Below are 144,179 nucleotides of genomic sequence, written 5' to 3' on the forward strand. Positions count from 1 at the left end.
GTGTTGCCGGCACTGGGGAGCTACAGTTCATTGAGGGAACCATGAATGCCAACATGTACTGTGACATACTGAAGCAGAGCATGATCCCCTCCCTTCGGAGACTAGGCCGCAGGGCAGTATTCCAGCATGATAACGACCCCAAACACACCTCCAAGACGACCACTGCCTTGCTAAAGAAGCTGAGGGTGAAGGTGATTGACTGGCCAAGCATGTCTCCAGACCTAAACCCTATTGAGCATCTGTGGGGCATCCTCAAACGGAAGGTGGAGAAGCACAAGTTCTCTAACATCCACCAGCTCCGTGATATCATCATGGAGGAGTGGAAGAGGACTCCAGTAGCAACCTGTGAAGCTCTTGTGAACTCAATGCCCAAGAGAGTTAAAGCAGTGCTGGAAAATAATGGTGGCCACACAAAATATTGACACTTTGGGCCCAATCTGGACATTTTCACTTAGGGGTGTACTCACTTTTGTTGCCAGCGGTTTAGACATTAATGGCGAAATTTTGTACTGTTTTACAAGCTGTACACTCACTACTTTACATTGTAGCAAAGTGTCATTTCTTCAGCGTTGTCACATGAAAAGGTATAATCAAATATTTACAAAAATGTGAGGGGTGTACTCACTTTTGTGAGATACTGTATATATTTTATGGAGTTTGTTACACGGCTTGTTTCACTTTTCCATAAATGCTCTAATATATATATATACAGCACTGTGCAAAAGTAAGGCACATAAGATAAGAAAGCATTTGTCTTAAGATGGTTATTTATTTCTTCAGCTTTAGTGTGTAAATAGGAAATATATATATATATATATATATATAGATTAAAAATACACATTTGGACACTTCCTGTCATTCCAATTGAATGGGGATCCATTCTGAAATTCAGGTTTACTTAACACATATGCACAGTATGCAAATATCTATGCATAGATTTCAAGTCAAGTCAAGTGGTTTTTATTGTCGTTTCAACCATATACAGTTAGTACAGTACACAGCAAAACGAGACAACGTTCCTCCAGGACCATGGTGCTACATAAAAACAACAAAGGACCAACATAGGACCACATGAGACTACACAACGAAATAAAATACCTATATAAAATACCTATATATACCTATATAAAGTGCACGTGCAAACATGTGCAAAAAGTACAGGACAGTACAACAAATTACTGACAATGAACAGGACAATAGACAGTGCAGCGCCGACCAGTACACAGTAGTGCAAAAAGATGACAGTTTCTAAAAATGTAAACATAACATACTATGAGATAATGTTCTATGCACATAGCAGTTATTGAGGTAGCAGACAGTTATAAAGTGACAGTAATTAAAGTGCAACTCAGGACACGTGTGTGTCAAACCAGTCTCTGAGTATTGAGGAGTCTGATGGCTTGGGGGAAGAAGCTGTTACACAGTCTGGCCGTGAGGGCCCGAATGCTTCGGTACCTCTTGTCAGACGGGAGGAGGGTAAAGAGTTTGTGTGAGGGGTGTGTGGGGTCGTCCACAATGCTGGTTGCTTTGCGGATGCAGTGTTTTTTGTAAATGTCTTTGATGGAGGGAAGAGAGACCCCAATGATCTTCTCAGCTGTCCTCACTATCCTCTGCAGGGCTTTGCGGTCCGAAACGGTGCAAGTCCCAAACCAGGCAGTGATGCAGCTGCTCAGGATGCTCTCAATAGTCCCTCTATAGAATGTAGTGAGGATGGGGGGGTGGGAGATGTGCTTTCCTCAGCCTTCGAAGAAAGTAGAGACGCTGCTGGGCTTTCTTGGTGATAGAGCTGGTGTTGAGGGACCAGGTGAGGTTCTCCGCCAAGTGAACACCAAGGAATGATGTTCCTGGATGATCTCCTACATTTGCCAATATGAGCAGTGTAAAACAGAGTTTATGCATGGAATTCTGTATCCCACAATACAATGTATTCACTTGAGATTTAATTTCCTGTGTGATTAATTAACTAAATAAACATCTCTTTCTTGTGGAGGTGAGTGTGAGTGTATGTTTGTCTATGTGTGGCCCTGCGATGGACTGGCGACCTGTCCAGGGTGTCCCCCGCCTTTCGCCCAGTGTTAGCTGGGATAGGCTCCAGCCCCCCCGCGACCCTGTACACAGGATAAGCGGTTGACGATGGATGGATGGATGGATGGAACATCTCTTTCTTGATTCATTATTTAAACAGACTGCCAAATAGTAAGACAATTTTACACAAATTTGGAATAACAATGCAAAACAGCTGTTTTTATTTCCAAGATAATACCTGTGGACACCACTTGCCACCATTCGCAATCTGGAACGTGCGAGGTGATGAGGTTATGGTACAAACATAGTAAGGGGATGTGACAACAATGTTTTATACTACTGTTTGAAATGTTTATCGTGAAATACTGCTTCCTACGGTTTCATTATTATTCTTTTTTAAATAGTATGTAGAATACAGTGTATACTGTGCAGCATACATTTAGTAGTAAGCTAGTATACTAAACACAGCCCTTGACTCCACTGGTGGTAAAGCAGAGGAAGTCAGAGCTTCGCCCCTGCTGGCAGCCTCCCGTTGTCTTTCACATGCTCCCTCTATTAAGTAAGTGATAAAACATTCTGACATCTGATGCAAATTATACTTTAGTGATTGTAATTATGGGTCTAGTTGTAAATGAAGATGGGAATCTAACTGTAAAACCTTGCCTCTGGTGCCCTACCCCTAAAAACCTAGGAGTTTTTAAAGAGTTTTTCCTCCTAAGATGCAATGTATCTATGTTAATTACTTGAGAAGATGGCAGGCGGAAACTTGTACACACACTTGAACAACTGATTATCGATCTGAAATCAAAAGGAAGAAATAATTTATATTCTGCTTAAAGAAAATGAAAAAGACCATACAAAAAAAGACCAAAATTTTTTTTTTTTTTAAATAATGAATTATTTTAATTGTAAAGTATTTCAAGTATTAAATTGTAAAGTATACATCATGGTAGTACTTGTTATACTGTTATATTTTTTTACAGTATTTTTTACAGTAATACAATAAAAATATACAGTAATATATGAGAATTACAAATTACAATTGAGAATAAAGAGCTGTACTAATTAAAAAAAAAAAAAAAAAAAAATCAATTATGTAATATGATACTTTATGTAACATATGATTTTGAGAGACTGACCCAGTCAGGAGATTGTTTTTCATCCAAACATCTGTTCAATGGATCTGTATATAAATGAAGATTCAAGTTCTGTGTAACACAGCTCTTCCTCTATATACATTTCAAACGTGATTCCTCAACTTAACACAACATTATGGGGGTATTAAATCTTGTGCCTGTAAACATCTCTCATATGTTGCTGTGCTTTTTATGCTCTCGTTGCCCTAAGAGACATCAGGCCAGACTGACGGGACTCATGATGGTTGGACTTTCCATTGATTAATGAATAAAATCACATCTGTTATGAATGGCCTTGTGGAATTTCTTCCAAACACACTTTACTGACATTTGCATTGGAGATGCACAATCCTTTTTGTGTCCTTTTATGAGACAAAATGGATCCCCTTTGATCCCTGATTGCTTCCATGTGTAGTCTAAGACTAAAAAAACTACTATCTTCTGTCTGCCAAGATTATGTTGGCCATTTTACCTCTTCATCTCTTCCAAGCTGGAGCAAAAGGGAGTTTGAGTACACACAAAACCATCTCACACTGGTTCAATTTGTCTACCCCTAAATCCCCTGTGCTTACATTGGAAAATACATCAGCCAGTTCCCTAACAACAGCTCAGATCTACACTGTACCACAACATTCAGCACACCTTACTGATATTTCTCATCACATCAACAAACCACAGTAGCCTTGACTGACAGTATTTCACTTCAGATGTAAAAAGCTCTGGCTCTGGGCACTTTAACGACCCGGTGTACAGGTCATGTTTACTTCTACAACTTTTCCAAGACAAATCGTTTTGCATTCGCAAACAATGTTTGGTCTGTCATTTGTGGTTTTGCATGTTCATGCGTAGCTAAACTTGCACGCACAGCTTTACATGCTTGTTTTAACGCGTGCCTTTTCATTTAAATGTGTAAAATGCTTATTTGTTAGTGTTACTCTGAATTGTTTGTCCAAGTTTCGGTTGAAATTATTATTTTCTTTTAGTAGTCATATGAATATTCTGGAATCTGTGCAAAATTACAATTGTTTTGTTTTCATCTGCACGGACGCTTCTTTGGAGGGTGGGATGGATTTTTCAACAGCTGTTTGGCGGCACCCAGTGGTTAAACAGCGAAACAACAGAACAGACTTTCAACCGCGTCCATGACCTGACGTTCCTCATCTGTGTTTCAAGAGCACACATGTGTAGAGGTCTAAAGGATATTTCTCATTGTAATACTCTAGTGATAACATGGTTGGGTTGTTAACAACTTTATAGGAATTTTTCACCCATAAATGAAAATTCTCTCATCACTCAGCCTAACACCAAACCAGTATGAATTTATTTCTTCTGTTGAACAAATATTTTTTGAAAAATATCTCAGTTCTGTAGGTCCATGCAATGCTAGTATATGGTGGCCAGAACTTTGAAGGTCAAAAACATATAAGGCAGCGTAAAAGTAATAGAAATAACTCCAGTTGTTTAATCCATACCTTCTTAAGCAATAGGTGTGGGTGAGAAACAGATCAATATTTGTTCTTTTTGTACTATTAATCTTTACTTTCACTTTCACACTCTTCTTTTGTAATCGCCATTCAGCATTCTTCGTGCATGACGCCACCTACTGGGCAGGGAGGAGAATTTACACTGGTGGCCAACATTTTTGAATAATGTACAGATTTTGCTGTTTTGGAAGGAAATTGGTACTTTAATTCCCCAAAGTGGCATTCAAATGAACACAAAGTATAGTCAGGACATTACTGATGTTAAAAACAGCACAATCACTATTTGAAAAAAGTAATTTTTGATCATATCTAGGCCCCATTTCCAGCAGACATCACTCCAACACCTTATCCTTGAGTAATCATAATACATTTCTAATTTGGTGCTAGAAAATCACTTGCCATTATATCAAACACAGTTGAAAACAATTTGATTCATTAAATGAATCTTAACATTGATTTTGTGTTTGTTTCTGAGTTGCTACATTATGCAATAGACTGGCATGTCTTAAGGTCATTATTAGGTCAAAAATGGCAAAATAACTTATTTGTTTTGAGGAATGAAGGCTATACAAGATTTAAATCAAAGCTGAACACTACAGTCTTCAAAGACAAAGGACAACTGGCTCTTACAAGGACAGAAAGAGATGTGGAAGACCAGATGTACAACTAAACAAGAGGATAAATAAGTACATCAGAGTCTCTAGTTTGAGAAATAGACACCTCACATGTCCTCCGCTGACAGCTTCATTGAATTCTACCCGCTCAACACCAGTTTCACGTTCAACAGTAAAGAGAAGACTCAGGAGGCCTTATGGGAAGAATTGCAAAGAAAAAGACACTTTTGAAACAGAAAAACAAAAAGAAAAGGTTAGAGTGGGCAAAGAAACACAGACATTGGACAACAGATAATTGGAAAAGAGTGTTCTGGATCTTAACCCCTTTGAGCTTTTGAGGTATCAGCTAGACTGTGAGGTGTGTGAGAAGTGCCCGACAAGACAGACACATCTATGGGAAGTGCTACAGGAAGTGTGGGGTGAAATGTCACCTGAGTATCTGGACAAACTGACAGCTAGAATACCAAGGATCTGCAAAGCTGTCATTGCAGCACACAGAGGATTGTTGGATTAGAACTCTTTGATTTATTTTTCAATTGTAATAGTAATTTTTCACATTATTCATGTCCTGAATACATTGTGATCAGTCGAATGCCACTTTGGTGAATTAAAGTACCAATTTCTTTATATAAGAGAAAAATCTGTACATTATTCCAACCTTTTGGGCACCAGTGTATAGTAAAAAGGACTTAAATGTTTATCTGTTTCTCACCCACATTATACTTCTTTCAGCATTTTTATTTGTTTCGATCTAACTTGCCTTTATATAACTATTTGAATACGATACCTTTTTTCGGAAAAATTAATTTGTTCTCTCATTTATGAATACTGTGGGGTCAACAAATAACAATACAGATTCTGATATTGCTGCCTTTCTAGTACGAAATAACATGGACAATACTGACACCGTGTGGTCATTCAGTGTACTGCGTGGATGGACTAAAATACATAATGAAAAAAGTTTTACTCTTCTAATGAAAATGAGCTAGTATTTACCTTATAAACGTTTTCTCTTTTCCTCTTGCCCTTATTTGGCCAATTAAAGATGCACTTCCTCCACAAATACCATTAAAATATATCCCCCACATATTTATTATTCTAAAACACGTGATAAAAACACAATTGAAACACAATAATTTATACTGTAGTAAAAAGCACTTCAGAGTTCTTTTCACAGCCATTATTAGTGTACAAGCCCATATGAAAATTGCATAGAAAGTGTGCATACAGTTGTTTAATAAGCCTTTGTCATACTTTATATCTACATAAGAATTTCCCTTGGCTGAATGAAAGACAGAAACAGGAGTTGCACCCTCATAACATACCCTATTCATTATAATTTTTTCATATCTGAAAAACAACAACAATAAAAGGTTTGGCTAAATTATTTCGGCAAATGCCCATGTCTTCATTTTAGAGCAAATCAGTCTTTTCACATATAAAATGTGTGTATGTATATATATATATGTGTATATATATATATATATATATATATATATATATATATATATATATATATATATATATATATATATATATATATCAAACAAAAAGACATTAAATAGTCCAGGAAGCTTCTTTTTCTCACTTGGCTTTGAGTTTGAAACCGTTTTGAATATTGGTGCATCACCTACACACAACCACGCATGCACACCCATGCAAATAAACAAACAAACACACATTCATACACACACTGCATAGAAGACTTGACTGTGATTAGCAAAAATTGGAGTTGTTACTGTTGCCTGTGAACTCCCCTGTGTCTCCATCCTTTAAAGAAGACTCTTTGTTGCCATGGAGACAAAGCCAAGTGCTTAAGTGTTTGGCTGGCAGAGACAGAAATACGAGCTGCTCGCAACTGCCCTTAAACTCACAAGCCAACAGATCCCACTTCCACTCAACAGATAAGGAAACATTTGTTCTTACACCAAAATATAAGATGATTAACTTATAATACCTTTGTTCAAAGATGCCAAGAATCAAATAAAACCATTTTAAGCAGAACTTTGTTCAAAGATGCCAAGAATCAAATAAAACCATTTTAAGCACAACTCAAAAGACCCACTATTGCTATTGCACTTAAAATGTCTTTTTTTATAATCATGCCCTCAACAAACATATGCAATTCTCACTTAAACACAGGTAGCAAATGTCTAAAACTAAAAGTCAGATGAGAAAAAGAAATCCACCCCCTTCAAAAATTATGATAAAATAGTACAAATTCAATAGTAAAACAACAACAATAATAATAATAATAATAATAATAATAATAATAATGAACGACAAAAAATGATTATATTAAGGACAACCATTATAATCTGTGGAGTATAAAAAAAGGGACCTTTGTAAAAGTGATTGTCGTAACGATAGAAAGTGTCAAAAATATCAAAAGGCATCAGCGAGATACTCCAGACACAAAGCCTAAATATTACAGCACTGGAGATTCAAAAGACCAGTCGTACAAGCACAGCTGTGCAAGCATTTTGGCAGACACATGGAAGAGAAATGGTCATTTTCATTTAGAAACAGGTACTAAACTTGCCCCAAAAGTAAAAGTCCACACACACACTGTTGTTTTGTGTCATTGAATCCATAATGGTAGGTTTTAAAGTAGAACAATAAGTGAGTTCTGTGCTCAGACGCTGAATAGATGTGCTGTGGCCAGATCAGTGTGTTGGATGATTCTGAAAAGTGAATTTTATAGACACACACGGAGATGGCATGGCTTACAGTCCCGATAGCCCTATATCTGAACGTTAAGCCCCTGAATGCTTCTACAGCATCTACTCACTTTATCTCTCTCTCTCACACACTCACATACATACACTCACTCACTCACTCACTCACTCACTCACTCACTCACTCACTCACTCACTCTCTCTCTCTCTCTCTCTCTCTCTCTCTCTCTCTCTCTGAGTGCCAGTCCCTGAAGCTGTTCTTTTGGGATGCGTCTTGTTGGCTTGTAAATTAAAAATAAATACAATATTTTTTTTTTTCTCAGTCATATGAGGGAGAGTTTTAGCTAGCGCCAGTCTTCATCATCTGCATCCTCCTCTTCCTCTGAGGAGTCATCACTGCTAGCTCTCCGTGTTCCAGCCCCCATCGCTCCATTCTGCTGGGCGGCTAACATTGCTGCTGCTGCGGCTGCCGCCACGCGCTGCTCTTCCTCTCTCTGTCTGAGTGCTGCCGCTTTCTTCTCCGCCTCAGCGTGACTTTTCATGTGGGCACTGCGACTTTTTACCTTAAAGAAGATCCTGAAGAGAACACAGTGTTCCAGTCAGCACAAAACATATGAGAAGCACTGATTCATGTGAGGGAATGAACACTGTTAAACACTGTTTTCACCCATTTATTCTGAACATGTGTAGCGTAAACGTTTGAAATTTTGCTTTAGACATCATTGAGGTATTAACCATGCCAATAGAATTTATAACTTAAAGGGATAGTTCACCCAAAAATGGAAATTCTCTCATCATTTACTCACCCTCGTGCCCTCCCAGATGTGTATGACTTTCTTTCTTCTATAGAACACAAACGAAGATTTTAGAATAATATTGCAGATCTGTAGGTCCATACAATGCAATTGAATGGTGATCAGAAATTTGAAGCTCCAAAAAGCATATAAAGGTAGCATAAAAGTAATCCATATGACTTCAGTGGTTACATCTGTGATATGATTGGTATGGGGGAGAAACAGATAAATATTTAAAGTCCTTTTTTTTTTTTTTTTACTATAAATCACCAGTTTTACCTTCACTTTCATCTTCTTTTGCTTTTGGTGATTTGTATTCATTGTGCATAATCGCCATCTACTGGGATATGCAGGGAGGGGAATTTATAGTAAAAAAGGACTTTATTATTGGAGCCACTGGAGTTTTATGGATTACGTTCATGATGCCTTGATGTGCATTGCATTGTATGGACCTACAGAGCTGAAATATTCTTCTGAAAATCTTCTTCTCCGTTTTCTGACCTTCGTTCATTTTTGGGGATCAAAACTGACCCTGAATTGGCATTTTTCTTATTGGACAGGTAAGCTTACATTACTGCAAAGCATGTGAATATAGTACCATAAGGATTGATCTGTGTCATTTTAGCTAACTTGATCTTGCCTGCTAACACAGACAAAGCTACCATATATCTTAACATCTTAAGAAAGAAAGACTCATCTGGGATGGCATGAAAGTAAATGAGAGAATTTTCATTTTTGGGTGAACTATCCCTTTAATCTGTTTAGATAAAATTAAACAAAATACATGAGGGTTGCTTTGTAACTGTAATGGTGATATAAGAAACATTTTATAGTAAATTAAAAAGTATCTATAATTTGAATATTTATATTGAAACAAACGCAGATGCGTGCATTTGGCCAACGCATTGCCAAAGCACCGTCTGGTTGAACATAGTTAAAGCTGAAGTGTGTAAAATGTTTGGTATTTATATGCTCTCCAAACCCATGTTAATATACAGAGACAACTATAAGTAAACCATTTGTTTGTTTTGAGCCACACAACAACACTGGCCCAACCAAAGGCATGAGTCTGAGGCGGGACCATCTGTTTGTTCGATTAACAGCAGATTGGGGGAGAATATTCGAAAAGCTGTTTAAAAACTGTGTGTATGTTTGCAGTTCCGTTGAAGTCGCTAGTGGTGCATAAATTACACTTCAGCTTTAATGTGCATTCTTGCATTGTAATTATTTATTTTTTATTAAAACTGTTGCTCCACCATGACATTAGTTGACTTTAAAGAGAAAAGTCTTAGTTGAAGCACACAGTTCTCACTAATGTCGGCTATAGCGCCTCTTGTGGCAGTGTTTAGAATAGAAACGCATACATGCGTTGAGTTATAAATTGCAGTCTGACACATTTTGGAACACAAAGACGCATGAAATCAGGCTTGCATAGCTAAATATATCTGCGGTTACATACTTGTGTATGATATGTTATGGTCCATAGTCGATACACATTGCTTATATTACCGATGTTACATTTATTAAACATTACAATTATCACTGAACTCCTCAACGTGAATGCTTGGCCAATTTATTGTGGCTTATAACTTGCTATAAACATGTCAGCTTTTTAACTTTCACTTACTCAGCAAAACTCTCTTCAAACTGTTGCTCTTTCATGAAATGAAAGAAAATAAACTGTTGATACAGAGAGTTCACGCTGTTCAGTTTAGCACCTCTTGTGGCCATGCTGAGAATGCAATCTGAGCTAGAATTGCGATTGTACTGTCACACTTTGGAATGCAACAATGTGTGAAATCAAGCTTGCGAAACTAGAAGCATCTGCAATAATGTACTCGCATAGTATAAGTATGTTCCAGGCCTTGATTAACCCGGAAAGCATAAAAAGAAACTAACTATTTTGTATAGTGTCAGAGAAACTGCATGAAGACTGAAGATTTCTTGATCTTCAGTCGATGATTTTTTTTTCCCGACAAGTACCATGTTAATATGATTCATTTGAAGAACATTGGATTACCATGTGAATACTATAGTCTATAAATATGGTGATTTTTCCATACCATGGTATATTTTTTAAAGTACCAATATATTATTATACAAACATTGCACCGCCACAGTACTTTTCAGTCAGGGATGGAAGAGATCCCACGTGTGTGTATTCAAATATATATGTACAGAACAGGAAACGTGGCATTCAACATCTCTGTGGACTTTTCGTTGCTAAGATACTCTTGATTTTAACAAGCAGGCCGTTGCCATGGATAAAATCTCCTATCGAAATCAAATGTTGCCTTTTTACTGCTTACTATTAGAATGAGCTCTGACACATAAGAGCCATCAAGCTTTATTGATTCCCCTTTAAGACCCCAGAGCTTTTTATGAGCAGTTTTATATCCGCTACATGAAACAACCAAACTGCTGCCAACACATGCAATCTACAGGTGATGTAAACGGTAATTATACAAAAGCTTTCAATGAACTGAATAAACTAAAGGATACCACCTATTGCACTGCAAAATTAGTTTCTCTCAATTTTCTATTTATAGGTATGTGTTTGAGTAACATGAACATTTTAGTTTTATTCTATTCTACTGACAACATTTCTCCCAAATTCCAAATAAAAATATTTTTTATTTGCAGAAAATGACAACTGGTCAAAGTAACAAAAAGATGCACTGTTTTCAGACCTCTAATAATTCACAGGGTTCCTACAGCTTAAAGGTATATGTAACCATTTTAATGTAATATTCACCTTTTTTTTTTTGCCAATGTGTGAACGGCTCGTAAAGCAACTTAAAAAATGAGCCCTTCCTGGACTTCCTAGGTTGCCTATTAAAGCCTTCATGCGAAGGGAGCGGGTCGCTTTTGCCGGGAAAATCCAAAGGATGTGGTGTTTATGCGCGCTCCCGAGAGCCTTGCCTCAGTGCTTCCGCTATTCGACAGCGACAACAAACTGCAACACTAGATAACGTTATCTTAGAGATGGAATCCAGCAAATGTCCGGCTCCCAGCACAACACCGACTCCTACACAAACTCTTGAGTAAGCCAAAAAAAAAAAAAACGAAATGTGATCGTGGTCGAGCAAAAACTAGTGAACATCGGCAGGGCATTTGATTACTGGAGGGACCATCGTTCATTTTTGGGGATCAAAACCGACCTTGAATTGCCAATTTTCTTATTGGATAGGTAAGCTTACATTACTGCAAAGCATGTGAAATATAGTACCATAAGGATTGATCTGTGTCATTTTAGCTAACTTGATCTTTCCTGCTTACGCTGATGAATTGCAAGCTACCTTGCATCGTTACTTTCAAATAATTTCAATGATCATCTCTTTATACAAAACGTCAGGTATACAGGATAAATTTAAGCTAATACGCTGGTTTCTTGATCGTAGTACAACATATGACATACAAAACATACAATAGTGCAACATAACAGTGCAACAGTAAACTGTCTGGTATATTTTGGTAGTATGTAGCTGGATGTGTGTATCAGTATGCTATGTTAGCTGATAAGTAGTTTTAGTTTAGTCTCAAAGTTTGTAGTAAAACAATCAAAACTGTGTAATTTTAATTACGCTACCTCATCTGTCAGCATGATGCCGGTGAATCACGGTCAGTCTCTTTGTACATTACATCATTGTTTTGGTCGATGCTTGCTCGCTCACATCCCTATGGAGTGTGTGCACAAGCACGAGCAACAGGTAGATGGCTGCAGTTCAATTAACGGCCACAAGTGTCATTAATAACAAGGGTTTCTGAATCTTACAAACTGCACCTTTAAGGCAAGTTAGATGTAAGACATTAAGACATTTTTAATGCCACTTGGAATGAAATTTAAGACCAACATTACGATAACCAAAACCGAAGAAAAAAAATAGCATCAAATACTTATGGTACACTTTTGACCAAATGTTTATTGTAACATAAAATATTAGTGAAAAAGTTAGATGACTTCAAATGTTTAAAAAAAAAAAAAAAACTAGAGTGGAACACATGGAAAACAATAACAAAACAACATAATCATGAATCATCAGTAAAAAGCCACAGTTGGCTGAGAACTATGATTCCCATATTAGTTATGTGCTTTCATAGCGGTGTGTAAGCCAATAATAATGTGTCATTAAATAGGAACTGGGAACTACATGGCATCTGTTGGCTGGTTGACTAAGAAGTTTTGTGTTTCTCACTCTGCATGTGGGATTCCACTGCCTTGATTCCCATTGTGCCGAGTTTGAAACATTTCCTGCACAAAATACACCGTGCCTCATATATATTGCCTGGTACCGATTTCAGCCATGCCACAAAATCTTGGTTGAATGGCCAATTTTCATTGAATTTGCACTTCCCCATGTCATCGCTAGCTAGCAGACAGTGCATCTGCTCGGAGCATCCTGACCGCAAACCAAATATAAGTGTTGTTGGTTCCACTATCCTGATCGGTGTGACGTTAATGCGAAAGTCATTCGGTAAATTATTTTAAAAAAATAGATGTTACCAATTATTTTGAGATTTTAAATTGCAATGTCAGAAAAAACTATTCAAAAATCCTACTTCCCATGTCTTAGCATTTTTAAGACTTCTGAAAAATGTATTTAAGTCATTTTAAACCCAATTAAGGCCTTGTTTTTAGATTTAGGAAGTCAATGTCTTTTAAGACTTTTTAAGGATCTGCAGGAACCCTGACCTTTATTTGAGGTCTGAAAACACATATTTGTTATTTTGACCAGATGTCATTTTTTGCAAATAAAATATTTTGATATAGTCAATTAAAAGAGAAAAAATCTGTCTGTAAAAGTTTTTGGGAAAAATGACTCATGTAATGCACAAAGTGGATGTCCTAAACGACTTGCCAAAACTATAGTTTGCTAATATGAAATCTGTGGAGTGGTTAAAAAATTTGTTTTAATTACTTTAACACAAGTGTATGTAAACGTCGGACTTAAATAGATAAAAGGGACAAGCCCCAAGCTATATGTCCTGCCCCAGCATCCAGTTTTAATAGAAAATGTGTCACTAAAGAATGAAAATTGCAATCGTCAAAGTGATTTTCAAGTTGCACCAACACCATGTAGTGTTGAAATGTGTTACTGACCTGCCACACTTCTTGCAGGGGAATTCACCCTCCTGGTTAGTCTGTCCCTTTCCCGTACTGCCAGCCCCACTCTTTCGGCCTGTGGTGTCAGAGCGAGGTTTAGATGGTGGTGTCGGCACATGACTGACTGCCAACATTGACGGAACTCTCGCGCTGTCCTCCTGACTTCTTAAAACCAGAACGGCAGCAGCCTAAAAGGAAAAAGATGATTAGTAAAAGCAAGGACGAATACAGATAGTAGTTATATGTCTCGGCTGGTTATTTAAAGGATGTTGGTTAAAATCCAAACCCAAAAGGGTGACGATTGTTCCCAAAGTACTTAATTCCAGGTTGTTCCACTCAGACTGGATAAAGGCATCTGCTAAATGACTTGACATTCTGCACTAAACAGCTGAACATTCATTCTATATCAAAAATGACTACATTTACTCTTCTATTGACTGATACCACTAGATGGCACTAAAAACAACCTAAAGCAGTAAACTAGCTATGATTATCATCTTAGAAGTCCCAGGCCTATCACTTTGTTATTGTAATTTCAAATGCGCAACAAATGGGGATGAACTCTGGATTACTGAAAGATATTTTTCAATAGTTACTATGTATTTCTGTTAGCTCAATATAACTTAAAAAAATGTTCATCCAAATATATAAAAATTGACATTATTTAAATATATTCCAGTTCTTTTCCTGTGGAACACAAAAATATATTTTTTTATTTTTTCAAACTCCCAGCTATCCATACAATGGTAGTACATAATCACCAGTCTGTCAGCTACAAAAAGCATTGTAAAAGTAGTCCATATGACTTGCACACATACTGTATGTGATGAACAAACCAAAGTTATTATTCACTCTCAAATCTAATCACTTATGCAACACAGTATGCAGCTCTCAAATACAATATTTCCTTATAGCCACATTATTTAAAATGTCTCCTTTTGTATTGCACTGACAAAATAACTGCATATGGGTTTACATCTTTATGGGGGAAGAGTAAATGATGACAGAATTTTCATTTTGGGGTGAACTATCCCTTTATCATTTAGCAAAAATGTTGCCAACTCACATGTTCAGTGGACTGTAGAGATTGTGTCACCCTGCCTGGGCTGTTTTCTTGCTTTCTGTCACATGACCCTTCCCACTTCCTGCTTTCCTCCTCTTCTTTCCGTGATTCAAATTTCTGTGAACTCTGTCAACAGAGGAAAAAATATGACCGTGCTGCACTGCTCTATATGGAATCAAACCAAACAGGTATACAATGTATACAAAAAGCCACAGGAACCTACTTTATTGTCCACTTCCTCCTCTGTTGTGGGTTTTGTATCTAGCGGTTCTGCTTCTCCATATGTGAGCGTTCCGTTCCTGCCGATCTTCACTTGCTTCTTATACGTGTAGTAAAACTCCACACACTGAGCCACTGTTTTGGAGCTCACCTTTATGATAAACACAAATGCACTTCAGCACTTCCACAATTCACTATTAAACTAGACATTTACATGTTCTAAATAAAATACAAGAGGTTCTTGCTCATGCAAAACTTGGAAATATGATGCCAAGTTGTTTTGAGTGGTTGCCAGTTTGGGCCTGTATGGTTGCTAAGGTGTTCGGAGTTGTTTTTAGGGCATTGCTGTGTCTAGGGTGGTTTCTGGTTGATTTAATGCACAATATGAGGGATCGATTACTCTTGTAGCACAAATCCAAATCGTAATACTTAGGGTCAGGCATAAGTTCAAAGAGAACTGTGACTCAGCAAATATCACTTTTTAAATGGAAAGTCCTACCAGTTTCTGCACCATGAAGAAATCCTTCTTGTAGGCAGCAATGCCTTTATTGAAGCAACGCCTTTCATCTGCCGTCCAGCTGTCAGAGCCTGTATGAGATTTAAAAACCATCAGAATTTTTTTTTTTATTGTCCTTATAGACAACCCCCCATCCTCAACAGAAAAACAAAGAACAGAAAAAGGGCAGACAGCCCACACACCCTCACACATGTACAGACAAACAATGATGCCCCTGTTTTCACCCAGGAATTAACAACATGCCACAGACACACTCCCCCTCCCTACCCTCACCCACTCAAGTACTCTACCCAGCAACCCACCCGGTCACCCAGTAATCTCCTTACTACATGCCTCCATTCGGCATACTCCACTCCTCAGCTGCTTTTGTTTATAACAGAGTGATAGAGACAGTGTACTTTGGAATGCTAGCGTAACGAGTGCCATGGTACCACGTATACACATTCCATTAGGATTAAAGACAAAAGTCACTTATATATGAAAATTCTGTATGTCCACAGCAATATGACTATCACCATGAAAAGTGTCATAAAAGTGATTTCAAATGACTCATGCACTATATTCCAAGTCTTATGAAGTAATTCAAAAGCTTTAGATGAGAAACAACCCAAATTTAGACTTTGTTATTCACTGACAATCTTAAAGGTATAGTTCACCCAAAAATGAAAGTTCTCACATCTTTGAAGCTCCAAAGAGTACATAAAGGAAACAAAAGTAATCCATAAGACTCCAGTGGTGAAATCTATATCTTTAGAAGTGATATGACAGGTGTGGGTGAGAAACAGATTTTTTTTAACTCCATTTACATCTGAAAGTCTTTAGGTTCTCTTTCACATCTGAAAGTGAAAGTGGAGATTTATAGTTCAAAAAAGGCTCAAATATTGAGGTTCACCCACACCTATCATATCACTTCTGAAGATATGGATTAAACCACTTTTATGTTTCTTTTATGTAAATCTCAGAGCTACAAAGTTCTGGCTGCCATTCACTTGTATTGTATGAACCTACAGAGTTGAAATATTCTTCTAAAAATCTTTGTTTGTGTTCTGCAGAAAAAGGTCAAACACATCTGGGATGGCATGAATTTCAATTTTTGGGTGAACTATCCCTTCAACATCTTGACATTAATTCATAAATCTGATACCACTACTTCTCTCTCATGAAAACAACAACGAGAACTTGGGGAGATGTCAAGATGTTTAGAAAATAGCGACTTAATCTTACGTTTTTGTCTTACCCAAAGCTTAAACTTCAGATGACTTGGAGTATCACACATCCAGGTCTTAGGGACTACTTTTATGATACATTTATAGTGCTTTTGTGTCCTTTTGATGCTTAAAAGCCTCAGTCACCATTCACTACAACTGCATGGAAAAAAGTGACCAGCACATTCTTCAAAGTCTCTCCTTTTGTGTTCCACAGAAGAAAGCAAGTCATATGGGTTTGGAAAGACATGAGGGTGAGAAAAATAATGTCAGACATTTAATTTCATGGTGAACTATCCCTTTAACTCATCACCTCATTAACAAGAGTGAAAGAAACAAAGCATGCTTGACGGTAGCAGGGACTTACCCGAGTAGTGGTAGTTGGACAGGGGGTGCGTTTTGGGAAAGATGGTTTTTTTTGACAACAGACAGCTGAGGGCACCCTAGGAAAGAGAAAATGAAAGTGAATTCAGATTGGTTTTAAAGCAAGAGGAAATATAACTAGACGTGGTGTGTCTGTGTCTTTTGGCGGGAAGGCGAGCGAGGCAATCACATGGGTGAGAGACATGGGTCAGGACATGTTATGGCCCCAGAGTTGATATGAAGAGATTAATGAGAGAAAATTGATAGAGAGAAAAAGAGTGCAGTATCACACTGTGAAACTGAAGAAGGGATGGAAAGAGATGAGTGAGAAATAAAAATGAAGGGAGGAGAGATACAATTCTCATCTCCTTGACAACATTTGTAAAAGCCTTTTGCTGAAGGCGTTTAAATCAGCTGTGTAAGTCACTAGATAATCCCTCTCCTTCTCCATGCATCTATATCTCCCCTTGTCTCTCTCTCTTTCTATTGCACAGTTTCTCAGTATAATGTAAATTGAGGACATCTATTTCTGGGTCAGTGAACATTTTTTTTTTTTTTTTTAAAGTGGGCAGAAACCTATACTTCCTTTACTACATGGTAGAGTACATGGTATACTTTTTGTAAGGCTGGCTATACTGTAGTGCTGGGTATTGATACAGATTTCCAGATTCAATTCAATTTCGATTAATATTGGTATATTTCAGTTAAAGGTCCATTTTTTCATGAAACTGCATAAACATACTATATATATTCTAGGGATGTCATAATATATCGACATATAGATCAGCACGTTTTTATTGACATTAAAATTAGCTGACATTTAAATTAGAAGCCTAATTTGCATGCTTTCGAATTCAGTCTGGTGTAATAGCGTTGAAAGACCACAAGAGGGTGATATAATATTTACTGAAACCGGTAGATGGTAGTAAAAAAGCAAGGTATCACACACACAGGACGAGCTGATGCAGCTCAGCAAATGGCAGTTCAAAGTTACGAAGGTTTAAAAAAAAAAATGATGTTGACGAGTTTGCAGGTTAGCGTATGAAACTGGTGTAACCGCACAAACTGTACAATTCAAATTTGTAACATTTATTATGCAATTTCTCTGTGTGTAGCCCTGAATAGGTCTTTCATTCAAGCTGTCGAACCACAAAACAACATACTTTTAGCTGAAATTAGCATGGCTATATGTGAAGGCTATATGAAAGATAAATATACACAATATACATCCAGTGTTGGCTAGAGTAAATAATCTTTGTCCATCGATAATGATTTGGGTCAAATTTTATGGAAAACTATGCGCGTTGCACTCCGTGGCACTGCCAAATTTTGATGCTGTGCGTTGATGTGTGTACGTACATTTGTTTAAAAATAATTGTTACGAATTTTAGAACGTGTCCAGTGTGTGACCCCCCTTTAATTTACCCTTAAGTTTCTGATTTGTATGAACCATAAAGCAACAAACAAAAAAGGGCTTGCAACTTGTCATTATGAAACCCCAGATGCGACAAGATAAATGACTATTTTGAGCAATGGAATCAAAACCACGTTCACCTATAATTTACACTTAATCAAGAGCACCAAAAACCTCAGAGACTTCTCAGGCAGCAGAGCTGACTTTCACGAACAGCAGAAGCTGTGTTGTGAAACATCAAAATCGAATTAATTTACAATGCAAAATAAAACGTTATGCAGTGTAATGCATGCATGTTTGAGAGTTCAGAAACACAAAGCAAACGATTCAGTCATCTTGTGTGTCATTCTGGACATGAGCCTGTAACTGACAGTTGGTTGTCTTGGCAACGGTGTGACAGCTCAGCAGTAAGCGGCTGGCTGTTGTGCTGTTGCAGCTGCAGGCTTAGCAGAGAGAGAACACTGAAAAGACTATCTTTCTACACACACACAAACACACACACCATTTGTGTCTTCATAAATGATGCATGTTTGCATGCAAGTGGCCTCAGGTACTGAAACACTGTTGAAGGAAACAACGCAGACCATGTGATTTAAACATTCATTTTTCTGATATTACATAAGCGCATTTGCATGCGTCACTCACATGCTTTGTCTTCTCAGAGTAATTCTCCACAGTTAGAGATCATTTCATAGCAAGCCAGTCAAATACAGGAATGCACTGCCTTTTAACATTTTATTTGACTTTTTTGCCTCTATACTGGTTAGCAGGGATGTGCAAAGCTACATATTTAAAAAAATAAAAAATAAATGTGTCTGTGTTTTGCCTGATGACTAGTCGACTAATTGGTTTGAAGGGATGCTCAAAAAACCTTGCAATGGCCAAAAATGCCATGAATTTAAAAGATGCAACTTTTCCGAAAGTGTTTTTCCATGCAAAACAACTAAAGCACAGCACACTCTCAGCACACTCTCAGCACATGAATTAAAGTACCACCACTAAAAATATCTAACTAAATAACTCTATCAACCTCACTAATCAACTAGTAAATCAGGACCCATCCTAATTGGAATTACGAATTAGACACACAGTAGAGAGCCTTGAAAATGTGCAGGTTGGATACAAACTCCCATTACCCACATGAGCACAAAGGCTCAACATGTTATAAAACATATGCTAACCAGACCACATCTCTGACAGGAACACACACCCTGGCTGATATTTCCCCACAATCAACTTTTAAAACAATATCTGCTATCATTTAAATATTTTCCAATCATCTGACCTATCCATCCTCTAAAGAGTGAGCTCAGTTTAAGGTGTGGAACAGCCAGGTGTAAGGTTCACAATGCTGCAGCAAATACTTCCAGCTAGGCAACATTTGCAACTCACCATGATGTCACCCTTGCATTCATACAGACAGTGCATGGCCAGCTCCTGATTGGTCCCTCCTCCGCTCAATGCACTAGAGCAAGCCAGGTGCATGAGGTAATCCACTGCAGAGAGAGAGCCAAGGATTCTTAAAAGAAACACTAATGAATTCTAAAATTAAAATACATTTTCCTGCAAGTTTTATTCATTCAGTTCAATAGCAGAGAAGTTAATGTAGGATTGAGTAAGTTTGTAAACCTCTCTGAAGTAGTTCAGGATTGGCCTCCAGGTCACGCAGTGGCGCCCACACCAGTTCAGCCTTGTGTAGGTCGTGCTGAGCAATCGAACGCTCTCTGAGCTCTGGAACCTCCGCCTGGTACCGCAATCCAATGTTTATCCGACTGAAAGAGAGGGAGAACAAAAAAGGCTGCTGTAGTGATCCAAACAAAACTTTTGTGAATTTCTGTAATATACATTTGAAGTCATAAGTTTACATACACCTTAGCCAAATACATTTAAACTCAGTTGTTCACAATTTCTGACATTTAATCATAGAAAACATTCCCTGTCTTAGGTCAGTTTGGATCACTAGTTTATTTTAAGAATGTGAAATGTCAGAATAATAGTAGAGAGAATGATTTATTTCAGCTTTTATTTCTTTCATCACATTCCCAGTGGCTATGTCAGTAGTTTGTAGTGTTTGTAGGCCTCCTGGCTCACACACGCTTTTTCAGTTCTGCCCACAAATGTTGGATTCGGATTGAGGTTAGGGCTTTGTGATGGCCACTCCAATACCTTGACTTTGTTGACCTTAAGCCATTTTGCCACAACTTTCATTTCAACTTTCAATGGTCATTGTCCATTTGGAAGACACATTTGTGACCGAGTTTTAACTTTCTGGCTGATGTCTTGAGATGTTGCTTCAATATATCCACATAATCTTCCTTCCTCATGATGTCATCTATTTTGTGAAGTGCACCAGTCCCTCCTGCAGCAAAGCACCCCCACATCATGATGCTGCCACCCCCATGCTTCACAGTTGGGATGGTGTTCTTCGGCTTACAATCCTCACCCTTTTTCCTCCAAACATAACAATGGTCATTATGGCCAAACAGTTAAATTTTTGTTTCATCAGACAAGAGGACAAAGATCTTGGTCCCCATGTGCACTTGCAAACTATAGTCTGTCTTTTTATGGCCGTTTTGGAGCAGTGGCTTCTTCCTTGCTGAGCAGCCTTTCAGGTTATGTCGATATAGGGCTCATTTTACTGTGGATATAGATACTTGTCTACCTGCATCCTCCAACATCTTCACAAGGTCCTTTGCTGTTGTTCTGGGATTGATTTGCACTTTTCACACCAATGCGTCTCCTTCCTGAGCGGTATGATGGCTGTGTGGTCCCATGGTGTTTATTCTTGCATACTATTGTTTGTACAGATGAACGTGGCTCCTTCAGGCATTTGGAAATTGCTCCCAAGGATGAACCAGACTTGTGGAGGTCCACAATTTTTTTCTGAGGTCTTGGATGATTTCTTTTGATTTACCCATGATGTCAAGCAAAGAGGCACTGATTTTGCCTTATAATACATCCACAGATTCACCTCCAATTAGCCTATCATAAGCTAATTGGCTAATTGCCCAAAGGCTTGACATCATTTTCTGGAATTTTCCAAGCTGATTAAAGGCACACTTAAATTTCTGACCCACTGGAATTGTGATATAATCAATTAAAAGTGAAACAATCTATAAAACATTGTTGGAAAAATAACTCAAAATGATGTGTCATGCACAAAGTAAATGTCCTAAACGACTTGCCAAAACAATAGTTTGCTAATATGAAATCTGTGGAGTGGTTAAAAAATGTGTTTTAATGACTTAAACCCAAGTGTATGTAAACTTCTGACTTCAACTGTATAAATTCACATTTGATTTTATGGTATTCTTCTTTATAGTAATGTCAAAATGAAGTAGGACAAGAAGCCCAACAACAAATTTTAAGCCATGTCCACACTAATCCATTTTCATTTGAAAACTCTGATTTCAGTTTCCTAACATCATCGTTTTCCAAAGTGTGTGATAATAGGGAGCGATTTCAAAACGCTTTGCTTTTGGGTGGAGGAAAAAACTGTTCTAGTGTGGATGAGAGGCATAAACGTAGCTACATTTATGTTTTAGACAAAAATGTATTAAATGTGAAGCCTAAAAAAACTATGTGAATGAAGAGTGGACTGCAGTTGGACAGAAAGAGATCAAAGTTCATTTTCAAGGCCAGGGACAGTGGGAATGCCAACTTTTGCCATTTTTTTGTGCAATTATAGACTATAATTATAGACTTTTTATAGAAAATCATAGACCATCATAAACTTATAAGAGCCAATTACAATCACTTAAACTCATTTGCAATAAAAAGGAACAGGAACACCACTCTATTACAATGTAATACTGGAATCTCATTGCAGAAGTGTTTTCACATGTGCCTGAAACCAAACTACGTACAAAGATACTAAGTAATGCATATGCAAAATCCTTTGTGGACAAATACAAAATTGAAGATTTGTGTTTGGTGAAAGGACTGTCAGCTTAAGGGGAATATTTGAGAGTCAGAGTGTATTGGTGCAGACTATGTGGCAGGATTTAGTGCTGCCACTAAAACATGTCCGTGCCATGGGAAATTCCTGGAAACAGATACATTACACATTAGTTCACTACAAAGCTAGTTTGTGCTGTTTTGAAATATGTCAATCATGCCAGCTGGAATAAGCACTAAAAAAATGACAAATCTAAGCTGCGCCAGACTACAATTTAAATGCATTTGTCGCATATCGTAATTTCTTTTTTAGAGAACTGAAGAAATCATATTCATAAGTGAAGACTTTAACCACGAGTTCTTTGCATAAAATTAACACCCCGTGTTTTTCAAAGTTAAATGTTCCAGTGTCTGACTGCCAAGGTCTGTGGAGAACACGAGACAGATTTTGTTTTATCATTTTGTTCCAGGATACTTTACCAGGATTGGCCAAATCCAAAATGAAGGAATCTGCAGCTATACACAAAGAGCGAAAGAGAGAGAGAGAGAGAGAGAGAGAGAGTGCATGAGTGTGTGTGTAAGAGAGCAAGAGTTCTGTCCATTAGATAAACCAGCTGGTACCAGTCCGAGATTTAAATCCAACCCATCCCCCCAACTTTTTTGTCCTTAAAAAGACAGCTTTGAAATATCCCATGTGTAAACCAAGAAGCCCATTCAGATATTGTTACCCTTTAATACACTAACAGTGCATGACACACCAGCTCGCCAACAAGCACCACTGTTAACATACATAAACACAATGAACTAGGACCATGAATTTTGCATTTGCAGAGGGCAGATTACAATTTGCCACTTACAATAAATGAATATCACTAACAGCACAGCAAGGCATAACGGTGTATGCACAAACAGTATAATAAACCAGGGTTTCTCTGGGTTCACTGGGTCGTGACCCAAAAGTGTGTCACGGATCATTGTCAACTGGGTCACGATCTTTTCTGTCATGAGTACAAATTACCAATTAGAAGGATAGAACTGTACATTTGCAATGTTTGGGGCAACAGTGACCTCTATTGTGGAAAAATATTGTGGAAAGCTAATATCTCCAGGTTTGCGTAAACGTCCGTAAGTCAGAGGCTGCATTTCTCTGATGTTAATTAGTAGCTGTCCACTCACAATAATCAAAAAATGGTGAGAATAATTATTTTTGGACAAGGTCTCTTTACGTAGCGTTGCATGCACTAGCAGCGCGACTCAACATGCGGCATCTAGTCAACTTTTTGCAGCACGCATTATAATTTCATCATAAAGATTATATTTAGCAATAGTCTATCAAATGAACAAATTCAATTGAGGTGTTCCTTTATCAGAGGACTTACGGTAGCTCTTTGAATGACTAAAGCACAGCATAGTTAAAGAAGGAAATAAACTGCAAAAGGATGTATCGAATGAAATAAACAACAAAGAATATCTGAGCGCAGTTGATGATTAATGAGAGCGGCGGTCCGTCTGCGGACGTGTTCATTGAAACAGTATGTGCGCATACCCGAGGACTGTCAATCAAGAATGCATGCTCTCAATCTCACGTGTGAGTCACTCAGCGCTAATCTGTCAAACTCATTTGAATAGCTTTACAGAGATATTTGCATGTCATGAAAACAGTCATAACAGGAAAAATGTATAGTTTATCTTGCAATAACTGCGTTGAGACACCTTCACGAAAATGCTACTTAGTGATATGCATTACTTCACAAAACACTGAAGAGGGTGAACAAATCTTTGACTTCTCACTGGAGCAGTTTTGGAATTAATAGTGGATATATCTCTCCTGATTTGTACGTAGTATCTCAGGTGAGTGTGATGTTGAACACTCATGGAGTGTCTTTGACAGTGACAACAGAACTGATCATATCAGTTTTCTTTATTGCAATGAATGTGGGAGAAAGTGCCTCTTTGAAAAATTTAAACCAAACTATGAGAAAATGTAACTGTTATATCACTAATTTAGGCTTGTATGATATTATATTATAAAATTACAAATTCTTAATATAAAAATGTTCAACAGACTCTGTGTTTTGGGCGATGGGGCGGTCATCGATGCGGGGAATAAACACAAATAATTAGGTTCTGACCAGTGTAATGATCGCCAGGCAAATCATTTTAAGGGGATCGAGGTCGGCTGGGGTGCCCCCATTTCAGGAGTGGTGCACGGAGATGGGGAAGGTGGCGGCTTTTGAGGAAGTCATTTAGAAGACTGGGTAACTTAGATTTGTTTGTTGGGAAATGGGGCAACTATTTGGAGTTTTTGGAGGGCTCTCGGAAAGGGGCAGTGGAGAGAGTATAAATGTGTGTGATTATTATACACATATTTTTTTTGTTTGTTTGTTTATTTGCTTTGTGTGTGTATACGCGTGTTACCACTGGAATGTTTGTTGAGGGTCAAGGTGGGGTCAGGCATTGGGAGGGGAAATTGTGGTGTTTAAATGTTAAAATGACTCTGTGTATATATTTTTCTTTTCTTTATTTACTGTAAAATCAATAAACAATTTTTAAATTACAATATAAAAAATGAAATTTCTTGGGCTACAAATATTGGGCCGCTATATAACTATAGCTTACATAACTAGATTAATTAAGTAGCTATTAATTACAAGAGATTTTCCTTAAGAGTTGGACAGCATGCACAATGGCAAATATGGCATAAAACAAAATGTTTTCCTAAAATATATTTTTTCCTCTACAGTTTTCTCTGCAGACTCTAAAATGTAGTTTACAACTGTACATCACTGTACTTCAAACATGTTTCCAACACCAGAAATCATAAAATATTCAATTCAATCTTTTATGAGTCATAGTTTGCAGAGTTAAACTGCTTCCTTCTCTGTGAGAACTTAAAACAGAACCAACCAGTCAAGAACAACCAAATAAAAAGTCAAAAGTGTGCTAAATTGGCTAAAAGCCTTATCTAATTTATGAAACTTGTGAAGCGTGATGTGTATTTAATTTGTGTGTGTACTTACGGCTCAATGCTGACAGGTGTAGCCTCACTCATAGCAGAGAGCACTGGAGGTGTTATATCACTGCTGTCTGGACATAAACAAACAAAAAGGAACAATGTGAAAAGCCTTTCTTAATAAATGTCCTCCTATACAATATTTGCATTACAATTACATCTAATTATATCCTGTTTTTCTTATAGACATCTAAAATATGAATACAAAGTGTTTTTAGGGATGCACAGATATATAATTTTTGTCTAATATCAACAGTCAATAATTGTTTTTGTGTTATGGCCATTAACTGTAGCCATCAACTAAAATTCCAGAAAACTATTTTGAAATGTACAGTAACGATAACCATTTAGTATGAATGACAACTGGCTTGAAAATAAGCCCTGATATTATCTTCTACTATCAGCTTAATCAGACTGATACATACGATCAAAAATAAGACGCAAATATTGGCCGATCAATATCATCACCGATATATTGTGTATTCCTAGAAGTTTTTTAAGGTAGTTCATTTTGTCATTACGTAACCAATTCATTACGCTCTGAAAATGGAGTATGTGACCTCTATTTGAAGTAGTTTATTAGTGTTGCCACAATACTAATACAGAGTAGTGAAAGGAACTCACTGGAGCGCAGGAGGCTGCGGGTGGCTGACTTTGGCGTTGCAGGTGGGGGCAGCCCCTGATTATTTGCCGATGCGGCAGCAGCAGCCGAAAGGAAGGTGGAAAAGTAAAGACCTGAGCCCTCTCGAACAGGACTGAGGATGGGCGGGGGAGTGTAGGGTGGCATGTTGAGGGGGTTGTCGATCAAGCGGACAGGTGATCGTAGGTGGCTCTGGTACGGCGTGATGCTGGAGTACACTGGTGGGGCGATGAAAGTGCCAAGTTTAGGTGGAGGAATAAAGAGTGGTTCTGGACGAGGCCGTCGTTTGGCTTTGAATTTGCCATCTGCGTCACTTCCACTCTCTGTTCCACCATTCTGTGGAAAATAAGAGATTACAGGTTAACAAATTGGGCGGTGGGGATACCCCTCTAATCTAGGGATGTGCAAAACTAGATATAGCAGGTTTTTTCCTGCTTTGAACATTTTTCCGCAGAAATTGAAGGATGTTTATCTCATGTTTGACACTCTAAATATGCTTCTGATCTGAAACATTTCAAAGCCTGGTTTCATATAAATGTCGCATGAGCCATCGCAGAGACACTCCCGATACTGATCTTCTCTATCTTGTCTATGGAAACACAGGTGCATGCCCGTCAACCTTGCTTCTCCCGAAACACATGCTCCAGAGACAGGATAGCGCAGAGCACATCACTTGCTCTCGCCATTCAGGCTTCCCTCAATAATCACGGCACAGAGCACAAATATTATGAGCCCCATTTAAAATCTACTGCGAATGTTCTTCTTTATAGCACTATAGAGTTAGTCAAACACCTCAAAAGGCAAGACAGAAGGCTTTATTATTTTGCCATATCGCCTTGCTCTAAGTCCAAGACAACATAAACACCAAAATTACTGATTGCACTTTTAAATAAAGCCTTGTACAACAAGGGTGGTCTTGGGTTTATCCGACTGACGTGTTTGTTAGGCATTAAAATTAGATGCGCTCTTCGATCAAAAATATTTTGATGGAGCAAAATGCAGCAATGTTAGACTCAAGTCGAGCTTTTAAAAGCTGGACTTATGTCAAATTAGACGTCTTAAAAATGTGGCACTCATGGCGATGCACCAAGCAACTACCAGAGATTTGCCTGTCTCAAAGAGCCGTACACACGTTCGTCTTTCTGAAGGCTAGTGTATACTTAATCATCGAACTCTAAGACTCAAGTCTTTTGACCACAAGCTAAAACTGGCCCACGCAGACAGTCCGGCATACTGTGCTGATGACAAAATTTGCATCACATGCACGGTGTGGGAGATATTTAATGTGTATGGCTGTACTGATACATTTAAAGAGGAAGAATTCAAAGATTTTGCTGTGCAAAATGTCTAAGAGCTGAAATACAGCACCCTGTCAGCATGGTAAAGCAGTGCCACTAAAATATATTATATATATTTACAAGACAATAAATCTAGACAATTAGTCGACCTCACTAATCATCTAGTCGTTTGCGTTATGATTAGCTGCCAATTATGACCTATCCTAGTCTAAAAACACACCACATTTGCAATCTGGATGATCTTGGGTGAGTGACGGATTATATGAGTAATATATTTAATCCAGGATTTTTTACAGAGGGGGGTGGAGTAGATCCAGTGTTTTATTTGTGGCAGAAAAACGTTCTAATTGGATTTAGACTGCTGTTTTTCATTACGAAAATGCCATAGTTCTTTATATAGAAACCATAGTTACTAACTATGGTAGTGAGAAGCCATGCATGGTTTTACGTATGGTTACCATGAACTATTACAAATATCAATGTTAAAAATATGGATACTATGGAAAAACTATGGTGCATATCAGTTTTCTATCTGTGTACACTTGTAATGATATCTGATCTCTGTTTTGATTGCCTTCAGAAATTTCAAGACATAACTGTAGTTTAATTAGTGGGAGCCTGATGAAAATTAATATCAAATTAGGTGTTTATTTTTTCCACAGATTTGACTGTTTTTAGTATCATAATTTACATCTCCATCTCAACCTCAAAATCAATGCTGTATTGTCAAATGTCAGTGCACATAACATGTAATATTATTTGCACGGGTGCTACCAAAGCAGGTGCTTGTGCCACATTTTCAAGGGGCCCTTTGAGGGTACAAATAAACCCTGATGTGGCTCTGGCTGAAATGGAGTTTGACACCCATTTGAATCTATTCTTTGAACAACACGCGTTAAAACGGGTCTGGCGTTTTTCAGCACCGCTGTTGAAAAAAATCCTAGGAGAAACTCTGAGATCAGAAGGCAGAATCATTAGTAAAGAAAATGCAGATTATGATGGTTTTGATATCGGATCATTCAGTCTTGTACTCACCTGCCCTGAGCTCTCAGACAGAGAGTTCCGTAGAGAGCGCCGCCGGGTAACAATCACAGAGGTCTTGTACTCAGAGCAGCTCATGTCGTAAGACCACAAAGGCCGTGATGGCCAACTGGCTGAGAGAGAAGCCTGCTCGTGATCTGGGGATGAGGAATCAGTCTGCCTCACTGGTACAGAAACTGGGATGACCAGTGGCATGAGGCTCTCATCTTTGGCCGCTTGGCACTCACCAGATCCACCTCATCTGCCCCTCGACCTGGACCTGATGGGGCCACAGGCGGACTCCAGGGCCTGTGTGGCTCTTGCTGACAACACAAATAATTAACACAATGAAATTAATGGTTTATCAAAAAGCTTGAATCTTAGCAGTGAATCCTTCCTCCCTTCTGTAGTTACAAAGGAAAATGAGCAAGTGATTAAGAACTGTTATACCACGGGTCTGTTGAATGCTTGATTCAAGCGTTCCAAGGGGTGCAATTATTTTTCAAGGAAAAGCACGGCTATGACGTAGTTCCAGGTCTTGTCCTCATAACGGTTCCATATCACTTCACCAAATTATTTCAGTTATTTCAAAGAGTCCTACAAGCTACCACAACAAAATAACCAATTAAAGCAAAGTTGTTGGTTAAAGTAAATCGGATAAGATCGTCAAACAATGTCTAAAATATCCTATTTTTATTTCAATTTCGGTTAAAAAGAGCCCTCGCACTCCCTCGTCTCCCCTCACACGCACACATGCTCACACACACTGAGACTCGATTCGCGACCGACAAATTGAGCCACACCCCCGCAACTTGATCAATACAACAATTTCTAGTATCCGAAATAACATTTGTTTCAATATATTTTGCCCTAATCAGCCTCACATAGCTGTAGTGGAAAGCACAGTTATATGTGTAACAAACTAAAGACCCAAACATACTTGCGACAGAAAAACAGTGTCCTCATGTCCGCGCACTCCTGCATAATAGTGTGGATGAAAGAAATGATTAAGATTTAGAATCGGAATATGGTGACACACATCTTCTGACGATGCTACTTCTGACGAGAGCTGCAACAAAAAAGGTAATCCCAGAAGCGATCTCATTTTCTGAGTTGCTCTCTTTCATTCCCTCAAATACAAACTGACACACACACATGCACAACCTCATTACTCCAGTAAGTGCTCAAGTAAAGCAGCGCAATCCTCCATTGCTAGTTCTAACATGATGTTTTTGAATTAGCCAAGAAGGCTTGAGCTTTATTAAAGAAGTTGAATCTGTGGCGGAAGAAAGTAGTTCAACTCTCAAGAGCGTTTTAGGGATGAAAACCAGAAAATGTCTTGAGATAAAACCCTGAATGATGTTTTAAGGTGTGGTAACCATGGTATAAGCTAAATAATTGACTCTGGCATTTTTCATTAATTCAACGGTCTGTCGTCAATTATTCCTTGCATAAGATATATTAGCACAGGAATTGAAGTCGGCTCAAAATCTCTCTTTATTTTTTTTTAAACATAATGAATCAACTATGACCAAAGTCACAGTTCACTCAGAGTCCATCTTGGAAATGCTACTAGGCTTATGGAAAAAGCTAAATGAAAATGGTTTGTCAAGCTTACATTACAAAATGACATTTCACATGTGCAATGCATTTTCTGACAACTATGGTCTCACAAATGTTTTTCCTTTTACTAAAATCATGCAAAAAAAAAAAAAAAAAATTCAGTATGAAAAGCTAATATTAATAAGCAAACAAACAGATTTTACATCTATCAAAAAAGGCGATTGACTATAGCTACCATAGTGTATGTTATAATTTCTCCCATTCATTTATCCATCATAGTTCCATCTCCTCCACCTTATCCCATTTCTGCTAAGATGGTGAAATATCTGGCTCTACAGCCAGAAACCGACTGCATGAGTATTGATCTGTGCCACCAGTCAATAAAATAATGGCATGCCACAACAGGACATGGTCTTAGGCCAAATTAATCTCTCCTGTGGGTATGTAAATTATTAGAGAAAAGTTCCTTCTGTGGTAGGTTCACTGTACTGCATACAGAGTGCTCCATAAAACTGGAACTTAGAGACTTTGACAAAAAAGACATTTGTTGCAATTTCACAATGCCTGAAAATTTCAAAACGTCTTAAAAAAAAACTAAAAGATTTGAGTCAGAAAAGAAGCATTCTGGGAGGAGCACCAAACCCTTGTTTCTAATTCCTGTTTCACTTCATTACAAACTCAAAGAGGAGAAATTAGAGAAAAGAAAAGAAAAAATACTGAAACTTCATTGACACACTACAAAATAACTAAATATTAAAAACACATACTTGCAATATATGCACCACTACTACCATTTGTCTAGCTGGATGTTTATTGAAAATCTACAAACCTCCAAGTAGGTGGACTGTCTTATCTGAACTCTAGCCTTGCTGGCACCGCTGAGGCATTCAGTTTAGTACATGAAGCCCTCACTCACCCTTGAGCAAGAGCTGTGTTTTAGTGTGTGTTTGGAGTAAGGGAGGTTGAGGCATAAAACAACTCCCTTCAACACCAGAAGACCAAAAAAAAAAAAAAAACCTTACTGACTCATATCAAGCACTTTCAAATTAGCTGGAATCATTTGACCCAAGATTTGCTTTACCTATTCTGCTTTCTATGTTCTGTATGCTATCTGATCCATAGATCAACAGTTTATGTACTCACACACCCTTTCTTTGTAACCTTCATATAGATTTCTTAAGGGAAAGCTGTTGTCCTTTTCGAAGTAAGTTTACGTAACAATGAAATGCAGGCTGAACTAAGTAGCATGGACCAAAAACATTAAGGTCCTTTCCTTAAACTAATATTTTATTGCTAATTGGTAGTTAATCTTCCATATATATATATATAAATAAAGATTAACTATCAATTCTCATGGGATGAAATGTTTTTACAAGTTCCCATTCCAAAACAAGAACTAAACTTAACAACACAATAAAATAAACATAAGTGATGCACTAGGGCCAGAGGGCTGACGGCGGGGTGCTTTTGCTGGTTTTTGTAATGGGTGTCAGCCATAAGATAGTAATTATAGTTGTGTGGAAAAGTCTTTGTTTGGATCGACAGATCATGTAACCTAATGGTTACAGTCAGCACCTGTTCTTTACTAACTTTGCACTTCCCTTACAACTGAGAAACCTGCAGAAATTGAAAGCATTCAAAACAGGTACAGCATCCTCACTGTATCATGTTAAGCAGACATCAATGTCAACTTCACTTGAGAAAGGGAATTTCACAACAACATAAGAAAACTGCGTCTACATGAGATTTGAAATAATCAGATTATTCTCTGTGTTTGACCTCGAAACATAAACAGACATCCGCACAACCCTTGCACACATCGGATAAGCCAGTAATGATGTTACCTGCATTGCAAAATCAGGGCAAATATCTACCTGTGCCTTTTTTTATAAAAAACTTTTTATCCCCTTTTCTCCCCAATTTGGAATGCCCAATACCCACTACTTAGTAGGTCCTCTTGGTGGTGCGGTTACTCACCTCAATTTGGGTGGTGCAGGACAAGTCTCAGTTGCCTCCACTTCTGAGACAGTCAATCCGAACATCTTAACACATGGCTCGCTGTGCCTGACACAGTGGAGACTCCCAGCATGTGGAGGTTCATGCTACTCTCCGCAATCCATGCACAAATTACTACGCGGCCCATTGAGAGCAAGAACCACTAATCACGACCAAGAGGAGGTTACCCCATGTGACTCTACCCTCCCTAATAACGGGCCAATTTGGTCGCTTAGGAGACCTGGCTGGAGTCGCTCAGCATACCCTGGATTCAAACTCGTGATTCCAGGGGTGGTAGTCAGCTTCAATACTCGCTGAGCTACCCAGGCCCATGCCAGTCAGGTTTTTGAATAAACCACTTATGACCTTACCTAGATTAAGGATATTCATTGAAAGCTTGTACATGACTACACACGTTGTCTGCTTATTAAGCATAATCAGTGTAAGACAGAGATGTAACTCTGCTAATGATGTAGAAGACTTGCATGTAAACGCACTCACACCGATTAACTGTTAAGCATAAGCATTTACCAATAAATTGCCCAATATATAGATTAATAAATACTTTCTTGAAACATATTCTTTTTCACTTACATACTTGATTAAAAACAGCTAACTTACCTTAATACTATGTGAAGGAAGAGATTCCCTTTCCGAAGCCTTCTGAGCCAAGGTTTCCAGGTTGACCTCTTGCGATACCCTTCTCTTACGCCGCGTGCTCTGGATTACACCAGTTGGAGCGGCCCTGATGTCTTGCGCCATATTGGTATCAGAAGCCCCATTCTGAGAGCCTTGAGTATGATGATCAGTTGGCATGATAAACGGGTTATCAGAGGCAGGACCTCCACCCTCTTTAGAAAGCCGACGTGATCTCCTGGGCCCAGGTTGTTGAGTCCCAATGGATTGATGAGAAACCGTAGGGGAAACAGAATCCTGAGACAGTGTTGACGGAGGATCGGTTGTCTCCTGGCACTGTCCTTTTAACGGAGGATGATGCCGATCAAAAGAGGGTGCATGTGGCTTCTGACCATCAGGGTAATTGTCCACTACATGTTGGTTCTGATGAGGCTGTTCAAATTTTTGTTGCTGTTTCACAAAGTCCAGTTGAATTTGTTGCAAATGCTGTTGTTGTACTTGCTGTTGTGGAGGCTGTATTTTCTGTTGATGTGCTGGTTGTGATGGTGGTACTTGTCGTGACTGTTTTTGATGTTGAAGCTCCTGTTGCTGTATCTGGCGTTCTAGCTGTTCTTGCTGCTGCTGAAGCATTATCTGTCGCCGCATCTGCTGAATTTTTTGCTGTTGCTCCTGTTGCTGAAGTTGTTGAAGGTGATGTTGGGAATTCGTCTGTGTACTGTAATTTAAATTTGGCAAGGTCCGATTGCTCTGAACAACCTTATAGTAACCTGCTACCAAGTTCTGCTTTGGCTGTCCAAAGGCTAACTGAAAGGGTTGAAGCACAGAATTCCCAGTAGTAGACTGTCCTTGCTGCTGTGGATTCAACATACCAGGCTTTTGCGTCTGCTGAAAGTTTTGCTGCTGCTCCCACTCCATGCACTGGCTGGTTTTGGTGGCATCCTTGAAGCTGTCTTTGCTTATGTCAGCGCCTTGTTTTTCTGTTGCCCTAATGGTAGATGGCTCAGGTTGCTGCTGCTGCTGTTGTTGTATTGACATGCTCTCATGCATCTGCTTTGCAAAAACAGTCTGCGCCCCAAAGTAAGGGGTAAAGTTCTGGGGCCAAGCTGTCACACCTTGTGACCAATTGTTTGCTCTCTGTTGAGGCTGCAAAGATGGGTCTTGGTGTGCCCACTTCATGGGCATTGTCTGTTGGTAGTGCCCACGGCTTTGATCACCCTTCTCTGGGCTAAAAATGACAGAATTGAGGTACATATGTGGTGCTTCTGCATTAGAGCTTTCCAAAACCCCAGCGTCATTATGGCCTGGCCCCGAGGGAGTGACCCCAATGCCACAATATGCTGAGGACTCTGAATGCTGAGAGGCCTCTTTCATCGCCACACCTTGATCGTTAAAGAAAGTGATACGTTTTCCGGTCCTCTTTGCGTTCGGTTTCTGTTGAGGTTGCAAACTCATGATTTTCATGAACAAAGATAAATAAACAAGAGTTCAAACCCCTAAACCACACAAAGTTCCCTATGGTATAATGAAATGTATTGGAGTCTCACTCTGACCCTTGACAAGTTTTATGCAAGTTAATGGTCATCCAAATCTACTCAACGTGGTAGGAATACAGGTCAGCTTTAAAACACAAAACTGCACCATCTCTTGAGCAAAAATAACAGTTTCGCTACATTGTCTGTCAAACATGTTGATTTTCTTTTTTCTTCTCTGCTAATTCCACAGATCCTGGGATATCAAGTCGGGTTGAGCAGTCTTTTAGGTTTGCTTGTTGCTTATTCATCAGAGAACACCTGAGGAGAAAGTGGTCAAAAATTGTATTGTTAGCCTTCTGAGTCAGTACTTATGGCTTAGTAGGGGGTTCAACTGAAATGGCTGTTTCAGCATTTTCATGAATAGGGCCCTAGAGAAAGGATTTGAAAGGGAAAGGTGGATTGTTTAGGGTGGGAAGCTAAAAGTATGTTGAACCCATATTGTATACAGGGTAGTTTGTTCACTAGAAAGAAACTGACTAATCTTAGCAACCAACATGACACACATGTGAGAAAGTTAACTGTGAGTGGGGGGGGAGGGGTGCACAGTCACAAATCATTGTTTCTGGTTTGTGCAGAAAGAGAGAAAGAGTGAGAGTGTGTAAGAGGAAAAGCTGTCCAGTTGAGTGTGTAAATGTACTAACCCAGTTTCACAATGAGAGAGGAATTTTAAGGTGATTCCCCACATACGTTCACGTCAACATTAAAAAATGTACTTAAAAACTGATTAAAAAAAGGTGTACCATTAACTTTTCATTAATCATGGCGGATTAAGTGCTGTTGTGTGCATGTTTAGCAATCAAATCCCCATTTAAATAAATAATCCTTTGACTTGAGTCATATTTCAAAACAGTGAACTCAAGCATAAGTGTACATTTGTTAAATGAGTTATATCTCTGTATGAAAACAAAACTGTACCAATTGAGGCAATACACTATCTGATGACTTAAACATTACTAAGCACAACACTTTAACATGGTGACTAAGAGATATTCAACAAATAAATAGGCTAAATAACTATAACATCTGATTGCACAAAACTATCAAAAGTAAGATATACAAAAGGCTCCAATACAGAGTGGCACAAAACCCCTTATGTGCATTCTGAATGCAGAAGAGTGCCCCTGGCTGATAACATTGCAGGTACACATTTAGTTCAGGATATCAAGCAGTTTAAATAATTTTTACAGCAACTATTTATTTAAGCAGTGTAAGACCGAATCTGGAAAAGACTTTAATCGCTCCACAGCACCTAACAAATACAGGAATATTACTCGTCAAGCAAAGGATTTTACGTCTTGGAATGTATCGTTGATGCAGTACTTTGATGTAAAGACAAAACCTAAAGCATTAAACAGACAAAGCTTCTTGCAGAGGGTTTTACTTTGCTGACTGTTATTGGTGGAGACAACATTTCAAACCATAGAATTTGCTAATATTTTTATGTGAAACCTTGAATTAAAATACATTTTAACATTTTTTGTCAAAATGTAAATTAAAATAGATAAAGTCGAGAGTGAAAAAAATCCCCCAGACATAATGATAAGTATTTGGTAGAGTAAATGGTTATATACAATGCATTGGAAGAATACAAATGGATTTAGGTTGCATTAAATTATAAAGAATGTAAGTATAATCATAATAATTCACTGATACGCAAATCATAGCTAGTAATAAAAGTGACAATCATTCCCTGACACTTTAAGCAGGCAATACGAGCCAAGTAAACTGAAACTGGCCAGTAGATTGCTGTTCGCTGGATCCACACGAGAGCGACAGAGCAACTTAAAAGTAAAAGTGCTTCATGTGTGCAATAAGTAAATGTCATATTCATTGTGCACTGTATGTACAATTAGTTTGAGTCAGTCTTTTTATGAGAAAATGTGATTGATAATGTGCACATACCTGGATAGCCTGGATAAATAAAAAATAAAACATCTGTCGACCTATAAGTTAACACTGTGGAGTAGGGTCTCATAAAATATCATTGTTTCACATATCACGGTATTACACCATTTTTTATTTTTGGTTTAACAAAACACTTTATTATAACTGAAATTTGAAAAAAATAAAAATAATAATGAATGGATGTATGTGTAAAAACAAATCTCCCTTTTGAAAATAAATAAAATAAATAATAAATAGAAATGAAATAACTCAAATAAATAAGAAAGCTAACAGAATTATAATAATGAACCGAATTATAAACATGATAAAAAATAGCATGTGACTATAACACGTTACATAACTAAAGCATGTTAGTATAGCATGTTAGATTAACTATTAAATGAAAAATAACATCAGCTGTGTGAGCTTTTAAAGTAATGTCCTATGATTATTAATAATTAACATATACTGCCAGACTGCTGCTGTCTGTACCATTAACTCTGTGGTTCTCAACTGGTTTTGCTTCAGGACAGATTTGGCGACCCGCCACAGTAGAAATGTAACCTGTATTTAATGTATCCTAGGTCACATTTCCTTTTATGTTGCATAGTTTTGTTCATGGTTTTCAAGTAAAAGGACATGCATCGAGTGAATATTTTTGTTGTTGAGGTCAACAACACAAGCGACAGGAAGTTTTCTCTCCCCCCTTTTAAAAACTAAAGAGCATATTTACTTCCTAATTTCAAACTTAATTGAAAATGAACATAAATATTACACAGGAGGAAAGGCTCCTCATTACCAGTGTGCTAGTCTTAAATAATAGTAATAATAATAACAAATTATAGTATTTATGAAAAAATAAGTACTAGCTGAAACACATCTTGAAACTTGAACTACAACTGCCACTGTTGACATAAATAAGACCTAATAGATTCTTCCTTTAAATTATTTCATATGAACTATAACATTTTGTCTATTTAACAGTTACTTTTACTCATATAAAATCGTGAAACAATTTTGTAAAGATGATGTAAATGGTCTGCACTTATGTAGCGCTTTTTTTATTAACCTTAGAGGTTACCAAAGCGCTTTACACTGTGTCCCAATCACCCATCCACACTCACATTCACACACCAATGGCGACAGAGCTGCCATGCAAGGCGCTAGCCTGCCATTGGGAGAAACTCGGGGTTCAGTGTCTTGCCCAAGGACACTTCGGCATGTGGAGCTGTGTGGGCCAGGATTCGAACCACCAACCCTGCGATTGGTAGCCAATCCGCTCTACCATCTGAGCCACAGCCGCTCCTATGTGTAATTATTTTATTTTTTGTGCATAGCACAGAGTTGCTCTTTTCCTCAGTGCTGTTTGGCATGTCAGGGCTGCCTACTGATGGGTTCGATTTGACTTCCTCTGTAACGCTTTAAACTGGAAAAGTCTCACTAGTATTGAAATTGGTCACATCAGTTTTGAGGTCTGCGCTCCTCAATATCTAGGGAAGCCGGTTGTTGCACGCATGCACCAGGGATCAGAACAGATCATTAGCGCGAACTGGTTCTGTTACACTTGTGTGAAAGTGCAGATGAGAAGCCTTTAGCTGATTGCGAGATAATCATTAAATCTGCCTCGGCAGTCCTAAATAGGCTATCACTTGTGTGGCCGCCAAAATATCTTCAATGAGAGAACCATGTCATTGCTCTTTCCCTGCTGTCCAGTAACCCAGTCCGAATAGACCTGTGACCCACATGTTGAGAAGCACTGCTCTAACTCGCACACACTCACTTATGTCAGACACGCTTCTCTCTGACATTTTCTCCGCTGCATGTGTGTGTGTGGGGCAAGTTGACGAATCTGATGGAAAGGAGATGCGGACGCAAGGTGAGATTCTCCGTCCGGTTGCGTTTTGTTTTCTCCATACCGTAGATAAGCAAATGTACATGGTATGATAACGTCAATTTTCATACTATGCAACGCTACTGCGGAGGAAAAGCAACAACACTTAGTGTTCAACAGAGTGATGTTATAACAAGTCACATTCATACATGCTTATATTGCATCTGACCAAACTATCAAATAGAAACAAGCTATAGATAGAGATTAATATACAGACAACACTCCTTTTTCGGAGCAACCATCCAAATCTATAGTCTTTTCAGGGGTGACACAATACAATGATGAGAAACACTCCTATATGTCTGTGAATGTAAAACTACAATTACATCAGCCAAATCAACTTCCAGTTAAGAAGCAAGAAAACCATGTAGGCCAAAACCTTTTAATCTTAATGAATTATATTAATTTGCATGCTGGTGTTGATTCTTCGATTCTTTACACTAATTCAGCACGTTGTAACAATACCTTCGGTTTGTTGAAAACTGTGTGCAATGAATGTACATGAATGTCATTAAATTACCCAAATAAAAATAAAGACAACAACGATGCATAGTTACTTAAGCCACCCTTTTAGCAGTTGACAAGGTAACATGTTTAATAGGTTTGTAATGTCAAGTTCGGCTACCTAATCACATGGATTCCTAATTTAAACTACGGATGAATGCCAAAGAGGCACAAGCTCAAGAGCTGAGACAGGAGCGAGAATTTCTCCTTAAGAGAAGAGAGTGGATGTGTGTCAAAACCTAGTGAGCTGTCCACCTTGATAGCATTTTTGGGCATCTTAGCGTGTGTACCCACAGGAAGAGTTCTTGCTAACCTTATCTGTGTTATAAAGTTATATTGCCAACTTCATTTTCATGACAATGTAACTTTTTAAAAGGTTTGTTTTTTTCTGAGGTACTGTGGAGAGATTTAAGGCTTTATCTGTCTGAAACTGCTTGAATAAATAGTTGCAAAGTTGAAACTGCTGGATGATGTGAACTAGATGTGTACCCGTAATATTATCTTGCAGTTCTGCTCTTTTGAATGGGCAGCAAGGATTGCCCTCAAGCACTTAGCTTATATTGAAGGGCATCATTCTGCGTTCAGGATGCAAATAAGCAGTTTCGTTCTGCTCTGTATAAGAGGCTTTTTTATTTCTTACTATTCTTATTTGATAGTTTTTGATATTAATATTATGTTATAGTTATTTAGCCTATTTATTTGGTGAATATCTGTTTGTTACCACGTTGAAGTGCTGCACTTTTTTGCCATATCCCTATGAAACACTTCTGATCAGGCTCACCTGAACATAACAAAGACTAATTACACATTATCCTTAACACCAACTAGTCGTTCAAACAACTGACTGACTAGTCGCTTATGAAAATGGGTACTTTTGTTCTTCCCTACACATTGCAGCGCTGTATCATCACTTATTATAACACACAAATGAAATGGAAACTTCTGCTCAAGACAAAAGCTAATTCAAAAAGTGGACGGGAGATGTCCCATCCGTCCCACCCATAAATGATACCTATGAATACAGTTGCAAGAAAAAGTATGTGAACCCTTTGGAATTACCTGAATTTATGTATAAATTTAAATTTGGTTTGATCTTCATCTCAGTTACAATAAATAATCAAACACAATCTGTTTTAACTAAAAAAAAACACACACACAAATGATTGTGTTGTTTTTGTACATATTGAGTACATCATTCAAACATTCACAGCGTTGGTTGGAAATTTATGTGAACCCCTAGGCTAATGATGTAAACAAAAGTGAATTATTGTATGTAAACCTGGTATCCTGGAGGTGTGGGTTAGAGCTGCACTAACTCAAACATTTTGAGTTTTCTATTCACAAGAAACATCTGCTGATGTTAAACATGCCTCGTAAAACAAGAGATCTCAGATGACCTACGATCAAGTATTGTTGCTTTGGATAAAGATGGAAAGGGTTACAAAAATCTCAAAGAGCTTAGACATTTATCTGTCTGCAGTTAGACAAATTGGAGATGATTTAGTACTGTGGCTACTCTCCCTAGAAGTGGCCATCAAGCCAAGATGACTCAAAGGCCACACCACAGAGTGCTCAATGAGGTAAAAAAGAACACTAGAATGATGGCTAAAGAATTGAAGGAACCATTGAAACTGGTTAACCTCTCTGTTCATGAGTCTACTACATGGAAAACAATAAACAGGTCATTTTGCACTGAGCTGAAGCAGTTCTGTAAAGAAGAACACTTCTGAACATTGTGCATAGGTAATTTGCTTCCAAAGGAGGATCGACCAGGTATTAAATCCAAGGGTTTATTTACATTTTTCATAGCACTGTAAATGTTCAATTGTTTATGACATGAAATATTACAATTGTTTGTGTGTTGTTAGCTTAAGCTGATGAGATCACATTTTATGACCAATTCATGCAGAAAAGCAGCTAATTCCAAACGGTTCACACATTTATTTTTTACCACTGTATTTATCACACTAAAATAATGTAGAACAGCGATTTTATCACACTAATATAGGGTTAATATATAATCTTGTGGTTATAACTTTGCAATTTTCAAGACCTTTTCACTTCTATTGCAAGTACATTACTGTGACAACGATTTTAATATATATATATATATTTATTATTATTATTATTAAATGAGGGACGACTCAAAATTATTTACTGTGTGGTAATCAACATTATGCCTATACATACTGAACCCGAAACATATCTTTAGACGCAAAACAAAAAATAGTGACACGCAACGCAACGGCCATAGACAACCATCAGACGCATGTAAATACAAAATAACGCAGACGAAATGCAATAACGCGCGTCCTGAGTGAACGCCCCCGTCGTGTTCGAACATTAGTTCAAGTGATCCAAACATGCCTATGATGCCCCAAAATTGTGGTGTCTAGGTAGACAGCTCCCTTGGTTTTAAGACAGCCAGAGTGTTTGCATACTACATCACTGCCTTTCCTGGACCCCCTCCCCCTCCTTTTAGTGCAGCCAGCTCAGCGCTATTTACCAGATATCCTTTGTTGCAGAAAAGGGATTATCCAGTCACTAATTCCGTGGCACACTGCAACAAAGTCAGACAACAATGCATCCTATGAAGCATGCTCGAGCAACAAAATAACTATTCCTAGTTGTCAACTATGGTGAATGTAATTTGTGGGGAAGTTAGTTGTTGCTTTCAGCTTTCAGCACAAGGGTGTCAACATCCACACATAGCGAATGTTCAAATGACATTATTATTACTCTGCAACAACTTGAAGAGTAATGTCATGTTAAAGAATGTCTATTGCATGGTTTCGATTTGCTGAGCAGACTTCACCTCTGTACATATAAAATCGTGACCTAATAAGACTTTTACACAAAAAAGAACAAATCCTTACCGTGTGCGTTGTTTTAATGTGACACTAAGAACAACTGCAAGGTCCAAAGCAATAGTACAGAAATGACTGCATGATTATCCACGATTGAGTCATGCAATGCTGACCTCACTCGAGTAATATTCAAGTCAAGAGGTAGAGCCTCACAAACGAAACCACAGAGAAATAGAAATGGAGGGCTTCTTTGAGAAAATGGCGAGGCAGTTGCTTCCAAATATGACATGCGACTTCGTTATTATTGCACACGCACGCGTATCAAAACGCCCAAAACACAGTCTAGTTTTCTCATACAGTGAGTATGGAACAACATAATCTTTCAGCTGAAGTCTTGTGATCCCCTACTGTCCTGCTGGCCACACCCACATCCGCGACCATATAAGGCATTTCCCTTTCCATGCGGCGCGCTGCTGTAAGTTACAGCAAATGCAAGTGCCATGCGGGAAATTCCGTCACTGGGAAATGTCCTGTACAGCATGGGCAACAAATAACCAAATAACTTGCACCAAACATCCCAATCCATAATACCTGAATCAAGCAAATGAATGACAGTATCTTCACGAGAGGATAAAACTAAACAAAAACAGCACTGCAAACATAACCTGCTACTATTCTACTGAATGTGAGAACAAGTGAATAAATGAGAAACAAAGTGATTATTTCATAACAGAAATCCAAGTTTCAATATGTTCTATGTACTGAATGTAAAACACCACTTCATTTGCACTAATATAGAATACTGCTGTAACAGCATGTAGGATGCACACACTTGGAGTTCAGAGAACGGGCTCAAAATATGGGCTCAATCCATCTTCTCTGGTGCAAATAGAAAACCTTTACAAAGGGGAACATTGTGAGCACGACTGATGGAGTTTGCAGAAAAAAATCAGAATTTATGGATGTGCAAAAAAATAAAAAATAATTTAAAAAAAACTGGACAATTTTACATACCTAGTGTCTCTAACGACCCCTTATTCACTTTTGGTACTCAAGCCATTATAATATATATATATATATATTTGTCTTTTTTTTGGTGCTATTTATAAGAGATAGATTGATAAATACGAAAGAGGTGTGGGCACGACTCCAAAGAATGGATGAGACACAGACCCCTGTAAATAAGGCCCATGGTCTCTAAAGACTCTCTTAAGAGTTCAAATGGTCACAGGTGTCCCAGCCAACCATCTAAAAGTGCCCAAAACCCCTCTAAAAGACAAGCAACCAGCTTAGATTGGTTTTAGCGGGTTTTCTTACTTCTAACAGTATTTGTGACATTTCTATTTGTGACTTTTCTCGACACGTGCGCCGTTCTGTATAACACCAATAAGCCTATAACTGAGAGAATATGGGCACATTTGCATGTGTGCAGAGGCTCAGCAGCCGACATGATCAAGCATGTGCTGCTGTAAGGAGACGCCCATAGGCCTAATCGTGTCACTGCTCTCTCTCTCTCTCTCTCTCTCTCTCTCTCTCTCTCTCTCTCTCTCTCTCTCTCTTTCTCTCTCTCTCTCTCGCGAGTTTGTGACCATCAAACAAACCGATGCCTCCAATACTGTTCGGGTGTGTGATGTTATTCATATACATTATTCGAAATAGTTGCATACTCCGTATTACAGAACACTTATAGCCTGTTTTCATGTTACTCACTAAAAGATGATCACATCCATATCTGAATGCAATGCATGCACGATCCCAAGTCATTCCTGAAACTGTACATAACTGTGGATCGTTCAGTAAGCAATGACAGCACTCAGTAAATATTTCAATAAACCATGTTGGGGAGGCGAACAAAAGTTTATATGACACAGTTGTTGCAACACCGCCAAATGTTGCACAACAGTAACATGATCCATCACAATGCAGGTAGAGTTTAAACAGACATTATATGTACTATATATATATATATATATATATGCACTAGTGACAATATATGCACTAGTGACAACTGTCTCTGATTGAAAGAAAAAGCATGCATTTGATAATAAAGAGAAGTAGATCGTTATATATTTGTCGCAACTCTTTTACTGTTAAGCACTGTGGTGGTGGTGGTGGTGGTGTTAAGGCTGCGCTTGTGCACAAATGTGTTGTTTACATGAAACAGTAACAGTAACAGTTCGCCACTCCAGCAATGACTGAAATGCATGTAAAAGCACATCTAATTGTTTCAAAGGTCCGGAGCCACCCAATCAAATCAATTCTTCTGAACAACTTACTCTTTCCTGCACAAAACTCATGAAACATATATTTGTTTACATGTGGAAATACCAGCACAGTCATTCTTATATCGAAAATGCGTCGACGCGGGTAACATTACCTGTAAAAACATCTGCGACGTAGCTCCGGTGATTCGGGACTCTATTTTCTTTTTTTGTGCGTTTTTCTTTTTTTTTTTGCTTTCAAGAAAAAAAAAGAAAAAACTTTGAGCCCTTGCCTGTAGCGTCACTTCCTCGTTGCAAACAAGAGCGCCACCCGCTGCATAGTGAGACAAGGCTGAGTGCTCATTGGCATACTTCCCATACTACCCTTACTGCTTATATCATAACTAGTATGAGTAGTATGCCATTTGGAGCCCTGTCAAATACCAATAGTGTCTAAAGTAAACATGCAAGATGCAGCCAGCACTTTCACGTTCACCCTGCGGCCAATCAGAAGAGCGCCTGGGTGTCACGTGATTGTTTCAGGACGTAGCGCAGTAGGTGCAAGTGTGATTTTAAACGCGTCAGACTTTGGCAAACTACTTTTATTTAAAGCATTGGGCTATAAAATCAGAGCAGGAAGTAAGGACATGTTAAAGGTGAAAAGAGTTGTGTTGCATTCTCGCCCAGGTAAACAGTGTTGATGATTTAGCTTTGTTTACACATATAACATGTCAGCTAACCAGCATTGACTTTACTGTAGTGCAATTGCGCTGTGTAGACAAAAAAAAAAACAGAAGCAGTTCATGTTTTTCCCCTTTACGTGACTAGGCAAAAATGGTCATCCGGTTCCAGAAAATTTCCGTGTTGAAGAGATGATGAAATCAAGTGAGCTGAAAGAAGGACAGGTGTTAGTTCGGACACTGTATCTGTCAGTTGACCCTTACATGGTGAGATGACCAACTGTTAAAAGTATAGTACACCCAAAAATAAAAATTATTTCTTCCCTCGCACAAAGAAAGCGGATGTTTGGCAGAATGTTAGGGACCGAAAGCCTCAGTCACCGTTCACTTTCATTGTATGGAGGAAAAAAATGGCTGTCAGTCCCATTGATTCTTATCGACATCTTTTGTGTTCCATACAACTTCATTATATAGAAACTTCTATAATATTTGGTGTGTTACAAGCTATTAATTTACTCCTATAGGTGTACAGTCTAACCTTCTACACCTATAAGTTCTGTACAAGTAATTACAGTATACAGGTAAAACCTATATTCATAGTATGCATGAAATAATAGTAACACCATATTTAAAAGGATAGGTCGCCCAAAAATGAAAATTCTCTCATCATTTACTCACCCTGATGCCACCCCAGATGTGTAGGACTTTCTTCCTTCTGCTGAACACACAAAAGTAGCTCTGTAGGTCCATACAATGCAAATGAACGGTGACCAAAATTGTGAAGGTCCAAAAATCACATAAAAGCAGCATGAAATAATACATACAACTTGGTTTAATCCATGTCTTCTGAAGAGATATAATTGTGGATGAGAATCAAAGTCCTTTTTTTACTATAAATCTCCTCTTTCACTTCCACATTCTTCTTTTGTTTTTGGTGATTTGCATTCTTCATGCATATTGCCACCTACTGGGCAGGGAGGAACATTTAAAGTAAAAAAGGTCTTAAAATATCAATCTGTTTCTCACCCACACCTATCACATCGCTTCCGGAGATATGGATTTGAACATAAAAATTTTTAAATAAATCTTCGTTTGTGTTCAGCAGATGAATGAAAGACAGTCATACACATCTAGGATGGCATGAGGGTGAGTAAATGATGAGAGAATTAGAATTTTTGGGTGAACTATCCCTTTAATGCAGCGCTGTCGCATGAACGATGATACTGGTGCTGACTACCTGTTGCCATGGAGATTAGAGGAGCCTGTGGATGGAGGTGGAGTTGGTGTAGTTGAAGTCAGCGAAAATGATGCATTATCTGTTGGTAGTGTTGTCACCTCCTTCAACTGGCATTGGCAGACCTACGACGTGATGGATGGCAGTCTTTTACAGAAGGTATAACTTCTTCAAGTGTGATCGAATGGTCCACTCACTCACTTATATATATGAGGCTTATGATGTGTTGTGTAATGATTCTTGCAGGTTGACCCAGAGATGGTAGGTGGTCACCTGTCATATGTTCTCGGAGCGGTGGGCATGCCTGGTCTTACAGCTCTATTAGGTGTGAGAGAGAAGGGCCATGTGACTCCAGGAACCAACCAGACAATGGTTATCAGTGGAGCAGCCGGAGCTTGTGGGTCAGTTGCTGGACAGGTAAATTATAAGTGGACTGTTAAAAGCTTGTTGACAGCATTGGAATTCCCACTTTACCTTTATTCCCCCTATATGCCATGTTATTCTATGTTTTCCTACTGTTGTTTAAGATTGGCAGATTGGATGGTTGTGAGAGAGTGGTGGGGATCTGTGGTTCCGACCAGAAATGTCAGACCTTGGTTACTGAACTTGGCTTCACCGCAGCTATAAACTACAGGAATGGAGACATAAGCTCAGCGCTGAGGGAGCTTTGCCCCAAAGGGATTGATATATACTTTGACAATGTGGGTGGTCCCATCAGTGATGCTGTTATATCACAGGTACAGTCTTCACATACTCTGCTGTCCTGTCACAATTGCTCAAAAAGGCTATGTATCCTTTTTTTGTTGTTGTTGGTAGTTTATGTTAAAGGACAATCCTAACTGTGTGCAGATGAATCCTGGTAGTCACGTGATCCTGTGTGGGCAAATTTCACAGTACAATAAGGATGTACCTTACCCTCCACCTCTAAGTAAGGATACCCAAGAAGATTTGTGCCACAAAAATATCACCAGGTACCAAACTATCAGGCATTCTTTTACAAAGGAGAGTAGGGAGTATTACCATGTATGCTGTCCTTCACGTGTACACAAAATCTGAAGCTACTAGTGAAAATGCTTATTTTTGCATTCTTTTCTAATTTAATTTAAGAGTATTTGGCATGTCCCCTTATGCTTCAAGCTGACATGGACTCCACACATTTCCTTGTTTCCATTGAAACACAAGATGTTTTGGAACATACTTAAATCATGCTGGATAGCAAAGATCATCAGGTCCTTGTTAAGGCAAGATCTGATGATCTTTGCTATCCAGGATGATTTGAGAATGTTCCAAAACATCTTGTGTTTCAATGGAAACAAGGAAATCTGACTTTTGAGCAAAGGAGTTAACATGGTCAGTGTCACACATTTGCATTCATTTGCTTAGTGACCTAGAATATGACAGAAACTCAAACATCTCTTCTACAGTTCAACAAAATCCCCAAAACTTTGTGTCCAGGTTTAAATAAAAAAAAAAATCCCAGATTTTCCCAGAAATGTGTTCCCCACTATATAAGTTTTTTGTTCAATTGTTTTTAAATAATATTATTTACAGCGTTTGGTGTAATCTAATTACTTTTAAACAAAAAAAGTGTGTTACATTGCGTTACATTTTAAATCCTAGTAATCTGATTACAGTTACTGACTTTCGGTTAATTTAATTACTTTTAAGTACATTATAGGGTAATGTTTATTTCTAATATATTATTTATGAATAATACATGTATTATGGCCCTGTAACAAGTCATTGTGGAGGAGAAATGTGATGTGCTGAGTGTATGACTTGTGTAACGATGAACAAGGAAGAAATATAGACATTATTGTGAATTTGTTGAATGGAAAAGTGTTTTAGAAAGTAACTTAAAAGTAAGTAATTAGTAATATGATTACTTTTTCAATGAAGTAATTAGTAAAGTAATATGATTACAATTTTATTAAAAAAAAATTCTATTTGTAGTAGGCTTGGGATCCATGACTTTTTCACACATCAGCATAAAAATTCTGCCACGGATCACAACTCGCATAGTTTTCCATTAAATCGACCCAGTAATAAACATCACCATTTCTAATCGTTCAGTTTGCGCAGTTATGCCAGTTTCATACACTAACCTGCAAACTCATCAACATCACTTAGTTCATTCTTTAAGTACAAAAACCTTTGTAACATTGGATTGCCATCTGCTGAGCCGCTTCAGCTCATCCTGTGTGTGTGTGATACCATTGCCTTTCTTACCCACGACAGGCTACAGTAAATGTTATATCACCCTCTTGTGGTCTCCCAATGCTATTACACCAGACTGTGTCAGAAGGCCAACTGAGTGAATTGGAAACCATGCAAATTAGGCTTATTTAAATGTTGGTTAATTTTAATAAATAGCTGCCTCAGAAATATATTGATAAAATAAAATGCAGATTAATAATCAATATATATCGATATTTTATGACATGCCTAATTTGTAGTGGAGTCCTATTTTTAGTAACTTATCCAACATTGATTATTGATAATTAAATGATATTCCTCAACCTGTATTAGTCACATTATTTACTACAACATATTCACAGGGAGAGATTTGTTGTATTGAACTACATGGAAAAACACGAAGAAGGCCTTGTGCAGCTCAGTCACTGGGTAAAGACAGAACAGATAAAGGTAAGCTGAAACAAATAATGAGTAAAATCCACCGTGGCTATGATGAGTAGCACAGTTACGTATTCACGCATAAAAGATATCCGTCCTTTTGTTCATCACTTTCAAAAATATTAAAATTATATTTAATACACAGGTGTTGGAAACTGTTGTAAATGGTATAGAAAACATGGGAGGTGAGAATTGTTATCTTCATTATTTTCTAAGTTTACATTGCATACATATTGTATGAACTGTCTATGTTTATATAATTGGGTATGTTGCATATTTCAGAGGCATTCTGCTCCATGATGACCGGGGGCAACGTAGGTAAACAAGTCGTCAAACTTTCAGACTGAGTAAAACAAATCCATTGTGAGGTGCTGTTCTAACAAGAGGCCGTGAGGTGGGGTTGTTAAATATCTCAGCTGGGAACCAAAAGGTTGTGAGTTTAAACTCGCAAAGGGTGAAGGTTTAGCACCATTTTGCCTTGGGCAAAATGACCTCATAATAAGTGTGCTGTAAGTTTATTTGGATAAAAGGCCATGCTAATTGACAAATAAGCAATTAATTAGACCTTAACACGTTTTATTTTTATTAATGTCTGGTTTGAGTGTCTACTTGAACCCTTTAAGCTCTGAGGGTGTTTTTAAGATTACCTGTTTCAGTGGCATACCCAAAATTAAAGGCTTAACTTGACTAAAAAATAAAGTGTCAAGTGTTTGGTATCATTTTAAAGAACATTTTTCACTTTTTTATTACACAGATAATGATAAATTCTGAGACTCTCAGCCTATGAAACAAATTGTTTTATTTTCCTTTCTTTTTCTTCTGATTTGACATTATATATATCAGGGTCTATATAAGGTAGCTCTGACAAACTGCTTTTGTTTAGTTCCCAATCATGTCAACTGTAACCGATTAAAATTTTGTGTTGACACAACAAATCAATCAAAAGTTATAGCATTACTAAAATCATTTAAATAATGTCTCCAAACAAATAAACTTAATACATAAGAACTACAGTAATTACACATGCAAACACAACGACTTAAAGTTTGCATACAAGCAGGCATCGTTTTAGTAATGCGAGTTCATAAAATATGTTTCATTTTGTGCAATTTGAGTCATCATTGAGTCTGTCATGTACTTTGTGCCATCTCCTGGCAGCCATATGTAATAAGAGTGATTTCTTGACTGCCCAAATATGGAGGACTATCACCACTGGTTGGAGCAATCTGAACCCAATCCGATTGAAGCATTCCATGATGCTACAGCAATTCCGATGATGTCATCTAATCTAGAAAATCTAAGTTGTTTGTAGCCAATTAGCAAGATGCCAGATAGCCAGATGCTGTGTGCACATTGTGCTTCGTGTGGATTATCTAATGAGCTTTGCATCCAATTACTTTGTGTGTGGGCTTGTTTTAAAGATAATCACCTCCTCTAAGGAATGGTATGTAATGATTTTTGTTCCGTTTATTTTTTGTGATGTTATAAGCGAAAACACAGCATATGAGCAAAACCTGTTCACATCAAACATGTCAAAGACAAAGAGTACTCGACTATTACTTGCTATATTATCTGTATGTGAGTAAAATAAATAGGCTGGTTGTATTCTACTCTTTGAGAGCAACATATGACACATGGCTATTTGATGGGTTTGATGTTTTTGCAGATGACAATAATATGTGCAGTGCAAAATTTTCATAAATTATCAAAGCTGAACAATTCTGATTTGTCTGCAAATTTCAAAGCAATTATTCAGTTTTGGTTATAATGCCTATTCTAAAGTAAAGACAGCCCAATGAAAAATGCAATGAACAATTACAGTGCTCTACTTATTGTCTTGGTTAATGTTAATTTCAACATGTACTAATACATTTGTTTTTTAATTAAAAGTGGTATATGTTAAGAAGGTAATGCATTATGAACTAACATAAAATAACAATTATATTTGACAATTTTAAATATTAACAAACATAAATTCAGTTTAATTCTGTAAAACTATATTGTTTATTGTTACTTCACAAGCCCTACTGCATTTACAGTACTCATTTTAACAGATCGATTGTAAAGTGTTACTGGATCAATATAAACCTTACAACAATATAAAGGTTTGTTTATCTTTCTGACCAATTCCTTTACTGGAAAAAGAAACCACAGAATATGAGTCACAATATGAAGCCATTTTACTTTGTTATACATGAACACAGCCAGATAAATCAAATAAAAAAATCAAATAAAAAAACAATGCAAACTTAAAACTTTATATCTTTTCCCTTAATTTGTTGCAAAACCTTTTAAAGTAAATCCTGAATAATTAAGTAATAATTAGTTTGTTTCATTAAAATAAATATTTTTGGTGCCTTCCACACACAAAAAAGTGAACAACACTTTCCAACAGTGAAACTACGAGTCACATGACCACAGAAACAGAGAATGCCCATAAAACCATGCAGAACAACTGGAATATACTGTAAAATATTAATATGAATAAATACAATAAATGTTTTTTTAAAAAACTCAAACTCTTTTAAAATCAGGTATTCATCAAACATTCATGCAGTACTATTGGTTCACCACAAATCTAGATTAATATGTACTAAGTAAATGTGGAATCTTCTAAGAAAGTTTAATCTCACCATCCTGTAATTAAAACGGCAACCAAGGTCTTCCAAAATAACATTCAGGTCATTGATAGACAAATTAGAGCAGCCTATTGTTTAAGTCTTCACTTTCCTGAGACACAAAAGAGACCTTGAGTGACCTGACAAAACATAGAAAAGCCACAAACGTCATTGAATATACCAGAAACTCTGTCACAGCACTTTTCTGTTACCTGTCAAGTGGATTATGGAGGCACAAAGACCTCAATGAGAACACAAGTCTCTTTTAAAAATAGCTGATTTTTTTGTACCATTGTTATTTGTTTTTGTGTGGTTTGCTGTTAAATAGTGTTTGACTAATAAACACATAACGTGATTGTGCACATTTTATTGCTTCCTTTGTGTTCAGTGATTTCATTGGCTCTGTACCTGTACTCTGCACAATGACAATAAAGTTGAATCTTTTTTTTATATATATAGGGTCAAACACACAGGATGGTTTAATATACATCACACACAAAGGATGAGCTGAAGCGGCGGCTCAGCAGATGGCAATCCAATGTTACAAAGGTTTTTGTACTTAAAGAATGAACCAAGTGATGTTGATGAGTTTGCAGGTTAGTGTATGAAACTGGCATAACTGCGCAAACTGAACGATTAGAAATGGTGATGTTTATTATTGGGTTTAATGAGTTGTGATCCGTAGCGGAATCTTTATGCTGAGCATTGGCGTTGTGTGCGTACCTTGGTACAAAAATGTAACAGTGGACCCTAAAATGACATCTATAATAATACATGAGTTTTCACAGAAGAATTAATGTGCTTTAATAAAATTATAAGCTTCACATTTCTACTTTTAAATCCTCCTAATTTGGCCCCATTCACTTCCATTATAAGTGCCTCATTGTAACCTCGATTGTTGCTGCTTTTTTAAAGGACAGATGAGTCAAAATATTTTTTGTGGTCAGTTGACCTGCACTTGTATTGAACCCGGAATATTCCTTTAAGGGGGTTAGAAATAGTGTAACAATGCAAAAAAATAGGCTACAGCTTTCTTTGAGCGAAATACAAATTCTTACATTTTTGTGGTTAAATATGTCCCAAACTTGTTCTTGACAGGTTTCATGAGATTCACCCACCTATTAGTTGAATCTGAACAAATTGTGTTTTATACTGAAACAGTTATCATTAAAAGTATCACAGTCTTTTTATTTTCTTGATTGCCTTTGAAAAAAAAAAAAAAAAAAAAACTGCAATAGGTGAGCTTAACCACATACACATTTCAAGACAGGCAAGATTTCAAATTAACACTGTTTGGATTCATAATGGTGCCAATTTGCTATAAAATCTAAAAATGTGTCTTACTGTCAATGGAGGATCAGAACCAGGTTTGAAAGGGCCCTGTCATCCATGTGTGATGCCATCATCACTTCATATAAAGGATTTGTATAATAACTAGGGAGTATATTTTCCCTAATGACTAGGAATGGAAGTGATTGTCAGTTCAGTGATTGTATAAAGAAAGGCAGGTGGGAAGATCTTGGCACAAAACAAAGTCCATCAAGTAAATAAAACTAGTGACCTCTCTTCAGCAGTCAGTGGCACGATGGCCTGTTGGTCTTGCTACCATCAGAGAATCGAGGAGGCGGTCCCCACCACACCCTGTACACCAGCAGCAGGCTCATGAGCAGGGCCCAGGTACGTACTGGAGACAGGAAGAAGGCAAGTGGCCCGTAGGTCTCCAACAGGAAGTAGCAAGAATAGGCCTGCCAGATCAAAAGGACCAGCATGCCCAGGTGCATCACCAGAGTTCGCCAGCGGCACCCTGGGCGGCAGAAGTGTGAGTGGAAATTGGTGCCACGACACCTGTGATGAAGACTCCAGCAGAGGTAATAAGTGAGAGGCATATTAAAGAAGAGCACCTGTGGAGGACAGACAGCACTTTATGACTGTATACTTGTAAAACTAGGGATGTTTTTAAAAATCAGTCGGTTGCCTGAACATCTAATTGTTTCAGGTTCCCCTGGCCTTGATTGGATGCGTTTCGTATACCTCTTTTGAAAGTCTTAAGTTTTCAAAACATTTTAACATCCAAAGTTACTTTTACTTTGCCGACTTCGTGGTTTTACGACTTGCTCTTGATGCATCCATCAAACGTTTTAACAAATAAAATTACTATCAATTAATTCACACATATTTGTAAATAATATATTATTTTAGACAGACAGGGAAAATAAGGTGGAGTTTACAAGTCTTTTGGGTTCTGAGAACATATTTTTACTTCAAAAGTAATTCAATTCAGCGACTTTATGCCATCATGAGTGGTTTTAAAAAACTGCATTGCAAAAAGGTTTTCAAGGAAGCGTGTGAACCCTGTGAATATTATTTTCTCTTTTTGTTTTTCTGTTCTGAAACAAATAGTTATTGAAATACAATAAAAAAATGTAGCTTGTGTCTTCTCGTTGGCCAACATCCACTTCAGACACACTGAGAACTTAACCATAAATAAGGCTTGACAGTGCAGATTTACAATTTTTTACCAGCATGTCAATCGCACAGGTTAAAATGGGGTTATTTACACTGGGCGTTTTGTTCAAATATGTTACAAACCTTTGGTTTCTTTACCGGTGGTGTGAACGCGCAGTCTAAAAGAATGCATCAAGAATAAAGGTAATGTTGTTGTCTTCAATGAAATTGAGGAACACTCGAGTCTCCTCATCAGTCCAAGATAAATATTTAGACACAATTCTTTGCGTTAATGCCATTTTTCTCGACAAATAGCATTTAAAAAAAAATGTCCTGACATTTGACATATCTACAAAAGATTTATGCACTAAAGTTAAATGGAAAAATATTATGTAAACACTTGTGAAATTTTTGCGATTATTTGCGTTTCCATCAGCTATATCGGTAATATTTTGATGCGCTAAACTTTTTTTGGGGAAAGAAAAGTTGCTAAATTGGATGTAAACATAGTTATTGTTGGGCGACTATTCCACCACCATGACCCATCCCTAGTATATAAAAAAAACACCCATTTCATAATGATCTGCATCATACCTATATCCTGTATTACCTGTATAATTCCCACGACATACGTCAGACTGCCTTCAAGAAAATGCCCATCCACAAACACGCCAAAAGCAAAGCAGGCCCCATTGTGCCCATCAATTACTTCTCCAATGAACCATGGACCTTAAAAAACACAATTCACAACTCAATGTTCCTTTCCACAGTAATTGCAAGGACAGTTAGCATGAACAGACTCATTTCATGAGTCCATCCTGACATGTAAATGGTGCATTCATGACCACATGAATGGGGTCATCGGTTGATTTTAGGCATGCATAAGTCTTTGAGAGGAAATTAACTTTAATACATTAACTTAACATAATCATACTATTAAATCATTATCTATTATTCTTTATAGCCTCTGCAAGGATGGAAAAACCATCCATTCTTTTGTTTTAAAAAAATGAATACAGGCTTTCTGCAGTGTAATTAAGCAATTAGGACTCAACAATTTACAACTTTTAAGAGGGTGTCAGAGAGTTACTTACCCAACGCTGTGCACAGGTTGAAAAGCAGCAGAGAGTAGTAGAAGGTGTTCATCTTACTGAGAAGATGTAGGGACATCCATACTTGAGAAGACAGCCCTGATAAATTATAAGAGGTATATCAAAGTCTAGTGTAACTGCTGTTCAATGAAATTAAATAAATTACATTCAACTGACATACCTCTTGTAGATGACACGTGCATAAATCTGAAGAATACAAGCCCACCTAGGTTTAGTAACACAACTGCCACAAAGGCAATCCGTGCCTGAGTAAATAAACACGTATAGAGATGCATCAAATACTAATTTGTTGAAATAATATAGGCGATAACGATACAAGCTTACAAATGCACACAATAAATCTGTTTTTCCCCCACCAGTATGTAGTGATCTGTGAGCAGGATGAAGGACTGCATGAAGCCAAAGCTGGGGGTGAGGTCCTCCTCTAGGGTGAAGTGCTGCTCTCGTACATTGGAGCGGCCTGCTGAGTCCTGGCAGAAGGAGAGAGAAATAAGTTGTTCAAAGCAGCACAATGTCTTATTTAAATTTTTTTATATTATAAAAAGTGTGGTCATGTCATACAATGAGTTCTGTATTTAAAGGAATAGTTCACCTAAAATGAAAAGTCTGTCATTATTTACTAACCCTAACCCTTTCTTCAGTGGAACTGATAATCACAAGTCTGATTGCTGAGAAAAGTATAAGGCACACCTCTACTCATGTAGCACAATTTGAGGTATCATTCATGTCCGTAACCCTAAGTATGAGCAATAATAGGGATGCTTGCCTTAGCAAAGGCTGACAATGCATAGTATGTACCTCCACTTTAACACTGATGGTGTGCAGTCCAGTAGCATAGAGTGATGGATCCCAGTGCAGCACATACAGTGGTCCACCTGCACCAACAGCTTTTCCCAGTGGAAATTCATCCACACTCACAAACACGGCTGTGATTGATGAATCTGAGAAGGCGAGGACCCTACACAACACGAGGCACAGCACATAGGGCAACTATAAGTGCTGTGTGATGAACCGCAATCATTCTTAGAATGACAGGACAAGACTGTATGCAGGCAAGGAACATGAATGACTTTTGAAATGGAGATGATAATGACGATAAAGGTTTGAGTGGTTGAGGGTTCAAGAGGACACACACACAGAGACACCTGATGTGTGTTGAACTGCGAATGCGGCCCAGAGGCTCCACTCCTGGGTTCAGGTACTGTGCCTCTTTGGGATTGGTGATCAGCACAGCTGGCCAGTCCTCAAATGTCAAGTCGGAGAAACTAAGCAGGTCATGATCGAAAGCCAGTATCCTGTACCTGAACAAAGGGAGGAGAACTGCTGGTGACTACAGGCAGGACTATTTTTATGAAATGACTCTTATCCATCAGTTTTTGTTTTTTTGTACTCGCTAAGATTTCAAGTCAGGTATATTTACACCTGGTAGCATTCCCTTGAATACTTGTTCGTTGCTCAAGTGATCTTACCTGCGGTTGTCCATCCAGTCTCCAAGCTCTAACTCCAGTGTACCTCCTTGATGTCTACTATGCAGTACTGGCATGAAGCCTCCTAGTGTATGTAAGTGCCCACATAGATATGCCACAGCTGTACTGTACAAACCAATGGATAAGGCTCTTTATTTAGCAGAACATTATGTAGTTGGACTCAAAAGTTTGCTCTTATAACAATGGAAGGTAAAAATAAAATGTCTTAAAGACTGCAGTTACCCTGCAACCCAGTTTACATTCACTTCACAAATGAAATACATTTGGGATACATTGGCTAATTTGGTTTTGTGTGTGTGTGTTTCCATATAGTAGACTCATGAACAGAGATGTTATCCAGTTCCAATGAATCCTTCAAGTTTTACCTGTCACTCTAGGGTTCTTTTTTACCTCACTGAGCACTCTGTGGTGTGCCCTTGAATTAATCTTGGCTGGACAGCCACTTCTAGTGAGAGTAGCCACAGTATTAAATAATCTCCATTTATAGACAATTTGTGCACAGATGAATATCTAAGCTCTTTGAGGTAACTTTGTAATCCTTCCCAGCTTTATGTATAGCAACAAATCTTGATTGTAGATCTTCTGAGATCTCTTTTTTGTGAAGTATGGTCCACGTCAGCAGATGCTTCTTGTGAATAGAAAACTCAAAATGTTAGAGTGCCTTTTATAAGTCAAAGTAGCTTTAACCCATAATCTCGTTTCATTAACTGGATGCCAGGTTTGCCAACTACTGACTCTAATTGGCTTTTGTTGACATCATTAACCTAGGGGTTCACATACTTTTCCAACCTACACTTCATTGAACATTTGAATGATATATTCAATATGTACAGAACAATAAAATAATTTGTGTTAGTTAAAACAGATTGTGTTTGTTCATTATTGTAACTGAGATGAAGATCAAACCAGATTTTATAACAAATTTATACATAAATGCAGGTGTGACGAGGAGGAGGGCCTGGCCATGAGGGTGCACGGCTGGCACTAAATCAGATGATCAGCGGGACAGCGACATAAAGGGGGGCCAGAGGCACCAGTTTGGGAGAGAGAAAGAGGCACGCGGCCACACTGCGTGTGTGTTTATTTTTGTTTTATGTTGAGTTTGATATTAAACTTTGTTGATTGTTCAGCCGGTTCCTGCCGCCTCCTCACCCATGCTTTAACTGTTACAGCAGGTAATGCCAAAGGGTTCACATATTTTTTTTGCCACTATATTGCTATAATCTCTGAAAGAAGGTCTATCTAATATGTAATTTTTCTTCTCAAGTAATTGCTGCTTATAATTTTCATTTTTCAATTTTCAATCACTTTAAGAAGGGAATCAAATACAAGTGTTTAGAAATCAGATACGCATCAGATATAGGACACATTTAAAAGTAGATGTGAAAAAAAATCTAATCTCATAAGTGTTTTTGTTGTTTACATGCATGTAACAAGATCCAATCTTTTCCAGATATTGGTGAAAAAAAGAAAGAAAAGTAATTGGTTGACAGTGTAATTGTGGCCATAGAGGGATAGAGATTTGTCCAGACCTCATGAGTTCTCGGACTCCTGGAAAGGGGGAGATGATGGTAGATGTGGTATAATGCCCAAACCAGATGGACTTGTTACTGCTCAGACTCTCTTCTCTAAATGTCGCCAACAAGTCCATCTGAGTCTAAGGCAAAACAAAACCATACATTTCAGTCCAGACAATGGCTGACATTGCTTTCAAATAGACATGGCTATGCGAAGCACACCTCACCTACCTGATTGAGGATTCCAAAAAAGTTATAGGGCCGTTTGGGCCCAGGGGTTAGAGTGGCATCGGCACAAATAAACGAGTAGTTTCCAAAGGGAGTTCTGTGGATGTAGTGGAAGGATCCAACTTTCTGATTGGCAGAGTACCTCCTAGATATTCAGGGATGGAGAAAATGAAACACTTCAAGATGTAATTTTTCTCAACAGTAAATCAACTTCTAGTTTCTCATACATTAAGCAAGCTTTGGGGAAAATCTTTGGGTTCGTCCACAATTGTACGCATCTTTGCGTGTCATCGGCATATGCGTCTGCCGTTGACCATGCTAAAAGAGTATCTCAAAGCAGTTGTAGTGCATACGCATCAAATGCATCCGTATGGGCATGCGATAAAAAAAAACTAAAGTATACTTTGAAAGGCTGAAGGCTAGGCTATACGTGGTTTTCCTGAGTGCCATTGCATCTCACACGCAGTGGAGTGCTTAGCCTTTCAAAGTAAACTCTTGACCACGCGCCTGTAGACGCGTTTGACGCATGTGCGCGAAGACTGCTTGGTGATACCCTTTTAGCATAGTCAATGGCAGGTGCATGTGTCAATTTGTTTTGTCTAGAAAAAGGAGGGTGGTATTAACTCTTTCCCCGCCAAACACGGAATTTTCCGGGTTTTATGAAAAAACGCTTCCCCGCCAAACACGGAATTTTCCGGGTATCTGTGTTTTAGGTGGTATACGGTAAGGAAGACCCGCGCGCATGTTTTGAAAGAGTACGCAACTCTTTGATCAAAGAAACAGACTGCGATCGTCTCAAACGTGAAGTGGAACACCATACTAATACTAAAGCACTTGTTTGATAAAAATGCCTTTTTCTCAGCTTTTTGTCCGAAATGTTGTTTTTGACAAAACCTACCTCTGTTCAAGTGGCAATAAAAAAAGAACAAATGAAGATAAAATAAAATTTTTGCCTAAAAGCAGAGGCTCAGATCTTTATTTTGATATATAGCATCTTCATATATTCATGGAAGAAAATATTCTGCGGGCCATTAAAGTTTAGCGAAAATCGTCAAAAACCCTGGCGGTGGCTGGCAACTTTTTTTAAAAACGCTGGCGGGGAAAGAGTTAAAGTTGAAGTCAGAAGTTTACATACACCTAAGCAAAACACAATTTTCACAATTCCTGACATTTAATCGTAGAAAACATTCCCTGACTTAGGTCAGTTAGGATCACAACTTTATTTTAAGAATGTGAAATGTCAGAATAACAGTTATTTATAGTTATAGAGAATTATTTATTTCAGCTTTTATTTCTTTCATCACATTCCCAGTGGGTCAGAAGTTGACATACACTTTGTTAGTATTTTATAGCATTGCCTTTAAATTGTTTAACTTGGGTCCAAATTTTTGAGTAGTCTTCCACAATCTTCTCACAATAAGTTGCTTGAATTTTGACCCATTCCTCCAGACAGAACTGGTGTAACCAAGTCAGGTTTGTAGGCCTCCTTGCTCACACATGATTTTTCAGTTCTGTCCACAAATCGGATTGAGGTCAGGGCTTTGTGATGGCCACTCCAATACCTTGACTTTGTTGTCCTTAAGCCATTTGCCACAACTTTGGAAGTATGCTTGGAGTAATCATCCATTTGGAAGACCCATTTGCGACTGAACTTTAACTTCCTGGCTGATGTCTTGAGATGTTCCTTCAATTTATCCTCATCATTTTCTTTCCTCTTGATGCCATCTATTTTGTGAAGTGCACCAGTCTCTCCTGAAGCAATATGATGCTGCCACCCCCATGCTTCACGGTTGGGATGGTGTTCTTTGACTTGCAAGCCTCACCCTTTTTCCACCAAACATAACGATGGTCATTATGGCCAAACAGTTCAATTTTGTTTAATCAGACAATGACATTTCTCCAAAAAGTAAGATCTTTGTCCCTGTATGCACTTGAAAACTGTAGTCTAGGTTTTTTTAAATGGCAGTTTTGGAGCAGTGGCTTCTTCAGGTTATGTCGATATAGGACTCTTTTTACTGTGGATATAGAAACTTGTCTACCTGTTTCCTCCAGCATCTTTACAAGGTTCTTTGCTGTTGTTCTGGGATTGATTTGCACTTTTTCACAAACTACGTTCATCTCTAGGAGACAGAATGCGTCTCGTTCCTGAGCGGTATGATGGCTGTGTAGTCCCATGGTGTTGATACTTGCATACTATTGTTTGTACAGATGAACGTGGTACTTTCAGGCATTTGGAAATGGCTTCCAAGGATGAACCAGATTTGTGGAGGTCCACAATTTTTTTTTCTGAGGTCTTGACTGATTTCTTTTGATTTTCTCTTGATATCAAGCAAAGAGGCACTGATTTTGCCTTAAAATATATCCACAGGAACACCTCCAATTGACTCCAATTAGCCTATCAGAAGCTAATTGCCTAAATGCCTGACATAATTTTCTGGAATTTTCCAAGCTGATTAAAGGCACAGTTAACTTGGTGTATGTAAACTTCTGACCCACTAAAATTGTGATATAGTCAATTAAAAGTAAAACAATCTGTATGTAAACAATTGTTGGGAACAATTACTCATGTCATACACAAAGACTTGCCAAAACTATAGTTTGCTAATATGAAATCTGTGGATTGGTTAAAATTTGTTTGAATGACTTCAACCTAAGTGTATGTAAACTTCTGACTTCAACTGTAACTATATTTGCGTCACACGCACTGTGCACAAGAAGTACTGGCAAGCGGTAAACTGAAGTATACTTTGGCCTTGAGCACTCGAACATGCGCAAAACGGAAAGTTATGCAGAAAAACAATGTATGCCCTAGACTTAATTGACTTGATTTTTCAACTCCTCCCCTCGAAAGACTTAAGAGACCACTTTTCACATTAAATTAAAATGTCCTACCCTACCCCCACTTTCTCTTTAAAACACGCAGAATTACTAAAGTAAAATAGGGTGTGAACACCATTTCATGTTGAGTTTGACTGTATAAGTCAACTAAAGCTTAATGTTTTGAGGTGAAAAATAGGATGGCTTGGTAATGTCAGCCAGAAAGGGAAGTCATTTCAAAGGCAGAGCAAGTTATTACATTTTGATGCAAGATTACAAAGACAAACATTAATCATTTACCAAGAACAGGAACATGTAATTTTGTCTTCATTTTGATTTTTTTAATTACACTGGCAAGGCAAATGACTGAACCTTCTTGCGGCTTTATAGCCATAACATCCTGTATTTGTAATATTGGTACAGACCTGTAGTAATTGTTCATACTCTCCAAAGATATAATATTAAAGGCATCTGTGGAGACAAGAAAACATTATCAGTCAAGATTTCCTTGAAACGGAAGCAGAAGACCAGGGGAAAAATAACTGTAGTTCTTATTACATGTCTGGCAGCTTTTTGCAATGTAACACCAGTTACAGGACCTTTGGGGACAAAGGATAAAGGAACAGAGGAAAACTGATATGTGAGCTGAGTTATAGGAGCCCATTAGAGATTTCATTTGTTCTACCCAGCAACAATACTCATGAAAAACTAGTGCATTCTCTGTAGCTGAATATATGTAAATTGAAGACATAAAACAAAGCAAGTGCCCACTGTCAATCAACTGTAATGTTTATTTAATCAGAGTAATACACATGTGCAGTCTAACACAGATATCTACAGCAAAAATGAGGCCAACAAACATTAACACAGTGTCCTAACCACTTGTGACCACGACAAGGGACAAGACATTTTGTTGGCCAATTGGTGTCGATAGTGAAATCTCATTGGTCCAAAATTCTGCTCCACATCACTGTATATTACATTACATTGTATAAAACATTAAATATTAGGGCTGCGTATTGATACAGATTTCCCGATTCGATTCCGATTCACATGGGTATATTTTGTTTAAAATGTCAATTTTTCTTTCATATGAAAGATATTATCTCTCAGCTAATGCCGTTTAGACACATTATGAAAATATAAATTTTACAAATTGTATTTTATCATTATTTTTTCATCATTTTGGTCAAATGTTTGCTAAATATATATTAAAATATATATTGTTACAAGTTTATTGTTTACAATTTTTACATGACACCTGTTAAAATGGTACTGTTTCTTTAAGAATAGTGCCTCACTGGGGGTCTGAGTAGCTTAGCGAGTTTTGACACTGACTAACACTCCTGGAGTTGCGAGTTTGAATCCAGGGCATGCTGAGTGACTACAGCCAGGTCTCCTAAGCAACCCAATTAGCCCGGTTGCTAGGGAGGGTAGAGCCACATGGGGTAAACTCCTCGTGGCCACTATAATGTGTGGTTCTTGCTCTAGGTCGGGCGAGTTGATGAGTTGTATGTGGATGCCGTGGGAATAGCGTGGGCCTCCACATGTGCTACGTCTCCGCGGTAATGCGCTCAACAAGCCACCTGATAAGATGCACGGGTTCAGGCAACTGAGATTCGTCCTCCGCCACCCGGATTGAGGCAATTTCTATGCCACCACGAGGTCTTGGAGCGCATTGGGCATTCCAAATTGGGGAAAAAAATAAAAAGAATAGTGCCTCACAGTGTTTTAATTGAGCGCACATTAGTTTTACCACATTCGTGCTATGTGTGATTAGAATTCAATATTTATTTTTGGCTGTTTTTGATCAACAGCTGAATGTAAAGAACAAAAGGGTTTTTAAAGAGACAGTATTCAACAATAATGACAAATGGGTTCTGTGGATCTCATCTTTAGACACACATTAGAGGGTCCAAGTCAAACCAAACTTTTACTCGCAACACACAGTGAAAAAATCCCAGAGCTGAGCTTCTTTACCACTATACTTAAAGGTGCACTCAGTAATTTTTCCTCATTAAAAAGATTAACTCTTAAAGACATGAATTATAATTTTGTAATATATGTAGGAAATCGTGAACACTCACATTAAAATGAAGACTCCAGTCATATCAGTAATCTTATATAAGCTGTTTTATTCTACACAGAGAGGGTCCACACATGGAGGCTGCCATGTTAGAATCACATGACCAGCCAAATATTACTCGCTTAATCTCAGTAACCATCCTGTTATTGGACACTTTCACTCATTGATTAAAATAATCATGACTGATTGTGAAAACTACATTTCTACAATGACATCTGAAAATGAAAACTATTGATTTTGAATGATGCTGCCAAGATGACACAAACACCAAAGTTACTGAGTGCACTTTTAATCACTGGTGAGTGAAATCTGAACATTTACCATCCAGTGGCTAATCACAGACATTTTCAGTTGCATAGCAAAACATTTGTTGCATATGCAAGTGATTTACTTGCATTGAAGAGGGTTGCCACAGAGTAAAATATCAATCTTGGGATTTAAGATTCAATAAAGAGTTCGTTCAAATGAACATCTATATTTTTAGCCAGCACTAATAAATTATGATTGGCTGTAATGGTGTTACACCCCAACCATATTTTCACTTTTAGTGTGGACAAATTACTTCTCGCTGCAAACTTATCATGTTGCACGGTATAAGATGGAACAAAGTGTGGAACATACATTTTACTTAAAGGAATACAAGCCAGGCGAGATAGAGAGGAAGCCAAGATTCTTAGTTTTTGGTCACACATGTCATATAGACAGTTTTTATTATGTTTTTGGCCTTTTTGGTCTTTTTATGTGAAAGAGCAGCGTAGATGTTCTGTTCAACAAGTCATTTTACATTCCTTGCAATAAAACAAATTATAGAGGTTTTCAAAAGACATGATGTGAGTAGATAATGACAACATTTTCATTTTTGTCCAAACATTATTTTGAACTAACCAAGTTAGAACTAAACGGTAACCACTTCACTATAGCCAAGTTTGTTCTCTTATCACAAGCAGACAATATCCTGTTTAATATAGAGCTTTATTTCAAGTCATTAAAACTGCAGAAAAGCGTCCAGCTGTCTGCACTAAATGTCCTTTAATTGTTTTACAGCCTGAAGACTGAAATGGTCAATTATTCCCCTAAAACAAACAGCGACGTTGGAAGAGTAAACTTAATTCTGATCTTAATTTAGCTTCCACACCCAAACATTTCCATGCAGACTACTGAACCCAGCTGATATTAGAAATTAAAGGGACAGTTCACGTAAAAATGAAAATTCTCTCATTTACTCACCATCCCAGATGTGTATGACTTTCTTCTGCTGAACACAAGTGAAGATTTTTAGAAGAATATCTCAGCTCTGTAGGTCCATACAATGCAAGTGAAAGGTGGCCAAAACTTTGAAGCTCCAAAAAGCATGTAAAGGCAGCATAAAAGTAATCCATACCACTCCAGTGGTAAATTCCATATCTTCAGTAGTGATATGATAAGTTTGTGTGAGAATGAAACGAATCAATATTTTAGTCCTTTTTTTACTATACATCTCCCTTTCACTTCCGCATTCTTCTATTTTTGTTTTTGGTGATTCTTCATGCATATCGCCACCTTCTGGGCAAGGAATGGGAATTTATGGTAAAAAAAAAAAAACATAAATATTGATCTGTTTCTCACCCACACCTATCATATCACTTCTGAATATATGGATTTAACCTCTGAAATCTTATGGATTACTTTTATGAGGCCTTTATGTGCTTTTTGGACCTTCACCATTCACTTGCGTTGTATAGCCTACAGAGCTAGGAGATATTTTTCTGAAAATCTATGTTTGTGTTCAGAAGAAAGTCAATGAGTAAATAAGGGTGAGTAAATGATGAGAGAATTTTCCTTTTTGGGTGAAACTATCCCTTTAAGTAAAGAAAAAGAAAATAATCACCATGGTTTCCCCGAATGTCAATCCATTTTGTGCGCTCCAGCACTCGTGATCTTTTAAGGATGTTCTGGTAGGACTGCCACTCTACCTCATGTTGGAGAGAGCCCAATTTGCTCTCAGTCTTTGCATCTGTTAAGTCCCCTGTTAAATAGTCAAACATTATGTGGTGTTATGTGGCCGTATCACTATGTACAATGTATATATGAGTAAAGGGATAACTTATGTTGCCAACTTGTGAAACATCTACAGCCCAGCTCACCTGTGGCAAGCACAAGATCTGGTTTTATCACATCAATAGTTTTACTACAAAACTTTTCAAAATCTGGAATGCGTCTCGGATCACGGAAACGACTGATATGGATGTCAGATACCTGCACAGAAGAAGCAGAATGGTAAGAAGTCTAACACAAGCTTTTGTGTTGTTAACAGTGATTGTTTTGAAACTTGCACATAAAAATGGCCTATTTATAAAACAAGTGTAATATTAGAGGAGGCAACTCTCAAGTGCAAGTCACTTCATGGTTGAATGTTTGACGTGTTTCCATTCAAACGGTAACACAATGCATGATAACATTACTATCAAGCATTAATGCAATTATGTCAGAAAGCAAGTACACAAGAGCCATTAAAGGAATATTTATTATCACAAAAATAATTTTGACTCGTCCCTTTTCCTTAAAAAAATAAAAATACAATAAAAAAAATCTGGATTACAGTGAAGTACTTACAGTAGAAGTTAATGGGGCCAATCCGTAAATGTTAAAATACTCACTGTTTCAAAAGTAAAGGCCCAAATAAAACAATATGTTTTAACATGATTTTAGTTTGATAAAATCGCTTGCTTATCTATTCTGTGTAAAGTTATATCTAATTTTACAACTTTATGGTATTACATCATCATGGCAACAAACACTTAAACCCTCAAATGACCAAAAAAAAATGACGATTTAAACAACTTTACAGCTTAAATTATACACAAGTTTTAACAGAATTCATGTCAGTACTTTTATAAAATTATAAGCTTCACATTTCTGCATTTAAACTCAACAAAAACTGGCCCCATTCAATTCCATTGTACAGTGGCAAGAAAAAAGTATGTGAACCCTTTGGAAATACCTTCATTTATGTATACATTTGTCTTAAAATTTGGTTTGATCATCATCTAAGTTACAATAATGAACAAACACAATCTGTCTTAACTAATAACACACAAAGTATTGTGTTGTTCTTGTACATGTTGAATACGTCATTCAAACATTCACAGTGTAGGTTGGAAAAAGTCAGTAGTTGGCAAACCTGGCATCCAGTTCATGAAACAAGATTATGGGTTAAAGCTACTTTGGCTTATAAAAGGCACTCAAAAGGTTTGAGTTTTCTATTCACAAGAAGCATCTGCTGATGTAGACCATGCCTTGCAAAAAAAGATCTCAGAGTACCTACGATCAATAATTGTTGCTTTCGCATAAAGCTGGAAAGGGTTTCAAAGTTATCTCTTAGAGCTTAGATATTCATCTGTCCACAGTTAGACAAACTGTATATACATGGAGATTATTTAATACTGTGGCTACTCCCCCTAAAAGTGTCCGTCCAGCCAAGATGACTCCAAGGGCACACCACAGAGGTAAATGAGGTAAAAGAAGAACCCTAGAGTGACAGTTAAAGAATTGAATGAATATAGAATATAGCTCAGTGGTAAAAAGATGCTGCCTACCACGCCTGGAGTTCACTAGTTCGAATCCCAGGTCTCCTAAGCAACTAAATTGGCCTGATTGCTAAGGAGGTTAGAGTCACATGGGGTAACCTACTCGTGGTCACTATAATGTGATTTGTTGTGTGTGGATGTCATGAAACCTCCACACGCGCTATGTCTCCGTGGTAACGCGCTCAACAAGCCGCGCGATATCAAAACTACATGATATTCAGCTCTTGTTCACTGTACTTTTTACTACATTGCTGTAATTAAATATCACTCAAAAATAATAATTTTATTGAATCAAGAATTATGGCAGAGCCCCCTCCGTTATGACAAGCAGTCAATCGCAAACCTGCTTTTACCTGCACAAACCAAAATATATTTTCCAGCTGTCCGCCGGGATACGGTAGGCTTATGCTCATGCTTTCATCACCGGATTGATCCAAACTGCGTTTAGAGTGCCAAGCAGTGTCATAGCTGTCAAACACCCAGGAAGTGAAGCAGGCGAGCATAATCCCAACAATCAGCAGTGCTGCAAACAGCCGGAGCATCCTGCCGAAATGCCCCTGTGTTCACGGAGCTCCCGGACACATCACACACATGGAGCAGCTGGTCATGCACTTCTCCTCTAAATGTTTTAGAAGCCTAATGAGTTAAATTAAACAGAGAACATCATATGTCCATCGGTTCAATTAAGGGTAGACAGAGCCGCAAATGGATAAACAAATGAGCGCACTGTGATCGCCACCATTGGAAACTTCCGGGTGGGAGGAGTCTATCCGTAGAAATGTAAATGATAGAAGAGAGTTCAGAAGGAATGAAAACCCAAAGAGGGCGGAGCCAAACGATAATCTGAAACCCGTTTAGTTCAGACTAAAAATATAATATTTTGAATGTTATTACGGGCAATTACTTCATTGCTTGAAACTAATCTCTGTTGTCAAGACAGAAAATTTATTTTCTTCTGTAAAAGCTGTTGTATTTGGTATAGTCCACTGATCTATCTATCTATCTATATACATATACATATATATATATATATATATTATATATATATATATATATAGATCAGTGGCGTAGTCGCTAAATTGGAACCGCCGCCATTCATTCAATCACACGCCCTCGTTACAAAGCCCCGCCCACCAAAATACACAGAACGTCAGCAAGCCTGCAAATAATTGACAAGCAAAGACGGGCCTTCACGTTTTCTGAAAAAGTATTTCAAAAGTAAAGCTACAAGACGCGAACAATATGCGCATTAACATGAGTTTAGTGTCACTTACTAACCTTTTTCTGGGTAAAGTTATATTACATTTTACAGCTTTGATGGCATGACGACATAATGCTGTAAACCGTAAAACCACCATAAAACAAACAAAGATTTAAACAACTTTGCAGCTCAATAAGACACACGTTTTGACAGAAGAATTAATTTAAGTGCTTTTATAAAATTATAATCTTCACATTTCTGCCTTCAAAATTGGCCCTATTGTTCACTGGATTTAGTGAGTTGGTTTAATCAGGCCAATTATCTCTTTTGAACTGGCCCACTTAAAGGGATAGTTCACCAAAAATGAACATTTTCTCACCCTCATGCATCCCAGATGTATGACTTTCTTTCTTCTGCTGAACACAAAGGAAGATTTTTATAAGAATTTCTCAGCTCTGTAGGTCCATTCAATTCAAGTGAATGGTGACCAGAACTTTGAAGGTCCAAAAAGCACATAAAGTCAGCATGAAAGTAATCCATAAAACTCCAGTGGTTTAATCCATGTCTTCAGAAATGATACAAGTGTCTAGGTCCTTTTTTTACTATCAATGTTCACTTCCGCTTCCACATTCTTCTTCATTTTTTGGTGATTTGCATTATTTGTGCATATTGCCACCTACTGGACAAGGAGGAAAATGAATAGTAAAACAGGAATTAAATATTGATATGTCGCTCACCCACACCTATCATGTCACTTCTGAAGATATGGATTTAACCACTGGAGTCCTATCACATTTACTTTCATTGTATGAACCTACAGAGCTGAGATATTCCTCAAAAAATATTTGGATGTGTTCAACAGAAGAACTAAAAAGTCATACACAACTGGGATTTTTTTACTGAACTATCCCTATAAGCAGGTTTGTAGTAGGAAATTATCAGGAAACAAGATTTGGTTAAATAGAGCAGATGTTACGTCTGAGATGGATTGTACTAATAATAATGTTTTTAAGTGAGTATTTCAATGAAAAAGGCCTTAAATAAAAGCTTCTCATTCTCATAATGTATTCTGCTTAAAGGTGTGTTTATGCTTTCAATAAACCACCTTGCCAAAACAATGCCTACGTTTTGTTCATGGAGGTGCTGAAAACCATAAATTCAACTTTGTTAGTCACTATGAAGGAGCTGTGCAGTTATCTTGATTTTATAATTTACATTTTGAATGGTGCTACTAAGCTTGTCATTAAAAATATTTATACAAGCACAGATATTACATGTGCTGGCGATCATGTAAATACATATCAGGACCCTTTTGGAAATGTGGTATCAAAACCACTCTGAATGTATCAAGTACATCTGTGAGCACTATGTGACATCAGACAGAAGATCATATTGCTTAGACTTTGCCACATGGAATCAGGTTTTTTCAGGGCAGAAGTGTTCCAAAGTGATATCTTTAGCACACAATTGTTTTTTCTTTAGCTCCATAAAAAAAAAAAAACACCATAATTATCAAAGACTCTCATTAACATTTCATTTAATTTATTTCATTGATATGAATTATTTTCCACGGCCACTTTCTAAATACAGAGAGACGTGTCGAAGTTCACCGAAATTAAAAATTATTTCACAGACAAGTGCTTTTGGACTATACCTTACAAAACATTTGAGAAGCAATTACATGTGGAGATTTTGATATTGACACCAGGGCTGCACTGGAATGCACTCAGGTTCTCAGTCTGCCTTTATGTTTAATTTGTACATCATTATTAGAAAATAACACTAGCTGAATAGTTCATTAATGTACAAAAACAACCCAAACACTAAATTTGTATATCAGTAAAATGTTATCACTTAGCCAAAGGCTACCTGAATATTAGTCATGCACTGAGCATCTTATGGGGGAAAATTATATTATTTCCTTTTGTAATGTAATATTTCCTTTTTAAGGGACAGCAAAAAAGGCCCTTCAGTATGATTATACCACATTCTGTTCTCTTGCTTTAAGTGCACACAATTGCTAGTTTTTCTTGTAAATCGCTTCACATTTTCTATGAAGTAATGGCACATGGCAGCTGAAGTCACTTGTGAAATTTCTTGCTCGGATCCTTGGCATGATCAAGCAGCAGCTGACAAGGAGTAAACTGGTTCCCATAGACCTCCTCAAACCTCCTCATCTTCTCCACCAGTTTGTCAGCACCAAAGCAATCCACAAATCTGAAGGGACCTACATATTCAACACACAATGTAAAAATTTACATAATGAAGTGACTGGGTGCTCTAATGCCAATTATCCTTAAAAAAAAGGAATGAGCTGGTTTGAACCTTTAAACTCCGAAATATTTCCTTTTTCAGTGGCATATCTTAAATTAAAGGCTTATAATGCAAAAAAAATCAATTGTTTGGTCAATTCTGAGATTCTCAGCCTAAGAAACTGCTGAAATATCACAAAAAAACTATTATTTTTTAATTATTTGTCTGATTTGACATTACATATCTCAGGCTGTAAAATAATAATAATAATTTTGTGTTGACAAAGCAATCAAAAGTTATAGCATTACAAAAATTATTTATCCTAGTGTCCAAAAGCCTCTCCACACAAATAAACCCATTATACATAATAACTAATTACACATGCAAAAACAACAATAACCAAAAGGTACGAGAAAGGCATCCAGACATGAGATCTCATTCAGTTCCATTCTGTGTCATGTACTTGGTGCCATCTCCTGGTGAGTGAACGATCCTCTCTGCCCATATTTGGATGACTTACACCTCTGGTTGCAGCGATCTGAATCCTAATAGGTTTGGTTTATCGTTCCATGACACTGGACTACATAATTTCTAATGAAGTCATTTGATTCTGGAAAGCTAACATGTTTTTAGCCAGATAGCAAATTATGTACTGTGTGCACATTGTGTTTCGTGTGGATTATCTAATGATCTATGCATCGGATTATGTTGTGTGTTGGCTAGTTTTAATGGGAATCCCCTCCCCTAAATAGTGGTATGTTCCGTTTATTTTTCATGAAGTTATGAGCAAAAAAGCAGCATATAAGCAACACCTATTAATAAGTAACATCAATGTCAAAGACATGTACTTAGCTAGTACTTGATATATTTTTGTCTGGGAGTAAAACAAATAGACTGGTTATATACTTCAAGATCTTTCCAAAGACATATGACTATTTGATCAGTTTGATGTTTTTACCGATTACAATAAAATGGGAAGTGCAAAATTAATACATTATAAAAACTGAACACTTCTGATTTGCAAATTTCAAAGCACTTTTTCAGTTTGGTTCATAATGCATACATGTATTTTAAAGTACAGATTCTAAGCTTTAAAAAAAAATACATATTTTGTGCTGGACAAGTCTGTAGTTATTCATATTTTGATCCTAATTTTTTTTCTCGGCTTGAAAGGGTTAAAAAATTTTTTATTTTTTTTTTTAATATCGTAGGATAAAATGTATTTAAGTTTCTCACCTCCAAGACATGGTGGAAATCCCAGACCAAACACGGCTCCAATGTCACCTTCCACTGGATTGGCAAGGATCCCCTCTTGTAGACACAAAACAGCCTCATTCACAAATCGGGACACCAGCCTGTACTGCACATCAGAGTCTGAAGATCTGGATACAAAGACAGAGAGGAGCAGTCATGACAAAGCAGATAAAAAGAAACTTAACCAAAAGAACTGGATAATTGCAGATGTCTGTCCCAGAACATCAGATCGGGCAACTTACACTGCAGGATTTGGTATCAACTTGTACGTTTCCAAAATCTCCAAAATGTCTGGATTCACATCTCTGCTTTTAAGCCCAGGCTGGTAGACGTAGCAACCCTTGCCTGATTTGCGTCCTAAAGTGTTTTTTATAAAGAAAAAGGAGACGTATTGTGGCTATTACACTGAACATGCTACTGTCACAAAAAAACATCAAAGCATTGTTGTAAAGAACAATGTTTACCTTTGAATCCTTTCTCCACCATGGTCTTCAAAACCTCAACATTTCCACCACCAAATCTAGAACCAAAGGCCTTTCCGAGGTCCTCAGCCACATGAGCTGCCACATCAATGCCCACTTCATCAGCCAGGGTAGCAGCACCCACAGGGAACCCGAAGCCTGTGGTCAGAGAGTCAAGCTTCTTGGGGTCCACACCTTCCTGCATGTAGAAAATACAACCATGTAAAAAAAAAAAAAGTCAATCAAAATAAAGACTTTATCCTGGCCTAATTTTTGTACATGGCACCTCTTTTAAACAGATGGGAAATAAATGAATAATTCAGAAGGAAATGCACAAACCTGCAGTACGCGCACTGCCTCTGCTAACATGGGAGCTAAACATCTGGTGGTGTAGAATCCGGGACCATCCTGCAGACAAACATTGCATTTAATTACAAAACTTTCACATTTTAATTCATAATTTATCCATATGTTCACGAAAGCCTCACCCCAACGACGATAATGACTTTGCCTTGTTTCAGACCAACTGCCACTGCTGAAGCTGTTGTGTCCTTAGATGTTTTATCAGTTGTAATGATCTCCAGTAGCTGCATCTTGTCGACTGGAGAAAAGTAGTGCATTCCAATGACCTGACACAAAACACAAGAGAGATTATATTAGTCCCAAATAACCTAATATACAGCAGTCTTAAAATCAGATGAAGGTTTCTTACCTTGTCAGGTCGCTTGCTCACAACTGCAATATCTTTGATTGGTAGGGCAGATGTATTAGTGGCAAATATACAGTGGGAAGGAATTACCTAGAATGAAAAAAACAAGAGTCTAAGAAAAGCATTTCCTGCATTTAAGAGAATCACATTTCTTCTCACTTACTGCTTCAACGTCTTTTAGGACTTTGTGTTTGATGCTCAGGTCCTCAAAAACTGCTTCAATTATCATGTCAGCTTTTTCAAAGCCACTGTAGTCTAGCTGTCCTGTAAGGTTGGACAGAATACTGTCCCTTTCAAATGATGTAATGGTCTTCTTCCTAGTTTTGTCATTTAGCCTGGAAATTCAAAAGAAAAATATTTGTCCTGTGCTGCCATCAAAGCAGCATTACTAGTAAGTAATTGTATACATGAGACAGATTTAATACAATTAATGGTCAATTCCTTAGGTTTTGTATTCTTAACACCCACCCTTTATAGACCTGCTGCTGTCCACGATTCAATCCCTCCAGTGCGGTGTCCTTAAGAATGGTGTGAACACCTTTATCTACAGACACTTGAGCAATGCCTGCTCCCATCAGCCCAGCTCCCAAGATAGCAAGTGTTCTATAAATAGAGCACATGAAATAAATGAATCACCATATTCTGTGAAATACAACTAACTCATTAAGTAGCTTGGCTATAAAATGTTACTCTGAAACTGTTAAACAATAAAGCCTTAACAGTGGGTGAAAATACCTACTTCACTTCTTTTTCAGGGGTTCCAAATCGATTCTTCTTGCATGTAACCTGACCGTGATACAGGCCAATAAGTGCATTGGCTTCACGGGTCATGGCTAACTTCCCAAAATTCTGCAATGAACAAAAACAGAGCATAAACAAATTATAATACTATACACATAATATTGTCTCATTTTAACATATAAATATTCAGGTGTATTGTAGGATGTAAATGATAATAAACACAGCAGAGATCGACCGATAATGGATTTTGCAGACATCAGTAACTAAGATGGTGGAAAAGGCTGATAACCGATTAATTATCCAATAGTTTTTAAAACAGAGTTATAGAATATTAGAAAATCTTCTTAGCCATTTTACTTACTATGCTGGGCACAGATATAGAGGCTCCAAGAGAGTACCAATAATAAATAATATCCCAATAATACCTAAGAATCGGCATTTTGAGGAATTTTGTGGTTGTGAATAATGAGTACTCGAACACACACACACAAAAAAAAAAAAAGAGTAATAGATTACTTGACATTTGGAATTCAACTTTTGGACACGTTTTTCTCATGACAAAATGAGCACTATGCATAAACAACAATATCTAAATAAATAAAAAAATGAAATTCTTCTGAAGTGATACAATCACTTTAAATAATGGCAGAATTTGGTGGAGGTATAAATGTGTGTGAATATTTTTATATATATATATATATACATATATATGTTTGTTTGCTTTTTCTGTGTGTGTATATACTCATATGTGACCACAGGAATGTTTGTTGGGGTCAGGGATTGGGAGGGGTGGTTGTGGTGTTTAAATGTTTCCATGTATATATGTTTTGCTCTTCTTAATTTAATGTAGGAATCAATACAAAAATTGTAATTAAAAAAAATGGTAGAAAGTTTTTTGGGGCTAACTAACGGGAAGATTTAGGTGACAGAACAAGTTTTAATGTTGCCCACGGCAGGCAAAGGCACAAAGGAAAATTGTAATCAAAACAGATTACTTGTGCCATCCCTAATAATAACCAGAAAAATGTTATGATTTTGAGCATAACGTGGAACTATGAACAAGCCCGAAATCCACGTATGAATTTCAGGACTCTTATTTTGAAATGGAGACTGAAATAAAGACTGAGTTACAATGCACTTAAGTATCATTTAAGTATCTACCAAATTAAAGTTTTAATTGCATATACATTCACTAGATTAAGGATTTTGTACATATACAGTAGTGCTGTGCAAAATTCCTTATATTTTCAGCTTTAGTGTGTCAATAAGAAATATAAAATGTTAGACTCCCAAACATTTCTTTTGCATATACAAAAGATTAGAATAGAAGAACAGGGAGCCCTGCAACAGATGGCATGACCCCCACTGAACATCGTTTCAGTCTGAGAATACATATAGAGACGGCCTAAATAGATAATGAACTGTGGCAAATTCTCCAAAAAGCTTGGAACATCCTATCTGCCAACAACCAAGAAAAACTGTGTCCAGGTGAATTTTGGAGAATTGGTGCTGTTTTAAAGGCAAAGGTGGTCACACCGAATATTGATTTAGCTTTTGTTTGTTTGCTGGACTTTGTATGATGTTAATTGATAAATGAAAACTATTTATGTTATATTTCATACCGCATGGGTATGGACTCTACAAGACACCTGAAGGTGTCCGGTGGTATCTTGCACCAAGACTTTAGCAGCAGATCCTTCAAGTCCTGTAAGGTGCGAGGTGGAGCCGCTGTGGATTGGACTTGTTGATCCAGCACATCCCACAGACACTCAAATGGATTTAGATCTGGGGAATTTGGAAGCCAGAGCAATACCTTGAACTCTTCATCATGTTCTTCAAACAAAACCGAACAATGTTTGCAGTGTGGCAGGGTGCATTATCCCACTGAAGAGGCCACTGTCATCAGGGAATACCATTGCCATGAAGGGGTGTACCTGGTCTGCAACGATGTTTAGGTAGGTGGCACATGTCAAATTGATGACCACATGAATGGTCGGGCCCAGGGTTTCCCAGCAGAACATTACCCAGAGCATCGCACTCCCTCCAAAGGCTTGTCGTCTTCCCACAGTGCATCCTGGTGCCATCACTTCCCCAGGTAAATGACACACACGAGCACAGCCGCCCACATGATGTAAAAGAAACGGGACTCATCGGACCAGACAACCTTTTTCTACTGCTGCAATGTCCATGTGTCCTTTGTAGGTGCTTTTGATGGTGGACAGGGGTCAACATGGGCACTCTGACCGGTCTGCGGTTATGCAGCAAGGTGCGATACTCCATGTGTTGTGACAAATTATTCCCATAACCATCATTCAAATTTTTGTGACTTATGCCACAGTAGTCCTTCAGTCAGTGCGGACTAGACTTGTTGCCATCACGCATCAATGAGCCTTAGGCACCCAACTCTCTGTCGCTGGTCTGTGGTTTGTCCCTCCTCAAACCATTGTCGGTAGGTACTCATCAATGCTGACCGGGAGCACCCCTCAAGCTTTGCCGTTTCAGAGATGTTCTGACCCAGTCATCTGGCCATAATAATTTTGGCCCTTGTCCAAGTCGCTTAGGTCTTCACTCCTGCATTTAACACATTGACTACAAAAACTGATTGTTTGCATAACATCTAATCTACCCAGACCTTGACATGTGGTTTTGTTAGGAGATGATCAACGTTATTCACTTCACCTGTGAGTGGTCATAATATTTTGGCTCATCCATGTATATCACCAGATGAGGTTTTTCTTTTATCCTCAATAACAAGATATTAAGTTGGAGACACAATGTATGTGCTAACAGGGCACGTTTCTATATAGTCCCGTTTTTCTTTTCATGCCCTCTCCGTTGTATCGGTAAAATCGATAAATCGGTCTACCTCTAAAACACAGTTTAAACACATTAATAGCACCTGTGACTCCGCCAAGTATCCTGCATTTGGGCCCTGTTCTACGCCAGCCTTCACACACTAAGAGAGAGAAAAAAAGCAAATATCACAGAATAAAACTATTTTTGCTTTGATTTGTAGTCACAAAGCCCATTTACAGAAGAGTATAAACTTGCATACCTCTATTATTTTTAATGGTGCAGGATATAGTCCCTTGGTCTGTTTCATGACTTTCTTTTGAACTGTATTGTAGATCTGTTGCCTCACAAACGGATAGCTCATGATGTAGTCTTGGATTTCTGTGATTTAAGAGATTAAACCATTAAATTTGTCATAAATGATAAGGCCAATTGGAGATGCAATGTAACGATTTATAAGTGCAACAGTTTAAGAGACCAGATCTTAAAGGTGATGCATTTTTTTCTGTGGTAGAATACTTAAAATGTAGAGACAACATGTAAGCCATTCATAATTTTATCTTCCCAAAAAGTGTAAACACCACTGTGGCACCTTCAAAACTTACTCTGCATCATGCCCTTCTCTTTGGTAAGTGGGATCTTCTTGTTAGCGATTCCTCTGGCAATGTCAACAGCAACTTCCTCCAAGTAGTCAATGGTCCTCTCCTCAGGACTCTTCAGTCCAGGTCCTGGGTTTAATTTTTGTATTAAGATCAGAACAATATTTTTACCTTACCTGATATATACAGTGCTGTGAAAAAGTACTTGCCTACTTCCTGATTTCTTCTATTTGTGTGTATTATACATACTAAATTGTTTTAGATCTTCAAGCAAGATGTAACATAAAACAAAGGCAAAATTCAGATGAGCCTTAATGTTCTTCTGGGTTAGCAGTGGTGTTAACCTCGCCACTCTTCCATGGATGCAATTTTTGGCAAGTGTCTTTCTGATAATGTATTCATGAACAGTGACCTTTATTGATGCGAGAGAGGCCTGCAGTTCCTTGGATGTTGTCCTTGGCTTTTGTTGTGACTTCTTGGATGAGTTGTCACTCTAATCTTGGAGGAATTTTGGATGGTTGGCTACTTCTGGGAAGGTTCACTACAGTGCCAGTAGTTCTGCATTTCTCCATTTGGAGATAATGGATCTCACTGTGGTTCTTTGGAGTACCAGAGCCTTTGAAATAGCTTTGTAACCCTTCCCAGACTGATGTTTCAATCACTTTTCCTCATAATTTCTATAATTTATTTCAACCTTGGCATAATATGCTACTGTGTGAGACCTTTTAGCCAACTTCATGCTGGTGAAAACATTTTTAGGTGTTGATTTGATTGAACAGGGCTGGCAGTAATCAGGTCTGGGTGTGTCTAGCCCAGCTGAATCCCATTATGAATGCAGTTTCATAGATTTGGGGATTTAGTAGCTAAGGGGGCAAATGCTTTTTTAACACAGGCCCAGTTGGTATTGGATAACTTTTTTGCTTCAATAAATAACATGATCATTTCAAAACTGTATTTTGTATTTACTCAGACTGCCTTTGTTAGAATTTTTTTTTAACAATTTAGTATGAGATATACAAAAAACAACACAAGAAATCAGGACGGGGGAAAATACCTTCACAGCACACAATATATACACACACACAATATATACACACACACAAGTTGTTTTACCAAGAGTGTCCACCACCTGGTGAACCAGTCCCATTTTCTTGGCTTTATCTGCACGGATGTTCCTTCCTGTTAGCATCATATCAAAGGCACTGGGAAGACCAACCTACATAAAAAGATGGGGTGTATAAACACACCAAGATTTGAAGAACCAATCATTAAAATTAGTAATATGTTGCAGATTACGAACCATTTTGGGCAGTCTCTGTGTTCCTCCGGCTCCAGGCAGAAGGCCGAGCATGACTTCAGGTGTGCCCAGCACTGTCTTTTTATTCTTGGTGGCAATTCTGTACTGACAGGCGATGGCAAACTACAAACACAAAGAAACACAACATTAACTTCATGTTTTCTGTACAGAGAGCAAAACACACTTTAAATCTAATGATTTTATATAGTGGAAGACAACTTTTTATTGTATTGAACATGGATTGATTTGTTGAACACATGACAGGCCATCATTTTAAAAAGTGTCACAATGAAAGTTAATTAGAAAAAAATAACAAAACTAAATAAAGAATGGTGACTGATGTTAAAAAAAATATATATATATTATTATAAGATTTCTGCTTTTGCAGTTCAGAACAACAGAACTCATATTTTACGTTTGTACTATACAGTGAGGAAAATAAGTATTTGAACACCCTGCTATTTTGCAAGTTCTCCCACTTAGAAAACATGGAGGGGTCTAAAATTGTCATCGTAGGTGCATGTCCACTGTGAGAGACATAATCTAAAAAAAAAAATCCAGAAATCACAATGTATGATTTTTTAACTATTTATTTGTATGATACAGCTGCAAATAAGTATTTGAACACCTGTCTATCAGCTAGAATTCTGACCCTCAAAGACCTGTTAGTCTGCCTTTAAAATGTCCACCTCCACTCCATTTATTATCCTAAATTAGATGCACCTATTTGAGGTCATTAGGTGCATAAAGACACCGGTCCACCCCATACAATCAGTAAGAATCCAACTACTAACATGACCAAGACCAAAGAGCTGTCCAAAGACACTAGAGACAAAATTGTACACCTCCACAAGGCTGGAAAGGGCTACGGGAAATTGCCAAGCAGCTTGGTGAAAAAAGGTCCACTGTTGGAGCAATCATTAGAAAATGGAAGAAGCTAAACATGACTGTCAATCTCCCTCGGACTGGGGCTCCATGCAAGATCTCACCTCGTGGGGTCTCAATGATCCTAAGAAAGGTGAGAAATCAGCCCAGAACTACACGGGAGGAACTGGTCAATGACCTGAAAAGAGCTGGGACCACCGTTTCCAAGGTTACTGTTGGTAATACACTAAGACGTCATGGTTTGAAATCATGCATGGCACGGAAGGTTCCCCTGCTTAAACCAGCACATGTCAAGGCCCGTCTTAAGTTTGCCAATGACCATTTGGATGATCCAGAGGAGCCATGGGAGAAAGTCATGTGGTCAGATGAGACCAAAATAGAACTTTTTGGTCATAATTCCACTAACCGTGTTTGGAGGAAGAAGAATGATGAGTACCATCCCAAGAACACCATCCCTACTGTGAAGCATGGGGGTGGTAGCATCATGCTTTGGGTGTGTTTTTCTGCACATGGGAGAGGGCGACTGCACTGTATTAAGGAGAGGATGACCGGGGCCATGTATTGCGAGATTTTGGGGAACAACCTCCTTCCCTCAGTTAGAGCATTGAAGATGGGTCGAGGCTGGGTCTTCCAACATGACAATGACCCGAAGCACACAGCCAGGATAACCAAGGAGTGGCTCTGTAAGAAGCATATCAAGGTTCTGGCGTGGCCTAGCCAGTCTCCAGACCTAAACCCAATAGAGAATCTTTGGAGGGAGCGCAAACTCCGTGTTTCTCAGTGACAGCCCAGAAACCTGACTGATCTAGAGAAGATCTGTGTGGAGGAGTGGGCCAAAATCCCTCCTGCAGTGTGTGCAAACCTGGTGAAAAACTACAGGAAACGTTTGACCTCTGTAATTGCAAACAAAGGCTACTGTACCAAATATTAACATTGATTTTCTCAGGTGTTCAAATACTTATTTGCAGCTGTATCATACAAATAAATAGTTAAAAAATCATACATTGTGATTTCTGGATTTTTTTTTTTAGATTATGTCTCTCACAGTGGACATGCACCTACGATGACAATTTCAGACCCCTCCATGATTTCTAAGTGGGAGAACTTGCAAAATAGCAGGGTGTTCAAATACTTATTTTCCTCACTGTATATGATAAATCATCACAAATTCATATTATACATTTGTTGGGAAATTCCACAAATGTCAACCACATTATGGAAAATTAACAAGTTTTAACCAAAGGAATAAAATGCCCTTTTAAGTTTGATTGTGGTACAATGGATAATGCCACACACACCACTAGAAAGTGCCGCTTGCTTACACAATGCTGACTGAAATACTGATGCAGTCCGAATTTAAGCTTTCAAGGTTTATAAATCGTTCAAGTCCATATTGCGATTTCAGTCTTAACTCTATCAATTGTGTTAATGGATACATACCAATGTCTCAGAAGTCAAAATTAGCTGGTTTCAAAACATTTTGGATGGTTTTACCTTATCGTGTATGGGTAAGTGCCGCTTTCACAACAGCCACGTCTGTAACAATGTTTTTTTTCTCATTAATGTGTAAACATTATAAATGAACCACCAGTGATTCATATTGCCGTTTTCATGCTTAAAACCTATTTGCCAATGGTTTTAATTTGTAAATCTGTGCTTTCCTAATAGAAATGAATGCAGTACCTCAAAGCCCCCACCCAGGCAAGATCCGTTGATGGCAGCAACAATGGGCTTAGGAGACTTTTCAATCTTCTCAAACATCTTCTGCCCTTCCTGAGAGAGTAAAGTGACCTCCTCTGCGCTCTTACAGGCCTGAATCATGCTAAATTCATAGTGATGGAAAAGGTACTGTTTTTTTTATAATCATCATAATCATAGAACAATCATAAGACTGCTGCCAACAGCAAATAAGCTCATTATAAACTCTGATACTAACTTGATGTCTGCCCCAGCAATGAAGCAGCCAGGTTTGGATGAGATGAGTACGGCGCTCTGAACAGCATTGTTCGTCCAAATCTCATTCATTACTTCTATCATCTCATTTTGCATTTGAATGGAAAGAGTGTTGACCTAGACACAAAACATTTTTAAATAAATAAAACAATATAGCAACTATTGATTCATTATGATCTGCAAGTATAAATGCATAAACACATGGTTTACAGGGACAACAGTTACCTTTGAATTTGGGTCATTAATGCGGATCACAGCTACATCTCCCTTAATCTCATAGTTCACGTGTGTACGAGCTGGAACAATATTGAAAGCCACATGAAAAACTTACTAAATCGAATGCATAACCAGAGACTTTAAGCATCTCTATTTTCATTTTTGAAACATGTCTGAACAAAATAAAATATATTTACCCATCATACAGGAAGCCACTGTGAAGGTCCTCCGGGAGGCACCTTCATTGAGATAAAAAGGTTAAAGCTGTGGAATTTGTTAAAGTCACACGACCTAAACTAAAATATCTTTACAGTATTTTAGGGGAAGATAAAATGCACACAAAGAGCAGTGCAGACAGGCCTGTAGATGACAACTCACAATACAGTAACAGGTGAACTTTAACCTAGATTCCCATTGACCTACACTACAAGCACAATGATAATGTCATAAACACATTCGGACGAGTGCAAACGTATCTGGAAACAAAACTGACAATATTATACCTAATTTAACAAGAAAGAATTGTAAATGTGGCTTTATTATCAATTATGTGGTTGTAATCCCCAAACTAAACAACCATTACTCCCGTTTTCAACGACAGAGGCAACAACACTGCAGCTAGAGCATAATAAACACTTTATATTCATTTATAACTCAACTTTTTCACACAGTTATATATCAAAAAGGGCAAATGGACAGCGTTAGCTATTTCACTGAATGGGAACAGCATGTAAAAACCCAGTTAACTCTCGTCTGTTAATAAACTAAGATTGTAATGAAACGAGCATTTATTAACACGCACATTTCATTCATCTCAAGCGCCGAAATGTTCCTATAATGTAAAGTGCACGCGCGTGTAACTTCAAGACAGTCGCAAAGCAATCAATACTAGTCCTTGAGTTAATTAGCAATCGAGCTAAGCTATCCAAGGAAAGTAACACTGAGATGACTCTCAAAATGGTTTAATTATCCGAGTGCTAAAGCCAAGTTAAATAGGAAAGTGTAACAATTTAAGGAGAGTCTGAAGATGCAATGTACCTGGATAGAGAGTATATCTCTTGATTGTGAGTCTGGAGAGAGAACCCAAAGCTCGTAAGCCGGCCATGTTCGGAGGTCAATGTGTGTAATGACAGCAGGCGGAAGACTGGAGGAGGAAGAGACCATTATTTCAGTGCACTCACTGCTGGGGTAGGGACCTGCTCATCAAAAACACTTTTCCTTTTCCTGTTCCTTTGAAATGGTCCATTTCAGAAAAGCAACTAAATACAGAAATAACCATATCATTTCGTAATAGTTCTATATATGTTATTGAACAAATATAAATATCCTTTTTGTTTAAAAAAAAAAATAAAAAAAAAAATGACAGAATTATTTTAATTACAAAATAGTAACATTACTTATGTTTGGGGTCCATCTGACACTCAGATATCATTGTTTTTTTTTTTTTGTTGTTGTTGTTGTTGTTTTTTTGTTTTTTTTTAAGTAATGCAAAAGTGCTTTTTATCTACACACTAACCAGGCAAACTAACTATGTGCAAATGTACAGTATATACACATAGCCTGGGCAACAGGACAGCCAAATGTAAATTTCATGCAAATTTCAAGGGCAAGTTTCAGAAATAAAAATGAAATTTAAAAATTTCAATTTAAAAATATTTGTAATGAAATAACTTTTCATTACACAAAATAATAATTAAAACAAAAAGGTATATAGAAAGATCTTCCAGGCAACAGGGCAGCCAGACACAGCCTCTGTTCCCTAGTGCTAGTGAAAAAATAACAGGCACACATTACTGTTACCGAAGATAAACACACAACTTTTTTTCTAGCTATTTCCAAAAGCTAGATAACTGATGTGCTCTCTGTAATAGATTTTGCCAATACAATACAGTGCATCTGGAAAGTATTCACAGAACTTCACTTTTTCCACATTTTGTTATGTTTCAGCCTTTGAAATCTTTGCAAATGTATTAAAAATAAAAAACGAAAAAAATCACATGTACTTAAGTATTCACAGCCTTTGCCATAACACTCAAAATTGAGCTCAGGTGCATCCTGTTTCCACTGATCATCCTTGGGATGTTTCTACAACTTGATTGGAGTCCACCTGTGGTAAATTCAGTTGATTGGACATGATTTGGAAAGGCACACACCTGTCTATATAAGGTCCCACAGTTAACAGTGCATGTCAGAGCACAAACCAAGCCATGAAGTCCAAGGAATTGTCTGTGGACCTCCGAGACAGGATTGTATTGAGGCACAGATCTGGGGAAGGGTACAGAAACATTTCTGCAGCATTGAAGGTCCCAATGAGCACAGTGGCCTCCATCATCTGTAAATGGAAGAAGTTTGAAACCACCAGGACTCTTCCTAGAGCTGGCCGCCCAGCCAGACTGAATGATCGGGGGAGAAGGGCCTTAGTCAGGGAGGTGACCAAGAACCCGATGGTCACTCTGACAGAGCTCCAGCGTTTCTCTGTGGGGAGAGGAGAACCTTCCAGAACAACAACCATCTCTGCAGCACTCCACCAATCAGGCCTGTATGGTAGAGTGTCCAGACGGAAGATGATACTCAGTAAAAGGCGCATGACAGCCCGACTGGAGTTTGCCAAAAGGCACCTGAAGGACTCTCAGACCATGAGAAACAAAATTCTCTGGTCTGATGAAACCAAGATTGAACTCTTTGCCCTGAATGGCAAGCATCATGTCTGGCACCACTCATCACCTGGCCAATACCATCCCTACAGTGAAGCATGATGGTGGCAGCATCATGCTGTGGGGATGTTTTTCAGCGGCAGTAACTGGGAGACTAGTCAGGATCAAGGGAAAGATGAATGCAGAAATGTACAGAGACATCCTTGATGAAAACCTGCTCCAGAGTGCTATGGACCTCAGACTGGGGCGAAGGTTCATCTTCCAACAGGACAACGACCCCAAGCACACAGCCAAGATAACAAAGGAGTGGCTACGGGACAACTCTGTGAATGTTCTTGAGTGGCCCAGCCAGAGCCCAGACTTGAACCCGATTGAACATCTCTGGAGAGATCTGATAATGGTTGCGCACCTATACTCCCCATTCAACCTGATGGAGCTTCAGAGGACCTGCAAAGAAGAATGGGAGAAACTGCCCATAAATAGGTGTGCCAAGCTTGTAGCATCATACTCAAAAAGATTTGAGGCTTTAATTGGTGCCAAAGGTGCTTCAACAAAGTATTGAGCAAAGGCTGTGAATACTTATGTTCATGTGATTTTTTTTTTTTAATACGTTTGCAAAGATTTCAAACAAACGTTGTCATTATGGGGCATTGTTTGTAGAATTGAGGAAAATAATGAATTTAATCAGTTTTGAAATACGGCTATAACATAACAAAATGTGAAACCAGTGAAGCACTGTGAATACGTTCCAGATGCACTGTATGTCTTTAAATGTATGGCCAAACACTTTTCTCCTAAAACCCTGTCACACCACAAAATTATGATACTGTATTATGCTAATGGTGAAAACAAAAAAGACTAACTTCAGATGCAAGAGGAACAGATCATTTGTGTGTGATACAAATACTTGTGACATTTCAGACATATTTTATTAGACTTTGAATAATTTGTTTCTGGACCAGACCTGGCATCATCCACGTTTTCCAGCAGCTACTGTAGAAGTGATTAATTCAGGCCGACTTTGACTCTCCCTCACAGTGGATGCAGCAAAAAATGACATAGGAAGGCTCTCTCTCCTGTCAGTGTGATGCCTCACCAAGGCATATCTTAGCTGCTCCAAGAATATTCTCCTCCGTTTCATTTTGCCACCACACCACTCATTGTTGATGGCACAACATATCACAAAGGCATTGTATTTGTATGCACTGATATCCAGGATGTTGGAAAATATTACCTAGGGCCAACAAGCGGTCTTTCATTGACAGCTGTATGGCAACAACTTTGTCCAGGTTGTCTACCCCTTTGTGTTATTGCAATCTAACACCTTGTCTGTTTTTTTGTTATCTCTGGTGCTCAAAGATGTTCTCTGTGCAATGTGCTCATCAGGAGGACATTTACATTTTTGGGGGGGCAGTAGGAGACAAATGTAGTAGTGTCAGTGAATGTAAAGATGGATGATGTTGTCTCCCTTCCTTTAGTCTGAACAAGCTCTTTTGGAAGCTGTGGCTTGTTTATTCTTCTTGTGCCCAACATTGTAAGCTTTCTTTTCAGCAGTTCTTCTCCTAGTGCATATGAAGTAAAAAAGTTGTCACATGTCACATTATGGCCAGATAGCCTGTAAGGCAGGGTGCCAATGTGTTTGCATTCAAAGGCAAAGAGCAAATGTATGATCTTTGAGAAAATCAACAAACTAACTTTCTCGCAATTAGCAACTCTCCCTGTGGCACCACACCCCACTGAGCGAAGACTGCAAATTCACACCTCATTGTTGCCCTTCCACATCTGTCCCATTCTCTCCTCTCTCCCCCATCCAGCTCAGAATCACCTAAGATCTGTATGTAACAAAAGTCTATATCTGATGTATACAAATAATGTAACTAGTGTAACATGTTTGGAATCATTTAAAATGTCTCAGTGCGTCTGGTATAGTGCTCTTATTCCCAGGTTTGTAAACTTAATGACAGCAAAGTTATAAGGTCTTTGCCAAATGCTTTATAATTCTGTAGGTCTGTCCCATCCCTGCCTGTATGTTAATGAAGTATGTCCCCAGGACTTCCAAACCTAACCACTCCCCAAATTCCCTTGTTCATGGTTTGGGTATTTAAGGAAACGTGACACATTGTGCAGGGCTCTCTGTAATCAGACGATCCCAAACAGTTTACTGTTTGTAATTTATTTCAGGTCATAGCAATTTGAATTTCTTATGTTTTGATCAAATGTCTAACTTTGACTTATCACTGTCTAATTGGAATTGATTATGTTACCTGGTCAATAAATTGTCAACATTTGATTTATTCTGACTGACTCTGAAATTGCTTTTCCCAAACGGATTGAATGATTCGTATGTTACCGCAAGTCTGCGTCAGATTAGTGATGACTAATATTTGGCATTGATTCAAGTGTACTTGGTTTGCAAAGACAAAAAGGGAATTTCCGTTTAGAACAGCAAACGCTGCTTGACCAATCTAAATCTGGGTGTGTCTTACCTCTGTTTTAATTTGATGTTTCTCCAGATAAGTGTCCATGGGAAACCACGCATGGCCAATCCAAAGCTATTATAAGAGAAGTTATGTTGGTCAACTTACATCTGTAATAGTGGCCGTGACCTCTACTGAAGAAAACGTCAAGTTACATTCAAGTGTATGCAATTCCATGGGGCTATACTGAAGTATCTTTGATTGTGTGAACGTGAACGTGACCGATCTCAGGTATATAGCAATTACCGTTTGATGATCCAATACTGGCCGCTTGTGATCGTGAGACCCGCGGTGTAGAGAAAACACGCGAGGACCTCAAAGCGACATAGTTTCTTAATCTAAACGGGTAAAGTATAATTAAAGAGTTAAAGGAATAATCAAACATTCGCTCACTTTTAATGATAGGTTTTTAATGATATCTGAGTAGACCTTTTTCATTTATGGAGTCAGATGAAATAACGAGATAATACATAAGAGAAAATGTATTTCATTTAATATTGTTGTGTTGCGTACAAGAAAGACAGTAATGCGTAGAGACCTTCACCCGTATTATTGGAGACCGACATTGGACCGATAAACGGGCTTACAAAGTGGTGACAGCCCTTCCGTGATCTCGCAACCAGACGAGCAACGTCTTTCCAGCGCAACATTCAACTTGATCCCTGCCCGGGACATGAGGTTTGATCTTCTCACCTATCTCCAGCTGCTGTGGTAAGTCAATCTTATTTGCCTTTTAGAAGTGTTGAGGGGAAGATTGTTTGCACCTCACATCTATTAAGACCGGAAACCGAAAACTCCGGTGGGCATAAGAATTAGACGGGAAACATGTCTTTCCAGGGAAAGCACAGCAGCGATATAGACGAGGAAATTATGGAGATTCTAAGCGTGCAATTAAAAAACCTCCTTGTTCGGTTAAGCGACAAGGGACTAAATTGAAAGTGGAGTAACAACAAAATAATATCCTGGTATTCTGCTGAGGAAGCATTGATGTTACAGGCCACGGTGTACAAATGAGAAATTAGAGACGTTTGGCAAATAGCTCTCTTCACAATTCCTGAGGAGCTCAGACCAAAAATAACCACAGAGATGAAATCTGGCAACATTATGAACCGAGACAATAACGAAACCGACGAGATTATCTACGAGCGTCTAAAACAGGCATTATTAGACATGAGGGGGCCGACACATGCAGATTGGAGAAAAATATTTGAAATCAAACAAGCCAGTAATGAGTCATTTGAAACGTACGCTGAACGGTTATGGGTAACATACAAAGAACACTCAGGCCTAGAAAATGCAAACCGTGACCATGACGCATTACTACAGCTTGTTAAGAACAATGCCGGCATCCCAGTTCAAAAGGCTTTATCCAATGGTGTCGACCCCGCCGAAAACACGTTCAGATCAATAGTTGACTGGGGTTCAAGAATTGAAAGCAGGTGGAGCTCAAAACCCCGTAGTGTTGCGTCCGCAAAATGGTTAACAGAAGGGAACAGCCCAGATAAATTTAACCAAAGATCTCAAAGCAAAATGCAATGCCATTATTGCAAAAAGTTCAACCATCTCATAAGAGATTGCCAAAAAAGAGAAAGAGATTGGAGAAAACAAGCAAAGCATTGCCAAAAAACGCCCTACAGCGACCTGTTGAAACTATTCACAAATTCTTTCACAGAGTTTAAAAAACAAAACTGCCAAAAGGGCGTGGCCCACAATGCGAACAGAATAATGGAAAATACCATCACCAATAGGGATATGTGGCCTCCATCCCCATAGGGAGATGAATGGCAGCCTGACAGGCTGATTGTTCCTGCTGTGAGTGCGGTTCAGACTATTCCTATTAACTTAAAACAGTACCAACAAGAACTGTGGAGCTCTGATGGAGAGCTGACACTGCACCTGCAGCAGGACCAACTAGTCAAGGTCACTGAATGCATGATTTATGACGATAAATACATCGTTCCAGAAGCCCTCCAGAAACCAGTGATAAAATCAGTTTAATTTATACTATTTTAATATAATATAGTTGTATTATAATCACATTGTAATATGCATTATATTATAATGGCCATGCATGGCCACAGATGGGGAAAGGTTATGCATGGCATTGCAGATGTATATTAGACATGTATATTTGTAGTGACACTGCAAACCAAACAACCTTACCGGCCCTGAAAATTCTTGTGATTTGAATTTCATTGGTTCTCTTATCAGTGCCAAGAGGGAGGAGTATACGTTCGTTGTTTGCTGTGCCAGAGTAACAATGTTCACAGTTAGGGAAAAGGAGGAAGCGGGAGACGGAAAATCCAACTCAAACTGTATATTTTATTTCTTTGAATCTCAATATTTATTGAGAAAACACTCAGATAAATACTAAGACTGTAAAGAACACTTGTGAGCTGACTGTAATAAATAAAACTGTTTAAAGTGTGTAATAAAGAGAATAAAATGCAACTGTGGACTCCGGAAACATGCATTTTATTACAATCTACAAGAGTAAGGCAGAAAAGCAGTGTTCAGCAAGGTAATACTGTGTTCAGCAAGGTAATACTATAGTATTACCTTGCTGAACACTGCTTTTCTGCCATTTGAATAGAAACTTAACCATGGATATGTTTTATTCTACAGTACTAAATAAATGTTTTAACAGTGTAATGAAAATTAAACAGAGTCTGGAAACATGCATTTTATTTAGTATGATTGTCTTTAAAACTACACTGAGTGCTGATATGCAACACTGGTGGCATTTGGCAACCATGACTGCACTGAGCAGATTAGACATATATTGAAAAATGACCCATACAGTTGGGTGCAAAAGTCTGAAATCACATAAAAACAAAAATCTCTCCATTTGAACCAATACAAGGAAAGCTTTGAAACTTTATGACATACAGTGAAGAAATAATGTAGGACTCTGCACTATATCTGTCACTAAGTGCATATGATATGTAATAAGCATTCAGTAACATCACAATCTGCTCTTCAGAACACTACAATCATGCTGGATAACATGGATCATCAGGTTTTGCATAAACTTGCTGTCACTAAATTTAAACAAAGTAGTAAATAAATTCTGTTACAGTAATCTAATTATTTCTAAGCAAATATAAAGTAGTGCCACACATTATATTTTTAAATTCTTCAGTACTGTAATCAGATTACATTTACTGACTTTCAATGTAATTAATTTTAAGCACATTACTAGGGTTACAAATATTTAAAAAATAAAGTAACTTAAAAGTAAAATAATTAGTAATGTGATTACTTTTTTAATCAAACCATAAAGTGATCGGATTATAATTTATAGAAGTTAGTAATTTGTAGTGGATTAATTTTTTTAGTAATTAACCCAATACAGCCCCACTGTACAACTTGGTAAAAAGTGGAACTAAGAGGAATTACCTCAAAATAATAACAAAGCGTCTCACTGCTGAAGAGTGGCAAAGAGCAGAATCACAATCACCTCTCCTTCAAGAACAATTAAATATTGCTCAACACAGAGTGGTCTGATTAATGCTCTACACTGCCAAGTTCAAACCACCCTATTATTTATCTACACTCAGCATCTCATCTTTGAAATCTTGTTTCAATACGAGAAACAATACCAAGTCACCCTGCCTGGTGTGGCCAACTCTATTATTTGCTTTATCAGTTATTGTTAATCATGACTGCAATCTCCCTACACACTGCAGATATTTAAGCAGAGCATGAATAATAAACTACTGCAGTCACTAGGTGGCGATACAGAAATAGATTAGACAGAGCCTGAATATAGCCCCATTACAAATACTTCAACTAACTAAAACCCAAACTATACTGCATGCACTATTTTTTAAGGAAAGAAATACATTATACTTGAAATATATCCATTTCTTGTGAGAACACTTCATTATGGCGTTTTAAGAATTAAAAGAAGGCCAAAGAAGAATGAGATCTAGAAAGAGAGAGTACAAATGAGGACACAATCTTCACATATAAAAGCATGATTCTTATTTAAAATGAAGCATACCACTTTCAGAATAATAAACTACAAATGAAAACAAAGCAACACTCCGCCATTCTGTTCTCACATATTTGGTCATTCAAGGTTCTTCTGACTGAGAGCACTCAGACAGCAAGCGTTCACTCCTCTCGCATTTAGCCATGTAGATAAGCAGGTCAATGGCTGTCACAACCCCAAAAACCATCTGCCTCATCTTGGGGGCTCCATCTCTCATGCCTGTAACACAGAAACTGTAACTGAAACTGCTGTCACCAGACACTGCAATGACAACATGGCCAACATTGTACTGAACATTATCTGCTTGGTATTTCTTTAAAGGGAGTTTTCAAATCAAATACAGCTTTTTTTGTGTATTTTGTGTATATGTGATTTGACGGCAAGATTTTCAGTGAATGACAATTTCGATCTGTTCCTCACAAAAAGATATATCACTTCAGAAGAGTTGGAGTCTTATAGACTACTTTTATGGTGCTTTAATAGTGTTTTTGTACTTACTAAAGCTAGACAGATGTGGTCACTACAAAGTGTCATGAGGAAAGAGCTTTGTGAATTATCTTATCATTGTGTTCCATGGGAAGAAAAAAGTATAATAATATACATATATATATAATTTTAACTTTTAGGTAAACTATCCATTTAAGTAATTGGCTATTTATAAAGATACACAGAAAATCAAGATGTTTTCCCAAAGAAAAACAAACAAACAAACAAAAAAACTCATATCTTAACTAAAGACTTTACATGCTTGGGAAAGTTATGCAATCATTCTTTTAAAAGCCTAAAATGTGCAGGAGCTAGCAACAAAACATAAGGCAATAGCAGAGATGTTTGTTAAGCTTAGTTTGAAAAAGCAAATTTCAGTATGGTGTGATACTAACTCTTGGTAGAGTATGCCACGGTCAGTATAAATGTCTTAAAACAAGAACACCATGAGCGACATTTGGCCATAAAGAGGGCATAATGATCTGGAATCCAGGAAAACAAGTGTGCCATGTCAGGACTCTGTTCCATCTTAGAATAAGATCCAGTTTGTGTAGAAAGACTCAAAACATTGTTTACCTGTTTATTAGTATGCTATGTGCTATGTACATTACTCAACAGCCGGAGATTTTAACAACAGAGCAACATTTTGTAAACAGATTGATTTTATACGCTCAGAGGTAACTAGTGGCTAGCAATTCTATTTTAAATCTTTTATTATAATTTTATCAAACAATCTTTGCAGCATGATTAACAAGTAGGACCGACAAGTTAAGACTGAAAATTACAAATAAAATTATGAGGCCTATTAATCAGAAAAGAAATGACTGGAAATAGGACATAAGCAGATTAGTAAGAGGGAAGATGTGGAACAGAGTTGAGGCAATTTATTACTTACACTGTTCATGCACAACAAGGGCAAAATTGTCCGTCTCAAGGATACGAGAGAGTTTGCCCAAGTTATCTGTTAGATGCACCTAAGAGGAGAGAAACAAATGTGACTATTGAGTGATCTGATCATCTTTGTCAGCACTAGTTACTACAAAGCATTCATTAATGCTGTAAGCACATGATACAAAACATTATTTGGCATTATTAGCTTTTCCAAGACTAAGTGACCAAAACAGCTGAAGAATATTCTAGAAAGTGTATTTCAGATCCAACGGTCATTTACAGCCGGACCAAAAAAAAAGGGGGTGAGCACTGCATTGAAAGAGTTGAGAATAGACCAAATGGAAATTGCGTAATGATGGTGAGCAGAGAGAAAGAGGACAGCTGGGTGGAAGAGTAAAGAAGACACAGAAGAGGCTCAAATGATCCGATAGTTCCTCTAATTTATTATATTATTAATCGTGGTCTCTTTGAAACACAAAAAGTGTTCGGCCTAATGTGAGCAGATCTACAGAGACTTCAATCTCAACAAAAAAGTAGAGGGAGAAATGCAATTCCTCTGCATGCCAGTCGGTCAATGTCCACAATTACTGTACTATCTGTGCTTATAGTGCTGCCTTAGGTCTTGTAAGATTATATTTGCAGAATAATTCCACAAACATGATTTGAAATGAGAGAAAAAACAGCCTTTCAGTTTGGAATGTTTCACCGTCGTAAATCACCGGCCTTCACAAGAACCCCCATCCAGTTACACCAGGCAGTTTCTGTGTAAGGACCAACAGATTTGCACAACTTTAAAACATATCATCTTAATCTAGCCTTACTAGATAATGCTGAAAATCACTTTGAACTGTGGTAACGTTTGTATCTGACAAATTAATGATTATACACTGATGGAACTCTTTCAAATGTGTGTAGCGATGTTTATAAATATAATCTTTAATTCAATATGATTCATCTCATTCTACTAAGAATGGTAACTATAAGGCTTAACTTGATTAAATGCAATGATGTGTAAAACCAATATGATTTTGTAACCAGGGATTTTCATGTTTTGTTACCTACACATATTACATCCATAAAAAAAATGTCATGTTTAGTATGTAAGTATCACGAACGCCGGTGAAGGCGCCTCCTCAATCGGCCACCGGAGATCTGACTCACCTGAGTATTGACTTTAAGACTACATTTCCCATAAGCCCGCATACCTGGTCCGATTACACCACAGCTGTTCCCTATAACCTCCACTCTATTTAAACCATGCCTGTTTGTTCACTCATTGCGAAGTCTTGTTTGCCCCGGCTACATTTCTGAGCGTTATCATTGTTACTGCTACCGATCTCCTGTGTATTGACCTTGCCCTGTATTCTCGACTACGTTTGTCTTCCACCTGCCCTTGTTGTGTTAACGCCTGTCTCTCTGATTCTGCTGTCTGCCCTGATCTTCTGCCTGTCTGACCACGAATACTGTTACCTCTGATATTCCTGTTTGCTCATTCCTCAATCCTCACCTGTATTAACCTGAGTCTGTTTTCCAAATAAACCGCATATGGATCCCAACCAGCCTGAGTCTGAGTTACAGTAAGCTTTTGCTGGCGTATGCAGAGAAAGCTGATGACAACGAATATCATGCCTCTTGTACCATTCTCAAGATATAAAAGCTCATGATTAAATATGCACTATTTTTCAGTGGGACATTTTTAAGAGTCTGAAACAAAGGACCATTACTCATCTGTTGGAAAAGACAGCTCAGTTGACCATGTGACTCTGAAAAGTCACTTCTGATTGGCGCAGGACACCTTTGGGGGATGCGGCCAATCTCAGTTCAAATAGTTCCAAACAGGAAGAACTCGCTCTCTTGCTTTCTTCGCTCTCTTCGCTCTTCTTCTCTTGCCTCTGGCGTCTCGTCTTTTCATCCTCTTGAGGCTCTTCGCTCTTCTGCCGGCAAGCGCCATGTGAGGTCCAAGGGAGCTCGGGACTCGATGTCCCGAGAAACCTCATCACTCTCTAGGGTTCACAAACCCATGAGAAGGCCTCGCTTCACAGCTAACATCATTCATACAATAAATTCGGTCACACAGAGATCAAACCTTCGACAGAACGAACTTTCGACCAAGAATCAAGCCACACAAAGAATGCAAGGAAACACCACAAAGACAAGCAAGTACATCTCCAATATTGTGCTCAAAGTGCTGGTGTATTAATTAAATAATATGGGTAATCCGATTGCAAATTGATGTAGATTCAAAGAAGGATGAAATGGTTCATACATTTTGTCAACAGACTCCATAAAGTTCATTTTCACTGTATTGATCATTTATTTCACATTCTGTCACTCTTCTCACCAACCTGTTGTATGTATATATGTGTTAGATTAGATTTATGTTTAGAATAGCAATAAGGTTTGTCTGTATTCAAAGATGAATGACTGTGGTATATTTTGATAAATAATCTCATCCCTGTTTCTGAAAGATTTTGCTTCAAAGCTGTACCTAAATAGATGTGATATTATTTCCAATAAGCCATGAGAATAATATCACTCCAATAAGTTAATTAATCATAATTCACTTATTAAATCTAATGCCGTACAGTATAAATTGTGAGCGGATACAACGAGACATTGTATTACGATATTAATGGTGGAGAATTTATTCAGACAAATAATTTAGTTATTTGTCATTTATCTAATTCATAATGGTTGTCGAACGTGACTAATTCCATTATACATTTCATTATCTAATAAGGTACGATAAGGACAGTTTAATTTAGTTCATCGCTCACATATTTCAAGACCCTAAATTCCCTCCTAAATTTAGCATGTGTGCAAATTACCCTACATATAATGGTTGTAAAATGCGTGCAAAATATAAATTTTAACTGACCCCATCCACATCTCTAAATTATATATGTAATATCCTACAGTCTATACAATTTAGCAAGACAGTTATTTTTTTGTTTGGTTGTTGTTGTTTATTGCAGTAAACTTCATCATCCTTCCAGAGGAAGAGCAGGAACATTTCATGAAATTGAGACATTTCATGAAAACAGATGGAAAAAGGGCTTTATAGCGGATGTTTATGATAAATGTGTTATTTCAATCATAGAATTGTGTGTTTATAGCTGAAAATGTTAAGAATTCAACAGAGAACACATCTATAGTTTTGATGTTAGTATTTAGTTTTAATAAATGCATTATCAGGAAAGAATATGCTGCTTCATATTGATGAGGGCTTCAGTGAAATTGGATTGTTCAGCAAACTTGAGAGTTTCGTTGGCTATGTAAATTGTTTTGAGAGCACTGATAATAGTTTGGAGAAATTTATAAAATCGACTGAGAAAAACTGTAACATGTTGTGTGAATACTTTTTTATGCTCCTGCTTCGTCTACAGTATGACAGTAAGTTATGCGTGTGTGCCCACCTGTTTAAACTGTTTGTACAGAACTTTGCTTATAGGATCAGATGGCCTGACATTCCCAGCCAGAACAGAAGAGAGCATGTTCCCCAACGTGACCATACCAAGAATCTGCCTACAGAGACAAAACAATAACATTTATATTTATTCATTTAGCAGATGATTTTATCCAAAGTGACTTACAAAAGAGGAATACAAAAATTATTTATATTTTGAGCTGTCAGGATGGTTTTGGCATGAAATGGCAGGCTTATTTCATTAATACTTGTGTCTTTAAGTCTCCAGGTGGAGAAGCTACGCTGTTCAGTAAGTCACAGTTCAGGACAGCAGCGTCATACAGCAGTCAGATGAATGTTTATCTGTTAAACTGTTTGGCAAAGTTTTTTACTTGCTATATTGCTTGGATATGTTTTCTGGTAGAGTAATTGAAGCTTATATTGCATGTCATGCTTTATGAATTGAACAATACTTGTGTGTTAACCGATTGCAATGTTTTATACATTTCTTTATTATTTTCAGTGCAGTAATTGTAGCATCTTTACTAAACACTGCCTGACCAAAAAAAAGTTGCATACTCTAATATTTTGTTGGACCAACTTTAGCTTTGATTATGGCGCTCATTCGTCATGGTTTTGTTTCGACACACTTATGCAATGTCACAACATTTATTTCCATCCAGATTTGCATTCATTTTTGGCCGAGATCTTGTATTGATGACGGGAGAGTCGAACCACTCTGTAAAACCACTCTGTCTTCTCCAGCACCTCCCAAAGACTTTCAATGTGGTTAAGGTCAGAACTCTATGGGGCCAATTCATGTGTGAAAATGATTCCTCATGCTCCCTGAACCACTCTTTCACAATTTGAGCCCAATTCATTTTGGAATATTCATCCTGGAATATGACGAGCCATCAGGGAAGAAAAAAATCCATTGATGGGATAACCTGGTCATTCAGTACATTCAGGTCTTCAGCTGTGTGTACATTGGGCGCTATGCATGATGGGTTCATCACTTTATGCACTTCCCTTCTTACCCTGATGCACCCATCACTTAAGAAAAGGGTAAATCTGAACTCATCAGACCACATTATAGTTTTCATTACTCCACAGTCCAATCTTTGTGCTCTCTACCAAAGTGAAGTCATTTTTCAGATTAGCCTCACTAACAAGTGGGTTTCTTGTGGCTACACAGCTGTTTAGTTCCAATCCTGTAAGTTCTCGTCGCATTGTGCATGTAGAAATGCTTTTACTTTCACTATTAAACATAGCCGTGAGTTCTACGGTCATGATGTGACTTCACAAAGCGTTTTAGTGATCTCCAATCACGATCATTAAATTTTTTTCTTCTGACCACATTTCTTCCATGAAGCTGACGGTTCAACACTATCATTCCAGAATGTAATAATTTGTTGGACATTTCTTAACCCAATTGCAGTGATTTCAGCTTTGATCTCCCAAGTTGTTTTATTTGCTTGATGCAGGCCAATAATTTGCCCCTTCTGAAACAACTTATTTTCCACCACGACGGGATATATTTTCCAACATGGTTGTTCAAGAAATGAGAAGCTGCACACTGCATCAGTTGGGGTTAAAAGAACTGTTGCCAGCTGAAACATTAATAACTACAATAATGATCCAATCATAGGCTCTTAAGTATCTGCTTATTTAAATCCAAACGGCGACTTTTGTTTGGGCAGGCAGTGTATTATTGGTTGTAGTTTTGAGGTTCCCAATGACTTTGTGTGTCGGGTTTAATCATTTATTTTACCCCAGTTGCAGAAATGCACAAGTTATCACTTTATATTGTCTTTTTAGCAGATTGTCTGTTTAAAAGCAACTATAGCTATGTAACAGATTCGAGGAATGAGGAAGCGGGAGACGGCGAATCCAACTCAAAGGTAAATTTATTTACACACACAAACATGTTCGCTTTTCTGCGTAACGGTGAAGCTTTAAATATAAAAAGTCAAATGGGAATGGCTGCACCAACACAACTGGGGCTGTGGGCCTGGCGCTTTTTATTTCCCTGTCTCTCACTGTGAACAAAGAAACAGCAATTGCCAGCAATTCATCTCAGATGAAAACCTTTACCGCTTCCTCTCTCCCCAGATAATCTCTCGGCCACGACCCTCGCCTCCACAAGCTACAAGTGACAACAAGGAAGTTCAACATGAAATGTATTATCTCTTGTTGTTTATCATGTACCAATGTCATAGCACAGTAATAAAATATTTGTTTAGCATGTAACCATCTTTCTATTATAAATTTACAGCCAAGGAAATAATTAAGGAAATCATTGTAATTGTTATATTGCAAATTTCTGCATATTATTTTCATGTTTAATAATGTATATCCCCATCATTATTGAATCCTTGTTATATGTTTTTAGTTTATGGTGTTTTGGTGTTATAATGTTTGCAGCACATATAGGTACTATTGTAGTATTATGGTTTACTTCCATTAAAAGTCTTCCATTGAACTCGTAGAAGCTCACCAGTTCCACTTCTTAAATTAAAAAGTGTAGTACAATACAAATATTAATAGTAGATCAAACACTTGAATAGGAGAGTCCCCTGTTCTCTATATAAATGTGCTTTGAGTGCAGTGTCAGAATAGCGCCAAGTGTAAAATTAATTAAAAATAATGTAAATAAGAGTGTTGTTTATCTTCCTCAAAGCAAGAAATATTTTGGTTTTAAATATTTTATCGAAAAACATATTATCATCATGAAAATAGCACATTATGAGTCTAAATACCTTTGAGTCATGATCACAGGTGATGTCCAGGTGACCTCAAATAATGAGATTCATCCGTCCAGAAGAGCAGAGCCGAAACACAACTCACGTAAAGTGTTCTTCCGCAAGTTGCTTGCAATTTTAACTTTCAACCACAGATGTCGCTAGAGAGCACTTTATACAGACAATGGCTTATTCTATAATGGCCAAGAAGTGCACAACACAACCAAATAAAACATGAAAACAACAGAAAGTAGCAGAAAAACTACAACACAATGGAAGTAAGCCACAACACAAATAAGCTACAACAACAACATGGGGCAGTCTGACTCAATGCATGAGCGATCATGAGCTGCTCGGAGGATACAAAGAGGTGCTCGTCCCACTGGAAGTCACTATATGATTTCTCCGGACAACACGTCAAAGGATAGCGTTAACCAAAGTGTTTCCCGCTTGAGCACATTGGTATCCGAGCGGGGGCTTCAGCCAGCATACAGCCCATTTTCACAGGACCAGGACACCTTTTAAGAGCTGCTGGTAAGCAAGAATAGCTGCAGGTTCTGTGACATCATTTTTGCATCATTGCATAGTACGGATTCCAGCAAATGTTGATGAAGTTATGTGCATTTAGTGTTCTGGTAGAAACCCAGCCAGATGTTGGCCAGAGCATTAAGTACATGTACAAGTACATGGACAAATAAGTAGTGTTTCTATAACACTGTACTTCTATAAAAGCCAGATGTTGTATTTTATTAATTTTGTTGTGTTGTGGCTTAATTCTGTTGTGTTTTCAGCTTTTATTTGCTTGCTAATTTGGTTGTGATGTGCATTCTTCGGACACCGTATAATTCAACTCTTCTATGATGAACATGTCTTAAATTTCTGAATAAAATATTGTTTTTGTCAAAAAAGAGATTGTAATAAAGAGTCACTTTAAAAGGCTGAAAATCTTTCAAATGTAAAATGATAATCTTGATAATCATGATTCAAAAACATCTTCTACCTTGAGGTGTAAAAACATTTAGTAATTTTTAAGTCATTAAATCAAACTTTTTGTTGAAATGGTGTAAAGGTTTTCCAAAAATGTATGAAACCAACATGTACTACAAAGATTACATTTCTAAGGACTTAAAACATTGACCCTTGATCCCATGCATTGCATTCATATTTCTGTCAAAACAACCTTATGTGGCAATAAATACACATTGTGACATTACATTAATTTAAGTAATCAGTATGCATGTTTGATCTCTTCATGGCCAGATGACTAAAATATTAAAAGGCTTGACAAGCTTGACAAACTGGTCATGTTCATGATTAACCAGTTTTTGGATGAATAACTTACCCGGCCTCGTCCACCACAGGTGCTTGGTTAAAAGCTTTCTCTTTCAGAATCTGAATGGTCTTCTTAATGGACACAGAAGGGAGCACAGTGAGAGGGGCGGAGAGCCGAAGTTCCTGCAGAGTCAAGTTCCACCACCTACAGAGAAGGTGGCAGGGGGAAGAGAGTCCACGGTAAGAAGAGACATAAATATTAATGTAAGAGCTTGGTATCCTGCCTCTACCTTTAGAAGCTTAACAATAACAGTACTGCATCCTAGTGTGATAATAACAGACTCAGACTTTAGATATAGAGGAAATCATAAATAGGAAGGTGCTTCCAAAGAGAACATGTCTACGTGCATACGTGTACGTGCTCACCATGGCTTGTTGACAACAAGGTCCTCCTCTCTCAGGAAACCCTTTTCACGCATCCACTTGTCGCTAAGAAATTTTGACCTTTTTGGGGGTTATGGACAAGGAATGTTTGAATCTTTAGTTTTATGCAAGAGACTTTGTGTTATCTCAGAAATAAATACGTGATGGCAGAATATTCATTTTTGGGTAACTTATCCCTTTATAAGAAATGCATCAGATGTTACAAATAACAAACCACATTTCTTAACCTCACAGTTTCAGCTGTATTTGTCACTTTCAATGCCCCAAGTTCTCATTAACCCTGGTGCTCAGTGGACATATTGCATTCAAAGTGGGTGTATTATAGTAGTACACCTTTTCTTTGATACCGGCAGTCTAGGTGGAAGTCTATAAAATCACAGTAGCATTGTGGTTGCTTAATCTACCAGACAACACAAAACACACATTCATGGCACAGCTAAGCACATTAGAACGCTGGGAACACTGAACCGTACATGTAGTTGCGGATGGAGTCAGGCAGGATCACCACACAGCGCTGGCCTTCCTTAAGCTCTTTGGCTATGTGCACTGCTGCAGACATTGCTGTGCCTGAACTGCCACCTACATAGTGAATGATAACAGAGCTTAGCTACACACTTAACATTTCAAAACATTAAAGACACTACATGTAAATGTAAGTACAAGTCACATACCACAGAGAAGCCCCTCATCTCTGATGAGCATTCGAGACATGGCAAAAGACTCATCGTCATTAGACTTGTACCAACTATCGACCACCTGAGACAAAGCAAAAGATCATACAATATAATTGTAGCGCATCGTAATTGACACTTTCCCTAAGCTCCACCACCCTTGGTTACTGTTGATCATTCAGACAAGCAATACAGAACAACCCATTAGAATGATTGAGAGATTGCAGTAAACGTTGTGATTTCAGTCAAATGTGCTTGTAAAGTGGAAATTACTGGGCTAAAATAAAGTTTTACATTGCAAATAATCTTTCATTAGCCTCTATTCAAAGTAATTGTTAAATTAAACTGCAACATGTTTCTGAACACTGCAAATCAGAACAAGAGACAATTAGAAGAACACAAGCTTGTCTAACAATATGGCGGATAGCTACATTTGCTAAGGTAGGATTGATCAGTAATGTTTTATGATGGAGCTTAAGTGAAGTGTCAGTTGCCATCAGCAAACACCAAACAGTCAAACATTTGTTGTATAAATACACACTCACAGATCGGTCAAGGACAGTGGGGATGAAGTCAAAACCGATGCCCTCCACCTCATACTGAGTTTTATCAGTCTTATTAAGCTCCTCCGGCTCAGCAAGAATAGAGCCCTCAGGGTCAACTCCAACAATCTGGGGCACAATGACACTTATAACACATTCTTTACAGAGAGAAGTTTTGGCAAAGCAAGTGCATTTATTCTTATTATTATCCAAGATCAAGCCGGGTCGTGATTCTACACACACGGTCCCTTATCAGGCTAATCAAGCCTCCGAGAGGGATAAAGGCCGACTGCGGAGGATTGTGCGAGAGAGAGAGATCGTTTAACGAACATGTCCGTCATGTGTGTGGGTTTGTCTTTTGTTTAAGTTTTATATTAAACTATTATTTATATTATCAATCCGGTTCTGGCCTCCTCCTTTCCATTGAACTACGTTACACTGGTGCCGAAACCTGGGAGGAATAGCGGAGAGAGACAGGGGGGTTTGAAGGGGCAGACAAGGGAAAGGGTCCTCTGGACTGGGGTCGGGGTCTGGGCGGGCCTCCCCACCTCCGAGGAGCCGGGTGAGAGTGAGGGGAACGGGGGGAAGGGGTGGGAACCCCGGAGGCTTGATTAGGCTGATAAGGGACCGTGTGTGTAGAATCACGACCCGGCCCCACTATCCACCCTGCCACAGCGTTGTATGCAGATAAACCTAATTACTACAGGGAAATTCCTCTTGTTGTCTATGAAATGCGGGTTAGTTCATTCAGGGGAAAATGCATGTAGATGAACCAGAGGCTTGGAAATCCTGCTGCTGAACAACAAAGCTTTACTCTAAGCTGTTTATGTGTTGATCAATGACAAGAGATGATGGAAAGGAGAAATCTTTTACAATTCTAGTTTAAAACAGACGTGTAAATTTCTTAATGTAATTCGATATTAAATGTTTCATACCCTTTATGTTTATTCTAGTGCTGTCAGTCGATAAAAATGAAATTAAACAAAGTCTAAGTGGGAGTTTGACTTATTGAAAGAACTCGCACCCACATATGTTTAATTTTCATTGTAATGGGCATTAAATATCTTAATCTCTCATCCTCCACAATATAAATCAGCCTGTAGCTATCTGCTTTGCTACAACAATCGTGAAGCTTCATTCATGATTTGCATCAGGCCACCAGTGCCAGCAAATCAATACAAAAAGCGATTGCAGACAAAATGGTCTCAATCTGCATTCTGTGATAGTCAAGACTTGACATGCATCTGTGGTAATTAAAATGTGCCTTACAAGTTCCAACTAGGCTTGTTTTGTACAACAAACAGCATTACGAGCTCCTTTCCTCATCACTTTATCACTGACACTGAATCACTGCTGTGTGTTTGTGTTGCACGTGTCAGTGTAATGACTCCGTGCGGATACATGGCAAAGGTTCTGCCCTTCCAAAAAGAGTTTATACATCTCAATCATTACGTTTTCAAACATATATTTTTCCAGGATAAAAAATTTTATTAAAAAAATGTCTTCCAAATATCCTCAAGTTTTCATGGGTTTTATTCCTTTTGACAAAAGGGTCAAAATATCTGACCCTTTTTTGTGGATTCTTTGTGGATTTTTTGGTCACATAACCACATAATGGCTTTCTGCGTGTGGGTTACACAACACTTTTGAATGACAGACAGGAGCGTATTAATTATATTTTTTTCTTAGTCTTTTTAATATGATTTATTTCTTTAATGAAACTTTGTCATAGAATATGCATTTTAAAATCATTGTATGAATTGCATTTTTTGTATATCACTGATTACATTTAAATGCACGATCTTACAGCAATCACGCTTAACAAGCCTACAATGTGTAAGGTCATGTGAACACCTTAAATGTGTTCTTTAATTGGTCATAAACATAGAAAGTCATTAACTGTAAGCAATAACTGATCAACACTGGTAGATGTTTGCCCATTACCCCAATTTCACTTTGCATGTAAGCAACTTTATCAGCATTCTTCCTGCTTATCCAATGTGTGCAAGTGTTGTCCATGACTGTTTAAATATTAATGTGTCAAAACAAGAGAAGACCCAATGATTTCAAACATCACGTAAACAGTTTTCTTGTACGGTCAATGCCCCTTTGTTCATTAAGTGATATTCAGAGTTTGTAAATAGATCTGAGGCTCACCTTGATATTAGGGCATTTCTCTTTTAGCTTGCGGGCGATGCCAGTGATGGTGCCACCAGTGCCGACTCCAGCCACCAGCATGTCTATTTTACCTAATAGGGCAGACACAACACTTGGTGTCTACCTAAAATGTGTAACTGGAGCAGTCATTCATCTGGAACCAATCGAGCCCAATAACTCAAGGACGACACAGGTGTATATTTTTGACAAAGCACTAACAGGCACAACTTTGCGGCAGCACAAATATTGTAGTTACCATCACACTGCTCCAGAATCTCTTCTGCAGTGGTGTCAAAGTGAGCCAGAGGGTTGCTAGGATTGCGGTTCTGGTCCAGAATGTGAGAATTAGGAATCTCATTCTTCAAACGCCAAGCCACACCCACATGAGACTCAGGAGAATCAAAGCGGGCTGAGGTAGGGGTTCGAACAATCTCGGCACCAAGAGCTCGGAGCACGTCCACCTGAGAGCAAGAAAGGAATTGTAATTGCGTTGACCTCGCCCAACAGGATGTTGAATTGGAATTTCAATTGGAATGAAAAGATGTGGAATTTAGCGAAATGAAATTCAAAGCATATACACAACAGATAATTCATAGTCCAACACTGCATCCTGTTTGATACTTCAATTCAAATTTAGGAAATTAATTGGAATTTAAAAGGCATTCTCAATTCTAAATGGCACAAAATGCCATATATATATATATATATATATATATATATATATATACACACACACACACACACACACACACACACACACACACACACACACACACACACACACACACACCAATTACATCTGCAAACCCAGGGCTGAAGGATCAGTGAATATTCTTGCTTCAGTGATTTTGCATTGAAAATGTAATTATTTTAAAACAAAAAACTTAAATCAAATTAATTTCTAAATTCAAATTGCACTCCAAATGAAACAAAAAAGAAAATAAATAAATAATAAAGTGATAAAATAATTATATATTATAGAATAATTATATAAAGAATTTACATCATCGTCTGTCGGCAAATCCTGAATGTGCATTTCTCTCTATAAATTAACAAAAGGTTCAGACAGTCTTTTGCTGGTTTTTATGACACATTCAGAATTATTACCACTTTTGCTGGTGTCGCTGCGGCTCGCTCGTGCGTGCGCTTCTAAAATTTATATTTTAAAGGCTCATTATTACGATTTGATATTTCTCTGTAATGTACAACAGTGTTAGCAATGTTACTTATAACATTCTTTCTCAGCCCTGGAACTCAAACCATTTTCTGATGCCCACCAACATATAAGTAATTAAATTAATATAATAAACTAGTCGACTAATGGCTTAAATTACCGCCTACAAGTCAACTAGGAAAATCTTTGGTCGGGGGCAGCTCTATAACAATCTCACCTTTTCCATACTCATCTTCTCAGGCATGACAATGATGCAGCGATAACCTTTGACAGCAGCAGCCAGGGCAAGACCAATACCTGACCACACACACACACACACACGATGGCAAGTCAGTTTTTACCAACGTCTGAGATCAAAATAATATATTTTACATACTGTATAATTAGTAAATGTTAGATATAGTGAATAACACTGTGCAAACTTTATTTTTGTATTTCTTTGACTGGTTTAACTGGTACTATTCCAGTGTCTGAACTACACAATTAAAATGAAGTAGAGGCAGCATTTCAGCATGGTACAGTTGAATAGTCAGTAGTAGCTTTAAAAGGTCAATAATACAATTACACAATGAGAATAAACACAACAAGAAAGCCCAAATGGTGGCACACACACACACACACACACACACACACACACACACACCTGTGTTTCCTGATGTGGGCTCAATGATGGTGTCCCCAGGTTTAAGTATACCATCTCTCTCAGCATCCTCTACCATGCGCAGACTGATTCGGTCTTTTATGCTGCCGCCAGCATTAAAAAACTCGCATTTAGCCACTGAAATTACATGCAGAAGACATTGATTTAAAAACTTTTTGTAAACCACCTTGTATTTGTGTTAATAGAGCTGTAATGTTGTCTGAAATCATCTTTTTAGCAGTGGGACAACTGTTTTAAGTGTATGAACTTCTGGTTATGTGCTAGTGACATGCAAATATGTACCTTCTCAGAAGCTATTAGTCAGCTATTTTCATGTCCCCAATTCTAACTCAACTGGCCAAAGAGTAATCTGTTTCACATGAAATCTCTGTGCTTGTCGAAACATGCATGAAGTTAATTTAAACCAGAGTTTTTTTCAGCTTCTATCCTTCCAATGTTTTTGTTCCAAACCAAAGCAAAAATACACATGATGCAACAACCTGGCCATATGCAAAGAAACCCTTTAAAAAGATCAGATGCACTTTATGTTTGGGTTAAGACACATATTCCAGAAATAGTCATTCCTCCAATCAAATGAAACTCTGTTCCTCTGTTCGTAAGAATGCGCAAGTCATTTTTCAAAATAATGATTTATGCTTTGAAATGCCTGTCTGAACCTTTCATTTTGCATAGGGTGTGAAATTAATACCCACAATTAGCTAAATGAGGGTACTATTTGTGCAGTGGTAGGTAATATTGCCTACCTACTAGAAGCAGCAAATGTGCCAGGTGATCTGTAAGACATCTTGTCTATAATAATATAATAACATGGCCATTGGGATTAGCTCCCCTTCAGAGACAAGAGCATCAGTGAGCTCAGGCAATGCTGTTGTGGGATGGGGTCTGGTTCACAGTCAGTGTTCAATTTATCCCAAAGGTCTTCAGTGGGGTTCAGGTTTGGGATTTGCCAGTTAATTACTTGATTTGAGAGCTCAAACTAGTGTGAAGAGACTCTGCTTCTGCACCTACGTATAGTAAACAGATACTCACAGAGCTCACACTTGATGCCAAAAGCTTTGGGAATCTTGTTCATGCGAACCAGTGGGGTCTCTCCAATCCTACTCAGAATGTTGGGAAGTATACTGGGGGTATTTTGGTTTCACACATATATACACTCACTGAGCACTTTATTAGGAACACCTGTACACCTAAGTATTCATGCGACTGTGTAAGAAGTAAATTGTGTGGCAGCAGTGTAATGCATAAAATCATGCAGATACAGGTCAGGGGCTTCAATCAATGTTCACATTAACCATCAGAATAGTGTTCATAATAAAGTGCTCAGTGAGTGTATGTTACCAAACACACATTAAGGGAAATGTTAACCATCGCCAACCACAAGTTAGTAGACTGGAATTGATTAAATGGCTGAAATCAATATGAATCTGCAGACTGTAGCATTGGTTTACACCAGAGGTGGCCAACTCCGGTCCTGGAGAGCCACTGTCCAGCAGTATTTAGCTCCAACCCTAATCATACACGCCTGCCCTTAATTTTTTTTAAGTTATCCTGGAGACCTTGATTAGTTTGAAGCATGCTAGATTAGGGTTGGAGCTAAAATCTTCAGGACAGTGGCTCTCCAGGACTGGAGTTGACCATCCCTGTTTACACCAACAGTGGATTACCACACCATCTTTCTCTATTACTCTCAAATCACTTTATTTCCCTTTTTAAAGTATGTGGCTGCATTCTTGCTTGACGTAATCAATCTGGTGTGAATTAATATAGACGCCTCGTGTACAGTATACTCACACATTTTCTATTGCACTATTCTACAAAATGACATGGCAAGAAACAGCAACTTTAATATTGCACAACTCAGGTACAGTGTAAAATAGTGTAATGGCCTTTATGGTGCCACTAGCTTACCGTTGAAAGTGGTTGTGGAGTGACCCTGTGTTTGGGTCACCAAGATTCCAGGTGCATCTGCTGGGCAAATCTGGGCGAATCCATTTTCTCTCCATTATGACCTCAGATCCATTCTCCATTTGCTCTTCATTCAAGCTGTTTACATGGTGACCATGTGTTTCATTCATATGGGAGCCATTCATACTCGACTTGTGTCCAGCCTTAAAGTTCAAGATTTCTTCTCCTTTCAGCTTGGCTTCGCCTGTGATAACAGGTTCTTCATTGGTAGACTCCCCATTCTTGAGAACCTTGGCAGCATGTGGGCAGACAGACCCACTCCCTGCTGTCTCTGAACTAGAGGGTACTGATTGCATGGCTTGCCTGAAAGAGAAAAAATGAGAATAGTCAGAAACCAGGGTTTCCTTTATACCTACTGTTTTAAAGTTATCCTACTACCCAAATGACTGTCAAAAATATTATTAGGAGGCCCTACGCAACCTAAACCCCTCCCCCATTTATGTGGGTGCATCACAGCAGATTTTCAACTCCAATTTTGGTATTGGTTTAGTATTCATATCATCCAAGCTCATACGTAACATCGATGGATCCCAACATGCCACAAAGACAGCCAAACATGCACCAGTGCGATGAAGGTCTCAAATACCTTTCACACAAAATGTACTTGCTCATATCGCTCAAATTCAACTTCAAATGCTTTACAAGAGAGGTGTGATTTATGTGAAGAAACTGTACTAGCCAAAAGACATTAACCAAATGATGTAACTGTTAAAGTTTCATTTAAATGCTTTTGATAGTTTTAGATTCATTATTAAAAAAAAAACAGCTTAAACCAACAAAAGCTGGTTTGCTGGTATCCCAACCTGGCCAGGCTCATCTGGTTTGTTAGTTTTATAGGGGTTTGGGGCACTTGTCAGTTGCCATCTGAACACCATTTTGCCCAGACTGGTAAAACAGCTTGACCACAAACCATTTTAGGCTGGTGAAATATACCAGAATATAATATTACACAATCTGGGCATTTTTTTATCCATTTGTGGAAGATATACATGCCAGATTGCTAAAGACCTGAGGCATATAGGCTAATACTGTTTGCTGAAACATCAATGCATTAAGATGGTTTAAGATAACTTTTTTCCAGCAGGGTGTAAATATCCCTCTAATATAAATCATAAACATATACTCAATTGAACTTTTCGACAAGCACAGACATCAAACAATGATCTCAATGTATGATGATACTCCTTATCAAAGACAAAGAGAGGAAGAAAACAACCCTGTATCATTCAGAATGTGTACAAAATACAATATTAATCTATTAGATTAGAACCATCTTTTTCTCTAATCTCAAATGCCAACAATAACGAAGACTGGAAAACAAACACCTATTACTTCAATCTGTATCCACAGTATGGATAAGCACAGGTTGTTCCCTAATAAAAATCTATTACCATTGATGAACACATCAAATAGAACACCCTTTGGAGAACTATTGCGTAACGTACTATAAAACTGTCAACGTTATCTCTATGAAAAACATCTTTCAGAACAAAACACATCCAGTTGGAGCTGGAGATGACAGAACCTCCCTTGAGAATCAAACGGCTGTGCTCGATCAAGTTTATATCTCACGTGTTGGTAGGTTTGCCAGGAAGCACCTCTTATGCAATAAACGGTGAGCTGAAACACAACAGCATATAAGCAGTTCAGCCAAAAGTAAACCTTAGGACTGACCGAGCTTCCCTGAGAGGAAAAACCCATTCTGCATTGTGCTTAATTTATAGGACTAACATTTTGTAATGTTTACCATTGTCAAACAGTATGATAGCCATGAAGAAAATGGAACTCACACAACTGAGTTCATGACTGGCAAAAAAACCCTCTTCTGCTGATAAGATACAGTATAAACTGAAAGCATCGCAAGTAACAATCATGCCAACATGACACACACTCTAAAATCACAACACTTCTGCTTTCCACAGTCACCCTTCAGTGAACTCGTAAGGTGGAGTGAATTTCCAGAAACTCAGGGGTTGACAGTGCTCTAGCAACACTTCTTTTGACATTTTGGGGAAGTTGAGGAGCACTCCAAATTTGTCATTCACCTCTCCCAAGATCTGAAATCTCTCATCAAGTGAAGAGAGGGCTGTATCCACTACCACATAAAAAAAAATTTGGTTTCCATTTTTGAAGTGCATCACCAATAGGCTCATCTGGAGCCTCATAACCAAAGTGCCTTTTTGTGGTTCTTAACCGCTGTGTGTGACATGTTTCAGGATGATATCCCATCTATGGGTGGAGGCTGAGAAGAGTTTGAATAATTTCGCTAAATATCCGAAGTAACCAATGGCAACTTGCGAGCTCTTAGTAACATCAGCTTCCAACAGTGGGACAAAAAAACCTCTTGAATTCAATTGAAGCATCCTAGCCTGAACACCTTTATTCTTTCCCTTCATGTTGGCGCCGTTGTCATAGGACTGTCCTCTGGAGTCCTCAAAGGGGATGTTCAGCTCCTCCAGCCTTTTTAGTATGAGAGATGACAAACTTTCCCCTATTGACTCCTCTGCCACAAGAAAGCCCATGAATTGTTCTTTAATTTGTGGTTTGTCTTCCAGTGACACAATCCTGACAATGACAGAGAGCTGTTCCTTATGACTCAGATCAGGGATGCACAATCTCTTAAACTATTTTATCCAGTATTTCTGCACTGATGGAGCCCATCAGTTAATATTGTATTCTTTTGCCCAGGTAATGTGTGTGACTGCCAGCTCCACTTTCCACCCTACCAACATGCTGCTTCATTACTGGATACAATTTTCCATAAGCTCCACCTCTTTGAGAAAATTGCCTTTGTCTAGTTTGTTTAATTGTGTCTGTGGATCCCCTTAGAGCCATGATTCTTTCAGCTAAGGACTGAATTATTGCCACCAATCTAGAGATGTAACGGTATGAACATTTCATACCATGATTATCGTGACCAATGTAGCGAATCAGCTCTATGAAATATTAATAATCAATCATAACTTGTTATAATCAATTATGAATATTTGGATCAGTTAATCGGGTTAACTTGATGTAGCTACATTAACATTACAACCAAATACTCGGTTCATCCCGTGAACACTCAATATTGGTTATTAATTAATTAATTAATAGAAATGTACATTTCCGGGGCAAGGGAAATGCCTTTCTTACTAAGTATTAAGAGCAAGTAGTCAAAATCTATGATTAGTGACTTTAGATATGAGCTTGAGACACAGACAACTTTACGTGTGATATGAACAAGACTTTATTAACTAGACTAAACATTTAAACTACTCTAACATACATATACATACATGCATACAGTTTACCAAGGGAAAGAGGGCTGAAGCAGAATACAGGAAGGCAAGAAGTTATAGCATTGTTTGAAGTTCAGCAGATCAACAGCCTGAGCAAACCATCATATTAGTTCTGAAACGCCCTTTTTAGAAAGGGGTAAGGATACTTAATGTATCAAATAATGAGACTAAGTTTGATACTTGCATGTCCCATTTGAATTAAACTGTCCTGATGCAATTTGTTGAGGCTCCAGTTGATCTTTGATGATGTTGTCTTGATGAGAGAGAGAACCAGTGGGAGTCAGAGGATCTTTGGTGAATGGAAAGACAAGGCCGTAGCCTGGCGCACGCTTGGGAGTCCTTGGGGGCCTTCTAGTTCAGCATCATCTTCATTAGGACTTCTCAGGAAGGACCAAGAGAGTAAGAGAGCACAAGGCTCAGAGGACCAGGAAGCAAGAGGGCCAGGAAGCAAGAGAGAGAACCAAGAGAGAGAGGAGCAATTTATAACCTTACAAAACATGTCCCACCTCTCATTGGCTCGACCAATAAGAAGGGTGGAAGTTCCAGGCGGGAATTTGGTTTATTGCCCTTTGTTCTCAGGTTGCTCATTGCATGTGCACCCTGGAGGGGTGGTAGCTGATGAAGAAACTAGAAAATATTCTTGTAATACTAATATGTTGTTGTTATCGACATATCATGTACACAGTCATTTCAATCTTCAAAATACCAAGTTATAGAGACCAAACATGACACACATATGATTTCGGTTAACCATAGTATGCAAAGTCTGAAACATTAACCCATTAGAGTTTGCAAGAAAACATAGACCACACAACATTTAAGGGAAATCGTGAGATGGCACATTAGATACATGTCAATACATTTATCCCATGGATAGAATATATAGGATTAAAAGGGTTCATTTCTCCTTCTCAGTAAGACAGTACGAGGCTCAGCACTCTCTGAACATTCCTTTGGAGGTCGTAAAAGTCTACTTTATTTGGGCATGAGAGAGTTCCTTTGTCCTGTCAAGGCTCATTTGCATCCTTTATGACTCGGGGTCAGGACTTTGGTTTGAATAACTCAAAAGATGGTAATACCTAGCAGAACACCATTCTAAGGTAATCTTATATTTATATTCAGCTAGGACAAGTCGTAAGGTTTAATTTGATACCAAGGAACGTGTATTTAGTACACTTAGAAAGGGGATATACACTCATATATGCATGTATGAGAAGCATCTATGAGGCTATTAAATATACGGCCTCCGAGTTTTACTACACAACTAAACAGTCTTACTAGTTTGATCTAACATCAGAAAAATACACAGGGATTAAAACATATTTCATTAGACATACATTTCTAAGTTTAAAACTGAAAAACACACACACACACACACACACACACACACACAGTTTTACGTTCAAGATCTCACATGGTAAAACATGCGGTGTGAGGCGAGTCGTATGGGAAAGGGGGGCTTAGCAGGCACGAGGATTTCCTGTCAATAGTTCATTGTCTCTTTGTCAATAGCGCATTGTGCTGTGGAGACTAGTCGGCGCTATTGCAGTAATTAGGGGAGTTTTAACAGTGGGTTCTTTATTGTTCGGCACCGGCTGAGTTAATGATTATCCTTCACTGATTCCTCCAGATGCTACAGTCCCCCTTTTCGCCAGGTGATGTCCCTGTTGGAGACATCATCGGGCGACAATCATCACAATGGCGGATGGCAGGTGAATCATGAGGGTTTTGTAGCAGGTGGTTGTTCCACGGTGGGTGATGTAGACAGTAGCCAAATCCAGGTCTCTGCAGCAGGTGCAGAGGCAGCAGGTGCCTTGACAGTGTGTCACCTGTCATTATAAAGTCAGTTCGTTTGAGGCAGGTGCTTGTTTGTGGCTGCAGGGAGTGGTTATGGGCATTGTGTAGTGTGGAGAGTTTCAGACTGACCTAGTACTGGTAGCAAAAGGGCAGCAGGTGGCCGTTCGCCCTTGGTTCGGCACCCAGTCACCAGGTGTCTGAAGTCTGCAGTGTTACTCTGCTCTGGCAGCAGTGCTGACTTGAGCTTGCCTGAGTGGTGTTGGGCAAGAGTCAGAGGTTTGTTCTTCCCAGTACTCCTCAGGGGAGTTCTGTTCCAGGAGCTCTTTTGCTAGTGCTAGCAGCTCTTGTAACTCAGAAACAGGCGTTTCTAGCTGTCTTTGTGCAGCCTCTGTTTGGCACCTGTTTGAAAGGTGTACAGGAGGATGTTGTTGTAGACTGCTGTGGGACGTCCTGTGGTGTTTGCTGGGTGAGGATGTTCTTTTCCATGGCTTCTCCCAGCGGTTGGTCTTGTGTCTAGATCTATGGCCATGGTGACGGTTCTGCCCTCTGCTGGCTAGTAGGGTTTCGTTGAAGGCTCTTGCATTGTGGCAATGTTGGGTGCCTTCTGGTACCAGCTTTGGATTCTGGATTTTGCAGTTCAAAATCACTGGGGTCTTACAAACTCTTTTTGAGGAGGCCTTGTGTTTGTTAAAGGCCTTCTGTGTCAGGTCACACAGTTGTTGGATAGGCATTGTGTGGGGGCAGGCCATAATGCCTAAATGGTGACTTACCATAGGATGGAGGTTTCGGAGGAAAAGGCTCTTGAAGCTGGTGTCCTCCTCCATCCCAGGTTTGTTGCGAGCTCCGAAGTAAGCTTGTCTGAGTCTGTGGTAGTAAACATAGGGAGTTTCATGCCGACCCTGTTTGGTGTCTAAGGCAGCGATCAGTCCGTTTTTAGACTCTGAGAATTCCCTTATGATGGCTTGTTTCAGCTGCTGGTAGTTAGACTGGATGTTTTCTGGCTGTCGAGCCAGAAAGCGTCGCAACTCTGGGCTGGATGTGATCCAGATCAGATGAAGTCTATCTTGATGGTTCACACTCATCAAAGACTGCAGGTGAAAGTCAATGTCTCGCAGGTAAGCGTGGACGTCGTGGTCTCCTGCAAGCTCTGGTGTAAATGCAGGGATATGTCTGGCCATTCGGTTGAGGTCTTTGAGTGTTGCTACACGTGTCGTTTCAAGATTCGTCTGAATCAATCCTTTTCCTTCCGCAGCTGCAGAAGCTTTAAGGAAACTGTCCGATGACGTGTTAAGCAGAGGGGTTTGTCTCCCCCCTTTGTAACTCTGTGCTTGGCTGGGGGAGGTTTCTCTGCTGAGGTCTCAGTTCTCGTTGGACCATGTCAAGTTCATCTTTGGTGTTGTCCAGCTGCTGGGTCAGCGCTTTAACTCCAGGTCTGGACACATTCAGTTGACCTTCACAGGCCATGATTCTGGCATCATTGTCCAAGAGTTCAGAATTTGCTGTTTTTAACAGTGAATCTTTGTGAAAGAGTACCTTTTCCAGGTGCTCTCTGGCTGTCTTTTCCAACTGCTCTTGTTGTTTAGCAGCTGTCAGAGCCGTTTGAAGTCTGTGGATTACCTCCTGTGACTCCCTTCTGCCAGGGTCCTTGTGTCTGTCCTGAGCCTCCATCTCTAGCTGATCTATGCGGTTTTTAGCATGTGTCAGCTCCGTTTGGGACTCAGTGATCTGGCGTTTGAGGTTGTTTACCTCCTGTTTCAAACCTGTGAGGTTGTGGGCCAGGACGATAACCTCAGTCAGATATTTGTGCTCATACCTCTGGTTTGAGTCGTCTGTCATTAGTTCTTTTCCCTCGTTTTCCAGTTGCTTTTTGTTCTGTTGCTGAAGGTCGTCAGCAGCCATGGATAAAAGGGTGTTCCTCAAAACACCTAGCCAGTCCTTTTGGCCTGCCATCTGGGCAGTTAGGCTGAGCATCTGCAACATTTTGGCACACTTCTGGTGAGAGTAAGGGCAAGAGACTAATGCAAGATCAAACAGAATTTGGAGCTAAAGGCAAAGTGAGACAGCAACGTATATAATGTACAGCTAGGTTTTGCTAGGTGTGGTTAACAAGTGAAATGTGTTCCTGATTATTACTATCTTAGCTGCAAATAGCAGGATGCTCAGATTTGTGTGGATCTGAGTGGCTTTGCTAAAAGAGCGTAAGCCTAGATTTAATAAATGACTTAAGATGTTTCTTTGGGTCAAATTATTTATCAGCACTTACTGATAGCATACAACAGGCTTGATCTTTGAACACATGAAGAAGAGAAAGAAAGAGGAAGAAAAGAGCTTTCCTATTAGATTGTGTCTATTAGTGGTGCTCAAAATTATGCCATAGAAATCGTCTAGATTACTTGTGTAGCTGGCTCATAAAATGTAAGCAACTGTTGAAAATAAACACAGAATCGAGAAGAAAAGTATGTCTAGTTACTTTTGCAGTTTTATGGTGAAATAAAACCACACTAGACCAAGAGGGTTAAATGGGAAAATTAATAGCTGAATTCTATTATTAGTAAAAATAATAAAAAGACTTGAAGAAGTGATTAAAATAGCAGAATAACCTTGTATTGGGAATAATCAATAGCACTTATGATCAACAATTAGATTTGCTTTGGACATCATTCTATAGTTGGTCACAGCTGTTGCGTGTTCCAGACCACATAATTTGTTTGTCCCTCTATAAAGTTTAGTCAACGTGCCATTGAAAGTTCCCAATAACTATAAAAAATTGTTCTCTATCTAAACAGTTTACATATAATTAAGTTTTTAGATTTAATTAACAAAGTAACTGCAAATTTAGCTGAACAGGGTAGATGCACCTGAAAAGTGCAGGTGAAGTTAGATGAGAAGAATTAGAGTTAAGGAAAGAGAAAGTGAGAATTCAGAAACCAGAAATGGGGTTAAAGGAAAATGGTTTAGATCACTTCACTCTGCATACACACAAGCTGTAGATAAAGGCTTCATGTAAATTGTGCTAGCAGCTAACTGTTGAAGCTATTCGTTAGCTTAGCCTAAGCTGAGGGGCTGCTAAGTTGGGTTAGCTTAGCCACCTAGGCTGGTTTGTTTACAAAATGGCGTCGGAAGGTAACACGTGCTATCTGGAGTGAGCACATCCTGTGACAAGTCGTTGTCATGGGAACCAATGCACTTCAGAGTTTCAGTGAGTGAAACACAGTTTTGATCACCAGGAAGCTAAGCCTTTTAGATGCACGGATAAAGTTTAGATGAAGGACATCAGTCTAACTATAATTTGTAAGGCCTTTATACTGTGAAAAGGGGAGCATCGCCCAAATCTACATTTATATAACACTGTACTGAGATTTCTTCATCAGAAACAGGTTAAGCAATCAATTCTGGTACAGTTTACATGCCGCTGAGCTGAGATTCCTTCGTCAAAACAGACTTACACTTTAATACTGAAATTAGGGTTTCTTCGCTAAAATCATATTACTCGTACACTGATACCTTTTGAAAATATGCTTAAATGTGTTAAGACTCTTTCAATTACAGTAGAGATGTCAATTCAAGCCATCACTTTATCCGCATCCAAACAAGCCAGCAACTAGTGAAGCAAATGCCGTTTCGCATGTCGTGTCCTATTCTGACCGGAATTATTCAATGCACACTTTTAGGTTGACAGTGGTTCAAGCTCATAACCTTTGTTTAATCATGCCCATGCATTCTCCACCATTATGTAGCGAATCAGCTCTATGAAATATTAATAATCAATCATAACTTGTTATAATCGATTATGAATATTTGGATCAGTTAATCGGGTTAACTTGATGTAGCTACATTAATATTACAACCAAATACTCGGTTCATCCCGTGAACACTCAATATTGGTTATTAATTAATTAATTAATAGAAATGTACATTTCCGGGGCAAGGGAAATGTCTTTCTTAATAAGTATTAAGAGCAAGTAGACAAAATCTATGATTAGTGACTTTAGATATGAGCTTGAGACACAGACAACTTTACGTGTGACATGAACACGTGTGACATGAAAGACTTTATTAACTAGACTAAACATTTAAACTACTCTAACATACATATACATACATGCATACAGTTTACCAAGGGAAAGAGGGCTGAAGCAGAATACAGGAAGGCAAGAAGTTATAGCATTGTTTGAAGTTCAGCAGATCAACAGCCTGAGCAAACCATCATATTAGTTCTGAAACGCCCTTTTTAGAAAGGGGTAAGGATACTTAATGTATCAAATAATGAGACTAAGTTTGATACTTGCATGTCCCATTTGAATTAAACTGTCCTGATGCAATTTGTTGAGGCTCCAGTTGATCTTTGATGATGTTGTCTTGATGAGAGAGAGAACCAGTGGGAGTCAGAGGATCTTTGGTGAATGGAAAGACAAGGCCGTAGCCTGGCGCACGCTTGGGAGTCCTTGGGGGCCTTCTAGTTCAGCATCATCTTCATTAGGACTTCTCAGGAAGGACCAAGAGAGTAAGAGAGCACAAGGCTCAGAGGACCAGGAAGCAAGAGGGCCAGGAAGCAAGAGGACAGGAAGCAAGAGAGAGAACCAAGAGAGAGAGGAGCAATTTATAACCTTACAAAACATGTCCCACCTCTCATTGGCTCGACCAATAAGAAGGGTGGAAGTTCCAGGCGGGAATTTGGTTTATTGCCCTTTGTTCTCAGGTTGCTCATTGCATGTGCTCCCTGGAGGGGTGGTAGCTGATGAAGAAACTAGAAAATATTCTTGTAATACTAATATGTTGTTGTTATCGACATATCATGTACACAGTCATTTCAATCTTCAAAATACCAAGTTATAGAGACCAAACATGACACACATATGATTTCAGTTAACCATAGTATGCAAAGTCTGAAACATTAACCCATTAGAGTTTGCAAGAAAACATAGACCACACAACATTTAAGGGAAATCGTGAGATGGCACATTAGATACATGTCAATACATTTATCCCATGGATAGAATATATAAGATTAAAAGGGTTCATTTCTCCTTCCCAGTAAGAGAGCACAAGGCTCAGTACTCTCTGAACATTCCTTTGGAGGTCGTAAAAGTCTACTTTATTTGGGCATGAGAGAGTTCCTTTGTCCTGTCAAGGCTCATTTGCATCCTTTATGACTCGGGGTCAGGACTTTGGTTTGAATAACTCAAAAGATGGTAATACCTAGCAGAACACCATTCTAAGGTAATCTTATATTTATATTCAGCTAGGACAAGTCATAAGGTTTAATTTGATACCAAGGAACGTGTATTTAGTACACTTAGAAAGGGGATATACACTCATATATGCATATATGAGAAGCATATATGAGGCTATTAAATATACTGCCTCCGAGTTTTATACACAACTAAACAGTCTTACTAGTTTGATCTAACATCAGACAAATACACAGGGATTAAAACATATTTCATTAGACATACATTTCTAAGTTTAAAACTGAAAAACACACACACACACACACACACACACACACACACACACACACAGTTTTACGTTCAAGATCTCACATGGTAAAACATGCGGTGTGAGGCGAGTCGTATGGGAAAGGGGGGCTTAGCAGGCACGAGGATTTCCTGTCAATAGTTCATTGTCTCTTTGTCAATAGTGCATTGTGCTGTGGAGACTAGACGGCGCTATTGCAGTAATTAGGGGAGTTTTAACAGTGGGTTCTTTATTGTTCGGGACCGGCTGAGTTAATGATTATCCTTCACTGATTCCTCCAGACGCTACACCAAAATTATCACGGTTAGCAGTAATATCATATAAAATGTGTTGAAAATGGCCATGCGAGAAGCTGACTAGTGAGAGTTCGCTCTGCGCACTTTGCCTATTTTTTTTAATAATTTTCATGCCATAATCTGGTGAAATTTGATACACCCAGTGATACATTTGCTCTTTGAGCTAAACATGGCCAAGAAGTCAAAATCCTCGGGCCCTGGAGACATTAAAAGACACTTAAATTTTCAAGATGAGAGCGCTGATGGGCTTGTGGTCCTGGGACTCGAGATGGATGGCGTAGCCGGAGAAATCCAGCATCAACTGTCCAACATGTTTATGATGCTGACGAAGGTTGTTGCTGACTTGGAGGATCTCGCTGTAATACGTCGATCGATTATGGCCATGGAAACAAAATTCTCTGAGTTAGTTACAAGAGTGGCAGATGTTGAAAAACAAATCGATTATCTGGAGTCATCGGAGAGGGAATTGTCCTTTAATCCACCTGCGACCAAAGTTGATTTGGAATATACTCTTAAAAAGCTTGAGAAAGATTTTGAGAATCAGAGCCGCAGGAGTAACATCAGATTTGTTGGAATTCCTGAGCATAGGGAGGGCAGAGATATGGTGAAATGACAAAAGGAAATCTTTCTGGGAAGAATCACAATATTTTCTTGTTCCCAGACTTTGCGAATTCGGCAAGAGAGAAATGCGTTCGGGGAATGTAAGAAACTCCTGCATCAACGGAAGATTGTTTAGGCACTGATGTTTCCTGCCAAACTGAGCATAGACACCAAGGATGGTCGCAAGGTATTTTTGTGCCCAAAACAAGCATCGTCCTTAATAAAAAACAATGGATGAGTAACCACTGGGTGTTTCCCTATGTGAGTGGATCTCTGTTCATTGACTTGTTGAATTGTCGGAGGAAGCTAGGCATCATTTTTGTTCCTGTTTGTGTCGTTTCGCCTAGCGGTTGGAAATTGCTTTGTGGAATGACACTCCAAGGGTCTTGTGCTTTTACACTGAACTTTTCAGCTAGATTGAGATTGGACACTATGGATGACTGCAAAATTTCGACATTCCTACACAAAGGATGTCTTTTATAAAGTTGACGGACTAAGTCATGGTGTATTTTTTTATGCGGCCTCCTATTGAACTTGACTCACTCAATACACTCTTGACCATCCGAGAAACTGGGATGCATGTTTTGTTTCTTTTTGTGCTGGTTCCGCCTAGCGGCTGGGGCTTGTTTTGTGGAATTACACAGCTCTAGGACTGATGTAGATGGATCTGTTTGTTCCTTGTGTTTGTGCCTCCTGCTGGCAGGAGTATTTCTGGGGTTCTTCGGAATGATTATGTCATCTGCTACACTCATGGACAGCTGGCTCACTGAACATTCGTTTGTCTGTCTGAGGACAATGAATGGCTTTATATCGGCTGGAATTTGTTTTGTGGAGGAACACACTTTCGAGACAGTTCTGTAAATTAATCTACACATTATTTGTGTTTACTCTGCCTATTGGCTGGGTTTGAATTACAAGGTATTTTCTGTTATGTCAATTTGCCTTACAAATTTGTGAGGCAAAATTGTGTAATCCGACAGTTTAGTTGTCACGGGGGTTCTCATAGGCGTACATGGACCTTTTGAGTTTAAAGGGTTGGCGCTGTCTTGAGTGGGGTTAATGTGCACATTTTTCTTTTTTCTGTTTTCAGGGTTTGATTGTTGCACTGATGCTGAAATGTGGTCTTTATAATTTAGTTTTTGACACACAATTTATTTTGTCTATTAAATCAAAATGTCAAATGTTAATATGAGTGAGTTATCTCTCTCCACATGGCATGTGAATGAGTTGGGGCACCCCATAAAAAGAAGGAAGGCTATTTCTTAAATGTAAGAAATAAAATAAGCTGGAAAATTTGGGAAGATATGGGGTGGACATGTTTTCTTTAGTGTTTGCTTTTCCCTCAAGTAAAAGCAAGGGAGTCATTATATTGATAAATAAACCTCTACAATTCAAATTTCTCAAACAGATTAATGATAAATTTGGGAGAGTCTAGAGTTTGTTTTGGCTAAAATCCAAGGGTAAAGGCTGATTTTGGATAGCCTTCCTCCTGGTCCGCATCGACTAAAACTTGCCTGTGCATAATCAAACGCATCAAGGGAGACTGATGCTGAGGCAATTGTCATTAGATTTTGTGTCTTTGCCTCGGACAGACAATTTCTCGTGGCAGTTTTAATTTGGTTCTGGAGGCTGAACCCAGCATCAAGTGTGCCGCGGCAAAGTGCTTGGGAAACACTGCCCTAGAGCATCATTGACACTTCACAGAATGTGTAAAAATCTTGATCTTACAGATATTTGGTTACTTCTGAACCCATCTGGTAGGGACTATAAAAAAATAAATAATCAGTCCATAAGATTTATTCTAGAATAGATCATTCCCCTTCTGTTGCTCTCTCCACGTTGTGTCGGAGAAGCGACACTAGGGGTCTCTCTTGGGCGCCGATATCCACCTCTGATCTATGAAAAAAGGCCAATGAGAGTTGGCAGCCGGTATTTGCATGTACCGCCCCCGGACATACAGGTATTTAAGCGGGGCAAATACGGGAGTTCATTCAGAAAATCGCGTTCGCAGTCGCGGCTTGCTTTCAACAGAAAGCAAGCCACCCCAGCTGCACCCCGCATTGCTCCTCCTTCCCACGGGATTGAGGACGATGCGGTTGGCGCTGGGGGCGATTTGGGGGTGGCAGCGGGTGCAGTTTTGCCGGGTAGCCCCCCGCGAACCTCCCGTTCCCCGACACGCTCGCTGGTCCCTGTCCATGCTCGCGGCGATAGCGGCTCGCCTCACGGCTTGGCTGTCTATCCTCAAGAGCCCGAAGCAGATGAGCTCGCCGCTGCATCGGAGAGTGTGATGTCTGATGCCGAGGACTCCCCTGGACTGCCGCCTTCGGGCCAGCAGGCCCAGGCTGAGGCCGACGCTCAGATGTCTGACATGCTTTCCCGGGCCGCCGTGAGCGTGGGGTTGGATTGGAACCCTCCATCCTCCCCACAGCCTTCACGGTTGGATGACTGGTTCCTGGGGGCAGCACGCCGTTCGTGGCCTCGCATCCCCCCGGTCCTGTTTTTCCCGGAGGTGCATGACGAGCAGACGTCTACGTGGAGAGCCCCGCTCTCCGCCCGTCTAGGTGCCACCAGCTCCACTCTCACCACCCTCGACGGCGGAGAGTGCTACGGATACGGGGCGATTCCCCAGGTCGATAGGGCAGTTGCGTACCATCTATGTCCCGGTAGTCCTACCTCCTGGCGTGGCCGCCCCGTACTCCCATCCAAGCCCTGTAGGACAACATCCTCGCTCAACGCGAAGGCCTACAGTGCGGCTGGACGAGCTGCCTCCGCCCTGCATGCGATGGCCCTCCTGCAAGTCCACCAGGCCAAAGCACTCAGAAACATGCACAGGGGTGGACCTGATCCTGATGTGCTGCAGGAACTGCGCTCAGCGGCCGACCTCGCCCTGAGAGTGACGAAGGCCACAGCGCAGGCACTCGGACAGGAGATGGCCACAATAGAGGTCCAGGAATGCCATCTCTGGCTCAATCTGGTCGAGATGCGTGAGGCCGACAAGAACCGCTTCCTGGACGCACCTGTCTCTCAGATTGGCCTTTTCGGCGACACCGTCGAGGACTTCGCCCAACAGTTCTCCGCGGTGAAAAAGCAGACACAGGCCATCTCTCACATCATGCCCCGGCGCACACCTGCCGCTACAGGCCCTGCCCCGTCTGCTCGCCGAGGGCGTCCCCTTGCGGCGAAGAAACCAGCTCCTGCTCTGCCTCAACCCGGGCCCAGCTCTCAGCCCCAGCGTCGAGCACCCCACAGGCGGCGCACGCCCCCTGTCTCACGAACCCCCTCTAGGACCCGGAAGGCTCCCAAGTGTTCCTGAGACAGCCGACCCAGAGCCGAAGACGTTAGCTCCGGAGGTGGTAAGACCGCTCCGTCCCCCGGTGGAGGGCCGGGAGGAGAATCCTTTGTTTTTAATTTGCCACACCCCTGACGGGGGCTGTGGTACCCACATTCTCAATAAAAGAGCTATTTCCTTTGCCTCTGAGTCACCTGGCCCGCAAATGCCGTTCTCACGGCAATCTGCTTTCAGATTACGACAGTCCCGGTACACCGGACGCGGCGATCCCACCTGCCGCCTGCCCACGACTGTCCCCCGGCCGGCCGGTTCAGACGAGTCCAGAGGACGCCAGCATCAGACCTCCTCCTCAGTCATGAACCCGCCCCCTGCCGGGTGCGCGGAGCAAGGTAAGTGCTTTGAGTCTATTCTCAGCACCTCAGCCTCAGGCCGCAACGAAGCCGCCCGATGCTGCACTACCTGTTCCGCCCCGCTGCGAGGCCCCGCCGGGAACGTCCAAAATACTCGTCCCTTTGGTGCCCCTAGCGCAGAGCTGGGAAGCGTGGCTTTCGCTTCCCAACGCATCACGCTGGCTGCACCGGACCATTCGACTCGGTTACGCAATTCAGTTTGCCCGGCTCCCGCCCCCCTTCAGGGGCGTCTGCTTTTCCGCAGTACACGGCGAGCGTGCCAGTTCCCTGCGCACGGAAATCGCGACCCTCTTAGCCAAGGGCGCGGTGGAACCTGTCCCTCCAACCGAAATGAGGAAGGGTTTCTACAGCCCTTACTTCATTGTACCCAAGAAAGGTGGCGGCTTACGACCAATCCTGGACCTGCAAGTTTTCAATCGGGCCTTGTTAAAACTCCCGTTCAAAATGCTCACGCAGAGATATATTCTGGCTGGTGTTCAGCATCTAGATTGGTTCGCAGCGGTAGACCTGAAGGACGCGTACTTCCACGTCTCAATTCTGCCACGACACCGACCCTTCTTACGGTTCGCGTTCGACGGCGAGGTGTTTCAGTACAAAGTCCTCGCGTCTTCCTTGCCCCGCTACGAGTAGCCGGCATCCGCATTCTCAACTACCTCGACGACTGGCTCATCCTAGCACACTCTCGAGAGTTACTATGCACACACAGAGACCAGGTGCTCCGGCACCTCAGCCGTTTGGGGCTTCAGGTCAACTGGGAAAAGAGCAAGCTCACTCCGGTTCAGAGCATCTCTTTTCTCGTGTTGGAGTTAGACTCAGTCTCAATGACAGCACGTCTTACGAGCGAGCGTGCTCAGTCGGTGCTGGACTGCCTCGCTTCCTTCAAGCCAGGCACAGTGGTCCCTCTAAAACTTTTCCAGAGGCTCCTGGGGCATATGGCGTCCTCCGCGGCATTCGCCCGCTGGGGTTGATATATATGAGACCACTCCAGCCCTGGCTCCAGACTCGAGTCCCGAGACAAGCATGGCACCACGGCACGCATCGGGTAAGGATCACCCCCGCCTGCCTCAAAACACTCAGTCCCTGGACAGACCTCTGCCTCTGACTCAAGTCGCTGCGTGCCACTCACATCCCCGGCAAGCTCAACGTCGTAGCGGACACGCTATCACGACAACGCCTGCCCGGCGGGGAGTGGAGGCTTCACCCCCAGTCGGTCCAGCTGATTTGGGAACGGTTTGGCAAGGCCCAGGTAGACCTGTTTGCCTCCCAGGAAACCTCCCACTGCCCGCTCTGGTACGCCCTAACAGAGGCTCCCTCGGGACAGACACGCTGGCATACACCTGGCCCTCGGGGCTGCGCAAGTACGCATTTCCCCCAGTGAGCCTTCTTGCACCGGTGCTGTGCAAGGTCAGGGAGGACGAGAAGCAAGTCACGTTAGTGGCCCCCTACTGGCATACACGGACTTGGTTCTCGGAACTCAGACTTCTCGCGACAGCTCCTCCCTGGCAAATTCCCCTGAGAAAGGACCTCCTCTCTCAGGGACGGGGCACGCTCTGGCACCCGCGCCTAGACCTCTGGAACCTCCACGTCTGGTCCCTGGATGGGATGCGGAAGAGCTAGCCGGCTTACCGGTGACCGTTGTGAATACAATCAACCAAGCCAGAGCCCCCTCTACCAGGCACCTTTACGCCCTGAAGTGGCGCTTGTTCGCAGATTGGTGTTCTTCCCGAACTGAAGACCCGCAGAGATGCACGATCAAGTCAGTGCTCCTGTTCCTACAGGAGAGGCTGGACAGGAGGCTGTCCCCATCCACCCTCAAGGTGTATGTTGCCGCCATTGCCGCCCACCACGATCCTGTAGACGGCAAGTCTTTGGGTAAGCACGACCTGATCCTCAGGTTCCTGAGAGGCGCCCGGAGGTTGAATCCCTCCCGGCCAGGCCTAGTTCCCTCCTGGGATCTCTCGGTATTCTTGGCAGGACTCCAGAGACCTCCCTTCGAGCCGCTTGAATCAATTGGACTCAGGGCCCTCTCTCTTAAGATGGCCCTGCTGATCGCGCTCGCCTCTATCAAGAGGGTCGGGGACCTGCAAGCGTTCTCTGTCAGCGACCGTGACCAGGCTACGTGCCCAAGGTTCCTACCACACCCTTCCGAGATCAGGTAGTGAACCTGCAAGCGCTGCCCCGGGAGGAGGCAGACCCAGCCCTTTTGTTGCTATGTCCAGTGCGCGCCCTGCGCATTTATCTGGACCGCACACAGAGCACCAGACGCTCTGAACAGCTCTTTGTCTGCTTTGGGGGACAGCAGAAAGGGAATGCCGTCTCCAAACAGAGGCTCGCCCACTGGGTTGTCTACGCCATCACACTGGCTTATCACACCCAGGCCGTGCCCCTACCCTTGCGGGTCCGAGCTCACTCAACAAGGGGTGTTGCGTCCTCGTGGGCACTGGCCAAGGGCACCTCCCTAGCAGATAGCTGTAGAGCCGCGAGTTGGGCAACACCCAACACCTTCGCGAAATTTTACAACCTCCGCGTTGAGTCGGTTGCGTCTCGTGTTTTGTCAGGTCCGAGCCGTAGAACTCGGTAACACGTAGACCGACCGGCCGGTTAGATCGCTATGCGCCAGCCCTTTTCCTGACGTCAAGGTAAAGTAGTGCGCCTTCTTCCCAGGGCGCTCTACTCCGAGTCGGGACCCTGGTCGATTCCTCCTCAGCCCTCCGGGTCCGCGGTTCAGCGGAGGAACTCGCCGACCAAGCCACCGCGGGTACCCTGATGGCTACCCTGTACTGGTATAGGTGCTCCACAGGTAAGGCCTCCTGCTCGGACTCCCCTGTGTGTAATTCCACGGTTCTGTCCCCTTACGAGCGGACTCCGTGTCTCCCTTAGGCAGTTACAGCTGCCCGGTCGCCGTGCTGTAGCAACTCCCCGCTCGAGGCTGGATCTACCACCGCACCATACTTTCCACACGAGCCCTAAGACGGCCGTGTGACGTGTCTACCACTTTTCCTCCCCAAGAAAAAGGGCAGGTGTGGTCTCCGCGAGGGTCTGGGTAAGACCCCTTCCCTATATGCGTAAGGGCCCCAGCCGTGATTGCTCTATGCGAGAAACATAGAGAGAAAAGAGGCCCAGCCAGGCTGGCCCGTTCCCATGTTGGCAAACATCGCCTTGTTCCCCTCCCAGGGTAACTAGAAGGATTCCGATGTTCTTATGGGGCATTGGGGAAGGGTACGTGCAGCCAGGTACAGACGATGCGCGGCACTAGATGAAATCCCTGCCCGCCTATGTATCTGCGGTTCACGTACACGGTTCAGCACATGGCAAGATTGGAATGGGTCCCCTAGTGTCGCTTCTCTGACACAACGTGGAGAGAGCGACAGAAGGGGAACGTTTGGTTACGTATGTAACCTCCGTTCCCTGAGGGAGGGAACGACACGTTGTGTCTTTCCTCCGCCATGTCGCTGAACCGAGCCACTGTTGTGGCCGGACCATTTCTGGCTCCTCAGAAAAATCCTGAATGAACTTCCGTATTTGCACCGCTTAAATACCCGTATGTCCGGGGGCGGGACATGCAAATACCGGCTGCCAACTCTAATTGGCCTTTTTTCATAGATCAGAGGTGGATATCGGCGCTCAAGAGAGACCCCTAGTTTCACTTCTCCGACACAACGTGTCGTTCCCTCCCTCGGGGAACGGAGGTTACATACGTAACCAAATGTTTTTTTATATCTAAGTCCCTCATTTCATCTGTTGTGAATTGCTCAGTTGGAAACATTTAGTCTCAAATCACACCCTGGACAGTTTAGAGGTGTTGCCAAATATGGAGAAAAAGAAATCATATAGTTGGCACTTTAATGTATCCCTTTTGCAAAAACCTGATTTCCAACAAATGTTAAAGACTGAAATCAATGTTTATATGGAGACCAACTGGTCCTCAGTATCCCCTGTGGCATGGCTTGGGAGGCACTTAAGGCGGTTCTTAGGGGTCGGATCATACAGTATGCCTCATTCATCAAAAAATCCAAAGCACAAGAACTCATGGAGTTGGAAGGGAATATTAAAAGTGCCGAAGCAGAGCTGAAGCACCGAAAGTCGCCTGATGGCCTCCGAAAATTGACTCGATTGAAATACAGATATAATACTATTTTGTCTTGGAAGGTGCAGTTTTGGTTATTCAGGGCAAGACAGTCAAACTTTGAGTTGGGGAAGCAGGGAAGCAAGGAAGCAGGGAAGCTTTTGGCTAGATATATAAAATAGAGAGTCTTTTTCTGCCATTACCTCAGTGAAATCTGCTGGTGGTGAAATTTTTACCTCAGCCACTGATATTAATAATGCTTTTAAAGAATTCTATCTTGATCTTTATAGTTACACGTGTTCATCAACTGATGAAGATATTAGAAACTTTGTGGAACCATTAGAACTCACTAAACTGACGATGGAGCAAAACAATTATCTTGATTCTGAGATAACATTGGAGGAGCTTGATGATGCAATTAAAGCCTTGCCTGCAGGCAAGTCTCTGGGGCCAGATGGCTTTGCCACTGAGTTTTTCAAATCTTATGCTACAGAATTGGCTCCACTTTTGTTAGAAGTTGATACGGAATATTAAAGAATGGAAAGCTTCCGCCAACCATGACACAGGCCTGGATCAGTCTTAAAAAAGAATCTTAAAAAAGACAAAGATCCAAGTATGTAAGAGTTACCGTAAAATTTCCCTGATCCAGTTAGATGTAAGAATGTTGTCAAAAATTCTGGCTAACAGATTAAGTTATGACATCTCTTATACATACAGATCATGTGGGGTTTTTTCGAGGCCGTAGCTCTTCTGATAACATTAGGCGTCTCATCAATATCATGTGGTCAGTGGCGAATGATCAGACTTCGGTCGCTGCCATCTCACTTGACGCCGAAAAGGCATTTGATATGGTAGAATGGGATTATCTATTTTAAATTTTGGAAATGTATGGGTTCGGGAATACTTTTATTGTTTGGATTAAGTTACTTTATAGACACCCAAATTGATTAATTGATTACATTTCAGATTGATTAATTTCAGATTATTTACTGCTACAGATTACTTCTTATGGAAAAGGTCATGAGGCATCAGTGTATTACTCCCTGATAATCCAGTGTCTGGGGTATGGAGCGTTAAATTTCCTCAAAACATTATGGGTGGAAGATTTAAATTTGTATTTGGAGGGGGGAGGGTGGGCTAGGATTCTTAAAAACGTCAAGTCTGCATCTAGAGATGCAAGGGTGCGCCTTATGCAATTTAAGATTCTACATAGAATTTATTGGACCCCTTCTAAATTGCATAGGCTTGGTCTTAAGGACACACCCACCTGCTGGCGATGCCATTCAGAAGATGAAGACACCGCCCATGTTTTTTGGGGATTTCGTAAGATACAGGAGTTCTGGTTGAGGGTCCCGAATTTTATGGGCGATGTACTGGGTACTAGATTTTGCGTCTTTGCCTCGGACAGACGACTTCTCGTGGCAGTCTACCTTAAACATCTTTTGACTAAAGATAATTATAGAAAAATATAGAAATATAAAAAATATATATATTGTAGAATATCTGCCATCTGTGTTACAGAACAATCACAAGAAGACATCAACCTATGTATCCACTACAAATCAGCAATGGTCGATGTCCAGGACTGTCTGTAGAGCCTCAGATTAAACTTTTAAATAAACAATCTTCCAAAGATTTCAATGTGAAACTGACAATATTTCATGCAATAAATCATAATAACAAGGAAAGTTGACAAACTGGCCAACAGCAAATATGTCTGTGAACAAATAGGCCTACTTCTGTAATATTAGCAACATACACACCCACTACAGTTAGTGAATACCAATTTAAGAATTAAAGTTAGTAAATATGGTCTTGGTTAGCGAATATCCAGCTTAGTTAGCCAAAAGTCGGCTGCAGTCATTGAATATGCGTTTGCAATGTGAAACAAAGGTTCTCGTTGCCGTTAATAATTTGAATCCTCCAACTTGCCGTAGATCCCTCAAACGTGATAGAGGAGGAGTTATGTACATGAGCAAATGCATGGGCTAATCAAGTTTTGTTAGGTGCTAAAATAACACACGTTAACTTAATGTCTAACGCAGTTTACTTAATGCCTTACGCAGTTTAGAAAACGTTGTTTCAAAGCTTAATACGTTGATACAAAACATGTGAATTTTGATCCTTATGGCTTTCCAGAAATACGGCGATAGAAAACATGTGAATTTTGATCCTTATGGCTTTCCAGAAATACGGTGATACAAAACACGTGAATTTTGACCCGTATGGCTTTACATATACTCCGTCGCGTGCATGCGCACAGTACCACCATGCTTCCACTAGATGGCAGTAAAAAAAGTGGGAATTTCGTCTTCACCCAACATTTTACACACGGTCTGAAGGGAAACGCGCTCCCTTGCGTCCCCATTGGCGGAATCACCATGCAAGACTCTGGAGTCACATGCTCAGTGTGAGAAAATAAATAGCCATTTAATTGGCATTGTAGTAATGCACATGCCTATGACATTACAAGCAAATTAATTAAAATTACTCCCAAGGTGTGCACAGATTAGTAATTATGTAGATTATCTTCACCTAAAAATGTATGGTAATGTCAGCAATGATTTAAAAAATGCAAAGAGGTGCGTGAGCACAGGGCAGATGCATTTTTCCCGGACTGCAACATGCCGTGCAGACCATTATAAACAGCGCTTGTGTCAAGCGTGGTAATGATAATTAACCACATTTGAATTCTAATGCAAAACTTCAAATGTATCATTGATTAAAGTACAGTACCTTTAAACCATGTTAAACAGCCCAGCCATTATAAACAGCAAGGACAGAGAAATCATAAAAAATAAAAATAAAAAATAAAAAACAGAGCACACATGAATCAGAATAATTTTCACTCCACATAGGCTACACATCATATACCTTACAGCTAAAATGGGCCACTATATAAAAACAAATAGATGTTTTATGTTTTCTCTCATTGAAACAAAATTCAAGTTTGAATGTGTTATTTTAGTACTGTATGAATACAGTATCCATAAATGTACTCAAATACACACACACACACCCGCCTAACATGCACACTCACAGACACTCAAACAACTGTTATGAGAAAAAAATATTTACACATAACATTACAATTATAAAGAAAAGACAATTACATTATTACAATTATCAAGACTGCTTATCACCCATGCTGATTCTATAAGTCTTTACAGAACAATACAGTATTGTAGTCACAGTCTGTCTGTCTCATGTTCTTCAAGGACTCTTATTTTGAAGTTTTCCTCTGGACTACATCTCCCATAGTGCACTGCCCTTATCACTTCCACCTGCCCCTCATCCTCACCTGTATTCCATTCCTTCATTTAGTACCTTGTGTGTGTGTGTGTGTGTGTGTGTGTGTGTATATATATATATATATATATATATATATCTCATCTAGTTTTGTTAATTCAATTGCCAGTCCTTGAAGTGTAACTAGTTTGAGGTTTAGCTTTATTGTTTGTTCCACTCCAGCGTTTGTTATTAAAAGATTGAAAGTACTTCTGTGTATCCTCCCTTCCTCTTCCACTCCAAGTACTCAATGTTACAATTCTATAACAGAAGTTACACACACACACACACACACACACACACACACACACACACACACATGTTGTGTTTCCATGTTTTATGGGGACTTTCCATAGACATAATGGTTTTTATACTGTACAAACTTTATATTCTATCCCCTAAACCTAACCCTACCCCTAAACCTAACCCTCACAGAAAACTTTCTGCATTTTTACATTTTCAAAAAACATAATTTAGTATGATTTATAAGCTGTTTTCCTCATGGGGACCGACAAAATGTCCCCACAAGGTCAAACATTTCGGGTTTTACTATCCTTATGGGGACATTTGGTCCCCACAAAGTGATAAATACACGCTCACACACACACACACACACACACACACACACACACACACAGAGAGAGAGAGAATGGTAACAATAAGCTGAGTGAGTTTTGGTATGGGAAGTTGTCTTTTAAAATTAGACCCTTTCTCTATTAATATTGTTCTTATTCTAACACTTACAAATTTAACTAAAATTATTTCTCTCAATGCAACCTCCTCCACTACTGTACACACATTGTAACGTATTTATTTCTAATGATATAATACGTTTGTTGTAATGCAATATTATGAATTAAATTATAAATAATTGTAAATAAATTAAGAGCACATTTCTTTGTTCTCTGTTCACTTGTTTTGCTATTATTATTATGCATGGGAGATTTTAATTATGTAGTGCACAATAATGCAAAATTATGATATTTTTGGGTTCATTTTCCTATACTTTCAGAATAAACCAAACTTTGCTTGTTTTAATAAATAACTACTTAAAATGAGCATGTTTTGGTACAGGATGCAGGGTCACTGAGAAATTAAGCAAACATGTTAAGTGGTCAGCAGGGGACAAATTAAATTGTGTTTCAACTGTACATGCAGCATAAAAAACATGGTAGCAAATTCTCATTCTAGAGTTTTGTTCGATTTTTTTTTGGTCTGAAAGACAAATAAATAAACAAATTAATGGTAGAAAGCCAAAAATACAAACAGACAGACATATGATAGATAGCCAGACAGACAGACAGGCAGACAGATAGACAGACAGACATATTTAATTTTGTTTTTAGTACTGCTGTACTTTTAACTGTATCATTTATGTGAAGTACTTGGTACAACATTCTTTGCCTCCATGTATGAGCATCTTGCAGAGCAAACGCAACATGTGATATCTAATTGGGAATACTTGACACACAAATCTCAGTAATGGTGACAATCAACAAACATCATTAAGTAAAAAGATGAGCTCTGAAAATCACCACACAACCACTAACTAACAGTTGTGACAAAAACAACAACAAAAGCACAGATCAAATCTGCAAACAGCTAAAAATAAGCTTTAAAATAAATATATTCATGTCACAATGCTGGGAGAAGATCAGCACCATTGTTTAATATGAAACTTTAAGTAAAAACAACTACATTGGGACAACATTTAGGGGGATATTTATTGTCTAACGTGTTTATATTCAAAGTAATTTATTCTCCTTAGTCTCAAAGATTTTGCAATAAATAATGCCATGTAACCTGCCACCGAATTCAACATATGTTTTTGAGTTAAGGTGAAATATATGTGTGTTAATTCAACTTGATACAATGTCATGACTTTGTTAATTGTGTCAACTCAAACAAGCACTTTAATATAATATCAAAAATTGTGTTTACATTGGCAACAGACTAAAACAAAATTGATTAAATTGAATGAACTTAAAAATACCAGTAGAATGAGAGAAATCATTAAATTTACTTGGGTGAAAACAACTTCAGGGATAACAGTGTGGATGGATGGGTGGATGAATGGATGGGTGGATGAATGGGTGGATGAATGGATGGATGGATGGGTGGATTGGCGGATGAATGGATTGGCGGATGAATGGATGGGTGGATGAATGGATGGAGGCTGTAGGCCTAATATCTTATTTAGCACATTATAAATGAGTATTAAAACTATCCCGGAGGAGTGTTACAACAGTATCCAGACCAGCACGAGGGCAGTTATAACATATATGCTCCTTGTCTTCACACACTAATTGTGGAAAATAGGAACTACATGTATGTATGTTTTGTATATTTATTTTGTTGGTAGACAGAATGCATCTCATGTAAAAAAAAAAAAAAAAAATGGCATGTTTATTCTGGTCAGTATTTGTGCAGTATAGCAAAAAGTGTTACAACCTAATTCTAATATGTAAAATTTTCATAGAGGACGTTTAAAGTCTTTACCCACAAACAGAACATTACGTTGCATTAAAAGTCATAAACTGTTTAACTATAATCCATGACTGTGTTTTATTATATGCTACTAATTTTGAATTACTAAATCAACGCTAATAGTATCACTGAATCACTGCAACCGATTCAGAATGCGTCACCATCTCACGCCAGGAAAAAGATGATAGTGTCTACCTATCAGTAGCCCTGCGCGCGTGTGAGCGCACTTGCTCTCTCTATTGTCTGTGACGGAGCAGGGTGTGTACTGACAGAGCAGATGCGCGATGCTCGCTTGCTGTGGAGCTCAATGCATGGAGCTGCATGTAATGATGGAGCTTTATCTCTACCTTGGGCGTTGGACCAAGATGTTTTGCGCTAAGGACGTTTTCATGTGACGGATTTGCATTCGCTTCATTCAGAAGGGTCTTTTTATCCTGCATGTCAATGTGCGTATCTTATGGCTAATCACTGCGTTTTCACGTTTCCCATCGTCCATATGTGACACAACAGAACATTTAAGACGCAAAGGCTTTGTAAATTATTTTCACAAAGATGATGAAGAGACAGATGAACAGCCCGTTGCGACCACGCTCTATGTCGATTGGCAAAAAATCAGAGGCGGTCAAAGTGGTGGTGCGGTGCCGCCCGTTAAACAAGAAAGAAGAAGCGATGAATCACGGCAGAATTGTTGAAGTTGACGTCAGACTGGGACAGGTGAGCGTGCGTAATCCAAAATCATCCGGAAACCTCATGAAAATATTCACGTTTGATGCGGTCTATGACATGGGTTCAAAACAAAACGAGTTGTACGATTATGCATGCAAACCCCTTATTGAATCGGTTTTGCTTGGTTTCAATGGAACTATATTTGCATATGGCCAAACTGGCACTGGCAAAACATATACAATGGAAGGTGTGTCCACCAACCCGGAGACAAGGGGAGTCATCCCAAATTCATTTCAGCACATTTTCACTCAAATATCCCGATCTCAGAACCAACAGTATCTTGTGAGAGTGTCCTATCTTGAGATATATCAAGAAGAGATACGAGATCTCCTGTGCAAGGACAACAACAAAAAACTGGAGCTCAAGGAAAATCCAGAGTTAGGTGTCTATGTAAGAGATCTCTCATCTGTGGTGACCAAAAATATAAAGGAAATTGAACATGTCATGAACTTGGGGAACCAGTCAAGATCTGTTGGATTCACCAAGATGAATGAGCGGAGTTCAAGATCACATGCGATTTTTGTGATAACCGTTGAATGCAGTGAAATGGGCATTGATGGTGAGGAGCACATTCGTGTTGGAAAGTTAAACATGGTGGATCTGGCTGGCAGTGAGCGCCAAAGCAAGACAGGTGTAGAGGGACAGAGGTTTAAGGAGGCTGCCAAAATAAACCTGTCTCTTTCTGCCCTTGGAAACGTTATCTCAGCCTTGGTGGATGGGAAGAGTACCCACGTTCCCTACCGGGATTCCAAACTCACCCGCCTGTTACAGGACTCCCTTGGAGGCAATGCCAAAACTGTTATGGTGGCCACAATTGGACCAGCTTCGTGCCACTATGATGAGACTCTTACCACACTGAGGTATGCTAACAGAGCGAAGAACATCAAGAACAAGCCAAAAATCAACGAGGACCCCAAAGACGCACTGCTTCGTGAGTTCCAAGAGGAAATAGCTCGTCTGAAGTCGCAGCTTGAGGAACGAGGGATGCTGGCCAAAGCAAGGAGGAGACATAGGAGAAATAGTATGCAGATGAAGAGGAGTATGAGTAGTGGAGAGGTGGAAACTCCCAGAGAGGGACAGTTGGGGATCACTAAGACAGTACATGAGGAGAGCGTAGAGGAATATTGGTGGAGGCAGCAGATGGCACAGACCTATGCCAATTACAAGTCAGATTTCCATAGGAAACTTGGCACATTAGATGAGAAGGTCAAGACTGTGGAAGATTTGATGAAGGAGCAACAATCAATGGAAATCTTGATTGAAAAGTACAAGGTTGGTTTTCTCCACTCAGCTATTCTTTTCAAGCAAAGTTCTAGATCATATTAATCATAACTTACATATTCTATTGTGTGCCATGATTGTTTGTAGGCTATGGAAAGTAAACTTTTGGTTGGAGGAAAAAACATCATTGACCATACCAATGAACAGCAGAGAATGTTGGAACTGAAGAGGCAGGAGATTGCTGAGCAGGTAAGTGTAGTGAAGAAATTACCATAGCATACCTGTTATACAGTATCTACAGTATGTATTTCAAGGATCAGTATATGACACATGTGTGTAATAAACACTGCTAGGAGAGAATAGAACTGGAGATGCAACAGCTGATGTTTGAACAAGATGAAGAGACAATTGAACTGAAAGAGACGTTCTCCACCCTACAGCAAGAGGTGGAATTTAAGACCAAGAAGCTTAGAAAGGTGTGTAATGCCACAACTCACACACGGTACTCGCTGTATTACGTACTGACATATAAAATGGGCAAATTATTAAGTATTGATATTTAGGACCTTATTGTATCAAATATCATGGTATATGTTTTATGTGGCCGTTTCAGACATGACAAAGTACTTCCTTTAGTTAGTCTATTCAATGAGCCTGTGTTCAGTCAATAAAATCTTTGTTCTTCTTTGTCAGGTTGCAGTTTTGTAAATATTACTTTAGTTTTTGTTTTTAACATGCCAATATTTGATGCTTATAATTATCAAGAAGAACTTCAGACAGGATTTAAGACAGAAACAGAAAAACTATCTGTTTTTGTTTACATTTTTAGTGCTTTTTCATTGTAAAAGGGATAGTTTACCCAAAAGTCATCATTTACTCTCTCCTGCTATCCCAGATCCATCTTTCTTCTACAGAACATAAACAAAGATTTCTAGAAATATATTTCAGCTCTGTAGGTCCTTTCAATGCAAGTGAATGGCGACCAGACCTTTCAAGCTCTAAAAGCCACATAAAAGCAGCATAAAAGTAATCCATAAGACTCCAGTGGTTAAATCGATGTCTTAAGAAGCAATATGATAAGTGTGACTGTGAAACAGATCAATATTTAAGTTTTTTGTACTATAAGTCTCCACTTAGTGAAAGTTAAAGTGGAGATTTATAGTAAAAGGATTTAAATATTGATCTATTTCACATCCAAAGTGATTGCATAGCTTCAGAAGACATATATTAAACCACTGAAGTCATATGGATTACTTTTTTGATGCCTTTGTGTGATTTTTGGAGCTACAAAGTTCTAGCCACCATTCACTTGCATTGAGAGGACTGAAATATTATTTTGTGTTCAGCAGAACAGAAAGAAAGTCATACACATCTACGATGGCATGAGTGTGAGTAAATGATGTGAGAATTTTCAGTTTTGGGTGAATTAACCCTTTAATATAATGCCTTACACCCAAGCCAACATTGCATTGGTTGTTCATCTCACAGTTTTACAGTAAGCTGCAGTTTGTGAGGTCTGAGATTGGAGATATCATCAATGAACATGTCACAATGAGACAAGAACTGGAGCAGACAATGAATGAGCTGACAAGAGAGATGAAATTCAAGTATGTCCAACACCTGGCCTCATACTCTCAGAATTACTCAGAAAAATACTACAAAAACATACAATCCTTGTGCATGCATAGACATATGGAATGGTATTTGTGCCAAAAGCACTTCAGTTGTAGTACTTAAAATTGAATATGCTTTTTGAACTTGGATTACATTAATCTGAAATTTTGTAACCTGAATAAAACTTTTAACTGGAATTTGTGCCACATACAGTACATAGGAATTTCACATTTAATGTAATCCAAGTTAAAAATACATATTCAGTTTTAAGTAAACATTCAAATTAAAGTCCTTGTGGCACATATATCATACCAATAAAAAATGCATATTCAAAAATCAATGCCTAAAATTCTAAATCAGGTAGTGTTAGAAATCTAATTCCATATTTATGTTTATGTTGTTGTCTAAACACATCTTGTTCTTATTGCTTGTCCTTTTCTCCAGAAATCTTATAATCGAGAACTTCATTCCTCCTGAGGAAAAGAATAAGATTATAAATCGCCTTCATTTTGACAGTGAGGAAGACCAGTGGAGAGTCTTACCAATTCTCCCTTCAGAGACGTGTGTGAAAGAATAACACTGTCCCAAAAATTACAAGACATTTACGATGAATTGCTTCTCTTACAATGTTTAATTTTCTCCATTTTTCCAGTAACTCACCTCTTGTCAGGCAAAGGCCAACTTCAGTAGTGGGATACAAAAGACCACTTAGTCAGTATGCCGTGGCAACCGGATCTCCCTCAAGATACAGGGTTGGTATTGTGTAGAGAGAAGGAAATAAATTATATGTTGAGTGTTTTTGGAATAGTGTGCAACAATAATGATAATTTTTTTTAATGGATTATCTAGTAATAATTTTGTAACTTTTAAACTTTTTGTTTAAAAGTTTATCAGTTAGCAAAAAAAATAAAAATAAATTAAATAAAACAAGTCCACCTGTAATGGTAAAAATGGTAAAACACCTATCTGCTATTACTTTAAGGAATTATGGACACAGATGAACCCTTCATTCAATATTTGCTAAAAAGCATTGTTCCCCCCTCTTTCTTTTTGGCACAGGCTGAGAACATCATGCTTCTGGAACTTGACATGTCTCCACCTACCATGGTTCCTCTTGACCTTCAGAGGTCAGACATAAGGACCCAAGACTTGATCCGTGACTTTGGCCATTATAGAAAGAGGACGACCGCATCACGTGTCATGAAAGCCAGATCATGGTGAATAACTTGCAAGTTTCTCATCCACTATTGACAGTATTCATCTGCTACCCTTAATGCAAAAATTGTCAGCATTTAACCCTTATTTTTACCTTCCTCCTCCAGGTGCCAAGGACCAAGTCAATCTGCTTCTTCTTCAACAAGCTCTGGGGCACAATGTCCAGCCTCTACAATGGGGGCTTGTGCAGCATCCCAACAACCATGAGCATTAATCATGCAAGGAATATAAGCATAGAAAGCACTTTTAATTATTCTTTGCTCTTTTTAATGAGCTTTAAGCTAGTTTGTCTTTTGCATCACTCTGATTTAGCTTTGGATTTGCGCACGGATTTTAAGCACAATTGTCTCCTGTATACTTGAAAATGCTAGTGTATCCTGTTTAAGCTTGTCGTTTTTAAGTGATGCCATTCTTGAACAGAAATGCAAACAATAAATGTATCATGAATAAATAATCTCTCAATATGTGTATAAACTTTTACCTGCTCTATATACCACATATAAAGTTTAAGTATAGATTAAAATTAGAAGAAGTTTATAATTGACAAACAAATAAAGTAAGAATGTATGTTTTGTACATATTCAGGTTTGTACAGGAGATCAGCAGTTACAGAAATACTCAAACCAGCCCATCTGGCACCAACAATCATGCCATGGTCAAAATCACTGAGATACATTTTTCCCCATTCTGATGGTTGATGTGAACATTAACTGAAGCGCATGATTCATATCTGCATGATTTTATGCATTAAATTAATTGCTCTGATTAAATAATCGCATGAATATGTAGCTGTACCTAATAAAGTGGCCGGTGAGTGTATATATAAATGTATACATATAGTGGCCCCAACAGTTATTTGGAAACTCAAGCCACACTTAAAAGTTTAAGAATGTAATTGCATTAGATAACAAAATATCAAACCATCATTTGCAATCAAATGATGCGCTAAATTTTCTCAGATCTTCACTTTACTAAGCCATTTTTTAAATTACTTTTAACCAGCTGGTCCAAATGTCATATAAAAGGGTAGTTTACCCCAAAATTTTAATTCATCATTTACTCACCATCATTCCTTCCCAGATGTGTATGACTTTCTTTCTTCTGCTGAACACAAACAAAGATTTCTAGAAAAATATCTCAGCTCTGTTGGTCCATCCAATGCGTAATGAGTAAATGATGAGATAATATTTATTTATGGGTGAACTACCCCTTTAAGTGGAGGCATAAAGTCAGTTTCCCTCAAGTTCTCACTTTCCAAGCAGTGTAACCACAGGTGTAGCTCATAAGATTAACTTTGGACGAGTTAATTAATGTATGGACATGTTAATGTATAATTTTAAACCTAACAAACTTCTTTAAATAAACCCGTTTTGAATGTCAATATTTTGATATGCAATGTCATTCATACATTTTTAAGTGTTCCTTAAGTGCCCAAGTACTTAACGTAATTTTTTCCAATATTATGAGTATTTATTAATATTCAAGAATGCATGGTCGCCATATTGACCACGTTAATCTAACACTGAAACTATAGCTAAGATTAGAGCGACTTCTAAATGCCTTTAATACAGATGTATACTGTATACTATATATAGCTACTATGTACACGCTTGTGTAACTAATTGTACATGTTTATACAAATCAAAACAATGGCCTGAGGTTAGGTGGTTTCCCCTGGAGTCTGGACTGTCATTGTACAGTAGATGACGTTTCCCAGAAGGTCACGTGATAGGTGTCTTACAGTAAAACCCAATATGGCAGCAATGGTCGGTCTTGCACGGTAACTAAAGCCCCAACAACACTTTCTACAGCACCCTGTGAATATCGGGTCGATTTTGCGCAGACATGAGGGAAAGGCAGAAGAAGAAAAAGGGGAGGACGTGGGCAGAGGCCGCCAAAACGGTAAAACGAAAGACTTCTTGAGCGTTTGTTTGGCTTGTTTTCGCCCTGTGCTCACACTTGTACAACTGTGTTTATGAGTTCATGACCCGCTGGTGTAGGCGAAGTGTTGCGCATGTATTTTGGGGCCTGGTTTCGGCTGAAGCCACAAAAGTGCATTTAGATCAGCATACGTTAAAGAACGGCATGACGCGCTCATTGCGCGTTTTTCTGGATAATTACGTTCCATTTTGGAACTTTTTCATCCGGGTCGTGATTTGATGGAACTGTTTATTGACGTTCGTGCTGTCTGCTGCTAACGCAGCGCACTCATGTAGATTACTGACACTTCGCTGCTTAGTCTGTTAGCTTAGCTCACCTAAACCCAAACAACACAGTATTTTGTATTTAACCTAGCGAGGACACTTTAATATGATTTTTACTGTGAATTCGACCGTGTTTTCTGCCGTAAACTGTCACAATCAGCGACCGTTTAAGCTGGTCGTGTCGGCATAGTACAATGTTTGCTAGGCTTGTGTACTTTAGTCATAATTCATGTTGAATCAAGTCAAACTTCCCGCATAGCTCTTTCATAACTTCATGTAAACAATGTATTTGTTCTACGATATCCCTTCAAGATTCAACCGAAGCTCAAAATAACTTAACAGCTTCACGTTATGCATGTGTACCATGGTAATAAACTATAGGCTAATCAATAAGAACAATTAGAAGACGTCACATTTTTCATTCAAAGTTCATTGAAGCTCCTTTATTTGAATGAAAGATAGCACAAGCACATTTAAAGCAAAATAAGTTACAGTTGTACATGATAAAACAGTATGTGTAGGCCTACAGTGTTTGGTCTCTTTCTGGTGGTCAAACTCACCTTGATATCACATGTACGTCACCTAGAGGTCTGTTTGATGTGTGTGTTTTCATCTGGAGGACATTTGTTTTTTTTTTTGTTTTTTTTTAGAGCGTTTGCTCATCTGCAATAGGCCTATAAGTCTTTTCCTTGCCAATGTTAAAACGACATTCAGCAGATGTCTTGGAGACATTAATGAAGTAGAATGTTTATTAGATGTGATGCTTTCCAGATGAAACGCTCGATATGTACATGTGCTATCTAGGTTAGTAATTTATGTCCATTTTAAAATGAGTAAAGTATAGCATAATATGTTTGCAGATGCCAGTTGGTTTGATATTTTCTTGCAAATGAAAAAAATACTTTTTGTGGGAACTGTACAGCAGATGCATCACAATACACTGAGTTTCATACAAGCTGGATAAATGTGCTTTATTGATCCCTGAAGAAGAAAAATCCAGGCTGAATGAAATTAATGCTGGATGTTAGATCATGTCATCACCGAGACACGGCAGGGAAGAAACTGCTCTTGGGCCTTGATCCAGCCACTGACTTCATGCGTGGCTTAAAGCCACAGATCTCTGGAATGTCTGGAGTTTGTCTGCATTTCCAAAACTCCTAACACACAACAATGCAAACAGAACGTCTCATTGCATGTTCATCATGCAAGTGCAACCGCAGATATTTGCTTTTTCGTGCTGCACATTGCATACTTAGAAACTTGAGAATCTCCGGATGCAAGAATATTATCGCGAGTAATAATAACTACACTCTCGGAGACACCTTGAGTGACTTTAGAGAGTAGTGGGTATCTCACCCAAACTAACACGTTTTTTTTTTTTCTAACTAAGTAGTGGTTTCTAGTCAGAAGTAATGGTGGGCCTATGTATTGGGCGATAACTGCCCGATTGTCCAGCTAACAGAAGTGGTCATGTGGCCTAGTATAAGTTCAAAAATGTAATTACATTTTTGTCAATAGATCGTGCAGATGTTTTGTTTTAAATTATTTTTCTGTTGGAGTTTTGTGCAAATACGGTTTACAAAGTAAATAAATAAAATTCTGCTACTAAAATGTATGTAATTCTAATGGTAAAACAATGTAAAAATGCTCGAGTAAAAAATATGTTAATTGGTTAATGGGTAGATACCTTATACAGTGAAAATTATAATATATTTAACATGATAAAAATTGTAATAATGATATATTTAAGAAAATACATGTCATGTTTTATGGTAAAATATTGTAAATTTTTAGTTTAGATGTTAAAAGTATGATTTTACTGTATAATTTTATGGTAAACCTTTGTTAAATCTGTGGTGAAAAACAATAATTTGCCGTTCCCAGAAGTCCCTGCGTGAGCTATCACATTTCATTATATTTTATGGGAATAGTTATGTTTCCTCTTATTTTTAGTATCAGAATGTATATTGGTGTGTTCTGTGTCATACTTAATGTAGTATAGTTTAATGTATATTGCACTATTTTTGTGTCACATGTGTTACCCTGATGGTGTTTTGTGTTTGTGTGAGTAACACTGTGCACTTTCTGTACAAGTGTATTTGTCATAGCTTCTGGAAGGGCCACTGTTGATGAATTTTTAATTAGGGATGTTCACAAGTGGCCCATTACATTATATTTATGGGAATAGTTATTATTCTTATTTTTAATATCAGTTATGTACTTTTGGGTGTTCTGTGTTATATTTGATGTAGTTTAGTTAATGTTTATTGTATGATATTCATTTCACATGTGTTACCCTGATGGTGTTTGTGTGAGTGCAACATGTGTCTCTACATGTATATTGGTCATTGCTCCAGGAAGTGCCTCTATTGATGAACTTGGCATCATCATGCACCTTCTGTAATTACTACAGTGATTAATAATGCATTATAATGTGAAAAGCAGATGTTTACATCCTGTAAAGCCTGAAAAGTGTTTACCATATTTTTATGGTGAATTTCTGGCAACCACAGCTGCCAGTTATTTACTGTAAATTTAACAGGATTTTTTTTTTTTTTACAGTGTATTGATTATGACGACTTGGAAAATGTTTTTTTTTTTTTTTTTTAATCTAGATCTTGTTTTTATAAGTAGTGCTCAGTTTTTAATGATTAAAACAGGTTAAAAATTTGAATGTTGATTTTGAAAGCTGCCATGTTTCATGTAGAGTACTTGATTACAAAATTACTTGAAATGCCCATCCTTACTTTTAATCATCATTCATGTGGCATTTTGAAGTTACTATCAGGGACCGAAAATGGAACGAAAACGGAAACTGTGATTTCTTTTTTTTTTTGCAGAACGTAGCCAAAAAAGGAACTTAATTTTTAAATGTTGATATCCGCTTAATTTAATTTTTTGGAATTGCATAACTTCCTGTTGCCCCCCAAAATTAGGCTTTTCTATTTAGATTCTGAAGAAAACCGCTACATCACCATTTCTTTACCTTAATGCATGTTGCGGATGTAGACTTCTGTGACATGCTGAAGACCTTTTAGACTATATATAATTAACTTTATATAATTACGTCATATACATGCATGATTAATCAAGATACAAGTAAAAATATTGAGGTAAAAAGTAAACTTCTTAGTTCTTTTCAAGTCTTCACAGAATTATTGTTAGATTAGATGCATTGATGTTAGGGCTGGGATAAACGATTATTTTTTAAACGAGTAATCTAGCGATTATTTTTTCAATGCATCGGTTAATCTAACGATTCATTTTTCCAGTCCGATTCGATTTCGATTCGATTAATCGACTTGTGACAACACCTGTAATACCGGTTTCATCGGGGGTGGGGGTGTATAAAATGTAAAAAAAAAAATTGCGGGAGTTTGATTGACTGGCGATCTGATCAATCAATCATAATACGCCAATTTTGTCCGACAAAGTAGTCAGGAGAGAGAAGATTAACGTCGGTGGATTTGATTTTGAATAATGGATTGTAGGCTACTGTACTGACATCTTTCCGCGGTTAAAACAACAGTGCTTCTGATGTAGGCTACATTCATGTTTAGCCTATTTGATGCTATAAATTAACCAAGGAAAAGATGATCGGTTCACGAGCAACTTTAACTGAGGCAATCTGTCACGACGCATTAAAGAGCCACAAAATAGTAGGCCTATTTATGGTTTAATTTTCTTTGAATGACCAAATTTGAAAGTTGAGACTTTATTAAATGTTACCTGCTTGGTCCTGTCTGTCAGCGCGTTGTCAGTGTCCTCTATGAATTTTTCACGACATTCATAGTTATAAGCGCATTATTAATAGCTATAAGCGAAAACTTTAGGTGTTGACAACGTATTATAGCCTACTCCAACATCGAGTGCAAAGTGGGGAGTTGAAAAAAACTTACGGTGCTCTGTCATCTGCAGCTGCAACCGGTGGCGCCTCTTCAGATGCTGGTGCATTGCCGTGGTGCTAGAATGGAAGGCCATCTCCATTTTGCAAAGACGACATATCACGGAATTGTTTCCTTTTAAATTAAAGAATTCCCATACTTTAGAGGAACGAGTGCATGCCGCCTTGCACTTCTGATAGTCTGAGGAGCCACTCATGTTGCTACTAGTCGCCGGCGCCGCCATCTTTGTTTTGGGTCCGACGAATCGACGCGCATATTTTGCGTCGACGTATTTTTTGATGACGTCGACGCGTTGTGCCAGCCCTAATTGATATAGATTTGATGCTGCTGGGTTTTGACTGAGAAGCAGATCTGTAATTACAACAAATAATTAAAATAAAATAATAATTAAATAACTATTACATTCTTAAACTAAATTAATTCAGCTTGCATAAGATGATGTTTAGTCCAAACACGACCAAGCAGTTTGTGTGTGTGTGTGTGTGTGTGTGTGTGTGTGTGTGTGTGTGTGTGTGTGGCGTGTATTTATCACTTTGTGGGGACCAAATGTCCCCATAAGGATATTAAACCCCGAAATTTTTGACCTTGTGGGGACATTTTGTCGGTCCCCATGAGGAAAACAGCTTATAAATCATACTAAATTATGTTTTTTGAAAATGTAAAAATGCAGAAAGTTTTCTGTGAGGGTTAGGTTTAGGGGTAGGGTTAGGTTTAGGGGATAGAATATAAAGTTTGTACAGTATAAAAACCATTATGTCTGTGGAAAGTCCCCATAAAACATGGAAACACAACGTGTGTGTGTGTGTGTGTGTGTGTGTGTGTGTGTGTGTGTGTGTGTGTGTGTGTGTGTGTGTGTGCAGGAGAGAGAGAGATTTTGGCTAATAATTGATTTTAGATGACCAGATGTTTTTTTTTTTTGAGCATGTTTTTCCAGACCAGGTCCCTTTTTTTTTCTTGAGAGATCTGGTAACACTGTGATGGGTACATCACCCACCCTTGGCACAGAGTACTGGCATTTAAAAAAAAAAAGAAAAAAAAGAACACTGTTAACCATTCTTCAATTTCATTCTAACCGGTTACCAATTGGAAAGGAGTCAGCGGAGAGCTGGAACCGGAATTAAAAACATTAGTTTTTTTAGTCCCTGGTTTCTATGGTGATTAACAATACATTTGAATGTGAAAAGCAGACTTTTATAGTTTCAGAAGGTTAGTACTGTATCAAGTTTATATAATTTAATAATATAAACGGTAGTAAACTGTAAAATATACAAGCATCAAAATAACATCCCGTAAACCCTGAAAGATGGACACCGTATTTTTTTTTTCTGTAAATTTCTGGCAAAAACTGCTGCCAGTATTTTATTGTAAATTTAACAGATTTTTTTTACAGTGATAGATCTTCATAATATCGGCCACCGGCCTCTCTAATCTCCAGAGATATCTGTATTGGCATCAACTATTCAAAAACAACAAAAAAAATCAGTGCTAAACCATCGAAGTCTTTTTAAAAAGAGGGTTGTCTGCTACATTGAGGTCAACAAAATAATTTAAAGGCCTTGATATCTAACCAAATCACTTTTGAACAGACCATCAGATTCTACTTCATTGTTTGTTTGTGGTTGCTGCTAAAGTTTGAGTAAATACTGAGTTGTTTACTTGTTCCCGTAATACTCACAGGTTCTGGAGAAGTACCCGAACACACCGATGAGTCATAAAGAGATCCTGCAAGTTATTCAGAGAGAACGACTCAAGGAGATAAGGTGAGGCCATTTTCCAGATGTTTGTCCACATGTACAGATTCGTTATCAAATAATTAGTTTCTTTATTAAATACACTTTATTTATTCCAGTTCAGGTTATGTACCACATATACTTTTTTATTTTATTGTCTCAATATATTTTTACAAAGCCAATTTATTGCACCCTCATATCTAATTATCACATTTCTTTTTTGTTTAATTTCTCTGTTGTCTTCCAGAAGGTAAGCTTATACAGTAGTATAACCCCCCCACCCCTCCCAAACTTACTAAAATTCACTAGCCAATCCCTGTGTATGTTATTAACCTGTCCTCAGTTGACACAGCATGCAAGGGATTCTTTAAACCACAAGAGCGAGGACCTATGGCCATGACTTTTACCATAGTGCACGTCCTCTAAAATAGCTAGCGGCTAGTTTTGCTGTTGCCAGTTTTGCTTCCAATTGAAGATTCTCCAGAATATCTCCTGTACTGAATGTGTGACCCCTATTTATGCTTCTTAAAGAAAAAGTTAGCCCAGAGATAAAAATTCTGGCATTATTTACTCACCTTAATGGTGTTCAAAACCCAAATTACTTTATATCTTACACAGAACAGAAAAGGTGTTTTAATGAATACACCTGAATTCAATGGCAGTGAATAGTGCCTAACTTTGCTAGAAACAATGCAAGTTATCAAGTGAACATGAGCCACCGTGAACAAGCTTCTGTTATAGCACCTGTGAA

General features: G+C 38.9%; 6 protein-coding genes and 1 pseudogene across 8 annotated transcripts in view; 3 read left to right on the plus strand and 4 right to left on the minus strand.

The window, feature by feature from the left end:
- Positions 1 to 6,751: 6,751 nt before the first annotated feature.
- On the minus strand, positions 6,752 to 41,687 carry LOC127656909 (mitotic deacetylase-associated SANT domain protein-like). Its single transcript, XM_052145449.1, is given in 14 exon segments — positions 6,752 to 8,513; positions 13,833 to 14,023; positions 14,902 to 15,024; positions 15,122 to 15,268; positions 15,617 to 15,705; positions 17,207 to 17,282; positions 20,009 to 20,112; positions 20,246 to 20,388; positions 25,534 to 25,600; positions 26,151 to 26,502; positions 28,500 to 28,714; positions 28,717 to 28,807; positions 32,664 to 34,468; positions 41,366 to 41,687. Coding segments are annotated over 13 exon segments (3,306 nt in total). The 5' UTR covers positions 34,140 to 34,468; positions 41,366 to 41,687; the 3' UTR covers positions 6,752 to 8,281.
- A 2,359-nt stretch (positions 41,688 to 44,046) lies between these two features.
- Positions 44,047 to 48,466, plus strand: ptgr2 (prostaglandin reductase 2). 2 transcript variants are annotated; one of them, XM_052145654.1, is made up of 9 exons: positions 44,047 to 44,184; positions 44,326 to 44,444; positions 45,379 to 45,570; positions 45,658 to 45,828; positions 45,939 to 46,148; positions 46,261 to 46,382; positions 47,970 to 48,057; positions 48,191 to 48,230; positions 48,328 to 48,466. In XM_052145654.1, the coding sequence occupies exons 1-9, from the start codon at positions 44,145 to 44,147 to the stop codon at positions 48,390 to 48,392; spliced, it is 1,047 nt and encodes a 348-aa protein (XP_052001614.1). In that variant the 5' UTR covers positions 44,047 to 44,144; the 3' UTR covers positions 48,393 to 48,466. The 2 variants fall into 2 exon arrangements, with proteins under 2 accessions (XP_052001614.1, XP_052001615.1); XM_052145655.1 differs by lacking the exons at positions 44,047 to 44,184; positions 44,326 to 44,444 and adding an exon at positions 45,302 to 45,323 and having other exon boundaries at positions 45,504 to 45,570.
- A 3,771-nt stretch (positions 48,467 to 52,237) lies between these two features.
- tmem62 (transmembrane protein 62) lies at positions 52,238 to 66,670 on the minus strand. The gene is made up of 14 exons (XM_052145653.1): positions 66,275 to 66,670; positions 64,479 to 64,590; positions 64,223 to 64,360; positions 60,695 to 60,740; positions 57,456 to 57,597; positions 57,240 to 57,364; positions 55,690 to 55,812; positions 55,366 to 55,521; positions 55,019 to 55,178; positions 54,577 to 54,690; positions 54,381 to 54,465; positions 54,203 to 54,298; positions 53,719 to 53,837; positions 52,238 to 52,564 (listed from the first exon to the last, which is right to left on the minus strand). Exons 1-14 carry the CDS (start codon positions 66,461 to 66,463, stop codon positions 52,238 to 52,240), a joined length of 1,932 nt encoding a protein of 643 aa, XP_052001613.1. The 5' UTR covers positions 66,464 to 66,670.
- A 1,977-nt stretch (positions 66,671 to 68,647) lies between these two features.
- Positions 68,648 to 81,445, minus strand: hadhab (hydroxyacyl-CoA dehydrogenase trifunctional multienzyme complex subunit alpha b). Its single transcript, XM_052145331.1, has 20 exons — positions 81,322 to 81,445; positions 80,481 to 80,522; positions 80,293 to 80,363; positions 80,051 to 80,184; positions 79,798 to 79,936; positions 77,233 to 77,352; positions 77,046 to 77,148; positions 75,939 to 76,061; positions 75,596 to 75,714; positions 75,440 to 75,496; positions 72,539 to 72,648; positions 72,268 to 72,402; positions 71,963 to 72,134; positions 71,803 to 71,889; positions 71,579 to 71,719; positions 71,430 to 71,498; positions 71,094 to 71,289; positions 70,872 to 70,986; positions 70,612 to 70,757; positions 68,648 to 69,349 (listed from the first exon to the last, which is right to left on the minus strand). Exons 1-20 carry the CDS (start codon positions 81,386 to 81,388, stop codon positions 69,204 to 69,206), a joined length of 2,292 nt encoding a protein of 763 aa, XP_052001291.1. The 5' UTR covers positions 81,389 to 81,445; the 3' UTR covers positions 68,648 to 69,203.
- Positions 81,446 to 87,726: 6,281 nt separating this feature from the next.
- LOC127656839 (cystathionine beta-synthase-like protein) lies at positions 87,727 to 106,377 on the minus strand (annotated as a pseudogene).
- A 24,459-nt stretch (positions 106,378 to 130,836) lies between these two features.
- Positions 130,837 to 136,071, plus strand: kif3cb (kinesin family member 3Cb). Its single transcript, XM_052145728.1, has 8 exons — positions 130,837 to 132,811; positions 132,908 to 133,009; positions 133,114 to 133,236; positions 134,249 to 134,367; positions 134,819 to 134,935; positions 135,027 to 135,126; positions 135,434 to 135,591; positions 135,697 to 136,071. Exons 1-8 carry the CDS (start codon positions 131,366 to 131,368, stop codon positions 135,794 to 135,796), a joined length of 2,265 nt encoding a protein of 754 aa, XP_052001688.1. The 5' UTR covers positions 130,837 to 131,365; the 3' UTR covers positions 135,797 to 136,071.
- Positions 136,072 to 137,344: 1,273 nt separating this feature from the next.
- LOC127656705 (putative Polycomb group protein ASXL2) overlaps positions 137,345 to 144,179 on the plus strand; it is a 27,163-nt gene continuing 20,328 nt past the window's right edge. For both annotated transcript variants that reach the window (XM_052145153.1, XM_052145154.1), the window contains exons 1-2: positions 137,345 to 137,491; positions 143,376 to 143,458. In XM_052145153.1, the coding sequence (XP_052001113.1) occupies positions 137,435 to 137,491; positions 143,376 to 143,458 (140 nt within the window). In that variant the 5' untranslated portion in view covers positions 137,345 to 137,434. The remainder of the gene's footprint in view (positions 137,492 to 143,375; positions 143,459 to 144,179) is intronic.

Source organism: Xyrauchen texanus, chromosome 16, assembly GCF_025860055.1.
Source record: "Xyrauchen texanus isolate HMW12.3.18 chromosome 16, RBS_HiC_50CHRs, whole genome shotgun sequence".
In the NCBI taxonomy this organism is placed as follows: domain Eukaryota; kingdom Metazoa; phylum Chordata; class Actinopteri; order Cypriniformes; family Catostomidae; genus Xyrauchen; species Xyrauchen texanus.

What these genes read in the sequence shown, in the direction of transcription:
- ptgr2 (XM_052145654.1), top strand. Translation starts at nt 44,145, where the DNA reads ATGTTAAAGGTGAAAAGAGTTGTGTTGCATTCTCGCCCAG. An exon ending in ATGGCAGTCTTTTACAGAAG is followed by an intron (nt 45,571 to 45,657) that starts GTATAACTTCTT and finishes TGATTCTTGCAG; the next exon opens with GTTGACCCAGAGATGGTAGG. An exon ending in GTGATGCTGTTATATCACAG is followed by an intron (nt 46,149 to 46,260) that starts GTACAGTCTTCA and finishes AACTGTGTGCAG; the next exon opens with ATGAATCCTGGTAGTCACGT.
- tmem62 (XM_052145653.1), bottom strand. Translation starts at nt 66,463, where the DNA reads ATGCTCCGGCTGTTTGCAGCACTGCTGATTGTTGGGATTATGCTCGCC. An exon ending in ATATATTTTGGTTTGTGCAG is followed by an intron (nt 64,591 to 66,274) that starts GTAAAAGCAGGT and finishes TCTTCTGTGCAG; the next exon opens with GTATCTGACATCCATATCAG. An exon ending in GCACGTGTCATCTACAAGAG is followed by an intron (nt 54,299 to 54,380) that starts GTATGTCAGTTG and finishes ATAATTTATCAG; the next exon opens with GGCTGTCTTCTCAAGTATGG.
- hadhab (XM_052145331.1), bottom strand. Translation starts at nt 81,388, where the DNA reads ATGGCCGGCTTACGAGCTTTGGGTTCTCTCTCCAGACTCACAATCAAG. An exon ending in AGTGGCTTCCTGTATGATGG is followed by an intron (nt 80,364 to 80,480) that starts GTAAATATATTT and finishes ATATTGTTCCAG; the next exon opens with CTCGTACACACGTGAACTAT. An exon ending in CAGCAGCAGGTCTATAAAGG is followed by an intron (nt 72,135 to 72,267) that starts GTGGGTGTTAAG and finishes TTGAATTTCCAG; the next exon opens with GCTAAATGACAAAACTAGGA.
- kif3cb (XM_052145728.1), top strand. Translation starts at nt 131,366, where the DNA reads ATGATGAAGAGACAGATGAACAGCCCGTTGCGACCACGCTCTATGTCG. An exon ending in TCTTGATTGAAAAGTACAAG is followed by an intron (nt 132,812 to 132,907) that starts GTTGGTTTTCTC and finishes GATTGTTTGTAG; the next exon opens with GCTATGGAAAGTAAACTTTT. An exon ending in CCAATTCTCCCTTCAGAGAC is followed by an intron (nt 134,936 to 135,026) that starts GTGTGTGAAAGA and finishes CCATTTTTCCAG; the next exon opens with TAACTCACCTCTTGTCAGGC.